Here is a 144,179-nt window from a genome sequence, read left to right as displayed (position 1 = left end):
TTTTACTTCAAAGGACATACCACTTGCATTCTCTACATATTGTTCATGGTATTTTGGCATCAAAATTGACATATTGTATTTGCAAATATTTGTATGTTGCAAATCCTATTGCCGTAGTTGTTGTGAATCAAAGGTTTAAAGTTTGGTATTTTATCACTTCTTGCTTGTTGCAAAATTAATTTTGCATCAAAGGAGATGTCACTCTACCCTTTTGTTGTGTTTTGGTCTATATTAAACCATTTTGTTCAGATTATTGTGACCAAACGAGAGTGTTTGTAAGAAGTTGTTTTGTGTTAGTATAGTTGGAAAAACCTATAGAATTGAATGTATATGTGTGTGTAGTGGATTGAAACTTTACAAAATTGTGAGAAATTTGGATGTGAGAATTGTGAAATGATCAAGTGTAATGTTATCTAATGTATGTATGTTATGTGATGTTTGTGAGTAACTAAACTTAAGAATTTCTATATATGATCTCGAGTGCTAGTCTTAGTTTCCTCCTGCATGTTGGTTAGTGTTTTTGAATATAAGTAGTGGCTGATTTTTGTGGATAGAATATGTGGACTTGATTTGAGTATACCTAAATGTTGAAACTAAATATGTTGTGTGGTAATGTAGACCTTAACCTGCCCCACAATAACGTAAGTAAGGGCATGACCTAGGAAAATACTTAAAAAGGCTAATCCCTTAGGACTTTTAGAGAACCAAGAGGTACATGCTACCATGAAGATACTTTAGATGAGTGGAAACTTAGAAGATCTCAATTAGAATTTGTTAAGTAGTTAAGAAGGAAGATTAAAATAATTTCATTAGACTTAGACAATTTGGGGTTGGACTTTACTAATACTATTTGGAAGGTAAGTATACCTATCAAAAAGTAATAAAGGGTTCTTAAATTAAGTTCTCGAAATATCATCCTACAAGGATTGTTTTCCAATTACTAAGAATTTTCTAATTCAATTGTTTAAGCTTCAAATATGTGAGATTAATTAAAAATAAGAATTTATAAAATTAATTATAAAACTAAGAACTAAGAGCAAGGAATACAAATGCACGTCTTGGTTGAACTTATCGGAGAGGAACCTAGGGTATATGGGTTTTCTCATTCAATCCTTTATGTTATTTTTCTATTTAACTCTAAATTCGATTTTCTTGTGATTACCAATCATTCATAAGAATACTATTAATACCCAATGGTCATGCAATATTAATATTCTTTTCTCTAAATTAACATCTCCAATGATTATGCAAGACATCAATTTAAGAAAGTTTAATGAACCTATGAACTTGTTAATTTAATAATGATTAGAAGAGAAAGATTGGTTTGGTCCACCTAATCCTTTGTCTTGTTTTACCCTATAGATCTATTAATTAACCGAGGTACGGTCACCTGACGATATAATTAATTAAGATTAAGAAAGAAGCGCAATAAGATAAAAATTAATCACAAAACATAAATCAAATATCAAAATTCTATAAATTTATGAACAATAGTTCTCATAGCTCTAGTTATGGACTTAGTTACTCATGCTAAAGAAAAGAACTAAAACAATCATAAACAAAGTCATAATCAAAAGAAATAGCAAACTAGAGTATGAGATGTGTTCTCGGTCTTCAAGTACGATCGCTTGAAGCTCAAAGTCTCGCCAAGCATGTACCAAGGATCCCGTGCAAGAGAAACGAGATCAGATGTATTCTAGAGCCTTACAAACTCTTCATAAATGGGCTTCACGCAGATGTGCATAGCTATGCAAGGCCTTAAGCACGACTGTGCATGGGCTCGAAGCACCCCCGTGCTTATTGAATGGGTCTAGGCGTGCTGACTGCTGCGAAGCTCTAATCTTCCATCAATTTGGGCCTAAAATTCACTTGCGGCCTCTTTATACCAAACTGCACAATTAATATATAAATTAGTGTAAAACTCAAATAAAATAAAGGTCAAATATGAATATATGGGCTGTAAAAGAGGACCTAATTACAGACTTATCAAATACTAAGAAAACCTAGAGTTATGTAGATATCGTTAGTAAGTAAAGAACCTAGATAAGACATGGAACATAGCTAGAACATAATAAGTGAGGGAGGAAATTAAGTCAATCTAACCTTAAGCAACTAGAAATAAAAAGCGAGAGAATAACTGAGGCTATATTAATAATGCAATACCAAATTGTTAAACCAAGATAAAGTTAAAGGAGAAGCAATCCAAATAAAAACTTAGATACCAAAGAGGGTTAAGAGGTTAATGAATTATGTTTCATAGGCAAGATTGAATATATGTGCTATAGGTGACCAACGTAGGTGTTGAGATTTAGAATCTTAATTAATTATTAATAATAATAATAATAATTTATTAGAGTTGAATGTATAACTAATAATAACGATAATATTGAAATTTCAATGATTAATTATCCATCGTAAATCATAAGCATGTGAGGAAGGAAATTGTCAAAGTTACAGTGCAACACACTATAGGATGCTTATATTTAGATATAGGGAGAACTTTAAGGGGGATGACCTAAAGCCATATCACGTCACCAGCAAACTCTTGCTAATTTTGACGTGTACACCTATTATCGAGGTCGTGAGACGACCATTCCTTAACGGCACTCTTTTAGAGTGGAAAATGTCAACAAGTTCTCTTAAATACAATTATGTGTGCTTCTATATAATATGGAATGAAGCCCTTCTACTACCTTTGACAAAGATGATTATAACTAAGCAAAAATATTGACATAAGGGACATGCATTGCATCACTTAATCTAATAGAAATTGGATTCATAACTTATTTACATTATGCATAATAAATTATCGTAAATTATATTTGGGTAGATTGGATATTGATGCAAATATTTGGTTGAATATTGATTCCCTTGATTACTTATATTTTAATGCAATGGTTGTTTGATGAATTGTATTTTGTGTTTTGGACTCATCCTCTTATGTACTTTTAGTGTTATGTTTTCCTTGTTGTTTGTGATAATGTACTATACAAATGAGCATATATTAGTCTAAGATTTAGGTTATGCTCAGTGGGGAAGACATGTGAATATATGACTTAAAGACACATAAACGCACCTAAAAGGGGTTGGTAACCCTGGGTGCAGAGCCTATTATGGAGAATGGCTAGAAACCATACCAGTCGACAATATTTTAGTAAAGATTTCCATCCTCTTACCCATGTTAGAGTAATATCTTCCTTTTTCTTTCCTAAACTGTTCACCATTACAACCCATTTCACCCGTTATGCTCTATAACTTGATTATGTGAGTTCTCACATGGATACCCAAAGTTCTTTCTCAAATACTCCTACAGACATTGGCCATAACACCATATCCCAGGGCCCCTTCTCTACTTCTAGAACCTGAGTAAAAGGATGTTGAAGTCATTGAATTCTCTATTAGCCCTTTTCTCACATATTAATCTCCTTTACTCATACTACCCTTTAATGAGACAGGACCTTCTATGCACCGCTCATCACCATCACCACTTTAACCTTTATTCCTATCACCCTTGTCTTTTATTGGATAAAGAGACAATGATGATAAACTTCCTCCTACTCCTCACACTAGGCATGAGACATGGATATTTTCTTGGATAATGTTAATTCGAATCCAACTAAAGACTCTATTTCTTTAGAAAAATTTCTTTAGTCTTTATTTTAATGTTTTAGTTAGAACTACTTTTAGGGTGTGGTCATGTATTTTAATACTTTTGAGGACTTGTAAATTGGAGCATGTTTTGCTATGATTTTGTTAGGTTTTGTAGATGCCTATTATACATTAGAATGTTTTTTTTTATCTTATTGACTTTATAACTTCTATATTGCTTGATTGAGATTCGTTACATGAATTTCTCTATACATATATGTTGTATGTTTTTACTATGAGACTAGGTTGTTGATGGGTAATATTACCTTATGAATCTTTTATTAATCATAATATTTATATACTTGTGAGGCAGTTGAAAAAATGATTATATCATTACTTTGACAGATAGATGAAAAGTTAATGTAAGTTATTTTATTATACGTTGTATGAAATTTATAGAATGATATATTTAATTGATTACGTGAAGGAAATATTATACACAGGTGAATGTATTTATCATGTTGAGATATGTTAGGGAGGTTAACTCTCTCATTTAAAGGAAGTATACCAAATTGTTTGTATGTGTATGTATGCTTGGATTGTGTATATTAAGTTTATTAGGCCGTCGTCATTGTGGAACGTCATAACATCCCCCACTATTGATTAAAATGTATTAAAAGTTACAAAAATCTTGTCGTTTCCATTCTTAACTTAATGTTTCTGTCTTGTACTTTTTAATTTTTAATAAATTTTAGTTAATGATAATGAGTGTGTTAAAGTGTGTATTGCTAACACTTTTCTTAAATTTAATGTATAAAGAAAGAAAGTTGTGGTGCAACTTTATTACATCACTTGTTATTATATTTGTTGCCAACATTTTTGTTTTATGATATATAAGCAACACTACTTTTTGGATTCCATGTATACATGCCTAACAATACCTAGATCAAGAGTGTGATTAAATGATTTTGGACAATATATACTTGGCATTAAAGTAATTTAATGCTACAATATTTTTAAACATGTTTTTTTATAATAATAAAATCTAAATAAAAAGTAAAAGACAATGTTCTTTATACAAATAATAGTGAAGAACTTGTCTTGGTGTTTTTTACACTGTTTTTTTAAAATAATAGACTTATAAATAAAAGTAAAATAAAAATTTCTAAAATTTTTATTCATAAATAATTTAAAAATAATTATATTGATAAAATGTTTGAATTCAAAACAATGGTAGATAAAATCTTATTTTCTTACTCAGTGTGCTTCTTAATTTTAAAAGAATTAAATTCTTATAATAAATAATATACTTAATATAAACTATTATTCAAATATTTTGTATTCATGCTTCCTTCATAAACACACAAATGTTTACTATATTTTTCAACATTTATGTATGTTGTGTGTAAGATTTGAAGTGTATTACATAATTCAAACGAGTTTTGTAACATTTCATCTTCCATGTATATCCAAAATATATGTTTCATATTAAACAAAACTTAACTATTACTATTTTTTAAAAAATTTAAAAAATATGAATTAAATTAAATCTAATGGAATTTCACAATTTATAAACAAATCTTTTATTCAACATGATCTTATGTAATAAGCAAATACACATATTCAAGTTTCAAAAATTTAAATTACATTACGTTTGTGATGATTTAAAGTATTTAGTCTTAACTAACAATGTATCTCTTAAATTTAATTAAAATATATTTCTTTAATGAAGACAATAAGATTTTGTTTTAAGATATCATACTTATTTCATTCATGCGTAAGTTAGGTGTCACCAGTAATTAGATCTCATAATTAAGGTGAAAAAAATGTCCACTCCAATTTAGTTAGAAATATCAAGAAACTTTTAAATACTGCAATGCCATTATGTGTAATGTATTTGTTTGTCAAATTTCACCTAGTCTTTAGTAAGGTAAACATCTTTGTATATCCCATAGCGTAACTTCATATCCATGTTTATTATGACATCTAAAGATGATAAAAATGAGGCTAAGTAAAAGGGCGAAGATACAATCATATTAATTAAAACATAATATAATTAGACTAGGTGGATATAAAAGAGAAATAATAATATGATTGAAACATATATTAAAGTAATCATATCACTATCATTAGCATCAATATTAACTCAATTCTAGTTATATCAAATAATGCAACAACTCATCACAAACTATTACATGTGAGATCACCTAATCACTACTTAAATTTACAAATCATAAATTTCTCAAATGAACATGCAAAGAGACTTGTGCTTACAACTAAAGGGGTCATGTGGTGCTAACATGTCTAATAAAATTACATGATATTAATTTGTGAAACATTTGGACAATACATAACTACATACTACCACAACCTTGATGATGTTAAGTGTTTGGTGGAGCTAGCATAATTGTCACCACAACCTTACAATACATGGTAGATACTTCATGGTCCTTATTAGACTATGAACCAAACTAAATTTCCCACTCAACATGTCAACCATGCATTATCCCATCTCTCGCCAATCACTAGGTGTAGTAATATCAATTTTCATACATATCACATTTAGATCAAAATACTAAAACAATTGGTTAAAGTTTCATGTTTGCAACCCAAGACACCACACAGTGCTAATAACATATAGTCAAATCACATAATTTTATTTTGTGAAACATACTAATTATACACTCTACCACGACCCAATAACAAGTACTCGAAGGAGGTATGATAACTAACACCACTATCTTATGATACAAAGTATCCATTAGTTGGCCTCTAGGCTAAATCTCCTAATTTAGTATGCCAATTGTAAACTCTTTAATCACTTATCAACATCAAACAAACTTACATTTGTCCTTAAACTTACAACATCTTAACATGTGTGTGTGATCTCAAACCAAAATATCATATTGAGTGCAACCACATCAAACATTTTAATTTAGATAAATTTAAAATTTTACAACAAAAAATTTGACATTTTAAAGTTTTTATAATATTAAGTTAATCTGTTTTAGAATTGTTTAGTCAAAATTATGATACATCAAAGTGAACAAACTTATAACAATGGATATAAAGTAATTCGTCTTACTTTTTTGTCATGACCATATTGTATGTTTAAAAATTATAAAACTTAACAAGAATTATCATATGCAACTTTTTAAACACTACTACTTTCATAACTCAACTTTTTCGCATTAAAATAAAAATAATTTAGATTAATTTTTGAAACATAATAAATTACTTTTAAGTTTCAACACTATTTATAAATATATTTTAAATTTTTAAAACTTTTTAGTGGATTTATTAGTTTAGAATTTCATAGGATTTTAAAACTTTTTTTTAAAGTAAAAATGTCTATTAGTATTTAATTAGGATTTTAGTCACTTAAAAATAATCCAGTGATATTCAATTTGGATTTTCAATATTTTTTAAAGAATTCATTAAAAACTATTGGTATTCATTTGAGACTTTTTGCAATTTAAAAATAATCCATTGATATTAAAAAATATAAGAATTTTAAAGGATTATTGTATTAGAGGGATTTGACTTTTAGTGGTATCTATAAATACCAAATTTATAAAACAATCACATCCAAACCCATCAAATTTTGGAGGATTGTTTGAAGTGATTTTTTAAGTGCTCAAGTAAATTTTTCATCTCTTTTTTTTGTATGCTTTTGTCTTCTCCATTTTTTTCTCTGCTAATAATATTGCACTACTGCTTATATATAATACTAAACTATTGTTACCATTTCATTCTCCTATTTAGTGAAAACATAAATGACAGTGTCATTGACTTGTTTTATTTAGTTAAGTTTGTTTCTCACATATATAACACATAAAACACTTGAAATTTTAATTTTTAAGTAGTAATTTTTTTATAACACGCGTTAAGAAAAGTAAAAGGTAAAAGCTAGAATTGATATCATGATCTCTACAATCAATTGTAGATCTTTAAATAGTTAACTAGCACATTTAACTATTGAGATATTTGTCTATACCATATAACATTTTTTTAATTGAATAAATTGATGTTTAAATATCTAAAATATAGAAATAATAATATATACCATATACATGTGTATATATATACAGTTAAGCCTTTATAGTGTTATAGTATTGTTTTTAATTATATATGGACATATTAGGTGATATATAAATTTAATAAGTATTCTTATCCATAATTATTTATATAACTAGTTTCTAACATATTTATATAACTACATAACTTTTTTCGCAAATAATATCGTTCTGATAATTTTCAATTGAACCGATAGACGAACCTTCATGTTTAATATTATCAGTTAATGAAAATAATAATTCTGAGTATATGATTCAAACTCAGGAGTAAAAGCGAAAAAACACTAATGCTTGAAGGACTAATATAGCTATAAATATGTGAGTGAATGATATTTAAGAGAACATGATATTATGAAAAATTATTATTATTTATTTAGATATTGTTATTTTTTATTATTTTTGTCTTTGACTCTTTTTAAATTTGAATGTATAAAAATTTTTTTGAACATTTTATGGCAAAAATTCACAAAATTCTGCATAATTAATTAAAATTCTGACTTAAAAGTCTTACAAAATCCATTAAAATCATAATTTTAAAGTCTTGCAGAATTCTGCAAAGTCTTTTAAAATTCGTATGACTTTTTTTAACTAAAAAAATTATTTAAAATCCTAATTCAATACACCTCCTTAATCTAAAATTATTCTAAGTAAGCTTTTAATCAATGTTGAGTTCACATAAAAATTACTTTTTTAACTTATGTTATTTTAAAGTAAATTAATCAAAATAATGGTTATAATATAATGTTTAACTTTTCCTAATAATTATAAAATTTATACTAAAATTTTACTTTAAATCTTTTCTAATTTAAAAAACTACTATAAATAAGCTTTTAAATAAAATTAGATTTACAAAATTAAGATACCTACCCAGGAAGTAACATTTACATTGTAGTTTATTCAAGTTGAACTCTAAAAGAGTATGAAAATCTAAATTATTGCTAATACAAGCATTGAATCAAAACTCTAATGATAATAAAAACAACAAAATTAGAAGTTGTGTAGTATTTTTATTCCTACACATCATTTATTATAAATTATTAAATTTTACAAAAGTTAAATGAGTTTTTTTTTAAATATAAAATATTTTTAACCTATAAGAAAATATTTATTTATTTTTATACTTATTTTTCTCTTATAAGAAATTATTTAAACTGGGCCATTTAACTTATTTAAAGTAAATAATAATTTATTATTAGTGATTTAATGATTTTTTAAAATAATTATCCTAAATAGTACATTTTTTAGTATCTAAAGTTATAGAACTTTGTTAATTTATTAATTAAAATTATATAAAAACATTTTTTAATTTCTAAACTTATCAGAAATCAATATTTGATTCTTAAAATTAGAAAAAAAAAACATTTTGGCATAAACCCAATTAGAAAAAATATCTCAAGAACAAAGATTTCACAGACTCAACAGTCAGAAGTTATAATAGTTTGAAATAAAACAAAACAATTTTTTTTAATGAAATAACCTTAAATACGTAAAATAGATTATGTTATAACACTGGCAATGATGCAGGTAACGCCTCGACACTTAACCTAAACATATTAATAATTATAAGAAATAGTTTTTTAAAGAATTATTTAATAATTTTTTATTATGTCAAAGATTAAAATGATTAATTTTAATAGTTTTATGAACTACTTTTTTATAATTTCAGCGACTAAATTAACATATAACTATAATTTTAGTAAATAAAATAATTATTATTATTTTGTTATAATTAGAGGCACTTTAGTAATTTTAAAGACAAAATTGATAATTGCGTATAAATTCAAAAATTAATATTACATATTAGTTGGTGAGTATATGTAACAAAAGATTTAGATAATTATTTGATGATATAATTTAAAACATTTTATATATAATAATTCTTGGCTGTTTAATATATGCAATTTGTTTTTTCGTTACGTGTTTTTTCTTTTGGGTGATAACGTCTGTTTTTATTAAGTGTTTTTTTTTTATATAGGTAGCAATACATGTATCGTGTTTTTGTATTCGATTCAATATATTTTTTTAAAATTCTCTCAAAATTTTAAACTATTTTTCAAAACTTCTTCCACCAATAGTTATAATTTTAAATGTTTATGTTATTTCTTATTTTGAATATTGGCAAAATATTTTTATACAAATTTAAAATAGTTTTCAATTTTTTTTTGCTATATTCAAATATATGTTTTTAATATTTTACTTGTGTTCATAAATATTTACGCAGTGTATTAACTTGTTTAATTCTTTTTTATAAATATCACGACCCTTGTTAAAGAATATATTAATATGTTTTTATCATATTTTTTTATATAATTTACAAAAGTTATTTATTAATTTTTCCAATTGAATGAATTGGAACATGAATTTCCGGTTTTCTATCTTATTTTATTTTTCTTAATATTTTATAGTTTATAGATTAGGGAGACCGGAGGAGCCAACCAAATCCGTCCTGTTTTCGTTTCCTATCTGGAGAGAAGAAAACCCCAAAAACAAAAACCCTAGAATTTGAGAATCTTCAATTCGAGACAAGAAGCAGCAATGGACTTCGACGAGTACGATTACTTGGAGAAGACAGTGGAAGAGCAAGAGGACAAAGACTCGAGCAAGAAGAAGAAGGAGAGCAGCGACAAGACCGAAAGGAGCTACAGAAAGCGCGAGGAGATCGACGATGCCACCGAAGAAAGGAAGAGCAAGAGGTCCAGAGGCGACGACGAGAATGGCTCCAAGAAGGATAAGGATCGCGATGACCGCGACAAGGACCGCCATAAGAGTAGCAGAGACAGAGACAGAGATAAAGACGGTGAGAGAAGTAGCAGAGTCAGGGATAGAGAGAAGGAGAGAGACAAAGAGAGGGATCGGAGAGAGAAGGACAAGGAGAGGGATAGGAGAGAAAGGGACAGAGACAGAGAGAGAACGGAGAGAGAACGAGAACGAGAGGAGAAAGAGAGGTCTAGGAGGAGCAGGAGTCGTTCTGAGCGAGATAGAGAGAGAGAGCGTGATTTCGACATGAGAGATAACCGGTAATGTTCTTTTCCTCAACCTGATTTTGCTTATTGTTCGCCAATTTCGTTTTTGACTTTTTCGCTCCAATTTTGGGTCCTTCATCAACTGCACCAGTGATTTGCTTTATTTTCATGGGCTATTTGTGTTCTTTAACCAGTGTTTTCAGCTCAGGCTTGGTGCACATGTGGTGAAGTTGTTATATGATTGATAAAAGAACGAGTGTGTTACTTATCATATATGTATTAACTACAATTGACTATTCACCCTTAGAAATGACTTGCAAGCATGTTTAAATTATATATACACATATGGGGAAGTATCTTCTTAGGCCGTTGTATGTCTAAAAACTTTTACAGTCTATCTAAGCCTTTTATTTATCTTATGTCTAATTATAACCCATTAGATGTAAGTTAAATGAAAGACTAGTGTAAGAGCTTTTACACTAAGACTTAGTGTAAGGAGATCTGACATATATATATATATATAATATGTATATATAGTAATATTAGTACATCTTAGGGAAATACTCATAAAGGGTATGCTAAGTTACATCTTCATGGGTTCTGGCTTGAGTATTATGGGTATGACTGGTAACGCAATATTTTAAAAAACTAGGTTATGGATACAGCAGAAAAAAATTGTATAGAATATGGAAACATAGACAATAAAGTGAAGTTACACGATTAATATCATTTTTATGATATTCTATTATCCATGGTGGTGTGGTTAACCTTAGCTTAATATCTCTTGACGTTTTGTCCAATCCATTTTTCCTTTCAAAAGGAGGGGGTGGAATAGGGAACTGAGAGCGCTGTTTGGTTTAAGGAAGCGCACAAAACATTTTTGTGGAGCCATTTTTTTTTTTGAAAATTTTCAGTTTTGATTGAATTCATTTTTGCTTGTTGTTTGTATTATCTGAGTGAGGTGTTCACCTTGTTAATTGCTCACCATTCTAGAGGTAGATGTAAATTTCATCCATATAATCACTTAACATAAGTATGGGTTTGTCCTTTAGGGACAAGTTTTGAGTTACACAAGTAGCTAGGTTGATGCTTGCTCTTTTTGAATGTTAGGACCCATATAGTTTTGAGTTTGACTAATTTATCTCAAGGAACAAAAAATTTCTGACTAGGGGCGCTGGTGTGTATGGATATTATAGGATTAAATGCTACTTTGGACTGTTGTATTAACAATATATTTTGGAATAATGGTTACAGTTATGATTTTGAGACATTACTCCCTCTCAAGATTAGGTGCTGTTTTGGACTCTATTATTATCAATGTACGTTTGGATTTATGCTGCAAATTGTCCAAATTGAATATCAGGTTTAAATTCGATGAATTTCTCTATACATATTTTCTTATAGCTAAATCTTAATTTGAATTGCAGGAAATTTAGGGAAAAGAAAGAGGCAGTGGAGCCTGAGGCAGATCCAGAAAGGGATCAGAGAACTGTTTTTGCTTATCAGGTTGATTGGTTGGCCCTTTTATTTGTTATAAATATTATAACATCTGATATCTTAGGAGGGAATTTGGCATCCTTTTCTGATGATTATTTGATTTGCCATATCGTGATTACAGATGCCCTTAAAGGCAACAGAGAGGGATGTTTATGAGTTCTTCTCAAAAGCTGGCAAGGTCAGTTGATTTAAATTTTTGCATACAGTTTATTTTATATCATGTTTTACTATTTACAAGTGGGAGATGATTCGTGCTGCCATTGTATGGAGTGATAGGCTGATAACAATCAATATTCTTTGCTGGGGCTTTGGTTTTGAGTAGTACAGTGACTTTATTGTGTTTAACACTCTATATGCTGTGAGTGGATAAGAGGTTATGTGAATATTTTTAACCCCTCGATGTAGTTGTTTGCATTTTTAGAGTGAAATGAATGTCTTGTATCTTCCTTACTTCCTCTATCATATGGTAATTCCTCATTTCTATTTACATCAAATATCCCTTATTTTCAGGTCAGGGATGTTCGTCTGATCATGGATAGGAACTCAAGACGTTCCAAAGGAGTTGGGTATGTGCTTTCTTGTAAAATAATTTATTCTTCATATGCATGCGCTATTGTGGTATTAGGATATCAACTTTCAAGAATCATGTTTAACTGTATTCTTAAATGGACTAGCAATGCGATAATGATGAGGGATGATGGGAATACCTTGCACTCATGTTTAATCAATTCATGCTGCGTACTCAAGGTAGATGACATAATCCTGGTTTTCTTTTTGGTCCTTTCCCAATTTTCTTCCTCTACGTTTGCCATACACATACAGTGAGGTTTTCTTTCTTTTGTTGTTGAACCTTTTCAGTTTATATCACTTGAACTGGTTATTACATATTTCTCAGTAGGGTTGTTTTGGAGGGAATTTTCTTCTACATTGTTTTTATTTATTTATTTTTTGGGGGGGGGGGTGGGATGTGGAGCGGATGGTCAGTAGGTATCTAGATGCAATGCATATAAATTTGGTGCTGTTTGGCTTTCAGAATTTCTGACTAGTGGGCTGCAGTATTAGGCCGGCCTTAAGTTGGGTTCCACTTCTTAGCATTTGATTTGCTCACTTGCACATCTATAAGTGAAGATGAGTTACTGGTTACCTAATCTTCCCTGTCGTAGTGGTTCCTATGTTCTCTTCTTTCTAATATGGTCATATTCCCGCTTGATTGAAATATATGCTTTAGTTTTATATCTTTATTATGTCAGGCTAACATTTTCTTTGCATGAGTCAGATGCATCAAAAGATACTTGCAGCTTGAGCTGTCTGCACTAGAGTTTTTGTTTCCCTACATCTTTGCTGTCTGCTTTGTAAGTTTTGATTGAACAGTTTGTATTTTGTAGTTCTGAAAACTTGATATAGGTTCTTGATGAGGCTGCAGGTATATTGAATTTTATGATGCAATGTCAGTGCCAATGGCAATTGCGCTCTCTGGCCAACTTCTTCTCGGACAACCTGTAATGGTCAAACCTTCTGAGGCTGAAAAGAACCTTGTTCAATCTAATACGACTAGTGGAGGTGCTGGGATAGCAGGACCATATGGAGCTGTGGACAGAAAACTGTACGTGGGGAACCTTCACTTCAACATGACTGAGAGTCAGTTGAGAGAGGTATGTGGTTTTTGCTGTCTGGTGGATACGTTTGACATGGTTATCATTATTTCCATTCATCATTTGGAATATGAATGTAGAGAACCAACCAATTATTTAATTAAAATATACATGCAAAAAACAACCAAGTAGTTTTCCTCTAAACTGGTTCAGTGCACCTAGTCTGCTGTCAAACTTTAACAAAAATAATTTTGTAACAAGTAGTTTTGACACATTTTTTCTTTAGATTTTTGAGCCATTTGGTCCAGTGGAGCTTGTACAACTGCCTCTTGACTTGGAGACAGGACATTGCAAGGGTTTTGGGTTTGTTCAAGTTCGTTTCTAGCACTTAACTTAAAAAAGTGTTTTTTCCAATAATAATTGTTACTTATCTATTTTATATATTAATTCTTGGACAGTTTGCCCATCTTGAGCATGCCAAGGCTGCTCAGAGTTTAAATGGAAAATTGGAAATCGCTGGGAGGACTATCAAGGTAGAAATGCTTCTGTGAGTCTATTTGTTTTTCTCACTTTTCTTGTCATTTAGTTTGTAATTAATGCTGTTTATCAAACACAGGTTTCATCTGTAACAGATCATGTTGGAAACCAAGATACAACTGCAAAATCTGCAGACTTTGATGATGATGAAGGTGGATTGGTAAGTGTTCCCTTATTTAAAACTTGAAAAGATAATTGGTTCCTGCAGGACAATGTGCAGTGAGCTTTATTTCTCATCTTACAATAATTTTATATTGGTGGATTTTTTTAATCCAGCTTGTTAGGCTTGATTGATCGAAGTTTTGTTTGTTTCAATATTACTCTTAGTGTCTAATAATTCTAGCTTAAAATATTTGGAGATTGATGAGTGGCTTGTTGCTATTTGATAGATACATATATTGGAGCTTTAGTTCTGTTGTGTTGAGTGTTGACCATTTTTGTTTTTCTTTACTAAGTAAATAAATGCTAAGGCATTATTAATTGAAGATGTCATTCAAAGCATATACTAAGGATGTCTTGTTAATTGTGTATGCTTTTCCATATTCACTAGGCTTAGAAGTAGGTCCTTCCAACATTCCCTCTTCCCTGATCTGGTTCAAAATCTTAAGTATTTATTTTTTTCTGCTTCCACTTATGCTGCAGTCAGAAACTGCAAATTTTTTCTATCTGAGATTCTGGGGCAGGGTGGTAGTGGTTAAGGAACTGTTATGACCTCTTTTCTACCCATTCCCCTCTTTCAATGTTTTTTCCCCTTAATAACTATATCATTTTGGCAGTGTATTAATTGGCTTCTTTAGGCTTTTCTTCTTAAAAGCAGAAGATCTTCCACAGAAACTCTATTCTTTGTTCATTAAAAAGGCTACTTTTACTGTTAAGAGCTTTTCTAAAATTGTGTTGGACCTAGTTTCTCCTAACGATTGGTTGGAGATTTCCGTTTCGGAATCCTCTCCATCTGGAAGAAGTGGTTCTATAGGGGCCCTAAGGAAGAAAAAAGGTCCAGAAAAATGGGCCAAATGTTACTTTTATCTATTCTTTTCTTGGCAGTGAATTCTTGCTCATGTATTATGCTTTATGCTATATGCAGGCTTTAAATGCCCAATCAAGAGCATTGCTTATGCAGAAGCTGGACCGCTCTGGCATTGCTGCTAGGTTTGTCTAAATATCTTTCTCTCATATTTTGTAAACTCATCCGTTATCTTAACAGAATCCAAACACTGCAGCATTGGTCTACCCATTGTGAACGGATCAGCACCTGTTCAACAGGCTATTAGCATGCCCATTGGTAATCCAGGTATCTCACCCCCACCAACTCTCCCAACTCAAGTTATACCTACCCAAGTGGCAGAACCTGTTGGAAATCCCAGTGAGTGTTTACTGTTGAAGAATATGTTCGATCCAACCACTGAGGTGAGGATTAACTGATGATTACAATCACCCTTTGCTCTTTCATTTAACGAAGTACTAATATCTAATATTACAATATGAAGACGGAACCAGATTTTGATCTAGACATTAAAGAGGATGTAGAAGAAGAGTGTTCTAAATTTGGGAGGGTGAAGCATATCTATGTTGACAAGTAAGTTCATGAATTTGTAGCACTCGTCCATGAATGTCTATCCCTTCTTTTATATTACTTTTCCCATTTTCATTTTGTGCATACTTGCCATTTATGAATTGATTATTCTTGTATACAGAAGAAGTGCAGGTTTTGTTTATTTGCAGTTCGAAACGGTGGAAGCAGCAAGTGCTGCTCAACGTGCAATGCACATGAGGTGGTTTGCACGCAGATTGATTTCAGCTATCTTCATGGTATGTGTTTGTCTTAAGTTCCCTGATGGCTTTTTGTACAGATTTGCAAATTTAAAACAAGTAAATTACAGTGAGACTTGTGCTGATCTCCATTGTTTCATATGAAGGGTTTGTGTGTGGAAACTGGGGAGATCAATGTCAATGGAATTTACAAAACAAGGGATGTCAGTGTGATTTAACCAAATTTAATGGGATATATTGCAATCTGCTTTGCAATATAATAAAAGCTTGATTGGTTTATTGGGTACCTTCTCTTGAAGGGTTGGGGAATCATTTGACCTGATAAGCTGGGGGAATCAAACTCTGTTCTTTCAAATTAAGTGGTGTGATCCTTTTCAGTTGAACCAACTCTGTTGTCAACATATATGCTGATTGATGGTGAATGTTTGTGCATTCATTGTTACAAGACTTGTTTCAATTGCATATTATTTATACCTTCACTACTTTTTATATGGTGTTAAGATTATGAACTAGGAAAGTTAGTTATGCTAAGATAGAGATGTTTATTTCATTGGCCATTATTGAGTTACTAGCAGATGAGCGCTTTAGTCCCTGTGCCTTGCTGTGTAGTAGTACTCTGTGCACATCACCTTGTTACCACACAACTTGAGTTACACGGGCAATTTTCAGAGTCAAGTTAAATTCGAATGCTATTATATGTGAAGGTGTACTAGTGGGGGTACATAAATTGATCATAAAATAGCATGCTTGTGGTTTTGCTGCACATTTTTTTTATAAACGAGTATTTCAAGAGTAGTTGTTTGTTTTGCAGCAACCTCAGATATACGAAGCCAAGTTTAAAGGGGAAGCTTGAAGAAGTGCTTACAGACCTAGTGGCCCTCAAAGAAGATCATCTGCATATTTTTCTCGTTTTAGTTTTCAGAAATTGAGTTTAGTTTATAAATTTTGATTCATGACTTCTACTATTAGATGTATGATCACACAAATTCTACTGTCCAGGTGGTGATATTCATGATCAGTAATTTACTAGATGTCAACTCAAATGTATTTTAACCATAGTGCCTTGGCTTTATCTTTTTTATATTCTTGTTTTGCTGCTCCTGGACCACTGGTTTCCATCTAAATGGGGTTTTATTTTTCCAAGTTAGATATGAATTTGAAATCAAAATTTGATCTGAATCAAATTTCTATTGTTCCGAGGGTTCTAGTGTAACTACCGTAAGAATAATAAAAGAACCTACAGACAGTAAGAAAATTAGCGCATTCACAAGGTAGTAATTGGCCTTTTTTTTTTTTCATTATTCTTTTTAGGGAAACTGAGTTTTAGTAAAAATGGGAATATACTAGTTGGATGACATTAGACAATATTAATAATCAGCTTTAGGATGTTGATTTAATAGTAAAAATAAAAGATAAAATAAAAATATTGTAATTGAAACTGAGATGAATAAACTAGTGTAATGTTATATATATATATATATATATATATATATATATAATGATTATTTAAAAAAGTAAATACATTTAATATGTTAAAAATTCTTATCCTAGTAATTCAGAAATTTGTTAAGATTTTTTTCAGTTTCTTAGGGATTGTTTGACTGTACTTTCGGTTTTTAGTTTTAGATTTTAAAAACTATATTGTAAAATAATTTTTATAAACTGTTTTTTAAAGGAAATAAAGGGGAGTAAAAGAAGAAAAAAGACAGATTCATAAAAAAGGTGTTTTGATCAAAACTTCAGTTTTCGAAAACAGGTTTTAAAAATTACACTTGTCAAACAAGTTTTTTTCTATTTTATAAAAGAGGAAACAAAAATTAATCTCCGAAAGTACAGTTAAGTATTGAGGCGAAATCTCTCACCTGTTAAATTTCATGATTAAAAAACAATGTGCATATTTAAGAGATTGTATCCCTTTCACTCAGATCATGAGGAGGTGTTGATGGTGAAATTAAAATTATTCTAACCATAATTAAATAATTTAATAACTTTACTAATCATTAAAATAATGAAAGTTACGTAGTTGAAAATACTATTGTAATAAATTTAACATCTAATCACGCTAGTTGTAATTTTCCTGCGACATAGTATGAATAACCTTTTCCATAAATATAAATTATTTGAGTGGAAAATAATAAGAATAGGTAGGCTGGCCCAACAAAGCCCATTGAGGATTGCAACTCGGAAGGGGAGTTTGGCGATCTCTTCGGCGATAAGACCGCGACTCATAGCCCTACTCATCAGCCTTTTTCCTCTGCTTTGTTATACCATTCTTAGTCATAGTCATAGAGACTGCAACCACAGCAGCTTAGCCTTTCTTTCTCTCTTTCGAAGCCTAAATTTCAAACCACAAACACAAACCCCCCCCATATCCCCAAAACCTGCCTTTGCCTACTCAGAAGAAGCGAGTGAGTGAGTGAGTGGTTGGTAACATTAGCATATCCTCCAGACTCTCACGCACAACACAACGGTATTTCACATCATTCTTTAAACCCTAGCTATTAGCATCCTCCGATTTCATCTTTCTCGGCCACTACGCACCATAATCGATGCTTTGTTTTTTAAAATTGATTTTCCGTTTCCTTTTTCCCTTTAGATGGATAGGTATCAGAGGGTAGAGAAGCCCAAGGCTGAGAGTCCTATAAACGAGAACGAGATACGCATTACTACTCAAGGAAGGATGAGGAATTATATCACCTACGCCACCACTCTCCTTCAGGTTTCTATCACTTATTCCCATCTTCCTCTGCATTTTTAAGACATAATTACTGTTGAAATTACTGTCTTAAGGTGCAAATTTTCACTGTGTGTATGCCTCGTGTAAATACTTACACTGCTTGTTCTGTATCACCTTAACGTTAGGGTGCCTTTTTTATAATATATATTTAAGGGACAAACTTTTCATCTTGTTGATGTAATTTTTTTTCACGTGTTTGGTGTGTTGTAAAATGAGTAATTTTTTTGAGATTTATGTTTTAATAAACCCTTAAAGTTAGGTGCGCTTAGTTCACAAATAGAATCTTACCCACTAGTCACAGAGTGGAGTGTCTAGATGACTTAATCACTCTAATATATCTGAAACCAAACATAATCATAACAAAACATGAGAACATCGTGAACCCAGAAAAGAGAGCTTGAAAATCAGTTGTCAGTTAAAGAATCTGATAACAGAAAAGAGAATTGAACTTTTGGGGAATGACTCACACATCAGTAAAGAAAACCAGTGATAAAAAAAAATCTGTAAATTCAATGAAGAGAAGTTTCTGGTAAATCATCACGTCTGATGTCAGAGAGAAAAAACAATGAGCACTATTTGAGTCAGAGTGTTGACTGACAGGAGAACAATCAGAGCCGGAGAGAGATGATAGAGTGTAGAGCATACACGAGTAAAGAGAGTGATGGTTGGAACGATAGTGTGCGGGTTGAGAGAGCAGTACTTTGTGCCTGACTTGTTAACTCCTTAATGGGGGCAAAATTTCCTTTCTTAGGGTTTGCTCCTTTCCAAAACTGGTATACCAAACGTTTGATCCCTCCCCTCTATAAATTTTATTCTCTTTAAGACTTCTCCCCATGCTATCCCTGCTGCAAACACGCCCTGGGGCTGAAAAATTGAAGGATAAATATTTATGCAATTTTCTGTCGAAATGTACTCTGAAATTTTCGTTTTTAAGCATACATCAAACCATTCAAGACAATAGTCCTTTACTTCTCTGATTTTGATGCTTGATAACTCATCCTTTCAGACAGGTTATATTTTGTAATTATCTTACTGTTAGAATAATCAGCTTCCCTCTTAGGACGACCTTGTTTGTTGCTTAGGGCTACTTCTCTCTGTTTACTTCTATTATTTGTTTATTTCATTTATATCAATTTTCTGCTGGTGCTAGGATTTCTCCATTATATTATTTTTGGTGCAATAAATACGTGCAAGTATCAATTTATGTAGAAAAAGCTGTTATATTACTATTTTTATGTAACATTTTATCCTGTTTTGTATGTATTTTTTATAGGAGAAAGGATCTGATGAAATTGTTCTCAAAGCAATGGGACGTGCAATAAATAAGACTGTAATGATTGCTGAGCTGATCAAGGTGGGAGGATCTGTATCTTATGCAGTATGTTGGTCTGCATTTGTTTATCTTTCTTTTATGACTGCTCTGTTTCTTGTTTCAGAGAAGAATTGTTGGTCTGCATCAAAACACACTAATTGGATCAACTGATATAACTGACACATGGGAACCACTAGAAGAGGGCCTTCTTCCGTATGGATTGTTGTTTCTTCTATGCTACCTTATCAAATACCTTATTTCTGTGTGTTGGGAAGTGATAGTTTTGGTTGTATTTTACTTTCCCAGTTTGGAGACTACTCGCCATGTTTCAATGATCACCATCACCTTGTCAAAGAAAGAACTGGATACTTCCTCCACAGGGTGAGAACTTGTGTGATATCTCATGTGACATCTTTATCTTTTAATGTATTTTTTTTGTGCCATGTATTTGTATTTTAACTGGCTGGCTTATTTGTGAGTCAAGCTACTAGATCACTGGTTAAGTTTGGCTTCATTACTCTCTTTTATGAATCATGATCATTATGCTCATAAATTAAATGTTTTTTTTTTCCACTTTTTCTGGTAAATTACTTGTGCAAAGTTCACGTGAGAGGGCCAATTGTTTTTTAATTTAAACACATTTGAGTGAATTTGAATTATGTAAATGTTTCTTGCAGTTTAACCTCCCTTATTTCATACATAATATCCTTGATTCAAAAAAATTAAAGGCCTGGCTGGCATTTGACTTCTACTAAGTTTTTAAAATACTGTGTTGAGGACAAGGGAACATATTGGATCCTTGATTTCAAGTTTGAAGTAAAGGTCTATGATGGTGTTTTGCTTATTCTGTCTGATTTTCGTGTAGTCTGATGGGAGGTTCAACTTCATCAACTTTGTAGTGTATCAATTGAAGGCGCTAGCAAGTTTGCACTTTTTGTTTTTTGCTTTTCTATTTTTTTGGCTCCTACTAATGGATTCTATTAAATTTTCAATCCTGTAAGTCTAGTCGTGATTTACAAGCCTGGTTGTCTTCTATGTTAGAAGTCTTATGAGCATATTAAATATTCAATCTTGTAAATATTGAACTTACTGGAAGATCTATGTTCTCTGAGAATATTTGTAATGTGCTTGGTTGTGTTGATGAAAAGAAGATATTTCTTTTGTTTCAGTTAGTTTGTTACATATCTAACCAGACCACAAACCTGTGTTCTATACTTTGTACCTGGGGCTGAAACTAGGATATTAGCCCTTTGTGGGAGGAGGTGGGGAGCCTTGGTGGAGGATAGGGTCCCTCCCATTGGTTTAGAGTGATTGGGTTGTATTTTATTATATCCACCTGTTGGCAAGAATTTAATTTTTTTTCCTCATGCAGATACCAACCTCCGCTACCAGCTGATCAAGTAAAGCCTTTGAATGAATATGAAGAGGAAGGAGGTGAATCAATAGCCTTTTTCTTTCAATCTTTGAACGAATGTTCTGTGGTAATTGTGGCAATTGGCATGTTGACTTTAATATGATCTGATACAGAAGGCTCACCAAGGATGCGAGGAAGAGGACGTGGTCGTGGAAGGGGCAGGGGTAGAGGTATTGACAAGTACTTTGTTTCACTTATTCACTCTAAATGGCTGGAGTATGGATTTTGGAATGAGCAGAAATACTTTCATGAGCTCCTTTTTGTGGTTGTGGTTTCTTTTAGAATGTTGCTTACTTGAACACAATCTGTTCTACCTAGGAATTTACAATGGGGGTATGGATTATGGTGATGGCTGGGATGGTGGACGTGGCTATGGTGGCAGAGGGCGTGGCCGTGCAAGGGGGCGTGGTTTACGGGGACGAGGACGAGGCTATGGTCCCCAGCCGGTTGGGTACTATGACTATGGTGAATATGATGTACCACCTGCCCCACGTGGTAAGCATGCAAATCCTCAAAATTTAGATTTCGTGCTAGTAAAGTTGTGGCTTAAATTACAGTTGTATTATCGGATGAGATTTTAATAAAAGCCAGGCGTGTGCCAGCATATTGAATGGATTTGTTTCTTTTAGTCTCGTATTATGCTGTGATATTTAAGTAACATTATGCTTCCTATTAAATCAGGCTACAGAATTACTTCATTTTAATTCACTGCTGTTTTCCTTGTCTTTTTAATTTCCTGTGCGCCTTTCTTCCTTTTGTTTCAGCTTTTAGAGCTTTCATCCTATTAAAAACTACTTGAGTGGACGTTGTAGTATAATTTTTATGTGATGGTTTTACAGGCCGTGGACGTGGAAGGGGAAGAGGCCGTGGACGTGGTCGTGGCCGGGGAGCGGTGGCTTGAATCGAGTAGGTGTTGGTTATCATGTATATTTTAAGTTAGAAGATGGTTGCCTCTCTGTTTAGTTCTTTGTGAGATTTGCTTATATGTTGGTATTATTTGAAGCGTTCAGTGTTGCAACCGTCTTCCTGCAGTTTTGTTTTTGTAGCTCTTTTCCTTTGTAACCTCTATAATTTTGCTAAGTTCAGTAGGTTGAGTTAGATATATTTCCTTTGTTTAAAGACTTCCATAAAATTGAAATTGTAAAATTTTTTACTAGGAATTATTGCAGTAAGTGTTTTTTTTTTTGTTTTTTTTTTTATTATTATTATCATAGTTTGAACTTTGAAGTGGATGTTTCATTTCTATATTGTATACTAAAAATTTTGGGTAGATTCATGGCCTCATAGACTAGTCTTCCCGTACCAACCACCTCAAAAGAAGAAAGAAGTCTTCAGAAAAATTTGAATTCTAGCAGCTACTTTAGCACATCATCTTCGTGTAAAAGCATCAATGATTGAAGTACGACTTTAGTAGTATAAAACACTTAACACGACATGAATGTCTGACGCAGTAGAGGTCAAGGAATTAATCTTGAGTGCGGTCTTTTATAAATTCAGTTATAGATTTTACGGTCTACGCTTTGGGTTTTATTTCAAAGCATTTTTCCAAGGTTCATAAGTTCTGATCTACAACGTGGTTGATTCGTTCTTTTTGTTCTATAAGTGGCTGATGGTTGACTCAATATTTAGCAACCAAACACATGACAACAGAAGGAATATTTTAAAGGAAAACATATCTTAAAAAGTTTATAATAGCTATGTAACTTTTTTACAATTTAAATTTTAAAAATGCTTGAATTCTTTTATAAATTTAGAATAATAAATCTAAAGTTTATTTTGTGAAATACCTCTTTTAATAACTTTCTTCAAGAATTGTCGGAGTCTTTTTCTACTCCTTTTTATCATACTAAAAATTTTCAAAATTTTTTTGCAGGTGACAAAACTATGTTTATATATATATATATATATAATTTCACACTTAAACAAATATGTTTTAACGATTAACCTTAAGAATTATTGCGTGAATAAATTGTACTCAATACCAAAAAAGAGAGAAGTCATATACTTGTTCATCGCTTAGTCTATACCGACCCAACATTATACCATTCAATGGAAGTTTGCTCGAGACAGAAGGATAAATGGGCAAAGTATGGTCATCAGCATTATTACTGACAATGATGGTCATGCAATATTCTCTTCCATTTGTATTCCTTTTCTTTAATTGAAAATATGCAAACAATCATGGCTTAACATAAAAAGTTAAAACAATTACTTTCATAATCTTTAAAAAGGAAAAAATTGCTACAGTTCTTAACACGGTAATAGGCGTAGAAGCAAATGGCTGGGAAATTGTTGAATTATACGAAGTTTTGGCACTTACGAAGCAGTTTGGTTCAAGTGTAGTGGTCGCCTATTACCACCCAAGTTCAATGATAAAATAAAAATCTGAGCGCAGAAGATTCAGGAATGAAACCGTTCTAATTAAATTTTCTGTAATTTAAAATCCAAACCATGAACAATAGGAACTAAACACTTATTCTTCGTCAGATAACCTCTTTAGTATCAATCATGTATATATTCGTCATCATAGAACCTCTAGTATTAATAACCTGCTGAACTACCTGCACATAAAAATTCACTGTTCTCACCAAAACTCGTATTCAGTCTAGTCCAATCTAAGCCTAAGAAGGAGACAGATCAGTTCTTGGGGAATAAGTGACGAAAAATGAAAAATTCAGATACTTTATGTACATAAGGGATAGAAATAACCCATAAACACCTCTTCTTAATTTGTTATGTATAGCATTTTCAATATGAAGTTCCCCCTTCAGTAGAGAACAGCATACAATTAAACGCATGCAGAATGCAGAAATATATATATATATATATATATATATATATATATATATATCAAAACAGAAAATTATATACTTGAATATCCACGGTCGCTTTTTGGAACATTAGGTGTATAACATACGAAATGGATGTGCCCGTGTTTGTACTTCGTAGTAGAAAACTTCATCGATCAGCGTGTAAAACTATATCAAGTAAAACGAAACAAACAACGAACCTGCATAGAATTAATGGCTACCGCAATTCTTCCTCAGATAATTTTGAATTGAGAATATAAGATGTCTCTCATTTTTATCACAAAATAACAAAATTCTAGCATTCTATCTATCACCAGTTTTCAGTTGGGACTTGGGAGCAACAAAATCAACTATATGTACAATTGGAATGGAAATTATAAAATAATAAGATTAACAAAAGGTTCAGTTCACAAGGAATCCAAACCAACCAACCACGCAACACGAAGATACTTTGGATCTTTACTTTATATTAGCCTAGCCTCCTACCATCATGCAGGTTAATTGCTTCTTGGTAGAATAATAAAATTAACCCTAACTGTTAAGTTGCTTGTAGAATAATTAAATTTTATAACACTAACTTGTAAGTTGGTTCACCTTTTCCCTTTTCCAGAATGAAAAATGGGTGTTGTCACCTTATATATAACCGCAAGAGAGCGATATTTCTTCATCTTCTTTGGTCGAGCAATCACCTCAGTGTCATTGCCAAATATCTCTTTGATCTTCGCTGAAGTTTCATCGTTTGGTGGTCTTTGATCAACCTCTTCTTCACATGAAATTCTCTTCCTATTGCCATTAACATCAACCTGATCATCATTGTTATTGTTGTTATCTTCGTCGCTGAGCTGCATAAGCTTATGAGCCGCCACAAGAATGTCACGGGTAGAGTTGGCCAAAGGGTCACGATTTCGGGATTTACTACGAGAAGAAGCTGATTCATCTTCCATTGATATTTTTATTTTGAGATATGGGTTGGTTTGGTTCTTAATCTTAGGGTACGTGATGAATGAGTTTTTTTGGTTTAGAGAGAGATGATGAAGATTGTGAAAACTGGGGTCCTGAGAAGTTGCAAGGTTGGTTCTGTGAACTTGTTAAGAAGTTGAATATTCCTATTCTCATTCTTATATATCAATTTTACTTGTGCTTCAAAGTTGTTGCATCGCTGTCGTTTGCTGCATCGTCTTTGCTTTTTTAACCCATTAATTACATAGTTAATGCTGACCGTTGATTCATCTTACGACCATGCTTTTATCATTGACTATTTTCTCAGATATCTAACGGCTGTTTTTTTATCATTGGCAACTTCTCTCTCTCTTTTTCTTTTGTGCACTAGCAGCTTATTTAAGTCATTCCCTGTGTCGCAGACAAAATATTTATTACTTTTAAAAATATATAATTTTTAATAATATTTTAATTTAGTTATATATTTTTAAATACTTAAATTACTTGTTGATATATTTTAATTATTTCAATACGAATATTTTAATTCATCTTTTCATAACAATTAGTGTAATTAATAGTTTTTAAAAATGCATGCATTAAAAATACTCCATTCCTTCCTTTTTTACAGAATTTAAAAGAACTAAATATTGTCTTAGTTTATATCAAAATTATTATCTATTTTTAATTTTTTAATTAATTAACTTATTTTCTCTAATATTTGAAAAGGATAAAAATTCATCTCACATTCTCTTTTTTACTTTCTTATATATATATATATATATATATATATATATATATATATGAGTAAGATCTTCTTAAACTAATGTAAGTCTAAAAATTCTTACCCTCAATTAGAGCTATTCATTTAACTTAAATCTAACGAGTTATAATTTATTACCTTAATAATCATTAGATGTAAGATAAATGAAAGACTCAGATCGAGTGTAAGAGTTTTTAGACTTACACTAGTGTGAGAATATCATTTCCTCTCTCTCTCTCTCTCTCTCTCTCTCTCTATATATATATATATATATATATATATAAACCTTCTACTAAATAGTTTTTTAAAATTTGAAATTAGTTATTTGTGTTGGAAGGTCTTTCTGCCTTCCATTACAAATCTTGCATTTGAATAGAAGAAAATTAAGTTAACTAACAAAAGTTAGATATCATTTGCATTTTCTCATGTTTTCATATTTGATTCTCTTTTCTTTACATTATTTGAAATTAGTTTGGTGTGTTCTGCGGCTCCATTAATCTTTCTTTCTACATTTACAAATATTGTAAATAAATAGAGAAAAGAATAACCAATAATAGTCAAGTGTAATTTGCATTTTATTTTTTTATTTTTTTATTTTTTTATGTTTGATTTATCCTTCTTCACATTTTAATTGTATAAACACCTTAAAAAATAAATTTATCCAGCAACAAGCCTTTTCAACTTTTTTTAAATCAGTTTTGTGTATTTTGTGACTCCATTATTCTACATCCTTTAATTTAGAAATCTTGTATTTGAATAGAAAGGAAACTTAACAAAGTAAACTCATGTATAATCTTGATTTTTTTTTCAAGACTTTAGTTTACAATTCATATAAATATTGGAATGATTGTAATTTTTTTTTATATCATTGTTAATACATTTAGTACGATCAATATTAAATATAATAAAAAAAAATTATATACTATTTAATAAATATTAATATTGTTACTTTCTAATTCAAATATAATTTGTTATGCTTACGTGAATATGTAGTAAATATTATTATTATAAACACAAACTACATATTGTATATAGGTTGATATTTGTACAATTAACTGATGAAGGCAAGGTGCAATGTTATTTTATTATTTAAAGTTTCAATGTTATACAGTCATGTAAGTATAACATGTATTAAATCATATAATGTACACATTTCATATTTTTATATAATGAGATAATAATTTTGGAGATATAGATCATTGTTAAAATTTGTATCAATATTAAGTATAATTTTTTTTTTGATATACTATTTAATAAAATATTAATATTATTACTTTATGATTCAAATATAGGTTGTTATGCTCATGTGAATATGTACTATTATTATGTACACGAACAATATATTATATTTATTGATATTAACAGTTTGACTATGGCAAACAGGTTAGAGGTGAAAATAATTTTGGAACATGGCGTGATATTACACGTGGTCCAACCGAGTTGACCCAAAGTCATCTTCCAAGAAATCAACAATTTCACTCTGTGGAATACGTTTCCCTTCGACTTTTAGACTGCATTCCACCCCTCTCATTCTTCGCCCTCGTGGAAAATGTCATTTTTGTTCCAAGACAAAATTGTTCTCATGTGTATTTTTTGTTGCTATGCAATTTCAAATGCTAATTAGAAGGGAAAAAAATCAAATGATGAAAACTGAAGAAAATATTCCAGTTATTCAAAATATTGAGAGCAGGAATGATATACTGCAAACTAGCCTTCATCTTTTATTAGTCCAAGTAGAGCGAAAACCAAAATTCACTAGAGTAGAACAGTGAACTGACAAATAATTACTATATATAAAGGTTCTATATATGGGAGTTAAAAATTATTCTATATGTTTGACAACATGGACGTACGTATAAGAGTGTAGTAGAGATGCTCTATAGTTTTTAAAAGATAACTGCAGGAGGAGGTCAAGTGTTTAGTTCGAGGGATTTGAGCAATCTAAAGCAAGGAATGAGCATGAGTAGTGTTTATTAAATCATAATTAGCATGGTGCTTTACCATGTCATAAAATACTTTTTAAGAATTGAGATTCAATTCAGTTAAAAAAACATGTATGTAGATTTTATGGAATCAATAAAAAATATAAAACAGGTTTTACGATGAAATTCATAAATATACAGGAAAAAAAGAAGAAGAGAGAGGCAGGAGTGCTATGCAGAGAATACTATCTGTTATCCGTGCTCTACTTTGCAAAAAAAATCATATTAACAAATAGTTATTACTAATTAAAGATCGTTTCAGAGATTTGATTTTTCTAACATGTCTGTGACCACATGGTAAACAATCAAAAGTGTTAACTTTTTTGTTTTCCATGAACTTTTTTTTTTAATCTATCATTTTAGGGTTTCAAGACGATATATAACTATTATTTAGAGAGAACTTTTAACACCTGAAATGTCAAAATAATAAATACGAAAGATAAAGGACATACTACAAAAATTACAAATAACTTGAGTAAAAACAAGAGGATTAACAATTTTTTATCTTATTTTGTATGGTTAAAGTTACTTTTAAATTGAAATTAAAACTAAGAATTGTAAATTTAAATATATCTATTAATTCTATAATATTTTAAGGTTAAAATCTACTGTCATGTTAAAAAATTTTGGTAGGGTGCGTTTGGATTTTATGATTTGAAATAGAAAAGAGTATAAAATAAATATACAAAATATAATTATTTTAAATTCCCCATACTTCAAATTGTTAATTAAAAAAATATTTTCTTAAAATTATATTTAGCCTTACTTCTCTTTTTAAAGAGAAACAAAGTGCAAAATATGTTGAGTCAAACACTACCTAAATATAAGATATTCCTAAACAAGTTAAATTACAATATCACCTACAATATCACCCTAGTGTCGTTGGAACTCTTAAGAGTCTTTAGCATATATAAAATGATTCATATTACAAGAAAATATATTTGGACAAATACTTTTTGAATTGTATAGACACTTAAACATGTAAAAAGAAAAGAAAAGAAACATATACTAGGTTAAATAATATGATTAAAAAAAAATGAGTAATGTAAAATAGATAATGAGACTGTTGGAGTGCCTGTAGTTCAGAACTATATTACGTACATATGGTGCTAAGAAGATGAACTTGCACGATGATCCTTCTTTTTGGGGATTAACTAATTAATTGATCCCTTGCTGCTTGGTTATTCTATTGCATACGATATATATCATAAACACTTCACTACAAAATACTTTTAATTGGCTTTCTTTTATTATATGCAGAATTCAAATGAAATTAAATGACGAATCAAAGAATTGGACTCGAGCTTCACTATGTCATGGAAAAAGGTCCACTAAATTGAGTGAGTTTGTTTATAAAATAAAAAGCAAAATATTACTTATTTTAAAATTTCTATAATTACTATTATTATATATTTTAAATTAAATGAATAGTAGATACTAATATATTTTTCCACTTTACAAATATACATTTTTGTTCAAATAATTTGGGGATTATATTGAGTTAAATAATAAGCCGAAAGATGATAACTAGGAAGTCTAGAGGATTGGAGAATAGTTATAACTATTTTTCATGTTACAATCTCTCTCGCGCAAGAGTTGACACCAAATTAAATTCCTTCTGCAAAACTCCACAGGAAAAGTTTGCCATCACGTTTTATTAGCCAGAGTGAAAAATATATAAACAAATAATGTATCATGCATATTCTTTTAACATCAAATTAAAATTGTAGTATAAATAAGAGTTACCCCAAACCTTACGAATGGTAGATCAATTACATGAAAACAGTTGCTAAGATCTCATACAAACCAAAGCCTCCTCAAGTTACAATCCCTGTACATAAAACTTTAATATTTATGTCATTTAATATTTTTTTATAAAAACAAAATTAACTAATTCAATGATTTGAAAGTTCTTAGAAGTATATTAACTTTATAAAATTTTATATAAAAATAAAATTAATAATAATTTATCATATTACTTTAACTTAATGATAATATATTTAAATTTTAAATAACATACGTATATTTAAATTATATATATATATATATATAATTATAAAGATAATATAAATTATTTAATAATTAAATTTATCAATTTTAATGAAAAGTAAAAGTTATTAAATGATGAAATTTGATACTAAGTGTATGCAAATCTATTTAATACATGCTTCAAATTCGTGCGTCACTCTTAATAACAAATGCCATTCACGTAGGAGCTAAATTCAATCTCTATCTGCTCAACACATCATTACTTAAACCTTTATATAAATAGGAAGAGTTAGAACTTGCTAGGGTGAATGCAACTAATCGCTTATTTAATCAACAGCCAGTCAATATAGCAGGCACCGACATATATAGAGGAGCCAGACGGGGACTGGAAGGGCCTCTAGTGCCCTTGCTGACCCTCTTTCCCCCTTTGAATTCTATCCTTTATTCCACTTCTTCGCATGTCCCTTTCTTCTCCATTTTTCTTCTTAATTATTAATCATTCACTTTTTATTTTTATATTTTCCTCCATCACTGAGCATATCCAGGCATGCACACTTGAAATTAAGATTTATGTGCATCCTATGTATGTCAATCTAACAATGATTTAATTGGATATTATAGAAACAAGTTAGTCTTCCACCGTAGTAGAGTAAATTCTCAATATTTTTTTCCTTAGTTCTTTCTCCCTCCTCCTTTCCATTTTATGGCACATTGATATATCGCATTAAGGCTTTTTGCACAAATCTTATATACATTCATTTTTTGTTTTGCAAATGCTGAACTTTTCAAGCTACTTTCCAACATGTCCTCCCAAGGATAACTAGTTAGACATTCTATGCTTATCTTCTTCCGAAATAAACCCGTATCCCCTCCTTCTCCCGGAGACTTGAGAAAGAAAACCCATATTCCTCCACTCCTTCAGCATAAGATAGCATGTAATACGCGCCACGGAATGTGCAGGAATTAGATAGTATAACTACTAAAAAGTATATTAAAAATTATGAAAACCAAAGCCATTCGTCACCCCACTCATCAAAATAATTAATCAGACAAGTAATGGGGTGACCCCCCCACCCCCAACACTCAAAAAAGAAAAAAAGAAAAAAACTTACGATGATAACAAGCATACTGTGCAAATTAAGATGAACCTAACTCTATTTGTACTTGTTTAATACCTTTATACAATTGCTTTCATAACCAAGAGAGAAATAAAAAAAAAAAATGTAAAATTAGACAAGTGATATGATGAAAAGAAATAAAAAAGAAAAAAAGTTATACAAAATGTAAATAGAGATCAATTAAGATGTGCATGCAGACGGGCTTGTACCATGAAGACATGAATACAAAAAAATAATAATTACAAAGTAAAATCTGGAACTGAGATGGATCCAGTTAAGAATTATTACGATCAACTACTTACTACCTCCTACTATGATTTTCTTCCTTTGCGAGGCATTCACCTTTGTCCCGTTTCAAGCATTGTTATCGGACTAGTGACACTGTATATATTCACAAGAGACCGATATCTCCTGTGCTTCTTTGGCCGAATAACGTCCTCTTCCCCGAAAATCTCTCGAATCTTCCTCGCTATATTCGTTTCACTTGGTCTTCGATTAACCTCTTCGTCATCACAGCTTCTGTTCCTCTTCTCACTCCGCCAAGGAGCCGCTTCTGCCATCAGATTGATTTTTATTCAACGAATCTGAGAAGAAATGGGTGACGATATATATATATATACAATTGAACACTTCTTCGTTAATCTTTCTTTCTCTCTTTGCGTTTGCTTCCGGATCGGTTTTATTATTACGTGTTCTGCGTGGAGCGCGTGAGTTTGATTGAGAGAGAGAATGAGAGGAGCAAGAAACTGCGACGTTAGTTCTATGAAGATGTGGTAATGTCTCTATTTAAGGCAACAAAATCAATCATTCAGTGGTTTTGTTTTTGGATTTTCTAGAATAATTGTTACCCGTTGATTAATTGTAAAGTTCTGTTGTTGACTTAGGGGATGGTTTTAGTGTTCAAACTAATGGGTCATATCTATTGAAGCATATGATTTTGATTTTATTTTTTATTTAAAGAATTATCTGTGATTCTGTCTCTATTTATTTTTTGGCAAAAACGATTGAGATGTTGAATCCGTCGCGGTTGGGAGTCATAGTATGTCCCGTTGACCTTAGTCATGGAATCAATGATTTGTGTCTTTGGTAGAACTTGGAAATGTGGAACGCTACTCCTATGTTGGGCTGAGATGGGTGGCCCTATATTAGTAATTTCACCTCAGCTTTATAATTTTTTTTGCTGTTGAAAGTTTTGGGGTTTGATTTTGTCAGGAGAGTGCCCTCTACTTTTTGGCACTAGCAAAACCTTCAAATTTGTTAGCACCAATTGTAAGCTCGCATTCTTTCAAAGGAAAAAAAAAACAAGTTTGATTATTTGGAATATACATGCTAGTGAGGAAAAACTGTTTGATTCTTTAACATTAATATTAATATTTATATTAATTTATGGATTAACATTATTAAATTATTATAATTATATTATTATTAATTATAAAATAAAATAAATATATATAGTTATTATTAATTGTGTAAATTTTGTAATAGTCCTAATGAATGGTACATTTGTTGATTTATTAGACAGCTACTTATATAAAATAACAGCAATTAAAAAAAAGAATAATACACATTCATTTAATATGTTAGAATTATATTAAGGTATTATAACGTGTGTTATATATGATAATAATATCTTTATAATTTTATGTAATATTCTTAAAATATATATATATATATATATATTATTAAAAACAATTTTATTTGAGTTTTAAAATCAGAGTGTATAAAATATATAAATATAATTTTTTTTATGAGACTGTGTTGGTTAATTTTTTTTTATAAGATTTGAAAAAAAATTAAGCTTCCTTTTTAGGATTGGTATATTAAGTCTGATTTATTTTTAATTTGATATCAAAATATTTAAAAAAATATCTGAAGCGCCTAAATTAAAAAAAAAAAAAGTTGAACGGTCCAACAAAATAAAAAATAAAGCAACGCAAAAAGAAGAGAAAAATGATTCCGTAATTAAAAATATACCTGAGGCCTCTAAAATTTAAGAAAGATTAAAACAATTTAAGTTAATAAATGAAAACAGGTCTTTAGATCCAAAATTGCAAATTTGAGTTAAAGATGGAAGACAAGTTATAATTGGATAAAATAACTTTTTAATTACAAAAGTGTTGGAGAACAAGTCTCACGGATGAAGTAGAAATAAATAAAATATAAATAAAAGAGTCACAAATTTAAAGTATTAAAATATTTTTTAGGACATCACATTATTTTTATATCGATATTATTTATTGTTAAATATATATATTATAACATATATGGTAATTTTAATTATTTTAATTTTATGATTTAATTATATATAATATTAGGACTGATATTTTATGTCCAAAAAGTAAGAATACAAAAAATTATTTATGCAGGTTTTTTAACACCTTTTACTATGTGCCAGCTTGGTGCCAAAAGTATTTTCAATAAGAAATTAAGTTTAAAAGGTATTTTATTTTTAAATTTGTTTTTGCACTTCATATATCTATTAATGCTTTTAATTTTATCGTTTAGAGTTTAGGGTTTAGTTTCAGAAAATTAATAAGACATGCAAGAATCAGTTTTCATAAGAAATCAAAATGTCTGTGCGTGGAGCCATGGAGCAGTGTAGAATGTGTAGGGATTATTTATTTTAATAGTTTTTTATTTTTAAAATAATTATAAATATGACTTCTTCTTCTTTTTTCAAAGATTCGTATTAGTCACGATGAATATATATATTACACATATCAAAGCAGACAAGAGTAAAGTAAAGAGAATGATATTTTATTTTGGAAATTAATTAATGACAGTACATTAATATTATTTTTTATAATTATTGGAAAATATAAAATAAAAAAATTCCTATTGCATATATATGGAGTACGCACCTTAAATAATTTTCTTTAATTTTTTTCTTCTCTTTTTTTTTTTAGTTGATAAAATTTTCAGTTTTTTTTATAATATATATTTCTTTGAGAATTGGTATTCTTAATTTGGTAATTTTATTTATTTATTTTAGAAATTAAATGCAAAAATATTTATCCATACTAAATATATTATGATATTGGTAGAAGAAGTACATAATTTTACTTATTTTAATCTCCATATTTTTGTGAATTTTAATTTTTTTTATAATATTTTTGTATTGACCTTTGTCCCTTGCGTGACTCTAAAAATTGACACCGTTTATCAATTAACTACGTCATGGAGAGCGACGGAAATAACAAACTCTAAATATAGAATCAAAATAAAAAGAATAGAAACGAAAAATAAAAACTAACCAAAATATAAATAGTAAAATCATATTTAAGTTTTTTAGATATATTTCTAATACAAGAAATCTATTAATTAATTCGTAGTGAGAGACTAAAACAAAAAAATCACAAAAATATAAAGACTAAAATTTAAAAATAATAATAGAGGCTGTAAGTGAAAACTAACAAAAATGAAAATATTAAAATATATATAAGTTTTTTGGTTATCTTTTCTGTACATGTATTTTTATGCAAGAAATTAGTTCATTAATTTTAAATTTGTAATTTCCTCAAGAAATGATTCGAAATAAATAGCATTTTTATTAATCTTAAATCGTAAGTAGTTTATCTTGAAACTAAAGCTATATGACGAAATATTGACCCTGAAATTTTCAAATCATCGTTAAAACGATATCTTAGCTTGTATGTACCGAATCTTGATGTTAAAATCAAGAAATGAAATTTGTGGATATTGTGTTTAATGTTGCATGAAATGGCATAATTAGAGTACAAGCCAGTGTGCAAAAAATGAAAAGAAATTAAGTACAATCAAATAATATAATATATACAAATTAGGCTATGCATGTATAAGAATTGAACCACATCATTTCACACCATACAACGTGAAACTTCAAAGCAAAGTATCTGTGTTCACTTCTTTCTTGGTTTTTCTTTTCTTTTCCAAAGTTATTTCTTTTACTTCATTGTGATGAGAATAAAGCGTTAGTCAATTTGACCAGTCAAAACAAAATTCATATTTCTCCTCATTCGGTATTGCAAAAGCGCTTAGAAATACGAATTGACTTCAAACAAAGCAACATACTAAATAGGTCAAGCTGCCAGCATGAATTCATTCATAGTTTCAGTTTTTTCCTGTCAATGTTTTGAAGGTGGAAGCAATGGTCGTAATAATTTTAAATCCAAAGTCTCATTGTGACCGTACAATTTTTAAATAGGCAATTATCACCTGACAGGTGATTGATTCAAATAATACATGTCAGAATTTTTCTGAAGCTAAGATTTGTTTCGTGTATTGAGAATGAAAAAAAACCTGTAAAGAGATAATTTTACCATATTATAAATACTTTTTTTATTTAAATAAGATTACTTCATGTAAAAAATATCTGTAGTTCTATGCTAAAAAAGTTAAGCAATAACCAACGTTGAATACTGCAAGAGTTTTGGACACATTAATTAGCTAACAAGAAATTGAATGGCAAATAACATTAATATAACACCCAACTTCTAATAACATACACATAATCACTTAAAAATGGAAAGCGTAATGGTTAGAATTTTTCCGTTATTTAACTGTTGTTTCAATAGGTCTCTTAACCCAAAACTGAAATAAGTCTCATGTTTCACCGAGAGAATGAGAAATTAGCAAAAAATATTAATTTTAAATAACAGAGGAAAAGCAACAACACAATCTGACCACAACAAACTTCTTCATGGACCCCTAAGCTTGCCGACAAATTCAAAGGACAAAAAGATAATTGAGAAAGAACCAATTTTTAGTATCAACGACCAAACATCCCACGTTATCGCCCTACATTATCCTTCATCAAGTCTCAAGTGCTAAGTATAGAATCTAACCCAAAAATATCCAATAATTGCTGGTATGACAAATGAAAAGTTACACGCTCATGTCTCCAAGGTTCATAGTTTTAAGCGAGTGATACCTTAATACTTGACATCTAATTCTAGACACTGCGGATCCCTCATTCTATGGAGGGATAATTTATCATTTAATGCTATTCCTTATAATCATACATATAACTGGAAAAAGAATCAACACTTGGACTCTCGGAAATGTAATGAAAGAATAAATGAAAAACCCCTATTACACAAGTAACAGTGTTTTCAGCCCCTACTCCACCTTATCTACACAACCCAAAAATTAAACTTCCATCCAAAATTTGGTGCAACATTGCTAAGACCGTCATATCCAATGAATTGCTGCTATACGCTTCTTCCACGATGCAACCAAGTGTAGCTGGAAGCCTCCTTCACCTTGTAATTCACGAATCATCACAATTCAATCCACAAATTTCCAACACAGGACCATCTCTTGACACAAATGGGTTAATTCGAACCCACATGAGAGTCAATATGGAAGCTAGCAAGATTGACCAAACCAGTACAATGGTGGGCATTCTATCTTGTTTACCAAGTAACCCTTTGAGGAATGGGTAGAGATGTATGATGACCCACAAGGCAAAGAACAATCTACCAAAGAGAGGGCCCCATGAATCATATCCATTATTGATGGCATCTGAGACCCCAACAACAACCCCAACAATATTTATGATTAATAAAGTAGTTGGAGGAATTAAGAGTGATGTCCATTTGAAGATGTAGAGCTCTGAGAACTCTCCATCATCAGCTGCTTTCGAGGTAACAGTGAAATTTGTGTCAACACCAGCCAAGACCTTCAGTAAACCCTGAAAAAGGGCAAAAAGATGTGCAGACACACCTCCAATCACCCAAAACTGTTCATTCCTCCACCAATCGTCTATACCGACACCACCCCACTGCATCTCAAGGATACCCGTTGCTGCAATGGATATGAAGAGGGCCATGAACACAAGACTTGCATAGTTGCTAATCTGCATATTAAAGAAAAATCGATGTTAGACACCATGCCTACACTTGGCTTATTATTTAACTGAAATCCAATTGCTAAAGGAACTCAGAAATGCCACAGTAACATGCAATATCATATCATTGAACTATAAAACATGTTTTTGTTAACATTAAGAAATTTAAAATAGAAACTATTTAAATGAAAAATACAAGCATTTAACATATTGAAAATCCAAAAGCAATAAATAATTTCTTGTTTAAGTAATTAGGAATAATAGTAAATGCTACTTATAGCATACAAATATCCTTAAGACACATGTCTACAAAATCCTTTAAAAAAAGAGAATAATTAAAAATAAGTTAAAGAACAATGGGGATTGACTTTGTAATATCCAATGGAACCAAAACCATTTTTGTCAGTTTCTAACTACTACCATTCAAGAAGTAAATAAAACTCAAATTCACAAATATGTTTGATATGTCAAAAATGAATGTTAACAAGTTCGACATTTTTCTTGTTTCTAAATTCCCAAGTTCAGGGGGAATTCAAGAGACTTTTTTTCCCAGACAGAGATTAGATATTGTGCACAAGCATACCTCAGGTACAATAAACTTCCCAGTCAGAAGACATATAGCTGGTAGTGTACAATAGACAAGCAATGGGATGGAAGTCCAAGGATATACAACTGAATTTATGTACGAAAATCGTTCCAGCCACTTCAACCCGCTACCATAGCCATACCAGATTGGACAATGTTTACTCAAAAATATCTCAACAGATCCAAGGGCCCACCGAAGAACCTGGTGCAAACGATCTGAAAGATTGATCGGTGCTGACCCCTTAAATGCAGGCCGCTTAGGGATGCAATACACAGACCGCCAACCATGGCAATGCATTTTAAATCCTGTCAAGATATCCTCTGTCACCGAACCATATATCCACCCAACCTGATGATATGCCATAATTATATCACAAGAAAGAAAAAAAGTGAGACCTAGAAGATGCCAGTCATCCAAAAACTGAAAACAAAGTCTTTCTTTGGTACTTACTTCTTTTCCCCATTCAGTTTTGTCTTCATAGCCACAGCTGATGACTTGGATGGCTTCTTTTAAAAGTGACGCAGGACTCGCGTCATGTGGAATTCCACCATCTTCCAGAAGAGCAGAGGCTACAAACACGGGAGATTGCCCAAACCTCTTCTCCAACTTCATTTGAGTCAAAGTGGATGACTTTTCCGTATTGGAACCTACAACAGAATCCACCAGGGGCTACTATTCAAGAAAGTTTTTAATCTAAAAGTGTTTTAATTTGCAAGGACAGCTACATGATTCAAAATTCTCACCCTCAATCCCCTCAATGTTTTCAAGTGCATGTATCTGCTTTGATGCTTCCCTGTGCTTCACCTTCTTTTTCTCCTTCTTGGTGTTAGCATTTTTTTTCTTTCGAGAACCACAACATAAGCAACAGCACCATTTTGGCCAACAATTACAGGTTTTGCTCGGAGGCTTCTTCTTGGCAGGTGCATCATACCCATAAAGTGCTTGCCTCCTGAAAACACATCCAGTTCCAACATAAATTGGTCCTTGTATACCATCCAGTCCTTTCATGTTGATCTGTTTCAATTCAGGAGTTAGTACTGATAATAATTGTAATAAAAAGAAAAAAGAAAAATATACAAACAAACAGAGCAATGTGAAACATAGAACTTACATCAAAAAATACAACATTCCTGTTTGAGTATCTATCATGGCGATCAATCCCATCAAATCTTTGAGGAAATTGTACATAGCACACTTTTTTTCCAACTTGCGGGTCCATCATGAAACACATAGCTTCCCTAAGTGCCTTGCTATTGTTAATGTAGTGATCACAATCAACATTGAGAAGATAAGGCGCATTTGAGATAATTGCAGACACCCGCACCTTCAAATATTATTTTATTATCATTATTATAGAATCATTAATTGACTTCAATCTGAATCAAAATAAATGTAGCTCAAGGCTTACCAGAGCATTCATAGCCCCAGCCTTTTTGTGGTGATCAAAGCCTGGCCGCTTTTCACGAGAAACATAGACTAAGTGAGGCAACTCATTTCCTTCAATATCACGAACACCATCCTGACCAAGCAAGACCTGTAGAGAAAAAATGTTATGATTTCCTACTTCAAAAGTCAGTGCAATGTGAATACTTGAATCCAAATCCTCTGTCATCGCATGAAAAGGGCTTAAGCAAGGCAACTTGCAAAACATGAACACTTTTTCATGCTTTGCACAATAGCAATATAAAGTTATAAACTGCATATCAGTTTTCACATAAACCAAGTGGGCATTATTTATAACCACCAGATATCTCTTCAAACCTTCATAAAAACAAGTTCCTAATGATTAAAACAAAAAACATAAGGAAAATGCAAAACATTTGGACCAAGATCCTTTGAAACACAAGCTTTCCATATAATTGTGCTTTGTTATCCAATTTTGTGTATTTAATGAAATCATACCCCATTAATTTTTCCATTAAGGTTAACAACCCTGCACTTAAGAGGATTGAAATCCTCAACTCGGTATTGTTAGACAGATGTAATTTTACCTGAATCATCCCAGGATGATCCCTCACATTATTTCCAGGCCATGGAGTCCCATCCTGCATTGTCCATCCATCCTCAGGAACCTTTTGCGCAGTTGCCACCAAACTGTTTATCCTCACCTTAAATTCTTCATAATCTCTCTGCAATAGTCAAAGGAATTAAGGCCTTTAGTATTTTCACATGTTTTTCCACTGTTTGCAACGTTGTGTGCAAGTTGTAAGTATACACACACGATTTAATTGAAGCTATACTCTCTTTATTTTAATCCATACATTTTCGATTGGTAAGACTCCATGAATTTATCAATTTCATTCAATGTTGTCCTTGCGATTTTCTATCCAAATTATTGCTAAATAGTAAAGTGTCAAATGATTGTTGGTGTAATAGTTTTAGACCCAGGAAATTTCCAAGGCAACTCAAACCATTTTGAAAAATAATTTGGATGAAGTTACCCTTTATGAACAACATTGAATGTAATAGGTAAATAGAGGGACTAAGATAAATAAAATGAAAAGGTAGGGATGAAAATTAATAAAAGCAAATATTTTGGGACTAAAAACACTATTAGGCCTATATATAAAGAAAAAGGTGCAGGCAGACAAAAATTTGAAACCTTCATTGCTCTCCTTTCCCGGACAAATGCTGGGTGTACTTTATTTTTCAGATAATCCATCTTCTGACTGAAATACCATTCTGGAGCTCGGGGCTCAATATTGTATTTTTTACAAAATGGCACCCATCTCCTAGCAAATTCAGATGTCTCAGATAGTGCCTCAAAAGTTAGCATAGCAGCACCATCATCTGAGACATAGCATGCAACTTTATCAACTGGATAATCAACAGCAAGGATAGATAGAACAGTATTTGTAGTTATCAGCGGAGGTTCTTTCATGGGATCGACTGTACTGACAAAGACGTCTACACTAGACAACTCAGATGGCTTCCCTTCTTTTTCATATCTGTAAGCAAATTATGAAGTAAAAATTATGGCAGCATACTAGGAATTTGTGTATGTAAAATGTAATAAAATGTATTAATATTAGACATACATATCACTGAGTAAGAATTCAAAGCAAATCTGAAACCAAAAGCACCAGATGTGGTTTCTTCAATTACCTCAGCGAAAGCCGATCAAGGTATGTTTCTCGCTCTATTGGGTACCATTTTGGAAACTGATCCATTATCCATGATACAGCGAACCATATTTCACAAATGACAGATGTCAACCACAAGCCATATGCATCATTAACTGGGTGGAGAATTCTATAATGAAAGAAAAGCCCAAGGATCACAAGGCGGAGTATTATAATCATCCTGTATGGATTAATCTTGCTTGAAGGGATAGGTAGCTTCCGTGAAAGTGGCTGCCTGCCTTCATCCATCCTGATAAAATATAAATGGAAAAAAATGTTTAAAAACCAGAAAAAACAAAAATATATGGCAAAATGTTGGGGAAAATACTTTTCATTTAAACTTCTACACAACATCAATGCAATATCTTACAACTCACAAAACAATAATAGATTGCTTGGAGAAAGCATAGTTATTTATGGACCAACAACTATTTAAACAAGGTTTGCCTCAATATTAGACCCACTCCAATCATGGAGCGCAAGTATAAATTTACAAAGATCAAAGGGAGTAAGAGTAAGAGATTTACATGGGTAAATCAGGGTCCTCCAACTCATTGCCAAAATTTCCACCATCTTTGTTCCCTTCATGCTTCACCACCTGAAGTTTGTCATTCTGCCTTCTCTTCCAGTCTTCCATTCGGTCTTTCCAAGCCACACTTCCATACCCATACACTGCAATATCTTTCTTTGGAACCATTGGCCTAGGTTGTACTGTGACAACAGATACACCAGCATGACAATATATACAGATAATATAGAAGATACAAATGAATAATGAAACAGTGGTCCAAGACTTACATGGAATAGACGAATCAGTGTAAGGCATGGGATGTACTCTGTTTCCGTTATTCATATACGGGGGAACAATTAGAGCATGTTGATCAGATGATATCTCAGGATCCTATAAGGAAAAACATATCATTATATAAGAATTATTGTCGCTTCTGTGCAGTAACACACAGAATTACAGAAACAACAAAAACATCAAAAGGATAATTTGCAATATACCTCCTCTCCATAAGTCAACAGTGGGATTTCCGAATTGAGAGGAGACATGCCATGTTCCAAATTTGTGGGGATGCCAGATATGTTAGAATTATAACCACGGCCAGAAAGCATTGAATCTGAAGTTGACTGCAGGCCCAAAGCATCAGGATATCCATAATCAAACTCATTGTCTAAGTCATCAATACCATCCTCATCTTCATCACCTTCAACCCTGGGACTACCTGCAATTTCATTTATTGGTTAGAGTATGCCTATAGTAGACTGAAGTTACAAAAGTCCAAGAGAATAATAATATGGAAACAATTTTACCTTTGATGCGTTTGTATCTGGTCTTACACTGTGGACAAACCTGATTCCCCTCCCGTCTCTCATACTCATAGCATGGCCGACAAACAGGGAAAGCACACTCATTGCATGCAACAAAGGGCTCCCCATCCTCGGTAATCTCTATCTCATCCCCACAAATCTGACATATCTGTCCACTCAATTCTTGGACAGACTTTATCTGATTAGAACCAAAACCAAAAAGGTGTTATTGCCATGTGGAGTTCAGAGCACAATTTTTTCAGAATACTACATGAGGCATTTGCGGTACAACCATTATAGCAATATCCAGCCGTTATCAGGACAATGCTATGTTTGGTTATCAGGACAATGCCATGTTTGGTATGTCTACGTTAAGTTACCATACACATCTCAATGTCTTACTTTTCAACTAATATGCTCAATGTGTGGGCATGAGATGACCTTCAAACCCAAGGCAATGTAAAATGTCTGATCCTGTGGCTTAACCATTTTCTATGAATTTACAAAACACTATTTCCTCATCCATAACCTTTCTTTTTCTATAAATGAATACACCTACATTTCATTAAAATTCAATTTTCATCAAAAAAAGCTTATCAGCAATACTTTTTTGTTAAATAATACTAAGTAATTTTGTTTTTAAATCAAGAATTACTCTAAATTTGATAAGTGAAATCAAACAAATATTTATGCATCCAAGAAGCTAACCAAACCAAGCGTGAAATCCAACATGTGCATGCACCTTTGGATGCCAGAGCTGCCAAATGCCTTTTAAACGATATACCTTGCCAATAAGATTTTGGCATTAATAAAATTGTCCAATTAAAAGGTAAGAAATTCAAGCATTTTGTTGCACAAAGGAGTCCTACAGGAAGACAGAGAAGAAGACAATTGTATGTTTACACTCCCTTGTAATCTTTTGAGTCTACCTAGACTTTGCCCTAAGGGATAAGGAATCAATAAATAATAAATTTTTAATAGAAATAATGCTGGAACGCATTGGAATCAAACAGGTAGGAGAGAACTTTTACGTTTTTACTTTTGATTCTTTAACCGTGTCCCTTGCATTTTCCTTAATCTTTTGCAGGCCATAAGCAAAACATACATCACCATGAAAATCTCCCCATATGTGACAAAATCATCACCCTTTCAGCTAAGCAGTCTAGAAATTCCGCAGATAAAATACACAAATTTTGCATGATTGTTTATGCATAGCAGAGCACTTGACCCTACAGAAGGTCAAGCTGGACGACAGTCAATTTAATCCAGCTCTTGACTCCAAGAGAAACCAAAATTTGAACTCTAATTTTGAAGAGAAGAAGATGGCAAGCAATTCTGCTTTATGGTCAGTTTTTCTGGGGAAATATCACATTTTGAATGCAAATAATTGAGAGAAGCAAGGTAGCTGCTAGCTATCAAAAAGGAACAACCTTATCACCAACTATTAAATAAATTAATAAAGACAAAATGAGCAAGGTAAGCACCGAAACTCCATCAAACCACAATTTTTGTTTTGGGGCATTTGTTGCCACCGAAAAATTAAAATAAAATAAGAACAAAGTCACAAGCATGTGCGTCACACAGACCACCGACAGTGAAGAAAATCAAAAGTTTTTTTCTTTTAAGAAAAAAAGAAAGAGGAATAGAGATGGCAAATCTACATGTCTAACTAGAGATCAGAAGAAACTATACAAAGATTAAGTGTTCCAAAACCCACTTTTAGCATTGGCAATAAACCCAACAGAGGAAACAGTGATGAGATGCAAATGGAAATGTTCCAATGGAGACTTACCCTTCCATTTTCTTCGGCATTGATGAGCACGAACTCATTCCTGTTGTGGGAACCAGCAACGAGTCTACCTCCCGTGTTCATCACTCACAACCCCTTCCAACACTCTCTTCCGAATCAACTCAGAACCAATGTTGTTGCTTCTCTCACAAACCACTCGTGGAGAAGATCCACTTTATGCACTGGACAACACTCGCATACACAGAGACCAAAACGGATCGAAAATGACACTGATTTTAACATTCAAGGAAAAAATTGTCAAACAAAAAAAGGGGAGCTTTGGACTTGGGTATGCTTGCGTTTTGATTTTGATTCCTTCACAAGCCAAGTCTCCTTCTCTAGCGACCTGGCTGGTCCTAGTCGATGGCAAAGTTTAGAGAGAGAGAAATAATGAGAGTGAGTAGAACAGAGAAAGAAAGAAGATAGTGTGTGTGTGGAAATGAGGCCGCGTAAAAGAGAAGTAGACAGAGAGAGATCGAGAATCAAAGAAAGAGAGAGACTCCTCAAAAAGAAAAGAGGGAAAATAAGAGGAAGGGAAGGAAAAAAAAAGGGGGAGGGGGGGGTTGGAATGAGGTGGGTGGGGCCCAGAGGGAGGTGGTGGCACTGGGCTGTGTCCCCACCGGAGTTTGGTGAAAACTTTTATTCTTTTGTTTGTTACCAAGTATATACTGTCTTTCTAGTGCAAAAGAAAATTAAAATTAAAATGTTTTAATGTTTTTCTGTCTTTTTGTTTTTTTGTTTTTTCTTGTGCAACGGGTTAGGGACAGTATTCTTTTGTTTTGTGTGACAGTATTGTTTTGTTTTGTGTTGCGTAGTTATGTGAAAGTGAAATTGAAAACCTTCACCTTACTTTGTAGGACAATGTCCAAAGTAAGGGTTGGAGGTGTAAGTGGGTTAACCCACAACACTAACATAAGATAGAAAGAGTGTCCAATGAAAATGAATGGGAAACTAGGTCTGGTTGGCAAATAGGATCTGCTCACGCGGCGTAGATTGTGTTCTCTCTCTCTAGACAGATGTGTAATGTGTACAAGTAGTTACTAAGTTAGTGGTGAGTGTAATAAAGTGCATATGTATGTATCTACGGTGTAAATTTATAACGCGGTTTACTTTATATTCTGAACGAGAAATTAGAAACTAAAAAAAGCAAATGTTTTAGCTGTAGGGAGCTAGCTGGTGTTGACTGTGTCTGTGTGCTGTAACCAGTAATCCCCTCTCCTTCTTTCAAAATCTGGGTCTTCCATTACGGTCCATATCGACAAACTATGGATCCTCCTCTTGGCCGTGGATCTACTGATTTTCTTAACTGTACTTTTTGCACTTTTTTTTTAATTTATGTATAATTTTAGCTTTTTAATATATATATATATATATATAAATAATAAAAATAGAATAATTTGATTATTAATTTATAGTAATTTACAATATATAATATTAAATAAAAAATAAACATAGTTTTGTTGAATTTTTTTTTTTATTTAAATATTATATACCTCTGTTAATTTATACATTTTGTTTAATAATATATTACAATTATGTTATACTTTTTATTTATAAAATGAATTTTTGAGGTAATTTCTTCACAAAAAAAATACACAAACTAAAATATGATAACTAAAGATAAAACTAAACATTTTATTTATTTATTTACATTTTTAATATACATATGAATTTTAAAAACTCCACTTGACCATTACATAATACATATTGTAAAAGGTAAACGCAACTTTTGGTTTAACCCTTAACACAAGTTTGAGATAAAAACAAGTTCAAGTTTGAATTTATGTCCTTGACCTTTTCTATTGTGACTTTCCTTATATCAAGATTTTTGGATTGTGTCATTGAAGCTTGACGCCTAAAGAAATTATTTGAGTAGTAAATTAAATTGTTAAGTGCAATTTAAATTTACATTTTATATTTTAATATATTGGATTAAATTGATTTTAATGAAAAAAATACATTTAAATCAGTCAAATAAAAAAATTTAAATCAATATAAATGTGTAGTGTGGAGTTTAATTCTTGCATTTTAACAGATATATTAAAATAAACCAGTTGAACCAGCTCAACGTTAGGTGAAACCAACTAGCAACTAGTGTTGATGGATTTTTTTCTGTTTACATTCACTTTATTTAATGTTGTTTTTTTATTTCATGTTTCTTAATTATTTTTACCGTTTCTGTAATGTGTTTAACAAAACACAATAAAAATATATACACTGTCAATTTATTATATTTATGTGATTTTTAATAAATATTTAATATATATATATATATTATTTTATTATATGCTTTATAATACACATAAAAAAATTATTTTTCTATTTTTATTTTATTTTTTACTGATTCTAATGTAAAAATTAATGTAACTATTTTATAAAAGAAAACATATAATTATTAATGTGGATGAGAAAATGACACAGAAAATTTATTGATCAAATTTAAGCATTTATCTTTGCTTCCGACCTTACATGCGCCAACCTCGAACATCACGATGGCGAATCCAAGAAACACTTACCTTAAAGAGTATTATTACACATTGCAAAACTCTCCAAAGTAAGCAGTTATAGCTATTGCTGGCATGTAGGTTGAAATGTGACGGAGGAATCAAATTACAAATAAGAATTCTTGAGGACAAATGCTTATACTGAAAAAAATTGCTTATAACTTATTATTATTTAAAGGGTACTTTTATCTGTGCATAATTGTACATTATAGAAGTTATATGTGATAAAATTTTATTGAAAATTATTGCATTTAAAAATATAAATACATTAAATTTTGTAATTAATTTTAAAAAATTATTATATACATCATAATCATCTATATAATAATCTATTCCAGTTTTGTTTAACAACTAATTATTTATATCTTTTTAAATTATTATCTTAAATTTATACTTAAAGAATTACTTTTTCTTTTACTCGTTCATAATTAAGTCGATGAAAATTTTTGTATTTTTAATTGTCCATTCTATAAACTCATTCTTCTCACTTTTTTTTCTCATCTTGTGCTCATAACTTTATTTCAAGCAAGCATCTAAAAACAAATTAATTGTTTTGAAACAAATATGATTAATAAATAAATAATCTGTAAATAAAGTGATAATTTATTATTAAGATAACATGTTCCAGATTTCTTTCAAACAAAGTATTGTCAATATTAAAAGTAATTTTTCTTTTGTTTCTTTTAATATTTATTAAGTAACATATTTTATATACAGATGAATCAACATAATTATTATTTTTGTAATACTTATATGTAGAAGATGACATTTATATTATACAAAAATTGAACACTAATTCAAATAAGAGAATGATATCAAAACTATACAAAAATTAAAAAATCATGTAGAGATATAAAAAACAATGACTGTTGTCAACATTTCAACAATATAAACTATACAAAAATTAGTGTGTGCAGGGAAGCAAAAAGTAGAGAAAAAGAAAAACAGACACCCAACCTTGCAATAACGATGAAAGTAAAAAACTTTATTATTGTGTTTCAACAAAAAAAAAATTATGGAGAAAAGGAAGAAAAAAGAAAATAAAGAGAAATAAATATGAAGAAGAAACAGGAGAAAAAAAAAAGGAATAATTAAACTTGAACAAGGAAAATAAAGAAAAACATGCAGTTGAATAAAAAAATAATGTATGAAGCAAACCGTGAGTTGATGAATATGACATCGTCTAATTAAAATTAGATAATATTTACAATGATACTACCCTGTTTTCATTCTTTTCATTTTCAATGTTATCATTTTCAAAGAGAAGTTTAAAAATAAGTTTTTCTTATTCTCAAATTTGGGCTACACTTTGAAAATATTTTTAAGAAAAATATTTTATAAAACTCAAACATATTTTATTTTTAGTGTATTGCAATAGAGCTTTATGATTTAAATTTCATATTTAGTTTTTTTTTACTCAGCGTAAGACTAAACATTGTCACCTATTTTAAGAGGTGAGTTCAACAATAACACTTCACTTAATCAACATTTATTATTTTTTTTTTCACGTATATTGACGAGCTTATATTGATGATTTCATTTATTTACCATGATACATTATATCTTAACTAAACATGGTTTTAACTGGCTCGTAGAAGAACTTTGTATAGTACATTAATTAGAGGTGGATTTGACATATTGTATAAAAATTAAATTCTTAGTTTTACTTATTTATTGTAATGACATTTTCACAAATTACTTAAGGTACTATAGAAACTTGACACATTTACCCATTTATTCGAGCATGACCACGTCATATGGACATTCTTTACTGTGTTAAAGACTATTTGACAATGAAGAAAATATGAATTTGTGCAAATATATAAAATGAAAGATTTGCAACTTCTTTTAATGCCAATAACTGAGTTATAACTCAACATAAAATTAATCCTCTTTTGTTTTTTAGTTACACTTTGGTGGATATCTTAATTTATAACATTATATTTGATGTTATGAACATTATTTATGTGAAAAAGTACAACAATTTCAAGTTTTTTTAGAGCACTAGGTTATTAGGAAGCTGATCAAAAATTTAAATTCATAATTGATATTAAGGGAAGTGCTTAAGAAAGTCGAGAAGAATTAGTTTTTATGCTATTATTAGAAAATAGAGATGAAAATTAGCTTAAAATACCTTCTAAGTTTATTGATATTTTTTACAATACTTATGCTAAACACATAGTTATGTTTTAAAAGTTAAAAATAACTTTGAATCTAAATATTATTAGACATCATTTGTTACTTTGTGATAGAAATTGTTCTACATTTCTAGAAATATACTAATCTCATTTAGGATATAAATGAGTGACTGAGAAAAGACTGATAAATTTAGTGATTGTACTACTTTGAAAGATACGCGCCCACAATTGCAATGTGGCTGATTACATCATTCACACATCTTATACAAGCGTGACATTAATTTCTTTCTTTTCATACCTACCTATATTATTCACACAAAATATTTAAATATATTATAACTAGTTAGTTTTATTAATATTTTTAATTGTCTATATTTTTTATTAATTGTTTAATTATGATTTCTTAAATTGTTTCCAATTAAATGATTAAAATAAATTATTTGTGTTTAATTAAAAATAAAATAATTATTCAAACAGATAATTAGTTGGCTTGTATTTAACTTCTATGAAATAACATAACCCATAATCGCAACATTTTTGGTAAACATTAAGATGGAAACCTACAATTAAAACTAACGATTTTCAAATCAAACATCTTATCTACATTTTTATGATTTTGGTATAATTTATATAGAAATGCAAGAAATTAATTAAAGAAGAGAATATGCGATTTATTTCACTATTAAATATATTATACGTGAAAGTAATATATATGCACATTTTTTACTTAAATTGAGCGCTTTTTCATATTTAATTTAAAAAAAAATTGATTTCACTTCTTAGAGTTTTGAAATTAATTCTTCATATTATTGAGAGTAAAATGTGTTTTTGGTAAAATATCATATTTAGAAATTATTATTTTTGAAGAGATATTTTGTTATTCAAAATTATAGTTAACTTTCTTTAAAATGTATTAAATTAAGCACATATTAAGATTGTTATAATTATTTTTAAAAATCTTAAAAATATCAATTAGGCTGAATGGAACTGTTAAATTTTATTTTTGAATTTTCTTTAATTTTATGGATAAAAATTGTATAAAGTGCAATTCAATTTTGATATTTTTTTCTGGAAAAAATCTATTTAAATTGCTATTATATTTAAAATGTGTATAAAATAATTTAGATAATATTTTTATTGAAATATGTGTTTTATATTAAAAATATAAATATTAAATTCTCTACCTACAAAACAATCAATCCCTTCACATGATATTTTTTTTCATACTTTTCATTTTTAAGTTAATACTAGGATAGTGTTAATTAGCAGGGGCAAGTGTGTGAAAAACAAGTCAACCGGGTTGGCACGATCCATGAAGAACAAGTGTAATGAGGCATGAGGAGGATACTGTGTTTTAAGTTTTAACAGTGCCGTGGAGCTGTTAACAATGAAAGCATGTGAGTGGACCCACCTTGACCCAAAGTATTCATAATTTTGGAGTGGGGACCACAAGAACAGAAGGCGCCAGCTGGTGAATGTGTTTGCGTAGGGATAGTATCAGCGTTGCTCCAAATCATAAACACCCCACCCTAACAGTAACAATAACCTCATAAAATCTTCAAAAAAGGGCATGCCAAAGACAAAAATGTGGCAGCGATATTTGACACGTTGAGTCAATGCCATTATGCATCAGAAAGACTACACCCTATTGCCAGTTCATTGCCACTCCCAAGGTTCAAACCATCCCTCCAGGTGTTTTTTTTTTTTCCTTTAATTGAAAATAATAAAAATAATTTATCCTTTTTATTCAAATTATGTTACTTTTTTTTTCAAAAAATGAAAATAAATGCTTGTTGAATTTTCTCTTGGTTCGAATGAGAAGCTGCTCAATTGTCTCAGATAATCCAAGTTCATTTTACCCCCCAAGAGTGTCGGTGCTATATTTTGATCCCTCTCTGTCTTTTCTTGTCCTTTTCTCTCTATCTTTATAACGTATCTTTGCTTTTTCATTATTTATGCGAATAAAAGTATATGGATATAATGATTCTACTCCTACGCCAATAAGTATTTCTTGACATATAATGTATAATATGATAATATGAACACCCAAGTCCCAACAACTCTTTAGTACACACACGCACACACGCATGTACTACCAAGATATAAGCGATATTATAATTGATAAATTCGTATCACGAGTTTTTATACTTACCACATGAACAGTATATGTGATTTATTCTAGATTTAATTTTAAATTTATGCAAATAAAATAAAATGTTATTATTTACGTAGCCATAGAAGTATTGATATCGAGTCAACTTTTTACAATATTTCATTAGATAAAAGTTATAAATAAATTTAGATTTAACTTTGATTACTGTGAAATTTCTTTTGTTTTAATCATGTATTAATATGACACATTAGTTTTATATAAAATAAATTTGTTATTAATTATTATATTAGATTTATGACTGTAAAAATTATTTTGTTTACCTAATTAAAAATTTTCTTGTAATGTAGATTAATAAATAAACTTTTAAATCAGACCAATTTAACTTTTATATTTAAAAGATAATGCCGTGCTTTCCATGAAAATCCACAAAAAGTAACACGTCTAATTCAGGTTGATGTTTTGCAAAACATGTATAAGGTTAATTAAATAAAATTCAACCAGCATTTAAAATAACTTATTTCACAAAATATTTTGCTATAATTTTAAAAATATTTTTTATAATTATTTTGCACGATGCATGTAGTAAGTCGTGGCCTTACGGCAATAAACTTTGACCAAACAAAATTGATAAGTTAACCTAATTCATTTGACGAGTTACACAATGAAATATTTCAAAATTGATTAATAAAAAAAGTAAACTTCTGTAAGATATGATCATGATGATGGTAATATTATGATCATAATGACAATAACTACCGCTATTATTGTTATTAAAACATTAGACATATATTATTCAGTACAGGATCCATCTTGCAGAGAAAAAGTAATTATTTCTCTTACAGCTACCACCTTCACAGGGATATAGGGTAATTTTACATTTTTAATTTACTCTTCACGCTTTCGCTTACATTGTTTATTATTTTTAAAGTCAACCTTTTACTATAAAAGTGAGCCAGAAAATATTTTTTAAATCATTAGAAGGAAACATATTTAGATATTTTTTATAATTGAAATGTATTTTAAAACATGTATCTATATAAACATAAAATAATAGTACCGTATGTTACATATGATATAAATTTATAACGATCAAAATAAGAAACTGAGGTAAATATGAAACACATTAGGCGAAGTCGTTCTCTCTGTCTCAAAGGACAGGCCCATGTTGGATCCGCTTGTTATTTTGCAATTCCCTCTCTTGACATGGCTCATGAATGCTGGCCCAATTTGGCCATCACCCTGGGCCTCACTTCCCAAGAGCTTCATATCTTCCAACGTCTACAACTCGCTGTCACCGTCACTGCCCTAACCCCACCTCCGACAACATTCTAACCTCAAACATCGATGAAGTACAGAAAACATACCAGCCACGTTTTCTCCATTCACATATCCACTTATATGTACTTTACCGTTATTTCCTTTCACTCTCTTAATTTTGTTTAGACTCTTTTTTTGTTGGTAAAAGTGATAACAGTGATACGAGGACTCAGTAAATCAAGCAAAGCAAATAGTGCATTATGAACCAATGAGTATATATTATTTTTGCATTATTATCACTTGGCCTATTAGCTCAGTTGGTTAGAGCGTCGTGCTAATAACGCGAAGGTCGGTTCGAGACCTGCATGGGCCAAAATTCAGTTATTTTTTTCCTTTTGTCTATTCTCTATTCTCGCTGTCTTTGCGCATTGGCTTTTGAACTCCCTTGTCTTTGCGTTCCGCACGTAATATCTATAAATATAGATTAAACATTTTTTTTAATTGAAAAATATAACTAATTATTTCTACATTTCTTTAATAGCTTTATTTCTTTAAATTCATTATCTTTCTGGTTTTTCTTTCATTACTTTTACTTCAAACTCCCATAACATTTTGAAAAGGACTTTCCAGTGTCGTTCTCCTTCCAAATAAAAAAATGGCAGTACTTAAGAGAAAATTTGCCCTACCCAAAGTAGAAAAAAGATGCCCCGCTACAATTCGTTCATTCTTTTTGTTGAGCTTAATTGAGTGTATTTACACTAATAGAGTGTTTATTATTTCTTAATCTTTGTAAAAGTTTGACGTACATTTGACAAGGAAAAAAAAAGTTAATTTCCATACTTTAAAATTTGTGTTTACAAAAACCAAACACATCATATAAGTCAACGACTCAAGGTTGGGCTTCCACTGTTGGTAATGAGTAACAGATTGATATTAATTTGAGCATGGATTATCTTGTGAAACTTTAAACCATCGTATACTTGTCATCTAAGATTAGGAATCGATTTCTAAATAGTACTTTTAGGTTCTCCAAACAAATTATTAATTCTTCAAACGTGTGTTAAAAAAACATACAATAAAAAATATTTATTAAAATTTAATAAAATTCAATATATTAAAATTTGCCCAATAACATTAACTGTTACAATTAAAAAAAAAGTAGTATACTGTGGGTCCAAAAGAAAAACCTGATAGATTATTGGGCATATGATATTAAATTAGCCAAACCCTCTGCTTGTCTTATTAGAATTTGGCACCGAAACAAAAGCAGTCTATTTTTTAAAAATTTTGATGTCTTTCCAACGAGATTCCATGTAGTTAGAAGGATCATTCTGTGTGTAAACCCCAAACTTGAAGTAGTGAGTGTCGGGTCCATGGTCAGCTCCATCGTACTTGAGCTCTCCATCAATATAAACCTTGACATTGGAGGCACCGACATCATGGATCACGTTCACCCTGAACCACCTATCGTAGATGTTCCGAGCCAGAACAGGGGACCTATAAGAAGTGAGCGAACCATCATAGATCCTCAGCTGCAAGGATGTGGCAGAGGAGCTTCCACCGAACACTTGCATAATGCATACCCCCGTCGTCCCACTAGGCACGTAACCATACCCTTCAAATTGCCATACACCAGATGTATAATCGTATCCCTGCAAATTCACAACTTAGCCTCATGTTTCTTTCTTAATCAATTATCAAATAATTAAAAGTTTAAAGCCTTAAGTATGTTCCACTTCCTTAAAAATTAATTAAATTAAATCTTAGTCTTCTAATTTTTCTCTATTAGTTTTTGCCATGTGAAGTTATCACCGAATAATAATAGTAAATTTAGTTAAATATTACATAGATTAAAAATATATTTTATTCATGATCAAATAAGGTGTGAGTGGGGACTAACACTGATTCGAATCTCAGTTCGTGGCTCTGTGTTGCTGGTAGGTGTGTGAGGCTTGTCTGTGGAGTAAACCCAGAGTTTGTGCACGCCATTTATAAAGCTGTAGCGCTTGTTAACGGGAACATCGTAAGGCTTTTGGACAACAAAATTTGAATTATCTAACGGAAGAGGGGTGAACCCTTGTGTGGGATCCACCGCAGCCGAGGAAAGAGCGATCTTATAGATTATTAGTGGCAAAAGGGTAAGATGAAAAAGGGGTAACGGCGCCATTGTTGCAGCTATATTCCTTAATGTCAAGTGGTAGGAGGAAGGCTTTGTAGGGATTATCGTATTTGGTTGTAGTTGTGTCAATATATATAGAGAGAACAGAGTCAAATGGTTGACAAGAATATATATAGTTTGATGATTTCTAGTTCTACCTGTTTTATTTTTTTAAAACTAGAAAAAAAAAAAAACGAATTAAGTAAATGAATTTTTAATTTCATATACTTATTTTTTTCTTACAATTCTTTCTCCGCCTCATTTTCTTTTTAATATTATTTGCTATTTCATTTTTTATTGCATTATTCATAATGCCTTTTTAATCTCTCTCTTTCATCCACTTCATTTTCTGGTCTACATACATTTCATCATTTTTTTAAAAGTATATAGCTATGTTTCTTTTAAATTAAAATTCATGATACTTCTAACTTTTGTGTATACATGATTTCATACTTTTTTTAATATTTATCTTAAAAAAATGTTATAGATAAAGTTGATATGAAATCTTAGGTGACGCTTAGCGCATGCACAAAACAAAAATAAAATATTATTGTTTCATTTAATAGTTTTAGAATAAAGCAGGTATTATGTTCAATTTTACGTTTAATACGTATTAAAAACATAACAAATATTATTTTCAGTTAGATGTTAAATTTTAAATTTTTTTAATGTGTGTTCAAGTTTACATAAAATAAAATAAATAAATAATAAATTTTTATTAAAATTATAGTATAATTATCAAAATATTAGATCATGTAAATTTTATTAAAAAATTATTATATATAAATTCTTATTATCTGTCTTTATTGAATACGATTTAAAAATTATTTATTTTATGTGCTTAATTTTGGTTACATATTAAACATGAATAATAGTTTATTCATACATGCATCTCAAGGCACACAAGTGAGAACGAAGAGAAGATGAAAAAGAAAAATAAGATTTATAATTTTTAATAAAAATTAATCAAATTATTTTATACTATTTCACCTGGTTCCACTTCCGTTAGTCGAACAAAATTGTATAAAACATATATATTATGGTCTATTTCGTATTTCGTGTTGTATAAACCCTAAACCCTAAACGTCTAGCAAATGCTACATTCAATCTCTTTCATATGCTAACCAATTATGAACCAATACACCCAAAACTGTTTCCGTAATTTGGTCATATACCATAATTAAACCTTCTTATCTTGTATTTATGACATATTTACATACAGATGAGTGTTTTTTCTACAAATAGGAACCATGCGGCCTATGTATTAGTACAACATGTTTTTGTCTCTTCTCAAATGAGGGATATATGCATTTTAGAAGATAAAAGTCTTATTTTTTTAATTATTTTTTTTAATAAAAAATATATGGTCTTATGTAATTTTTCTTTTAGCCGTTTTAAGATTAATTTTATCCATGATTACAAAGTGTAGGTTATAACTATTGATTAAAATATCAACAGTTAAGATTATAAAATACCTCTATATATGTATAACAAATCATAAAACTGTTAAAAATTTCAATTGTTATGTTATTTAACATGTATATATAGTTCTACATTTTATTTTCTAGAGTGCAATTTCTCATTTAAGAAGAGATAAATGCAAACAAAAGCCCTTACAACAACTAATGAGTACTGTCTCTAATTTTAAAAAAAGATTAGTAACTTTTTAATTATTAGATAAATGAATTTTATGTAAATCTTGCTAAGAAAGGAATGAATCAAAAATTTTAAATGAGTCTAGATACACACACCTTTGTCAACATTTGTTCATATATCTAATGTATAGTGAATGTAAAAGGTTAATACTCACTGGAAGTAATTGAGAATTATCAATAGCTCTATAGTAGCACAATTAAAAAGAAAACTCGGGCTAGATTTCTTCTGATTGTACTAGCCTTAAGCACAGGGCATATTAATTTACAAGACTTGGTGCAGTCCTTCATTTTCATCAATCAAACACCAAAGTAAACGTCAATCTTGGCAACCGATTCCCTACTAGAATAACAGACTTATCTTCATTTTTATGAATCTTTTTTATTATTAAATATATTTAAAATTTTAAAAATATATATTCACTTTTTTATTTATTTTATAAAAACGTGTTAAAAGATTATTAAGAATAAGACTAGAAAGATACAGCAGAACTTTTATCTTTAATATTTGACAAAAACTAATAAATGCTAGAGATTCTCAGAATCAGACGCGGGTTTCGTATCGCTATTATAGAGTCACGGTGAAGGCATGCCCATACGGTGGTCAACGAAAGAATAGATAAGAGTTTTTGTCGTCTAGGTTGTCAATAATGCAGACCGCTACTCACGCAATGGATTCAGAAAGCCAACGATCATGACATTCCATATTCATTTAATCTGTGCTTTTTTAAAAGTGGAATTCTACGTTGTTATGCCCAGGCATGTTTTCAATCATGTATAATTTTAGAGCTATTATATTTTTTAAAGAAAATTATGACAAAAAATTATGATTTTTTATTTTACTAAAATAAGTTTTTTTAAGGAATTAGCCACATGCGAGATAGTAAACCAGATTTAGCAGGCCTTTACATGGCTATGTTGTTTGGTTCTTCGAAATTAGTTCAACATCTACAGTTATGTTGTGTTTTCTGCAGATCTTCTGTTTGCAATTATAGACTCCATTTGTTTTAGTGTTACCACTTTATGATTAAATATATTTTTATTTCTTATAACCTCTGTTGCACACTTTTCGTAAAACATGTAATTTTCATTTTGAAACTAATTAACCGACGCCAATCTAAACAAGCTCAGAAAAAGTTTTATGAACTTTCATTGAGCCTAATTGGTTATCCATTTGTAAGATTAAAACTCTATTTCTACTATGTAAAAAAGAAATTGTATTCGTCTAACGGAGCTTCTAATTATATCAAAATTTTTGCAATCACGTTAGTATTTGTAAACAAACATGGCCTAATTTGTTAACCTAAATAGAGTTTTTACCACTACAATTTGTGGTGACTGCTGCCCCCCATACGCTATCTCATTTCAAAGAATTTACTTGGCTTCAACTTGCGAAGCAGATACTTTGTAATGAGATCATGTTGCAATAATAAGTTACGAGATAACAATTGGTTATGATGTTGTTGGGATTTAATCTCAATAACTTATTGGGACATGATCTCGTTACTTTGTTCATTTTTTTTAAGACAGAATTATGTTATCTTCACATATTTATTTTTATTTGACGATACATAAACATGACTGATACAAAGATCCTTACAAATTATCATTCTAGAAAGCAATATACATGATGACAAAATCGCAAAGTGTGAATGAACATAGCTCAATTTTTCGCCCAGAAAAAAAGTGCATATCCCAACAAATTCTAACATTTGGAAGCGCTTAATTCAAGAAGTGGTAAATATGGTGTTTGAAGAAATTTTAGGTTTAATTGTATTTTTAGTCTACATATTTTAGTTTATATGTAATTTTAGTTTTTTTTTTATTTTAATCATCTATATTTATTTCTCATAATTTTTTTATTATTTAATTAAGTTTTTCGTCTCAAATTTTTAATTAATAATTAATAAAAATATAACAAAATATAATGTATCATTATTTATAGTTTATATAAATTATTTAAATAAAACTTTTATTATATTATATATTTTTTTCATTCAGTATTTTTTTTAATATTTACTTTTTTCTCTACTAATTTGTATAAATAAATGATATATTAAACTTTTATTATATTTTTATTAATTATTAGATAAAATTTTTAAATGACGAACATAATTTGAAGAGTTTAAAAATTAGAAGGAAAAAATCTAAGTAATTAAAAGTATATGGATTAAATTGCATATAAATTAAAGCTTATATAAGGTTAAATAATATAACTAAGCATAGAATTTGTTTAAGAGTCTAAAAATGATTTATAATTTTTGTAAATTCGTTTTAGTTTATATTAATTTTTTTAAATGAAGTTAATTAAAATATTATTTTTAAAATTTTATTGAATTAATATTTGTAAAAAAAATTCAAATGAATTTTATGATCAAATTTAATATAATAATTTTTATGTGATGAAAATTTATTCAATAAAATATTGTACTTAAAAGTCCAATCTCTATTTTCAAAAATCAAGGTGAAACTTTAAAGATGATTTTCATATAGAAGTTATTTGAAAAAGAAAATTATCCGCATTAATTTTATGCCAATATTCTCTTTTCCCAAATAATGAGCTTTGAGGAATACATGATGTGAGGTCAACACCGAAGGTTGCGTTCACTCTAATTTGATAAGTTCATCTGTCACAAAGCGATATTTGACGTCAGATTTGGCAAGCCTATCAGTGGCTGCGTTTATTTGGCTTACCTTCATCTTTTGTCTACTTTAATTTAATCCTATAAATTTGCTTCCAACTGCGTGTCAGACATTACAGTTTATACATATCATTTACCAATTAAACCCATGACTTCTATGAAATATTGCAGACCCACTGAAAGTATGAAATATCCAGAAGCTATACTAAGCTGTCATTTTCTGTCGGTCAGAAGTTTAGAACCAAGACCGGGCCCCTAACTCTGGATGCATTCAATAATGAACAGTGCTAAATTTAAAAGAATTTAGATTTATTAATGTTATTGACTATATGCTCATGTTTGATAGTAAAAGACATAATATTTATTAAATAGTGACCCATTATAATTAGTTGTAAGATCCGTTAATTAAATTTAATAAAAACTGTTTTTTTTCATGATATGGGAGAATCCAAATACAATTTGAAAACATCACATTTCTGCAAAACCAATCAACATTGTATTTAAATCTGACAATAGTTTGGCAAGTCTTGAATCGATTCAACAATTGAATTCGTGTCCCTAGGAACATATCACAGTACAGGTTCTTCTCAGTTGGGCTATTGTTAGGAATGATTTATTGTAAAATAAGGTTCTTTTCATCTCCTGCTGTTGATAGCATTTAGCAGCATAATTGATGGTTTACTACAACTAAAGGACATGCAAGGCAACACGGAGGGACTGGCTTCCCATTCAGGTCCTGTAGGCAAAAGCAGGGTAGTAAAAGCATTAGGAACAACTCATAAACACTAATCCAATTTTGTATACGGACTATCGTGGAGAACATTGCTGGGTACGTATAATCAGGTGTTGAGATTTATCAAAAACACGCACCTCTTTGTTTTAGTTGTCGCAATATTGGATAAGGACACTTCTTGAACAGTTGTTTTAACATATGTCAAACAGTTCTCATTAAATATTCAATTGAAAATTTAATTTTTATTAATTAGGACACTTGAGTAGACATCTCTCTGAGTCAGAAACGTTATTAACTCTCTCTCTCTCTCTCTCTCTCTCTCTTTAACTTTTAAAAAACTTAACTTAAAATATAATGTAAAATATTAAAAAATAATGCTTACCCCGTGTGGCATAAACTGAGATAGTGCAGCCAACTACATCTATGTTTAGGGCATTGTTGTTTTGTGTCCTTGAAAGCGTAATCAGCAAAAAGCTATATCTTACACATTTAACAAAAAACAAAAACAGAAGGTTAATTCAATATGAACAAATTGAGATTACAAAATCAATCTAAACATTCAGGGCAATCTATTTTTTTCCTAGCTTACTAATTGAACCCAAACCAATGTTGTTTTCCCTTGGCTGCTCCCCCAGTATCTCACTCAGTTGTATATTTCGTTTCAGTGGCGCGTCTGAAAATTTCTAGTATGAGGCAAATTTCCAAAAGTAATCCTTTTTTTAAAGGACAACTTTTGTGATACATGTGTATGTTTAAATAACGAAGCTACTGTAATAAACTTCACCAATCTCCTTTCTAGTTTCACTCTCGTATTTGTTATTTCCTTTAAATCGTCTATTTCATAGTTAGCAATGCCATTGTTTTCACTGTTTCTCGATCATTTCCAGTAGATAAATCTTTGCCCTTTGATTAGCACAACTGCCTTGTTCAAAAACTGTTGATGAATATTCATTTTAAAATAATAATGAGTTAGTGCTTGATCCATAACTAAACACAGGAGTGAATCTACAAAGAGAGAATAAAAAGACTTCATTTCGTCCAAGGTTTTTATTTGAGTTCATAAATCAAATTTTACGTCAATAATGTAAGTAATGAAGATCAGCATTATAAGTTGACACAATTTTAAAATAAAACTTAAATGTAAATTAAATAATGACATTAAAATACACACAATATTGTACCTTTTTAGTTAAAATATAATATTACACCTTTTTATCTTAAAATATATATTACACTTAAATTTTGTCTTTCACCAAATGCAACTTTTGTTTTGTGGTCAACGACCAAATGCACCTTAGCAAGCTCGCTCTTGATGCAAGCAAGCCCAACTCGAGAAGGGAGAAGAAGGGTTTAGGTCTGCTTCAGGACTAAAAAACCTTTCCCAAACCATTCCTCGCATTTTGGGTTTAGCACAAACTTTTAATGGGTTTAATTCTACATCCCTCAAGTGAAACTGAGATTTTGGGCTCATGGCACATAGTCGACACAAACTCTGTGATTGGTTAAAAAATTTCTCTGATTCTTTTACCAAACAATAAAAAATATATTTTGATTCTTTTAACTTATTTGCAATAAAAAGAATAACGTTGTCATAACCAAATGCATTTATTAATACTTAAATTCAAGACCATAAGTTAATATGAAATAACATCTTTATCCATTGATTCACGTGTTGAGTGATATTGATGTTGTTAATTATTGACTATGATTTTTTTTAAAAGTATATGAAATAAGAGAAAAATGTAATTTTAAGAGGGAGAGAAATCTTTCTCTTTTTATATGTCTTAAAAAAATATTACGTTTTCAATTTAAATTTGGTTTGATTATTGTACTATCTTTTAAGAGATAATATTTTAATTTTCTATTATGATTTAATTATATTTTTAATTCTTATAAAAATAACATCCTCTAGAAGTAGTTTTTTAAAAAGTTTATTGTAATTTAATTTTTAACATTTTTAATATGTTATTATTTAAATATTAATATTTGGAAAATATCTAAAAATATTTAATTATTTTAAAATATTCATAATTGTTTCAAAAATGTCCGACAACACTGGTTAGGATAAACGAACTAAAATTTTTAAAAAATGATCCGGTCGAAGCTAGCCACTGCCTTTTGCATCTCGTCAGAGCCCCACCGCACACTCTTGGATGTCAACCGCGCCTGACGCAACACCTTCTCCACGCTTTACGGGCAGCGGAAGTGTGCACCAGGTTTTCTCTTCCTCCTCCTTCAATAACAACAATGTCTACGACAATGACGATGCCACAAATTGGGACAGTTCTGCCTCCGATTTCAGGAAAGAGTGGAAGATTGATTGTGTCTAGGAGGTAGATTCAGTAATTTGCACGAAGGGCTGAGATTGATGATTTTTTTATAATGAAAATAAACAATTACAATCGAAAATCGAAAAACCCTAACTTCTTAACTCTAGAATTATCCATAGCTTTCTTGCTTTCCCCAGCGATGTAGTAAATGTCCTTCTGACCCTCCTTCATTCTCGCAGCATTTGATACCCAGCTTCAAGTTCTTCGACACAGCATAATAGAATTTATGATAATCCTCCTTATTCTCCGCGATCTCATAGAATATCTCAATTTCCTTCTTCACAAGCTTCCTCCCGTTGACCTTCAAGATTTGTTCTTTTGCAACATCTCTTGTGTGAGCACAATTAAGGTAAGGAATAAATCACAACAATTTTTTAAGGATTTATTTTAAATGATACTAAGGGGTAAAAATAAAATTAAACATTTTATTATTAATAAATAAATAAATTTTAGTAAAAAATAAATACTTTCATATCAATACATAAATCTCTTTAATAATTTTTTTTAAGAAGTAACACTTAATAAAATAAGAAGTCCATAATGTAATAAATATATAAAAAAATTGATAAAATTATTGATTTTATTATAAACTATAACAATTTAAGTTATAATTTTGAATTATTTAAATTAATAAAAATGAATTCATAGAAAAAATACTTTAACTCAATATTTAGATAAAAAAGAATATTAACAATATGGTTTTTAATATATTTTTAATTATTAATTAAATTTTATAAAAAAATTATAAAAGTACGAGAGATAAATAATTTATAAAAATACAAGAATTATATTCTAATAATAGATAATTTTTTGTATGCCAATTAAATAGACTACAAATAATAATTTATAAAAAAAATAAAATTTATATTATAATAAAAAATTAATAACGATTAAATTTAAATTGTGTAATTTTACATTATTTTTTATGCTAGTGAGAATAACTTTAAAAACTAAGCATGAAATGACTTTTGTATTCTATACATAAATAAATATTAAATACTTTATTTTTGTATAATAGTTCTTATTTTTAACTTCTTATCAATATCATATCTTATAAATGCATAATGAAAAATTCATTTAAATTTTTGGTGAAAATTTAATTTTAGTTCTTTATTTTAAAAATTTATAGTAATGGGGATTAGTATCAAATTTTTGTTCGAACTATGTTTTTAACAAGGAAAATAATTAATTTAAAAGAATCAGAAACTAAAGTAAAAACAAATTGAGAAATTAAAATTAAAATATCATAAAATACAAAAATAAAGCATTACATAAAATAAATATTTAAGACCTATAATCAATAGATCCCTTCTCATGTGTTTATGCGTATATTTTCAGGCTTTCTGTATTCAATGAACACAAAATATCCATGCTTTGTTAATTGTTATTGGGCACAACGGTGCAAGTGTAACAGTGTCGATTTGTTTTAATCTGATCCAAACCTTGAGTACAGTGCACTTGTATTATAGTTGGCTCGACTAACTTAAATTGATAATTTAGTGATAACGAGGGATAAAATTATCTTGTTACGTATTCCCTTAAAAATTATGATATTTCAATGGGAATACATTTTTTATTTTATATTATCTTTAATTTTTGTAAATATCTCTAATTATGTATGCTCTCATAAATTAAGACTTTGTTTATTTTCTTTTTAAAAGTAAAAAAAATATATTTCTTAACATCATTTTTATTTTTATTTTTTTAAAAAAAATTTTTTAAAGCTATTTTAAAGTATAATTTTAAAAATTAAAAATTAAAACAGAAACAAACAAATTCTAAGCTTTGTATTATATTTTATTTTTAAAAAGAGAAAACTGTTTTTGAGAAGGAAATCAAACAAGCCCTTAAATTCAGAACTTGTAAATTATAATATTTTTTTCCCCTAAAGTCCACTTTACTTTGAGAAACTAAAATTCAAAATGTAAAAAAATAGTTTTCAAAAACTTAATTTCGAAAGCTTATAAGTTATAATTATGAGATTGTGTAATTAGAGGTACATAATTGCTGAAAATTAAAATTCTGAAGTGTGAAATATTGATTTCTAGAATTGTGATTCTAGAAATCTAACTTACTTTCAAAATTTAATTTTTGAAAGCAAAGTATTCACAACTTTGAACTGAAATTTTGGAATAATAGAAAAATTAATAACAAACAAACTAAAAACATGATTATGATAATAAACAAATAGATAAACAATTAACACCCAAAAACAGTAGTTTGAAGGAGTGATTCAATGGATTAAAAGATACATTCTAGTGTTATTGCAAAATAATAAAATTTTATACATTAAATCATACATGAGAAATAAAAATTCATTGTTGCACTGACTTAATTTTTATTATTATAAGATTTTTTTTTTAAAATTAGGGAAATGCAAAGAGTAAAAGTATGGTGCAAAAAGCAAACCCTATTTTAACTCTTATTCAACAAGCATGTCGATTCCAGGTATAAGCCTGTCAAAGCCTTTGCTAAGGGCCTTACAAAAAATAAAAATAAAAAATAAAAATATTAATGATCAACAATTTACTATTTAGGATAAATGTTATTAATTAATATATAAACAATATTAAAATTAGATAAATTAAACAAATAAACTCATCATCTTATTGTAACTTATCTACTAATAATTATATTATCTATTTTATCATTTAATTTTTTATTGTTCTTGTAATGCTCTTTTTATTGTTGTAAATATTAGAATAAAATAAAGTCACGAACATATAAATTGTTATAAATTTAATTACTCAGTACACTTATAAAATAATGTCAACCATTAAACATAAAGTTAATAAAATATTACTTAAAAAATAATAAAATTTCAAAAAAAATTAAATACAATAAATTTAATACCAAATGAAAATAGAATAAAAAAATTATTACAATTACTTAATAAATGATTCTATATCTTTTAACCAAAATTTAAAAATAAATTTCAAATAAAATATATAATCATTTTAATATATTATTTTAATTAATTTTTTAAAAATCATTCTAAAATTGAATTTAAGTCTAGATATTAGTCGGGCTAGTATAAAAAATTTAAGTTTTGAATTTTCTTTCATAAAAAAAAGTTATCCTTTCACTATTCCTTAAAATTTTTCATGTTATCATTTAATGAAAGTTTGCCCATGCATCTATGGAATTATGACATTCTTTCTAATATTCTAAATGACGTGATAGAGTGGTTACTAATCATCTTTGGAAACTTAGATTTCTAGCCAACTACCTTATATACATTCTTTTATTTAAATCTTTTTCTGACTAAAAATTAGAAGTAAGGATAATCTTATAGATAAAAACAAGGGCTTAAAATTTTTTGTCCCTTGAATCTTTTATGAGGATTTCACAACCCTTAGATTCCTTTTAGTCTCTGGAATGAAAACATAGATAGATTGAAATTTAATATCTCTGATTGAAACATATTTCTTTTTAGGAATATATTTCATACGAAAAAGTGCATTTTTAATAGAATTTAGGGCATTTCAAGAAAATTTTCTTTTAGTAATAACCCTTTCCTCAATAAACTAATGTCTTCCCTCTGGATTGAATATCAGCACATTCTAGACCAGAAAGAAATATTCTGGTTTCATCACTATAGGTCTAATTGGTTATGACTAGGAGATAAAAATAATAATTTTTTTCAAAAGGCAGCTATCATCCGTAGACAAAAAAAATTAGTGGAAGCTCTTAGAAATGATGATAATGAGTGAGAATATGACTCTCTAAAATTAAAAGACTTAACTCTGAAATTCTTTAAATATTTATATACTGATAATTGTTCCTCTGCTTGTGTCCTTAACACCATAAACTCTTTTTCCCCTCTTAGGGACCATGATAAAACTAGGTTGTATTCTAAACTGTCTATGGAAGAAGTCAAAATTGCCCTATTTAGCATTAAGAATTTCAAATCTCCTTACTTAGATGGGTTGCATGCTATTTTCTTTAAAAGCCAGTAGAATGTACTGGCTCCTTCCATATTTAAGTTTGTGGCTGGTATTTTTAGTAATCCTAGTAATATAGCTACTGTAAACAACACTTATCATTACCTTTATTTCCAAGACTGATAACCCTGAACATATTAGAAACTTTAGACCTATTTCACTTTGCAATGTAAGTTACAAAATTGTAATTAAGCTGTTGGCCAATAAAATTAGAGAATCCTTACCTTACCTAGTCACTCCTAATCAGTCTTAGCTTCATACCTCGGAGATAGGACATTGATAATGCCCTTATATTATAAGAACTCCTACATTCTTTTGCTAAATTAAAAGGAATAAGTGGGTATATGATTTTGAAAATAAACCTAGAAAAAGCCTATGACAAACTTAAGTGGGGTTCATTGTTAATACCTTTTAGAAAATTGGTCTTGATTCCAATTTAGTGGACCTTAAATATCAGTGCATCTCTTCTATTTCTATGTCTATAAACTGGCATAATTCCCTTACCCAATCCTTTAGTCCAGGTAAAGGCATTAGGTAAAGAGATCCGCTATCTCCCTATATTTTTATGCTTTACTTAGAAAGGTTGACCCATTTAATCAAGGATAGAATTACAGGCAGGAATGGCTCCCTTTTTCATTTATTAATACTGATCCTACTATCTCTCACTTGTTTTTTGCTGATGATATTATTTTGGTAGCTAAAGTTGACTTGCAGCAAGCCAATTTAATTCAGTGTCCTAAAAACTTCCTGCTTAGCTTCTGGATTCTTAGTGAATAATAAGAAATCTTCTTTGTTTTTCTCTAAAAACACTGATCTAGTTATGTCTAAGGATATTAGTAACTGTTTTTGTTTTAAACTTTCGAAGGAGTTTGAAAATCATCTTGGTATCTCCATTAGGGATCACAAGTCAAACAAGAAAGATTTTGCTTTTATTATAGACAAAATTAGGAAAAAACTTACTTTATGGAAGATGAATTCTCTGTCCCAAGTTGGGAGAGTCACTTTGGCTCAGTCCTGTTTGCAGTCCACCACTTCCTATATTATGCAAGCTATTCCTATCCCTAACTTTATTTGTAAGGAAATCAACAATATTTGAAGGAATTTCATTTAGGGTTCTCTTAGTAAGAGGAAATGTCGTTTGATTAATTGGAAAATAATATGTCAACCTAAGGCTGAGTGGGGTTAGGATTTAGGGATCTTTCTTTTTAAAACAAAACATATATGATGAAGTTACTTTAGAAATTAGTTAAATCTCCTAATGAGCTATGGGCCCAAGTATTATACAAAAAATATAAATTTAACATTCATAAAAAATTAATTTCTGGAAATAATCTAAAGGTCTCCCATTTATGGAAAAATTTAGCTGTTGTCTGGGAACCCTTTATGCAGGGTTTGAGTTGGATCATTAGAGATGGCCTTTTAGTCAAATTTTGGAAGGATAACTGGATTCTTAATATATAAAAATTATCTACTTATGCTGAGAGCCCTATCCTTGAGGAAGAGATGGGCATCCTTGTGGCTTTCTTCTCTGATCAGGGAGAATGAGATTGGTGTAGGATCAAGAAAAACCTGCTCATCTCTATTTATGAGGACATTGCTCAAGTTAAACTCTTTGACAAGAATAAAGGACAGGACCTTGCATTTTGGAATTCCTCTAGCAATGACATTTTCTCTTTAAAAACTGTTTATGACTTGTTTAAACCTTCTACCTAACATCCTTATTTGAATCATAATATCTTTAAAGTTGTTTGGAAATGGGATGGACCTCCTAGGGTTGCTGTATTTTTATGGAAGGTAGCACATGACAAGTTGTTAACTAATGAGGAAAGGTGTATAAGAAATATGACTGGCTCTCCTCTTTGTCCTAGATGTGATTCTGACCAAGAATCTATAATTCATGTACTTAAAGACTGTTGGTTTACCAAACAAATTTGAGAATTTTTTATTATATCTAAAATTTGGGCATACTTCTTTAGTATGGGTCTATCTGACTGACTTCTGAATAATTTATCTAATTCTTAGTGGAATAATGTTTTATGTTGGAATAGGTTGTTTGGTTTGATTATCTGGTATTTATGGAAGGAAAGGAACTGCATTTTCCAAAGCTATGTAACTACTCCTAGTGCTTTATATCATAAAATTTGCTATGAATTTGATTACTTAAATTGTTATTATAGAGGTAAGGTGAAAGCTCTTAAGAAGTTGCAAGAAAATTCTATTTAGAATATATGGTATCCTACTCCCTAAGGTCATTTGAGGCTAAATGTTGATGGAGCTATATCATAAGCCATGGGAAATGCTGGATGTGGAGGATTAATTAGAGATAGTGATGAAAAATTCACTGCTGGTTTCTACAGAGGCGCCTTGTACCCTTTCAAAAGTTGAATTATGAGATTTGTTCTATGGGCTGCAGTTGGTAACTCAGAAGTAAATCCAAATAATTTGGATTGAATGAGATTCTAAAGATTTTGTAAAATTGGTGTTGAACATTCGTAGTTGTAACCAGCTATTTTTCAATTTGATTATTACTATTAGAAATATTTTGAAATATATTCTTTTTATTAGAATCAACCATATTTCTAGAGAAGGCAATAAATATGCTAATGGATTAGCTAAATTAAGTCTTGAGATTATTATAAATACTATTTATGTTGGTAAATGTCCTTTTCTCTAACTTTCTTTTTAAGTTTGAATTCTTTTGATATTTGTAATTTTATAATAGGAGGTTAGTTTTGTTTTATTGGCTGTGTAGTCCCTCTTAGTAACAAAAAATAAATAAATAAATAAATAAATTAAAGTTAAAATATAAAATAATAATTAAATTATTTCTATATTAACTAATTTTAAACTTTATACATAAATGAACTATAAAATATTATAAAAAAAATATACCAATCAATTTTTTCATTATACTTTAAATAAAATATTATTTTAAAGTAGGTTAATATAAAGAATTGATTTTTGTATTAACTGATATATTATATATGTTATGATCATAATTTATTTAAATAAAATTTATAATGAAATAATAATTTTTAATTTTACAATGTTTTTTATATATAAATTTTTGTTAGATACTGATCAAATCATTAAGATGAGCTATATGAAGTATAGAAAAGAAAAAGGTGAGAGCGATGACTAAAAGTTTGTGATTTAATTAGTAGGGGAACAAAAATTATTATTAAATATAAAGATAAGATAAATTGATATTAAGGGAGTATTAAATTTATTTAATTTTATTGTTAACATATAATATTATTTAAATAATTATATATATGTATACATATCCAATTTTATACTCTTTATAAATATGTAGATAATATAAATATCCTTACGTTTTAATGATTATCTCTATTTTTATTGATCACTTATCTGAGAATAGAAACAGAGACATTAAGAAACTATTATTGTATTATTTAAATATTTTAATAATAGAATAAATAATGGATTTCACTTTATATCTGAAATTTTTAAAAGAATAAAATACAATGATTATGTTTTAACTTAAATAATAAATTATAGTATCAATTTGTTTTATTTTATTTTATTTATTTATTTTTATGTGTTCAAGCATGGCGTAAAGTCCCACGGCTTCTGTGTTGTCAGTTCAATTCCCTTAGGCGACGTCAAACATGAAAGCACAAGTTTGCACCAAGCCAAATGCTCAAGTAAGGTACAGCCTTCAGCCTTACCATGTCCCCCTTCTACCCAACAAAAACTCAAATAAAATAAACGAATAAAAAGTTTATTTGTCTTTTGTTTTTAAAAATTATTTTTTTAAAAGTGATAAGATTAATCTTTCATAATTGTTTTAATTCTTTTTAAGTTTTTAAAATTAAACAAATTTTTATTTGACGATTTTGAACTTCTATTTTCAATTTTATTTATTTTTCTTTAATTTTTAGATACTCTTCTAAAAATTAAAAATTGTTTTATAAAATATTTTTTTTAAATAACACACCTAAAAATACACTCCTCGTTTTATTAGCACTATTCCGTTCTCCATTATCCAGCACTTGAAGTTTTGCATCAAACACACACGAAATTTTCATGTGTGAATGATTTCCACATAGGCGATGTTTTCCTTCTCTTGGAGGACGACCTCTGAAGCGGATTACGACTAAAGGCTTGTTTGTTTATTTTTATAAACAAAGATTACTCAATTACTTTGACCAAAAGGTTTTTATAATGATTTTTTTTCTCGATTTAAAATAACTGTCATACAAACAAACAAACACTCTTGGCACACCGTCATAAGATAGACTTCTCCGATCAAACTTTTGATGTCATCCTTAAGTAGATGTAATATCCGCTATCGTGATCGTCCTTCATCAAACATACAAAACTTTATTTCGTTGCATCAGGGTCTCTGGAAATATTATGTAGTTAAGTTTAAATTAATTTTCACTATAAATTTTATATTAAGCTGTATTGTTTGTTTGTCATCAATTAAATGTGTATTGTAAAACAGAGAAATTAATTATGAATATTTGGCAAAGGGACACTTGGAGTTGGCCCAGCTAGCTCATAGACTTAACAGGCAGGGCCAAGAACCACCTCAGTGCAACAGCTTTTAGGATAAGCGAGAATGCAACACACACACACAATGCAATGGAATATATTATAATAGAAAATCACAAAATAATATAATAAATCACCAAAATTTTGTGGGGTAACGAATTAAAGAGAAATTTATGGAACGAAATAAATTATTTAAAAAAAAATAATCTTTAATGATATGGTTGTAAAATTGAGATAACGATTCAAGATTTAAACTTTTAAACAAATTAAAACTGACATTGAGTAACAACATTTGAAAGGAATAACAAAATTATAAATAAAAAAGTAAAATTAAATGATCATTATACTATAAGTCATGTCACTTATTAAAGATAAAAGAATTCTTACAAATATTATCACTAAAGAATAAGGACACAAATTTATAATATGTTTTTTTAAATGTTATTTCTTAAACTTAATTTAGAATTTAAATTTTAAAATTTTTTATATTATTTTAAATTGAAAATAAACATTTTTGTATAATAAAGATAACATGTTTTAATTTTAATTAATCATTTTATTCCATAATATTTATACATTCTTTTGCTATGTAATTTTTTTCTATTTAATGCAATAGAAATAATTATCATTATTAATAAAAACATTTCTTACTTTTTAAAATTTATTTTCATCTGTAAATTTTGTTTAAATGTGAAAATGTCCATATATTCAGAGGAAGATTACTAGTTTTAAAATCTGAGATGAATTTGTTTGATTGCAAACTTTATTTATCATTTATCTTTTACCTATCCAAACGTGGCCTAATAATTAATTTGAATAATAAATTATTGTGGGTTCGCCCGTTCATCTCCCATAGCCCACAGCAAAGATAAAAAAACAGTTTTGCGATTGGCACCAAACCAAACGCACAAGTAAGGTGGTGGTATTGGTCACCACCGGGTACAGCCTGCGCCCTTCCCATTCCACCCACCTTCCCAATTAGCAAAACAAACTAAATTATAAATTAATAAATAAATAAATTAAGGATTTTCTTCTCGAATATACTCCCTCTCCCTCTGCTATCCTCTTCTCCATTATCCACAACATCCAACCCTCAACCAATCTCAATTTCCTCAGATCTATGCCGTTTTCATTGCTTTTACTCTCTCGTCGTTTCGATCTACCCTTTGCCGTTTCCGTTTAGATCCCATGATGTCACATTAGAACCTAACCCATTGCCTAAGAAACGGAACACACGGAATCTTCTCAGATTCTTTTTTCGCGTTTCTTAGCGTTTTCTTCACTTCCAAACAAACCAAAAATATAGAGTAGAGGAAATTCTTCCTTAGTGTGCACACTCTCCGATTGATCGGTTATTGAAACCCCCGCACGCGCGGCGCGTATGGATTTGGACGATTTCCGATCCATATTGGAGACTGCGGGCGTCGACGTGTGGTTGTTCATCGACACCGCAATCACCGTCGCGTCCTTGGATTACGCCGCCGAATTGAAACACCGCCGAGATGGAATCGTCGAGCGCCTATACGCCGCCACGACGGCTCCTCCGCGATGCCGGAATTGCGAAGGTAACAATCGCCTCATGTCCAACGGTCACCAAGTGAAGAAACAGAGCAGCCCTAGCCCTAGCCCTGAACGACAACGACACCAGCCCCGTGGCAATTCCTCTCCCGCAACGCCGCAGTCTCTGGAAAATGACAAAGACAACGGCGACGACGACGATGAAGAGGTAGATCCTTACGGTGGTTTGTTCGATGACGAGCAGAAGAAGATTCTAGAGATTAAAGAGCAACTCGAAGCTCCTGACCAGGTATTGTTCAACTAGTGTTTGTATTTAATTTTCGGTTTTAATTAAGATTAGAAACTGAATCTGATTATATTGTTTTCGCCTCGTTTTCAGTCCGAAGATTCGTTGGTAGAGTTGCTACAAAATCTTGCGGATATGGATATTACATTTCAAGCGTTAAAGGTAAATTTTGTTTTGAAACGTTTTATTTCGTTCGTGTGGGTTTTCTTTTAGATTTTATCGGTTTTACTTTACGGTGTTTGATTCCTGTAGGAGACTGACATCGGGAGGCACGTGAATCGGTTGCGGAAGCATCCTTCCAATGACGTTCGGCGATTGGTGAAGCTCCTTGTCAGGTTTCGGAAGAGATATAATTTTTATTGTTATTAATTATTTTACTTTTGCAGAAATTAATGTAATGTTGTCGTATTTTGGAGAAGATTGATTGAATTGGTACGTTTGTTACTTGCAGGAAGTGGAAGGAAATTGTGGATGAATGGGTGAAGTTGAATCCACAGGGAAGAACCAACACTCTCATGGGTAATCTTGATTTAATTCTTAGCTTAATTTTGTGAGAAATATTAAAAGGGTTGGAATCTGCATGTGAAATTATTAATGGTAATTAATGATAATGTTGGCAGCTGATGGAGACTCGCCTCTGCTGAAAACCAGCCAAAATGGGCATCATCAGGTTGAGGTCAAAGAAATCTTTTTGGTCTACTGCTTTTCCCTTGGAAAGGTTTGCTAATATTAATTATTCCATTCTTTTTGCAGATTCCTGATTTTGCATACTCGCCAAATCCACACAGTGAGTATAGCATCTGATTCAAATCTTTTGGATACCCCTTTGTTTGTTGCATTTGGTTGATATGCTCTTTGCTGATGCAGATGGGAGCTCTGGGTCAGACCGTAACAACTCATCAGAAGCAGAACACAAACCAAAAGTAATTCCCCGCAGTGAAGCTCCGCCAAAACCCACGCCATCACCATCAGTTTCCACCCCTGCTTTCGCCTCTCAAAATGTACGGATGTGATTTTAACAACCATTTTAGTTTTTCTGACCTATGAAAGTGGAAACCACAGTGGCTGAAAATATAATATCTCAAATTAGAAACCAAGATGCAATAAATGTGGTGTTTAATTGTGCTGTTAAGTGGTCCTGACATAGTGTTGAACGATTGCAGAGACAGAGGGAACACAGAGAGAGCAATTTTGACGCGGAGAGACTTGCTTCTGCCAGAAGACGGCTTCAAGAGAACTACAAAGAGGCTGAAAATGGTGGATTTTTTTTTTCCATAATTTTCGTTTTCATGCTAATTCCTTCTATATATAACTGACTAGTAATTTCGTATGTTTGTGCGGTGCATAGCCAAAAGGCAAAGAACGATTCAGGTGATGGACATCCATGAGTTACCGAAATCAAAACCCAAGAATGCCTTCTTTGGAAAGAATAAAGGTGGCGGTAGTTCTCAGGGAAGGCACTGGTGATACATGTTCCAATGTTCGTGCATGTAAAAAGGCTTGTGAGGGTGCCGGATAAAGTCCTAAACCCTTGTTCATCCATGTGGAATTTTCAAACCTATTTTTTCTGGTGCCTTTTTGTTTAAATTAATAATAATCGAAGAAAAAAAAACTCCTCAATATTTTGGGTTTTTCTTTTTGAAAGGGTACCATCAAACCCGCTTTTGTCGGTTTGTTGAGGAGCACGTGATTTCAGGAATCGGGATAGAGATGGGACGAGGGGTAGGGCTGAAAAGGTTTTTCCTTAAAGACATAAAACATCGTTTTTTTTAAGGTCGAAGTTTGAATTTTAGTACATTAGGTTTAATGGACGCCATTTTCTATTAACTGCATTTAGTCCTTCTCTTGAAGAAAAACAGCAAACGGAAGTCAAGAAGTGATCATACTTAACGATTTTACTCCGGGTGGGTGGCAATTTAGTTGCCATTGCAATCAATTATAGGGTTTTGGGTCATAATCATAGGAAGATGACGTGTACACAACTAGTTAAGAGTTCGGATCCTTTGCCGTAAAATGCACAGTATTTAATTCAGTACACTAAATAATTGACAACCTTTTGTTTCATAGACCAAGCACATCAAATGGGAAAAACCTCAGATTGAAACACTTCAAATTATACGATTAGCCATTTATTAGTCATGTCGAGACACACATAAGGTGTCTTATTACGCCAATTTGGCATTCTTACAGTCTTATTTCCCTTTTATGCAAGCAAGTTGAATTTAATGTGATGAGGTACATGTCACGTAGTTTATGGCCGAATACTTCGTTCACCGGATCAAATGTTAACACAGCACAAAAACCTATCTTTTTTCCTTTGTCAAAACAAATCTTTCTTAAAATGCTTTTTCTACGTGGGCTGCTCTTTTTGGGCTATGTACTTTATGGTCATTTGCGCTTTGGGCTGCTCTTTTTAGCCGTTGATGAGGAAAGTTAGCAAATGGTTGTTAGTTTGCGCCAGAAGGTTGTTGATTAAGCTACTCAATACTCTATACCTAGGGTAGTGGGTTAGGAAAATGGGTAGCAGAGTTTTAGGCCAAATAATTGCTTTATGCATATTATATAAGTTGCATTTGTCTATATTGTAACGAAAAAAGGGTCAACCAATTAAACCTTACAACAACTTATCATTAACTTTACTTCCATTTGCAAGTCATTTCTTTTACAATTTCAATCTTTACATTTGTTCACAACTTTTTTTACATTTATCTACAGCCATTTGCCTTTATATTCTTTAACTAATTACAATATTTTTATTTTCAATTGCACTTAGTTAAGAGCTTTCTTGAGTATCTTGAAAATCCACAATCTAAGGATATATTTCTTCCTTTGACATAATTGTTTGATATCTTTGAAATGGATAACTTGTCTTTAAGGTATCCGCTCATCTATATTAACTGATACAATCGAATACACAACTTTTCCTAACATGTTTGTGTAACTTAAATTTAGCTGAGCAACTAACAATTTTTTACCATAAACACATTTTAATATCAAATAATTTTTTTAAAACCAGGATTGTATGGTAATCCTAATTCCTAACCTATTACTAACTTTAGATTTCAAACAAATGTTTATACAATTTTTAAATGAGAGAAAATTTATATTTCTACTTTGTTGATGTATTCATGTCATGCTAATTTTTAAGAAAAGATTCTGGGTACTTAAGTTCAAAAAAACAAAAGGATAAACATGATTGATCGATAGAATTCTTCATCAATATATATATATATATATATATATATATATATATATATTATGCACTATTATGGGAAAAATATCAGAATGCTTACAGTTTATTATTCTTAGATTGTCAATATAATTTGTTTAAATAGTATGATGATTACACTACCAAATATTTAAATTAATTACTTTGTTAGCAGATAGCTCAAAACAACTTATCTAGATGATTGAAATTTTTTTTTTATAATAAACATGTTTTATTTTGAAGAAACAAGATATATTAAGAAAATTCTTATTCTTTTGAAATTGTTTTGAAATTTCATCAATGTCTTAAAAATGTCATTTTCAAATAAATATAAATTTTAACCCTTTGATCATATAATTCATTTTTTATTTTAAATTAAATATTTAATTATGACGTAATGTTAGTGTAAATATTTTTATATTATTAGTTTACTATAATACATCTTATATATGACTTTGAAATTATGTATTTTGACTTTTATTGATAGGTCTATAAATGATTGAATGGGGGTATAATTTTGTTTTTACACTTTCAATGTACTTTAATTAATTTCATACATAGTCATCGTGACGATATATTATATAAAATATACATAAGAAGCTACTATTTATAAAATATAAGTAGAATTAGAAAAATTTTTGTGCACTGCATGAATATTATGAAATTTGAATAATCTTTCAATTAAACACTAAATAAGTTTAATAAATTTAAAAATATTTAATTATTAATAATAAATATTATAATATTACATAAAAATAAATTTAAAAATCAGTATATTTAAAATTAAAAAATAAATTGTAAATTTATTTAATTAAATATAAATTAAAATAAAATTGAATACTTAATATAACAAAAGCCACTTGATACAAAAATAATTAATTCTTAAGAATGTTCTCATTTAAGAAATTCTTAAAAATACTATTATTTAATAATGATGACTCACATTTTATATTTAAAAGCATATTCTACTTTATTTTGTTAATTCATAATTTAAAAGTATACGAAGTTTGCAAAAATTTACATAATTTAAGTATTATTTAATATTTTATTGCTCCTCTATATTAATAATAATATTTTATTGAAAATAGAAGTCAAAATTTACTAAAAAAATATATATTTATGAATGCTTAATTTGTGTAAATTTTATATACCTAATCTTCATTATAATCTTACAAAAAATAAATAGCTTTTGAAAAAAATAAATAAATATGCCATTAAATTATTAACAAGTAATCTTCATTGTACATGCTCCTCTCTAACACACACGAACATACTATATTAATTCTAATTAATTAAATTAAGCATGTATTATAAAATTAACTATAATTGTGGATTACATTAATACTTTGTTCGTTTGAACTTATAAAAGTGATTTCATAGTCCTTTATTTTTAAGTATAATTTGATAGTCCTTTTTAAAAGTTATTCTTTTTAAATTTTAAATAATCACTAAATAATTTTATTTTTTGAAATAAATATAATCAATACAATTATTTAAATATAAATAAAAAATTGTCTTTTCTTTTTGAAAAGAGTAAATAGAGAAGAGAACTATGTTAAACATTTTTTAGAGAAATTACACTTTAAACTTATTTAGTTAAATAAGGACAAAATTAGTTCTTTAATTATTTTTTATTCATTTTTTAGTTCTTAAAATTTTTCTTTTTTTCATATTTGTTCTTTCTATTAGGTCTGTTACATTAGCAAAAAAAGATATAATTGTGTTTTCTCCTTTATTGCAATTTAGGATTTTATATTATGTTATCTTTCAAACAAGAAGACAAACTCTCATGGGCTCACAATTTTTAATTATGAGTTGAACATCCATTTTTGTTATTGTAGTATGAAGAATGTTTATTGTATAACAACAATAACAATAAATATGGAAATAAAGTTTTTGAAGATGTAGAAACTATAAGGTAATTTTGTGAGAACAAATAACTAAGTTTTTTTTTATTTTTATTTTTATGTATGTATAAATAAGTTCTTTATTTTTATGTTACTAATCTATTGTATCATTTTTTAAGTGAATGAAAAATGATAAAGTTGATGATAATGAAATTTCACTACTGAAGCAAAGGGAAATTTTTTTACATCTTTAGAATTCACTCCAAATTAACAAAAAATAAAATAAAATAAAATAAATATTTTAATTTATATTTTGAGTATTAATGTGGTGATTTATATATTAATTATGGTATTGTTCTAAATGTTATTTAGCATAAAATCATTGTCTTGTGAGTTATATTGGAGGTACTAGGTATGTAATTTTTGTAATTTCACTTTGAAAACAGTGCTTTGATTAATAGAGAATGTTCTATGTTGAATATGGATGTTACAATATGTTCTATCTTTAATGAAATTTTTTTTGCATGCTTTATCTTGGAATATGGATGTAAAAATAAGAAAGTACTATGATAATTAAAAATAAATGTTGATTAAAATATACAAATGAAAAACATAATGAGTTCATAATAAAAAACTAAAAAAACAAAATACAAGCCCACAAAATTCATTGTCTAACCAAAAGCATAAGATATATGTCCTACAAACTACTTGTCCCTATAAAATATAAGTGTTAAGTATGTTGACTCCTTTGTGTACTCATCTTTCCTTTTTTGACTATTAATTAGAACCTAAGAAGCATTTAAAATTTGAGCCTATCTTGTTGGTACCTCTATTCTAATAGGTTATCTAACTTTTTTATGGTCACCTACTTCACATTTGGTGGGGATACGATATTGAGATAGTTAATAGATTACCACAAATTTAGTCAATTTAATAGATATTAAAATATGATAAAAGTATTACCTACTTAACTACCATTTTGATTAAGCTCGAAGTTTTGTAATATTTTTAAAATATGTGTTACTATAACAATGTGATATTCTTTCTATCCTCCGCCCACATTTTCATTATATAAACCTTTTTCTCTTCCATCATAGTTACAATTGACTTTTGTCTAGGTCCCATTAGTTTTAAACATATTATTTATAATAACATCTCGATTTTAAAAAAAATCTTAGCTTACTCCAATGTCTTGAAGAAATCTTCAAGAAGTATTTGTACACCTCTTCGTTAATATTCTTAATTTTTTCATATAATTTTTCTACTCTTGTGAATAAGTTGCCTTTGCAGCCCTCTACCAAAGTTCTTTCAATTATTGTTTACCTAAAAAACACTTTTCTAAAATTACTATACATGTGTCTAAGATAAAACTTTTATTCTATTCCAAGTAACAACTTTTTAATAACTGACAATAATCTATAAAATTAGACATAAAATTAGTATCCTCTACATTGGTTTAAAAAAATATGTAATTAGTTTTCTTAAAAAAATAGAATAATAATACTTGCAATGATTACATTTTATGTTAATCAAACATAAAGGTCAATGTTGTTAACAATCTCATGCTCCCAAAATAAAAAAATCAGTAGTTGCATGAACTACTTTTAATATATTTTTTATTCTTAAATTGATATTTCTCTTTTCTCTTTTTGTAATTTTTAATAAATTTTACTTAATAATTAAGAGCGTGATAAAAATAATATATTAAAAAATATATGTTGTTAGTATTCCTCTTCGTTACATTATTAATTATAAATTAGTTTATTTGGATGTTATCCTTTGAATCATTCACTTATTTTAATTATATTCAAACACAAGAAATTAGGGTTCACCTGACGTTGCAAATTAACCAGCTAGATTGTTTAACATAATGGAGCTCTTAAAACACCATGAGAGACACTTTGAAATAGGAATTTAACTCCTCGAGTGAAATAAATGTACACTTTCTCGGTAAAATATGAAATTATAATTGTTAACTAAAACATCAATGGACTAAATTTAATGACTTTATAATCTACTATATTTATAAGTATATTTTATTATAATCTAATTTGATAGTTTTTTTATTTGATTAATAATTATAACCTCATGCTCTATCCTTGAAAAGCACTTTCCTTTGTCAGCGAGCTCTTATCTAATAGTAACTGGGAAACTTGCTTCTCTGGTGTTCATAGAGAAGAAAACACCTGCTGATGCTCATATGATTATGATTTGATTGCTTATGATAGTCCTCCCACTCCGTTGATAATTTCAGATATTTTAAGTGTTGCCACTCCATCCCTCTCGTGTAGTTTTTTCGGGCTTTTGGTCCCTCAAGTTAAATCCGAGAAACAGCCTCTACTTTGTCGTAAACCTGATGCATTATTATTGAAGATGCCCAACAATAAATAAGTAATATATCATTAAACTTAGATGAACCTTTAAAAACACTTACAAGGATGAAAATAAAAAGAAATAATAATGTAAAATAAATTAAACTTTTTTCATAACATAAAATTAAGTTACGCACTTTACTTTAGGAAGATATTATATGAGAAAAATTTTAAATAAGTTAAAATATATAAGTTAATTTTAAACTGTAAATTTTTTTTATTTTATTTTATATATTTTTAGAAGTGCTCGGTAATTAATTGAAACTGACTCATAAATTTAAAATTTTAAAAGTGAAATATTTTTTTGAGAGTATAATCATAGTTATCAATGACATGATACTTTGGCGATATAGTAATATAGCAGAGATATTTGTATTCTCTTCTATTTGCTAAGGAATTGGAACAAATATTCATCTTTGAAAAAAAAAAAAAAAGTTATATAAACGTTAAAGTTCTCGCGCAGACTGAAAAGTGTAATTAGGTCACAACAAAAATTGACTAGCTGAATATTTTATATAACAATTGCTAGCGTTCATAGCTGCACCACAGTAAATTTTATAAAAATTACCTTAAAAAAAAGCATAATATAAGGAGATTTTTTGGGAGATGATATTTTTATGAGTGTTTGTTAGCTTTAATTTTAAGGCTGAGTTTAAATATTCATGAATAGATTTTTTTATAAAAAATATATAATTATTGTATTAAAGTTATAAAAATATAATAAATATTTCTCTTTTTAATAAAATTTTATATTATTATTAATTATTTATTCTTAGCCAATAAAACCTTATTTTTATCTCACTTTTCAGAATTTTAAGTTGTCTTAATTGGATATAGTTCCTCTCGCTTTTATACCGTACAACATCCATACTGCAAACCACAGTATCATTTTGTACATTTTTTTTAACTTTTATTGATATTTACTTATTATGTTTTAATTAAGACTTATGACTTTATTTTTAACTCTGAATATGTCATAAATTTAAGCATTTTTAAAATTTGAGCATTTATATATATGTTGAATAAATTATTTAATTAACTTAATTAAATATTTAATCCTTTCAAAAATTGCACATTTTAAATTTAGTCTTGAATTTTTTTTATTAAGATATAATTCCTAATTATTTGAACCTATTAAAAATTGTTTGTCGCCGTAAACTGAATTTTATCAAGTGAAATATCACTATAATATGATATCATGTGATGGTAAATGAAAATAAAATTTTTAAAAAGTTTCGGCTCAACTCCTAAGGTTAGGTCTTACTCCTAAAGTGCAACAACCCCGCATAGTCCATTTTTGTGTCTACATCGAATTCGTACCCGGGGGGTGTAGTTGGGCCCCAGTGGTCGTCAGAGCCGCAAGAAATTCAGCCATGGTTGACGAGGGCGAGGTTGTGGCCGGTGGTGGAGGAGATGAGAGGAGCCATCCGCCATCGAATTTGATTGGAGTGGCTCTGTTATACCTTATCCTCATCACACTTCATATCCCCTTTGTCTTCAAAAATCAACCTCACCACTGTCGCCCCTACCCTCCAAGGTTTCTCGGCAAGGAGACTCACAACAAAGACAATCCCCAACTCGCTCTTTACTCGCTGAGTCAACTCGCTCGCCGCCACATCATTTCTGTGTGGGTCTTAAACAACGCCGCATTCGACCTGAGCTTCAACGACGGGTCATTGGAGCTCTACAAGCTAGTGAAAAATGCGTGCGAGGTACGGCTAAACCTCTCCAAAGACCTCGTATTCGGTAACTCGAGAAGCGTTAGTTCGAAGAGTCGAGTCGGAGCACTTACCGATACCGAAATGGAGCAAAATCTGGTCGCAGATCAGAGAGAGAGAGATAATGTGTGGGACTTTTTTGCCGACGGAAATGTGACAGTCGAAGTTGGGTGGCGTACAACGAGGCAAACCAGATCCACTGTTGCTGGTTGGAAAACTTGCCGGAAAGATGACTATAAACGGTTGCAGTGGCGACTGAAAAAAGGATAGATGCAAGCTCAAAAACCAAAAACATTTGAATTATTTATTGATTTTTTAAAATAACATAAATATTTTGTAGACTTTTTTGAAATATTGACATTAAAAAATAAAATATTAAAAATAATAATTACATAAATATGACATAACAGTGATTAAGTAAAACTTTTGTTGGCTAATTTATCACTAAACAGATTTCAATTGAACACATAAACCAATTTTTAATGAATTTAAAAAGTTAAGGATTATACCTTTAAAATAAAAAAAAAGAGAAACAAAATTTCAAATTTGCAACTTTTCAAGTGCTTAATTAAATCTTATTAAATTTGTATATAAAATTATTAAATATGCCATATCCTGTTATAACAGTTTAGCATCAGCTGCTAAGCCCTATAAAAAATTGATAACTACGACTACAACTAAAAGAGTTCTAACAACGGTCGCAAATAATAACTAAACTAAAATATAACAAGAATTATCTGAACAAAAAAAATGAGAATTCGGACCATCTCGTTGATATAAAGAACTCAGAGCAGCTGAAACTGCAACTTCTAATATAAAGAACCATCTCACCATATCGATCTGTCAATACTCATTAGTATGAGAATCCCAAGTTTCCTATTATGAAATTCTAAGACCAGGAACTCCTCCTCAGTGTTGTTGCATTTTGAACTCAATCTTTTTTGTAGCGCTCTAATATCCCATCAGTCAGCTTGTCCTCGTTGTTAGTTAAAATTGGGTCAGCAACAAATGAATAATTCTTTCGAGATCTTTCCTTCTTTATGAAATTCCCTGAAGGAATTTTGGAAGGTGTATGTTGGGTCGACTCATTTTGTGAATTTAAAACATCAAGCAGCGACAGCGATTTACTAAAGAGTTCAACATTGTCCACCATCTTGGCACTATGCACTCCTTTCTTCCTGCTGGGCAACGAATCCAGAGCTTGCCAAGAAGAACTGTCTTGTTCATTACATTTTCGCTGTCCTGGCTCTTCTGGTTGAGTTAAACAAGAGGAATTTCCTTCAGATTCCGAATAATCAGAATCTGAGACAACGGATTCATAATCTGGATGTTTTGATGAATCCAATTCTGTGGCTTTCTGACTTAATTTTGGTTCCAGATAACTCTGATTGGAATTGTTGACAGAAACAGGACCTAATTCCTCCCATGGAGATTCCGCGTTACCATCTTTGGGGGCTGAATCAGATAATTCACTATCTGAGTATGAGACTGCATGAGCATCGCTTGCATTGGTAGATTGAGTTCTGAGGATACAAGTTTCTCCATCAGAAGCACCACCAGCAGAAACAGAAGGAAAAATATGAGTGGACTCTACTTTAACTCCAGGCATTATCTGTAGAAATGATGCCAAGTTTTGGTAACCAAGCTTCTGTAAATCAAGATGATAGCCATACCTATCAACAAATAGTCCTTTGAAAGAACTGAAATTATACCCCTCCGGGTGTTCCCTCAGCATCTCACTCAAAAGTTTCTGAGAGTCTTGTAATATCTCATTTCTAGACCTCTTGGTATATTTTGTTTCAGTGACAGTTGTGGAAACTTTAGTCTGAGGAATACTATGATTGTGTTTCTTCACATTGTGTTCAACTGATTTTTGCAAGTTGGACTGTGATGGTCTGCTTACAAAGAGAGAGCTCAAGCCATTTGCACCTTGAGATTGGCCCACGAATGAGTTTTTCCAAGCTGATTGAGTTAGCCTAAACGGAAATGCTTGGGAGGGGCTTTCCTCCAACCACTTTTTCTCCACTATTAACAACTCCACCAACTGAAGGATATCATTTTCAGTGAGAGATCTAAGAACCAGGGTTCCATCCTTGTGTAATTTATGTGCCATATCCTCCCTGATACAATAACATGTAGCAGAATGTTATTTATTCTTTCAACAAGTAGCTACATAATGATCATCATAACATATCAAAATGGATACTTAAATTTTGTCACAAACTTTATGGCTTAATTAATTTGTTGCATTGTTTTCCTTTCTTTTGGTAGCTGAGGTTCAGATTAGAAAAAAGAAAGAATGAACACGTGGAGGCTAGCATTTGTTTATTACCCATAACAAAAGGGAAATTTTTTAGAAGATTCATACAAAACTATTGAGCACACTAACCTGGTTATTGACTGGGAAACAAGATGAGATCCTTTGGGAGTGAAAAGAAAAGATTCTATCTCATTCCAAAAGGAACCACTAGAAAATAACTCGAGCATTCCAGAATGAATAACATTCTGTTCCATTTCAGATAACCCCTCTTTAAAATGACTAACAGTCTGGACTCTCTGGTCTAGTTCAGATAAGTTGGAATCCTCAAAATCACTAACCACCTCATTTTGATGAGCAGTTGAATCACCAGACTTTGCTTTGTTTTTCCAAAATGACCACCAGCTTTTGGTCCAGCTAAAGAATGTTGGACCTTTCCTATCAGTTTCAGCACTTTCATCGGGTCTTTTCTCAACCAGAGAGTAATCAATTGATGAAGAATATGGGCTGTGACAAACTTCATCAACCTCCTTTCTAGTTGTATTCTCATATTTGTTCATTGCTCTAAAATTTTCAGAGTGATTCCTTGAAGAAGTGCATTTTTCCAGAATTTTATGACATGCATCCTCAGGCCCAACAATGCCACTGTCATGAGACTCTTTATAATTTGTTTTTAAGGAACCTGTCTCAGTTTTGGAAACATTGCTGTCCTTGAGTGACAGTTGTGCAGTAGCCATATCTACAACCTTCTCACTACACACAGAAGAATTAACATCTACATATTCCTCTATGGGTCTTCCTAGTGAAGTGACTGGCTGGAATGATTTTGAATCATCACCCATACTTCTTTCATGGATTGAGGCAGTTGAGGGTGTCTCATTTGCTTCACTAGCCTTATTTCTATCCTCACCATTTAGCTTTGGAGTTGCTACATTTCCCCTTTCATCAATCTTAACAGCAGATATTATTGACTGTACAGCTTTGCTATCAACAGGTTCAGGGGATTCTGAGGGGACCAAATGTATTCGAAATTTACCATCACCTAAAGGCTTGACCTGTACGCATGGCAATGATGATAGAAAGCGAGAGAACACTTTATATCCATAGAATTTTCTATCTAACTGCACATTCCGTCTTGTTAATTCTGCACGAAGAGCTGTAATTGAGATCCCTTTTGGATTAAATTTCAATATACGCCAAACCTGCCTTACAACTGAATTAGGAACTGGAGCCGGAGCTGGAGCTGGAGCTGCCTTTAAATCTAAGGAAGGTTTACATATCTCCACATTTTGTAAAGATGTAGACTGCTCACCGGCTTTGAACGGGCTATCAAGAGTCACCTTGTAATTTCCATACCAAGAACCAAGCAAACCATCAGGAGGATGGTTAAAATGTTTCCCAAAAATATCTTCTCCCTTAAGCAATGAAAACCAATGCCACATTATAGTTGCTGCGCTGCAGAGGACATCAGGAGCACATGCTGTGCTAGCAAGCAAGATATTGTAATTATTCATTCGTAACCGGTGTAGTACGCCAGCAAAATCTCCATCAGAAGATATTAAAAGGAGATGTGCAGGCGGAGGATTTTCAGAAACCCAACGCAAGAGATCAACAAGAAGAAATCTATCAGCACTATTCTTTCCACCTGGAATAAAGTACTTCAACATATTAAAATTTTTTGAAAAGCTAAAAATGTAGATGAATTAAACATTAAAGTCCTGAAACACCACGTACTGTAAAACCATTTAATAGAGATATTTTCACCAGAACAGTACTAATCAAGTCCTACGACAAAGACATTGCATTCAAAACTGAGACCAGTAGAAGTTATCTAACAGACGCACAGATGACAATAAAATTTAATCTTACTCTTTACTGACGAATTCAAAAAATCACTCTTCCTCATTATGCCTAGAATCACATTTATCCTTAATCCTACGAAAGAAAAAGTAATTTAGACTAAGTTCTGTGCTTGATCTACAATTTATACAAATGAATGAATTTGCATGGGACTGCTTATCACATTCATATTAGAGAAACTTAATTACCTCGAAAATAACTTAGGAAACTAAAATCGCACGTAACTCAAACTAGAAAGATCAAAAGTATAATCAAAACAAATAATAAATATAAAAAATAAAAAACTTAGACTAAGTTCCATAAATCCTTGCCATCAAGTTCTTCAATTAAATGATGATACGTAGATATTTACTTAAAATTCTGCACTACACATTTAACGGAAGATGCTTATTATTTTAAAAAGAAATACACATGAATGGGAAACTTGATACAGAGAAAAGTTTAATGGGAAAATGGGTAACAGAAAAAGGAGAGGAGAGAAAAAGAGACCAGGAATGTGGGTGAAGTGAATGCCGGTGTAAAAAAGCGCGTCCTGATTAGCTTTGGATAACTGTAGAACATCACCAAAAGCGTGAATAGAAAGAGGGCCATTAATTCCGTTGGCTCTCACAGCTTCCGTGATCGCCGGTGCCACCTTGGAAGCATTAATATCTGCTGGCAAGCTGCAATTCTCAAAATCCCACCACACCGAAACCTTCACATTTCGGGAAGAAGAAGATGACAACTCACGCGCCTCAATCCGAACAAAATATGAAAAAGATGACATAAACAAGTGGTTCTTTCGGAGAAGGAGCCTCATCGCTGGATGCATAAATGAAATCCTTGCAGTTGCAGTCACTCCTTCACAAGAGGGTTTAGGACATGGGAAGAGATTACCCAAACTAAAACCCTTGCATTGCATTTTCCCTTGCCCCTATTATCCGCTTGGGCTTGCCTGACCGAGTCAAATCCAAAGGTTTTGGGCTCATGCCAATGGTCCAAATGATGAAGCAAATATCCAACGTTTTTATTTTTTGAAAAATAAGGTTGAAGATGTTATGAAAATATTGTTAATTTTGAGATGAACTTACAAACTTGTTTATTTTCCCAGTTGATGTTTGACGAAAGTTTATCTCAGAATTAAAGAGATTAAAGTTACACGTAGAGCTTTTTTTTGGTCAATTTGTAGCATATGCAGAGAAATAAGATGTGTAAATATAAAGAAAGGAAGCTCAATGAGACTCAATAGTACTTGTCATGAGATCCAGCAGTATCGGGTTCATTCAATAAAAAAGGAGCCAATTATATTTATTTTAGATTAAATTTTCCTAAAAAAAAGTTAGATTGAATTTGTAAAAAACTTTTAGTTACATAATTCAAACCAACTTGAATAAATTTGGACTGAACAGGATCTAATCATTGGACACCTATTTTTTTAAAACTATATATATAATCATTTTGGAAAAATATTATTTTATACATATATCTATGCTTTATTTTTTAAGAGATTATTAATAAAATCAAAATAAAAGTTATTTTCATTTTATCAATCCAGCAGTCGAGTGAATAATGATTACAATATGTTATTTTTCACCCGATTTAATCCAATTATCCAAATTTATCCTATCTATTTTGTTTAGATTAGGGATCAAGTTATTGATTTAAGAAAAACATTAGTAAGTATATTCCTTTTAACACATTCTTCGACACATTTTGTGTCATTAATCAATTTTTACATCTCCCTACAAAGCACTATTTTTAAAAATAAAATAATATTAATGTTTGTGCAATTATCTCGATTTAAATTGAAATCATTAGTTAAAGCATGTAATTTCAAATTAATAAACTATAAGCTTAAATGTTACTTTTAACTATATCAGTGTTTTGGCCCTTATCATATTATTCAACGCATCTCCTTTTACTACAAAACTAGTTTAAGCATTTTTAAATATAAAATAAAGAGATAACTTTAATTAATATGTAAATATAAGGTTAATTTGAATATTTAACATATACCTAAAAAGAATAAAAATAATATTCTAGAATATTATAAAAAATAAATATTTTAATATTATTTATTATTATAAAATGAAAATTTATTATTAAATGTTTTGATATTAAATTATAATATTTTTATTATTTTTTTACAATTAAACTTTATTTTTCAGAAAAATTATAAAACTTTTTGAAATATATTTTATAAAATGATTAAAATATTTTTTTAATATGCTTTTCTTAAAAATTATATATTTTTTAAAAATATATAACTTTTTTTAAATTTTTTGTTTATTAAAAACTGTCCATATACTTTTTTATAAAATATTAAATTTATATATTTTAAAAGTAATTATTTTTTAAAAATATTAAAAAAAATAAAGTACAAATAAGAATGTAATAAAAAAATTTTATGTTATCATAATAATTTCTAATGTAGCACCCTTTTTAATAACAATTTGAACTATAAAAGTGAAAATAAGATAACTTAGCGAAAGAAATCTATTGTATAATGATAACTAACAAATATTAAAAATAAAATAGAATGTGAGAAGCTAAACGGGCTTTAAAATAACTGATATTTTAACAATTTCAAGTTTTTGTTTAATTTAGATTAAATTGATAACTATCTATATTTTCCAGGACTAAAATGACTAATTTTATAATTTTAAAGACTAATATAATCAATTTCTAATAATTTCAGGATTAAATTAATAAATATATAATTTCATGGACTAAATGACTAATTTTATAGTTTTAAAAACTAAAATAACTGATTTCGTAATTTCAAAGACTAAAACGATCCATATCTAATAATCTGAAGAACTAAATATCTTTTCCATAATTTAAGAACTAAATTTTTGGATACTTATAATTCGACGGACTAAAATGATATATTGTTAAAAAATCTTCAAATGAAAAGAATTTCCATAGTTGCAATTAGCAACCGTCTGAATCATCCTCAATTGAAATGTCAGTATCCTGGCCAGCTAAAAGCCTTAAACTGCAGTTCATTGACATAAAGAACTACATCCCATTTATTTCTATTGTTCTATGTGTAATCCTGAAGGATGAGCATCCAAAATTACCTACAATGGAAATGTAGTAGACTAGGACCCAGGTCCAGTTCACACCAGAAGGTCCTGAGTTTTACATCTTTGACTCATCTTGTTTTTTAAAGCTCTTCAATATCCCATCAACCAGCCTGTCTTTGTCAGGAAAGACTGGGTCATCAACAAATGAACAGTTCTTTTGAGATCTTTGCTTCTCTATGCAATTCCCTGTAGGAGTTTTGGAAAGTTTATCCGGGGTCGATTCATTGGATGAATTTAATATACTCTCCAGATTACTCAAGAGGCCAACATTGTCCGACACACTTTTCTCTCCTTTCTTACTTCTGTGCCATGAATCCAGAGCCTGCCAAAAAGAACTGTCTAGTTCATTACATTTTCGCTTTCCCTGCTCTTCTGGTTGAGTTAAATAAGAGTAATCTCCGTCGGATTCAGAAGCATCATAATCTGAGACGATGGGTTCATAGTCAGGATGCTTTGATGTATCTAGTTCGTTGGCTTTCTGACATAATTTTGATTCCAGATCGCTCTGATTGGAATTCTCAACAGAAACAGGACTTAATTCCTCCCTAGGAGAGTAAAACTTAGTATCTTTTGGGGCTGAATAAGATGATTCATTGTCTGTGTTTGTGACAGCCTGACTGGCATTGTTTATTTGAGTTTTGAGGATAGAAGTATCCCCGTCAGAAGCACAAACAGCAGGAACAGAAGGAAAAATATAAGTGCAGTCTAATTTGACTCCAGGAAATATCTTTAGTAAGGATGTCAACTTTTGGTGACCAAGCTTCTGTATGTCAAGATGATAACCATACCTATCCACAAATAGTCTTCGGAAAGAACAGATATTATATCCCTCTGGGTGTTCTCTCAATATATCACTCACAAGTTTCTGACAGTCTTCTAATATATCATTTCTAGACCTCTCAGTATATTTCGTTTCAGTGGCAGTAGCAGAAACTCTGGTATGAGGAATACTCTGATTGTGTTTCTCCATATCACGTTCAACCGATTTTTGCAAGTTGGGCAGTGACGTTCTGCTTAGAAAGAGAGATCTCAAACCATTTGAACCATGGGATAGGTCCATCAATTTGTTCTTCTGAACTGATTGAGTTAACTTAAAAGGAAATGGTTTGGAGGGGCTCTCCACCAACCATTTTTTCTCTGCTATTAACAATTCCACCAATTGAAAGATATCTTTTTCAGTGAGAGATCTAAGAATCAGGGGTCCATCATTTTGTAAATTATGTGCCATATCCTCCCTGATACAAGTAACATGTAGCAGAGTGTTATTAAATTACTCTATTGACAAGTAGCTACATAATGATCATCAATTCCTCATAAAATATCAGAAGGGTCACAATTTTCAACAGAAACTTTATGATGTAATTAATTTCGTGTTGTTTTACTTTCTTTGGTAGTTGAGGTTCAAAATAGAACAAGGAAAGAATAAAGACATTGAAGCCAAATATTGGTCATTATCCATAGCAAAAGGAAATTTTTGAAAGATCTGCACAAAACTCTCATGCACACTAACCTGTTTTTCGACTGGGAAACAAGAAGTGATCCTTTGGGTGTGAAAATAAAAGATTCCATGTCATTCCAAAATGAATCACTAGAAAACAACTCAGGCTTTCCAGAATGACTAGCATTCTGGTCTTGCTCTGATAACTTGGGCTCTTCAAACTGACTAACAGTCTGGTCCCGTTCAGATACAGATAATTTAGAATCCTCCAAATGACTAACCACCTTGTTCTGACAAGTAGACAAATCATCAGACTTTTCATTGCTTTTCCTAAATGGCCACCAACTTCTAATCCAGCTAAAGAGTGTTGGGCTTTTGCCTGAAGTTTCAGCAATTCCACAGAGTCTTCTGTAAAGCATAGAGTCTTCAACTGGTGAAGAATTTTGGCTAGGAAAAACTTCATCAACCTCCTTTCTAGTTGGATTCTCATTGTTGTTCTTTGCTTCTAAATTTCCAGATTCAGAATCTGCAATGTCACTGTTTTCCATTGTTGTGTTATCACTTCCAGGAGAGTTATTCATTGAAGTTGTATGTTCTTCAATAATTTTAAGACTTGCATCCTCAGTCTTAACAATGTCATAATCAGATGACTTTTTGGATCTCTTTCTCAACGAACCCATCTTAGTTTTGGAAACTTTGTCATTTGTGGTTGGCAGCTGTGTATTAGCCACATCCACAGCCTTCTCACTAGCAGAAGAAGACTTCTGCAAGTCATTTTGGGGCTTAAATTCATGTCTTTCAACTGATGAAGGAAATGGTGATTTACCATCCACATAACCCCCAATGGTTTTGCCTTGGGGAGTGACCAGTTGGGATGATTTTGAATCATCATCTATACTACTTTCATGGAAAGAGGCAATTGAGGGAGTCCCATCGGCATGTCTACCCTTATTTTTATCCTCACCATTGAGTTTTGGAGTTGCTGCATTTTCGCTCTCCTCATTCTTAACAGAAAATCTTGTTGATGGCACAACACTGCTCTCAAATGGTTCAGGGGATTCTGAGGGGACCAAACATACACAAAATCCACCGTCCTCTAAAGGCTGGAGCTGTACACGTGGGATTGATAATAGAAATTGTGCAAACCTTTTAACTCCATAGAAGTACTTACCCAAATGCCTATCACATTTTATCAACTCTGCACGAAGATCTGTAATGGAGATCCCTTTCGGATGTGAACTCAATATATGCTTAACCTGCTGTACAAACGACTTTGAAACCTCACCTAACTCTAAGTCCAAGGAAGGTTCACAGACATCCTCATTGTCTAAAGACGTAGACTGCACCGCAGCCGAGAATGGGTTTTCAAGTCGCACCTTAAAGTTTCCATACCAAGAACCCAACGGACCATCAGGAGGATGGTTGAAATGTTTTCCAATAAGATTTTCTCCCTTAAGCAACAAAGACCACTGCCACATTATAGTTGCTGCACTGCAAAGAACAGCAGGAGCGTTCCCAGGACTAGCAAGCAAGATATTGTAATTATTCATTCTTAACCTGTGTAATATGCCAGCAAAATCTCTATCACCAGATATCAGAAATAGATGCGCAGGTGGAGGATTTTGGTACACCCAAAACATAATATCAACAAGAATATTCACACTATTCCTTCCACCTGTAACAAAGTACTTCAATAAATACTACGATTTGAAAAGCTAAAATGAACACGGAGCATAATTATAAACACTAGTTCATTAACCGCAAATCAAACTTGTATATATATTTAGTTTATGTTTTAATTGAACAATAATAAAACGAGTAAAGGTTAAAAAGGAAAGGAAAAAGAGAACCGTAAGGAACGTGGATGAAATTAACGCCGGTGTAAGCAAGTGCTTCCTGGTCGAGCTTGGAGAGCTGCTGAACGTCGCCGAAAGCGTTGATATGAAGAGGACCTTTAATTCCTTTGGCTCTAACGGCCTCAGTGATTGCAGGAGTTACTTTCGAAGCGTCTACTCCTGCGGGCACGTTGCAATTCTTAAAATCCCACCACACCGAAACCCTCACGTTTCGGGACTCATGATGGGGAGAAGATGATGATTGACGTGCTTGAAGCTGAACGAGAAGCTCGGTAGCTGCAGACGGTGAAGAAGAGGACAAAAAGAAGAAGCGTTTTCTGAGAAGTGGCTGCATCGCGGGATTACAAAGGAAACAATGCTTGCAGCTGCAGTTCAATAGAGATGGAAAGGGAAGGGTTTAGGACTTCGGTGATGAGGGGGCTAAAACCCTTACATTTCTTGTTCTTCTACTTCTTTTTTTATTTTTTTGTTTCTTCCCATTTTGGATTTCAGCTTTGGGCTCATGCTACCTATTGAGTCCAAAATTTTTATTCTCTTACATAATACTATTAAGTGTGTGTATAGCAAGATAGTTGCTTTTAAATATTGTTGATAAGTAAGTAAATATAATTCACATATAATATAAAAAATATATATATTTTTAATTTAGATATTCATTTTTTATTATGTTTTAAAGAACAATGTTAATGTAAAAAAATTGTAAATTTTAATTTTATATGCTATTAGTGTGAATATTTTTACATTAGTAACCAATTAAAATTCATAATATATATAATTAAATGATAATATTTTTTTACACTACCAATATATTTAAATAATTTAAATTTCGTGGTGCAAATATTTATTCTTTTGATTTGTATACTAACACTCTTATATGTAAATTTTTTATATCCTTTTTATGTAAATATGAATTAGGTGATTTAATTATTAATACAACTTTTTCAATATATATCGGATGCAAATATTTATCCTTGTGACTTTTTTTATAAATATGACGAATCATACAAACCACAATATTTTCAATTTATGATATAATGTCTAACATCGTGATTTAATCAATATACCATTGTAATGTTTGATTTATACACGCAATTCATTTTCAAAACCAATATATTTAAAAAATAAACAACAAATTTTATTAATCTCAAATTTATATTCATCCACAGAATAATTATTTAAATAATCGTCAATTAAATTTATTAAAACTAAGTCATTTTTCATTTATCATTTTCAAGTCAATTCAACCAAACCAAAAGTATTAAAATATGTTTGTTTCTTTTTTAAAAAACAATTTTTTGTTTTTAAAAATAAAATATTTAAAAACAAACATGTTCTTAATATCTCTATTTTAGTTTTAAATATTTAAAATAAAAAAATTATTTAAGCCAAAAAAAATTAAAAAATTATTATATATATTTTAATAATTGCATATTTAAGGTTTCTGTTTGCACTTTTTTAATCAATTTATGGCCTCGTAAACTGAATTTTAAATTAAAAATATTTTTAAGAAAGCTAAATTAAAATATAAAGTTATAAATGAGAAACGATAGTTACACAAAAAATTTGTACATTTTCTTACAACTTAATATAGATAGAAAGAGAAGAAAAATAATAATAAAATGAATAATGTGATAGAGACAAATAAAGAAAAATTTATTATAAAAATAATATAACTCTTTATAAAATTTAATGTAAGCAAACTCAACAATACTTTCTCAATGATATATGGCCGAGATTGGTTAAATTTACAATCAATTATGGCATAATAAAGAAATTAATCCTAAATTTTAAACTTAATTGAATCAATTTATAATAAAAAAATATGATTTAATTATATTTTCAATCTTTATAAAAAATAACATTTTTGAAATTAGTTCTTAGAAAATTGACAATTAGGTATGAAAGTCCAATCATTAACTCTGCAAAAATATTGTCTTTCTTCCACCTCCTCCTTTTCTTCTTTATCTGTTTATGCACAGTGAAGTTTATACCAAAAGAAGCCTCTTCAGGCTGCATGTACTTCCCAAGCATCATCGACAGCTTTGCATTTGTTCGTCTTCTTGGTTCATACCAGTTTTGCTTACTAAGAAGTGCAAAAATCTGCAAAATGGAACTAGTTATATTTCAGACACAACCGAAGGCAAAAGCTAATCCTAAAACCCTTCCAGAAAAAATCTAGTTTACCAACCCGAATGCAAAGGCACTCGAGTCACAGAAAAAATTAAAAATTGGACACAGAAGTAAAATAAGAGAAAGGACGGGCCTCGAGAACGGGCTTCCTTCGACCTACTTTAATGGCGTCATCCAAAGCTTCGAGAATGGACTTGGGCCAGACCTGTTTGTGCTTCCAGGACTTGGCTTTGTTCTCGACGCCTCTGATTGTGCCTTCGGTTCAGAGGATGCGAGAGGTCCTTCTTGGGATCCTTTACGAGTTGCGTAGAGGCAGCTTTCGAGCTCCCTTCACGATTCCATGCAAAAACAAAGGCGTGGCTTTGGAGCATTGTGCTTCGTTGAAGGAGTAAAGGGTGTGGAGATAGAAGAGGACCATGTCAGGCTCGGAGGATGAAGCCCCATTGGAGAAGAATACAGACGATTGGTGGAAGAGGAGAAGAAGAATTATAGATTGGACATTTCAAGAATACTGCTGCTTAGTGCCCACCAGGTGATTCTACTTAAAATTATAAATTTTACTGTGCATAAATGGAGAAGAAGAAGAAAGAGAAGTGGTCGAAGGACACTTTTTACGAATATTTACTTTTTTCGATAATGTGATATTAATAAATTGAATTTATTTTACGAATATTTACTTTTTTCGATAATGTGATATTAATAAATTGAATTTATTTTACTGCTTAACAGAGGATACAGTTGACGGTAAAAATTAATTTTAAATATTTTTAAAATGATAGGAATTATTTATTTTCAAGAAAAAATAATTAAATCTAAAAATATTATATTTTTATAACTTTGATAATAAATATATTTTTTTCAATAAGAATTTCTTATCTTTACTGACCTTAACAAAATCCTAAAACGAATTCCTGTCACTCAAGAAGCTTCGTAAATTGTGCAATTTTGATTTCAAGCATTAATTAACTCACTCGAAATCGATTTTAAGGTTACTAACTTAAAATAAAAAAACATTCAATCACTCATTCGAACAAGAATACTTGAAAACTCGCATCAGGTGTTTGCAAAGAGTCTCTTTCTGAAAAGGTTGCTGGGGAAAGTAGCAAGTTGTTCCTATTAAATTGTTACTTTTGGGCAGAAAAACCGAAAGATGAGATGCTATACAAAAGATTAATTTAAAAATTAGAGTGCTTAGAGAATAGATACACCACTGAGATAATGAGATTTCTATTCCTACAGTAGTTAATTAAAGCATAACTATGTTTCCCACATCCTCATGCACCGTTTTTTGGAGAGAAAAGGGTTGATGCTGAGCAACCGGTTTGAAACTCTATATATGCACATTATTGATGAAAATGAAGAGGTGCAATAATCCATACATTTTCACTGCCAAATGGGTGAACTAAAGCCATATTTGGCAATGTTTCTGATACAATTAATATATTCCGGATTGACCTTGTTTTCCAAGGCCGCGTTTAACGAGGGAATAAACGTACACGTGTTTGTCTTTTATAGACAACTCACTGGAGCCGTTATTTTGGTCCCTCTGGCCTTGATACTTGAAAGGTATATGTAAAGGACCTGCTTTTCTTCCTAGTGTTTTTGCTTGATTTTCCATATAGTTCTTTAATATATAACTGACCTATATTTTTATTATATGGTCCAAAAAAGAGCAGTGCCATTTTCATTCATTATCTTCTGCAAGATTTTTATGTTTTCATTTTTTGGGTACAGTATTCTTTTTCTTGTTATTATTGTTATTCATTTGATTTCTCAACATATGTTAGGTCCATAATCTTACTTTGTTGCTTTTCAGACTCACTCTTACTCTAAATATGCAAGCTGTTGGCCTTGTTTACACATCTGCTACGTTGGCCGCTGCATTTAATAATACCCTTCCCGCATCTACGTTCTTCTTTGCTGTGCTGCTCAGGTAATTTTAACTTCGAATATCAATGTTTCCTTTCTTACCCTTAAGTTTGAATGGAAAGGGGGTGTGACATGTTTCGATGGAATTTAATTTAAGCCTTTTACGTGATGACCGTTGACCAATAATATTACATGATCCTTGGAGAAAACTTCAGATGTTGAGTGGGAATTTTAAATTGTTTTTGATCTTCAAGACTGCAAAGGGAGTGTGCCTGTAAAAGATATTTCAGTTCTTAAGTTAGTAACGATGTTTTCAAGTGTATAAGAATGACAAAATGAGAGAATAGTTTATTATACATGGGGTTGTCATCGTTATATAGCAACTGTTCCTGTATCATTTAGAGCTGTTAAGATCGCGTAATCTATGTTGTCTTTCTTTCTACGTGACCTGATCATGGTCAATTAACGGCACTCCTTAATTAGTAACGTAATCCGTTGAAGAGGATCTGAAAAGATCTTTGTTACAGTTTATAACAATATTTATACAGATCATGAAAGAAAGGGGAATATCTTAAGTGAAGAGAGGTATATGTTTCGATTATAATTGGAAAATTGTGATTTGGTTTAAGGGAATTTTTAATCTTTTTGCACTTCTACTGAAATCATGGTTTGGGAGATCAAATCATATTCAAAAGCAATGATCAACTATAATTTTGCCAAATATTTGTGGGCGAAACTCAGTTTGCACTCTCTAAACTGAGGTTTGGGTCGTCGTAAAAACTATAATATTCCAAACATGCACGTTAGTATTCGAACGTATCACAGTATCATTACTCCCATTTAGCTCACTTTCCATCCATTCCAATAACTCACTTATTCACGAGTTCTGTGCTTTACTAATTAAGAGTAAGTGGATGACTCTCAGTTGCTCACGGTATATTGCAGAATGGAGAGGGTAAATATAAGGACAATATCTGGAATTACAAAGATAGGAAGTGTATTACTGTGCATGGTTGGTGTAGCGACTCTAGCATTTTACAAGGGACCTCAGTTAGGGACTGTGCATCACAGGCTATCTGGATCCCACAATCACAACAGTCAACAACATGAAGATCATTTTTCATCTCGCACCAGATGGATATTGGGTTCTTTTCTCCTGTTCTTAGCTATGATTATGTGGAGTTTTTGGCTTATAATTCAGGTAGCACTTATGTTGCATATTTGCCATTCTAAGTTATGCAAGGGTATAAAATGATCGAAGCGTTTGAGGATTAAAGTTTATGAATTTTCTATAATTTGGCTATTAAACAGACAATTTTTTTTTGAAGTGTCACGAATTAAGACATGTTTTCTCTTGAACACTTGTTTCACACATGTTAGACATTTTTTTATTAAGCGACTAATTAAAAAATAATTTTTTTTATTTAAAAAATTCAACCGACCCTTTTACATAATTTAGACACTTGAGTTGATACTTCAATACAGATAAATACATATAAATATTATTATTATTTTTTTAACTTTTAAAAAGCAGCTTAAATTTTAATGTAAAATATTAAAAAATGATGTTTCTTTAAATTTTTTAGAAAGACTCGTCACCGATTAAAAAGAATATAAAAGAGATCAAATACTAATAACACCGTAAAATAATGTCTCTTATCGGAATGGAGCTTTTTGGTAATTATATTTGTGTTTAGATGGTATCTATATAAACACCTCACCCTATCCAAACAATTCGGGTTATGGCTTAATTAGTTGATGATTCATGACTGTACTCACGCTGATTGAAAAAAGAACAGGCTCAATTTCTTAAAAGCTACCCTTCAAAATTGATGTTCACGAGCGTTCAATGCCTATCAAGTTCAATTCAGTCATTTGGTGTTGCTATAGCTTTTGAAAGAGATATCCAGCAGTGGAAGTTGGGTTGGAACATAGAACTGCTTGCAGTTGTTTACTGTGTAAGTATCAAAGTGATGCATTTCTATTCAACCAACTTATTTTCTGTGGTGCATTTTATGATGGAAAAAGAATGCCGATGCCTTGTATTTTTACAATTCAAACTAGATCAAGAATAGTGATAGAGAGGATAATTAAGTCTTGTCATAATGATGTGCCATGTCACAAATTGATTACCAGAATTAGTTTGACTATTTTATTTGATTAAGTAAGTTCTTGCTTTACCCCCTGAGCAAAACCAAATGGTTTGTTGATGGTACAGATCATTTTCTTTCTAGCATCCCATAAAAGATGTTTCAACTTTAAATTAAATCTTCTTTCTAGCACCAAGCAAAATATGTACGTATTTTTGCTACAGTTTTCCCTCCATTTCATTTTGATGATCACGATGCCTATAAATACTATTCTACGATAGTACATCCTACATCTGACAGGGGACACTCGTGACCGCGGTGGCCTACTACATGCAAGCTTGGGTGATTGAAAAGAAAGGACCAGTTTTTATAGCAATTTGGAACCCATTGAGTTTTGTAATTGCTACGACAGGTTCTATATTGCTCTTGGGCGAGCCCCTGCATCTTGGGAGGTGAGTTGCAATAACTCTACGGTGCTTTGGATAGAAATACCTGAATTTATCATAATCAAATATAAATGTCCTGTGTATTGTATAGATATTTATAAAATTACACGTGTTTGAAATTTTAAATATTGGATTATATTTAATATTTATTAAAGAAATTGCTTTTAAATGGAAAGTTAATTAAAGAGAAAAATAAAGATGTGATTTAACAAAAAGAAATCATAAGACAAGTGTCACAAAATGACAAAGTCAACTGGTTGGATGAAAAGAAAAGTATATACAATTTTTTTTCCATTTTTCAGAATAAAAACTTAAATTTAAAATTCATAAATAAATAAACAATGAAAAAAATTGTATATATATAAAAAATGTTTTTATTTTATTCATGACATCTTTTTTTCATAAGCGTAAGAATACTATGGCCAAGTTCAAATTCTTCAACAAGACGGGATCCATTTAGAAACATATTAGTAGTAATCTAAAATTGTTTTAAGCAACTAAAATCGAAAAAGGTCACCAGGTAAAAATTATAACATAATCACTGAAAGCATAAAAGGTATGATAATTTGACTGATATTGAAATATGCCTTTAATCGTAGATATTTGGAATACTTGAAGATTGGAACCCTTGAAATTATATTTAAGCTTGGAATCATTGATTTGATGATTTGCTATCATTTCCATGTGCATGTTTAACCATTCTGACGGATTGTTGGATTTTTATTTTTATTTTTTATTCTTCATGTTCTTTAAACATCAAGTATAATTTTTGTATGAGAAAAAAGTTTATATAAATTTCCCTATAAAAATAAATATTTCATAATTAAGAAATCATACTAAAAATTTATCAATTTTTAATTTATCTTTTTATAAATAAAATATTATTAATCTAATTAAAATGGAATTACTTATCAATTTTTTCTACTTGAAATAAAAAACTACATAACTTTCCTTAAAAAATATACCCAGCACATGCATGTCAGGACGTTTTAAACTTACATTCTGTCTCAAAAATTTTAAATTAATTTGCTAAAATCTCAAAATATTACTTATAAAATTATATTAATATCATATAAAACCAATGGATAATTGTATTTACATCTCTTTATATGTTCTGCACCATTATTTGTATGGGTTGATTTGATATACTAAGTAAATAATATTTGACTTAATTTTTAAAAGTTTTCTTTTAGAAATAAAAGCTCTTCTAATTGGTTTATACTAATGTTCTACTTTCTAACCCTTTATTAAATTAAAATATTTTTATTTTTAAGAGTTTTTTTTTCTAAAATATCTTTTCTCCTTTTAGAAAAATATTTTGTTAACATTAATCTTTAAGATTAATTTTAAACATCTAAAAATGATAAATTTTGATTAAAAATTAAAATATTTATTACACTTTAATATTAATGATGGAATAATTTTTAAAATAAAATTTAATATTTTTAATTACTTAAAATAACTCTACAAATTTATGTTAACAAGCTTTCTTAGAAAAAAAAAAAAAAAAAAAAAGAGCTGAGTGAAACCTACCCTAATACTATTGTTTATATAGTAAACATTATATTTTCACATATACTTAGTTTTATCATATTATTCTTTACATTTTTTATTTATTCATTTTGTGCCTCTTGTTCACTCATTGCACACCTCAAAAGAGTGTTATGTTTCTACTAACAAAGTGTTAGGGGTCACAAGCATCATGAGTCGCAAGTCAGCACACGACACAACAGTAAAAACGTTTGTGTAAATGGTTTCAATAATGTAGAGTGGTTGATGTACTTCACACACCCACACACATAAAGATGAAGAATGAAGACATGTCCCCTTGTCTTGTAAAGCTATATACTGAATCTTACTCATAAAATTGGATGGTTTGTTTTTCAGCGTTTTGGGTGGGATTCTGCTGGTTTCAAGTCTCTACAGTGTATTGTGGGCAAAAAGCAAAGAAGGAATGACTCATCAGAATTCTTTACCTTTTCAAACACATACAGAAACAACGCAAGCCGTGTAATTTTCATTCCGTTTTTTTTCCTCTTTGGGGCACAAAAATGTGTCAATCACAATAAGCACAGCTTTTTTGTACTATTTACACCATACAAGAAATTAGAAACAAAAAAGTTTTTGATTGCACATGAAACTTATCTTAATGCTAGATTTTGGAAAGAACTTTGCTAAAGAAAGGATGTGATTGGACTTGATGGTTTCACCAAAAGATCCTTCAATCTTTTACATGCCAAAGTAATATTATTATAAAATCTGTGTCTGCTTTTGTAGTAGTATAACTCAACACTGTCAGGTGTTGATAAAAATGTATTCATAGATTAACAATTAATTTTAGCTTTTCCTTCTACTAAGAAAATTTCAACGTGTCTATCTTCTTCTATTGATGTGAAGATGGAAAACCTCCCCTCTACCTAGCACCTAAAATTTCTAAGCAATTGGATGTGACAATTTTGGAAAACGGATCTTCTCTAGTCAAATTATAACCTATTGATCAACGTTTTTGGAGATTGATCAATCTCTAATAACATTGATCAACTTTGATGTTGATTAACCAATGTCTGGAATTATTGAGTAATAATTACTAACATTGACTAATCTTATAACTAATTGACCAATCATGAAACAAATTAATCATGCAGCTATTCCCGATTTCGCTGGTGTTATCTAGCTAGAAGTCCAGTCGCACAATTTTGTGCTTGTGCAGATAATCAATTACCACTGAATACTTGCCTTTTTTCCTTTTTTTCTTGCATCTATGCCTTTAATCACTAACGTTATCAATTTGATCATTATTTTGTCTTGCTTTTTCCTTAATTTGGAAGATATCATTATCTTAGGAACGAGTTTAGTTTGAGATCAAATATCAATTGTGTGTAACTTCTGTTAGAAGGAAAAGGATTACATTGAAAGTAACAACATAAAGTTTTGCGCGCACTGATTTTGACGAGTTAGTCCTCCACTCGAATTTGAAAACTATGATAGGTGGTGCTAACTTATGATAGAATCAAATTTGATTTGTTGGCATTATAAAATTAAAAAGCTTAATTAAATTAATTCCTTTTTTAATCATGCGCGTTATGGCTGCCGGAGTGGTGATGTTTTCCATTCTGATGTTAACAGGTGACAAACCAACATAATTATTGGAGTTTCTACGTTCTTTCTGTTGCTTTCATCCTTTATACATGCATATTGAGATTGACGATAGGACCAAAGAGAGCAAACAATTTTAAATCAAGAGTAATAAAGGAGTCAATTCCGTAGGATAATAAAAGACAATGTGCACCTTCATGTGCAGTTACTTCAATGAATTATGCATGATTGCATGTCACTCGTCACATAATGTGCTCAATGTGCTTCTTATCTGTCGTTCATTTTCTTTCCATAAAAGATAAACAAGAGTGATCAGTATCAACAGTCTTGAATCTTGACTTTGTTTTCCCTACAGTTGACCATCTTGTTTCACATGTAAAACACTATTCAGAAGTTCATATTAAATAATTCATTGATCATTTGCTGAATTAAAACAGAAGCATGGGATTACAAAAGAAACACAAGATAACTTACTCTAGTGTTCTTGTTCAATTTTGATTCATCACTCAAGGTAAAGCTAGAGGTCAAATTCGGGTGGCAATGTTCACCTATCATCCATCCATGCACGTAGAAATTCAATACAATAACCAATTATATATGCTGTCAGGTTGCAAAAAAGAAAAATTATAGTTAAATGTGTATCGCTTTATATATCAAATAACGTAAGCAAATACGCTTAATGTTAAAAATAAAGATAAACACAGTTAATAAAATATTTTTATAATATTGAAAATATTAATTTACTTAACTTAAATAAGTTTGACATAAACACATTTGTAGTATATATATGTGTATTAGTTTTAGTATTTATAGAATTTTTTTTTAATTTATAAAATTTAGAAAAGTCATATGATTATTAGTCTTTGATGGAAAATTAAATATTATTATTAAATTAAATATAGAGAATAAAAATTTTAAAGGTCATACCAATCAAAACAAAATACTATTATATTTTCAATATAAAAAATATAATCCCTTTCTATTTAATTTCTCCTTTTCAAAAAGTTATAGTTTAATTTTATAACATTTTATTCACATAGAGTTCTAAAATTTAATTTAAATTCATTGGTAGTGTAAAATATTTTTAAACTATCACCCAATTATACATTGTTATATTAGTAAAAATTCTTAATTTTTATAATAATTAATATAAAAAGTATATTTATAATATATTCTAATTAATTGATTGTAAAACTACTCCATACTTATTTATTAAAAACATAAAAGCATTAAATGTTAATCTTTTAAGTAATTTAAAATATTTAATAAACTGTAGTTAATGTTTTAACATTTAATATGAATGTAGATAAATTTAATATTAATATGTTTTAACATTATTTGTGCTATTATCTAATATTTTAGGTCCTATTTATAAAAAATAAATATTTAATTTATTGAGACTCACAAAAAGTAATATATATCATAAATTTATATATTTTTAAAATATATAGTATTAATTAGTATTTTATATATGAAATAAATGAATTTATATTTTATACGAGTAAAAAGTAAATATATTGATAACACAGTCATAATCAATAATGATACATACAGAATTTAACAATTAATATATTTTAAAAAGAGTTTTGTTATAATTAAAAAAATTGGTTAAATAATCTGCATGTAATGTATAATAACGTTTCAAATTATTTATAATACTGATTTATTATTATTATTATTATTGTATTCAATGGTAAATCTAACTCTACATACCGATTAAATTCAAAACATATAGGCAATCTTTAAGTATTGCCATCTCTTTGCTTAGCTTTCACTCTCAAAGCTATATGAAAAAGATTAAAGCATTTAGACTCGTTATTAAATTAACGGAAAAAAGAAAGAAGCCACCACCTTAATTTTGATGGCAAGATGGCAACAATCAAAGCTTTTCTGGCAACCCTGTTATTTGGCGTGCGGAAAGGTTGCGTTTTGGTCTAAAGTGGATGCTTCTGCTTTATTTGATTACTGTTATCTTCTTTTTTTCTTTTTTTTGTGTGTGTGTTAACTAATCCAAAATATTTTGGTATACTTTTTAAAATCATTTCATTATTATTTGTTAATTAAAAAATTGATTTATTAATTTATAATAATATTAAAATTCACCTTTTATTAAAATAAAACTTTTTTTTATTAAAATTTTAAAAATATATATCTAAAATTTATCATTAACGTGAGATTTACTTTCTAACTATTTAATTTAATTGTGATTTATCTTAATCCCGACTCTTGAACTCAGAATATCATTATTATGACTCACTCAAGTTGCATATATAACTATTTTATAATTTTTGTTGGAACACATCACTTTATACAATTTTAAGCAACTCTTGTCTCTAACAATGCAACTCTATAAAATATACTAAATCAGCCCTACAAAGTATCCTACATTCTCGTTTATGCAAATGGCACTCAAAATTATTTTATTTATTTTGTTCTTTTTGGTGAGATTAGAATATTTTACATTCAATTTTTCAAGTATAAAAGATCTCGCTCAATAATTAAGAAAATATTTTTTTATAAGGAACTTAATCTTTAGTGTTATACAACTCTAATAATGCAACAAAATTACGAAATAGTTCTTACCACATGCAACAAGTTAAGCAATCTCGTTGATGCTTGCTTTTATACTTTAAACACTGGCTACAAAATCTATCTTTCCTTTGTTGGACCTTTCTGCTCCTTTGTAACATCAAGCAAAAGTTCAAGTTACGCCTTAACATATAAATATTTACTAACTTCTACCTTATCATCAACTAGGCAAAAGTCCAACAATACAACAAACAAACTACTTAATCATTCTAAGAAAACAAGTTCTCTTATTATCCTCACTAAGGATGAATCTAAGCTGAGGAAAAGGGGACATAATTTAAGACAAGCTCCTCATCATACATTTGAAAAGCTTAATTTGATATAAAATTTGAGAGATTGGATTTCCTAAAAATATGATGAATACTAACAATTCTAACAAATTGTACAAGCTCTTTAATTTCTCTAATTTTAGGGTACAAGTTATGGCTCAATGAAATACTAATTGACATTCTATTTTCACCAAACTCCCCCTTTCAATTTTAAGATTTTTAACTGACCTGAGACCATTAGTAGAGCCCACAACTAAGCATTAAGAACAAAACAGTAATTCAACTTCTTAGTGAATCCAACAACAAATTTTCCCTAGTCATCCTTGACCAATCCTCCACAAGTTGTCAAACTATTGCCTCCATAAATTGCTTCATCCAAATTCAGCTTGTACTTACAAAATGGGAGAAGATTCAACAAACTATAGTCTCATGCTTACTAAGTCTTGTGAACAGGAAAAGAAGACAACAAAAATTAGAAGTAATGTACTCATTTTAACAATTCAACCTATACATAAACTATTTTAGATGAAAAGATTTTTTATTAAACATTCATTCATGGACAACCATAATAACCAAAATAATAATGTCAAATTTAATATTCTAATTATTCACCTTTTTTGGATGACTATTACTAAGATTAAACATTAACTATCTAGTTAAACTAAAGCTGAAAAAAAAAAGGAACCCAATGATTCTAATTAATTAAGTTATTTCAAACTTCATAAGCAAAATCACAAATACCAAATAAAATTCTTATATATTTGTAAAAGTAAAGTCCCAAAAAAAATTGTTACATATTTTATTTATCTTCTCACAAATATCTAAAAGGTGGAGGTGAGTTTGCATAATATAATTGAGAATACTCATTATACAAGATTATGCTAAAGTAATTTTCCTTGGCAAAAGAAATTTAATTAACTTTTTAATTAGACAACTTTCTTCTAACTTTATCTATTAAGTTTAAGTACATATTCTTCTTAAAGTTTTTACTAATAAAGGAATGTCTTAAGAGTCTATGTTTTCAGGGCACCTAATCTCTAGGGACTAACACAACAACTTCTTCCTCTCAATACTAGTATTTGTTGAAAATAAATGGAAGATTTATCATGATTAACTTCTTGAATAGACGGAACACAAAATAGATTCGTCATTGTCTAAATCATATGAACTTAATATAAAAAAGATTTAACAACTAAAATTAAATCATCAACATAAAATAAATGAGAAATATTTAGCCCTACCTCTCAAATTTAAAATGATGTCAATCTTCAGTTTTAACCTTAGATTGAATATATAAAGCTAGTCTCCCTAAACATAATACAAAAATATAGTGAAACAGAGGATCTTCCTCACGAAAATCCTTACAGGAAAGAAGTAAAAAAACTATCTAAAAAATCCTCATTATAGTTAGTTTAGAAAGAAGAGAAAATACATCTACATACTAAATAAATCAAATGATTATTGAAAATCACTATACCTAAAGTTTTTCTAATAAAACTTCAATTAAGTTTATCATAAAATTTATTAAAGTCTAATTTTAAAATCATAAACTGATATTTATCTTTCATAATTTTAAAAGAATGAATAATTTCTTGAAGAATTATAACATTATTTATACCTTATTTATTGGGTACAATACTACATTTATTTTCATAAAGGAAATGAAAAAGCATAAATTTTATTATGTTTTTGTTGGTATTATTATTATTATTATTATTATACAAAGATATATAAGTTTATATTTAAAAAAAATTCTGAATGCATTCCTTTAGAAATTAAAGTTAAAATAGTATGATTTACTTCAATAATTTTAGCAGGATCAACAAAAACATAGTTAAAGAATTTAAGAATACAAGGATAAATAATTCTCATTTAAACTTAAAAAATAAAGCATATATGCGATCTGAACTTTGCGATTTATAATTTCTTATACTAAAAAGGATAAATTTAATTTCATCTTGAGAAAATACTTTATTAACATAATCTATGTCAACTTGATTAATTTTATCAAAATTCAATAGAGATTTGTAATTTCTCATATTAAAAAGGATAAATTTAATTTCATCTAAAGAAAATACTTTATTAACATAATCTATATCAACTTAAGTAATTTTATCAAAATTCAACGGAGATTCAAATTTACCTTGCCTTAGACTAATCTAAAAAAATTAACTTGAAATGATCATGAATTAAATTTCTAATTAGAATATGATCATAACATCACTAATCCTTATCATATTTTAGGACTTCCATCCTATTCTTTTGTCTATGAATTATCCAATTGGATGGAAAATTTTATTTTTCTTATCTCCTGAGTTAATCCTTTAGATCTAGCTTAGGAGAACCAATAAGCCTTTTTTGATCAAGTATTTCTTCATATCCATGTTGAAACTTACAAAGAAGATTAGTTAAGTAAAAGTTATTAGAAATATTGAGTTTTCTGTAAATTTCTTCAATCATATTAAATCATTTTCCTTTTTCTGTTTTTGGTAAAAATGTCACCAAGATTTAGAAAATTTCAAGTGGAAACGTTTTTTTTAAATCTATCCACATTACTAGATCAAGATTCACTAAAAATTCAAGTATGTTATTAAACCTGAATTTTAAAATTACGATGTGATAATAAGGGGTTAAGAATTTAAAAGATGCATCATTTTCTTTAACTAAAAAAAAAACATTAATTTTAAGTCACAAAATTACATTATCAGACTTCATAATTGCAACATGTATAAGAGATTGATTAGAAAACAAATATCCCTAAACCCTAAACATTATTAACCATAATCATATCAATTCTTTTCGTAAGACAACAACTCCTTTAAAATTTAAATTAGAAAGATTACAAACATTTAAACAAGAGATAAAGTTTAACCTTACCTTTTTATTAGTAGCTCCACCTATTTATTTATTTATTTCAAAGCCATACAATATTATGTTAAAGTCTCAGCAAGGCAGCAACACACAAGGAGTATTAACACTATAGCTAAAATTAATAAGCTAATGCCAATTCAAATCTCTATAGCATCATGGAGGAATACAATATCGTTCTTCACTTTATCATACTAAATAACAACGTTAACAATCTCATCACTTAGCAAAAGTTGAGAAAATTACTTTACGACTCAACGTATCTAACTCTTAATTCACAGTTTCAGTCTTGCAGTGGTCTAGGTGTCTTGTTGCACCTCTTTGAGAAATATATTAATCTCAGACAATAAAAAATTCCTAAGGCACCTGATTATACGTGGATGGAAACAATAACATTAAATATGATTTGTCTCTCAATTAGAAGGAAAAAAAAAAGCCATACATTTATGTTTTAAATTTACTTAATATTTTTTTTCTTTACTTCTACGTTTTATAGTTTTAAGTCTTAATCAAATGAGGTATAAATCCTGGCATTAACTAGTTTATGGTAGAAAAAAAACACACTAATATTATTATTGTTCCTCTTGTTGGCTCTTCCCTCTAATAACACTGTCGTCATCAATGGTTAGATTGAGAATGTTACCTAAATAGCGACAATGAGCTCAGTCCCACCAATTTAAAAAATATTAAGCTAAAAGCTTTTTCAATCACTAATAATCCGAAAAATGCTAAACCATTACTATCCTAAATTTGACTTTCCGTTAACTTGGAGTGTTATAAGAGAAACTCATTTGCAATGGACTACAATCCTAAAAGTTCTAAACCTTAAATGCACATTGGTCAAGGGAAACTTGTCAACAACAAACTATAATTCTTTAGAGAGAAAATTGCCAATGACAAACTGTGATATGCTACACTATCAGGACCCTGCCCTCAATCTCGACTAGACATCGACTTCACAGGATTCAAGAGGGTACTCGATCGCCTTCACTTGACCATAATTCAAAAAGCGTTTCAAACTTACAACACACACTTGTAACTTGTAAGCCTGATTTTTAATTGGCATGATATATAGTCGAAAGGGCACATTTTACTGAAAAATAAGGCACTAATATTGTACCCAAAAAAAATCCAAAGTCTAAAGCGAGCCACGCACGAAAGATTCAACATTCTAACAAAATAATTTCAAAAACTCTAATCCATTTTTCAAGCAACCTACAAATCAACCTTGTGACTAGTTTTATTAGGTCCAAATGATGCATCTTGTAGAAAAATGTTATCCCAAATGTGCAATACATATTTTAACGTATTGATTGCGATATCTTTCTAAAAATGTTTGAATGTATATGCTACCGTTGGAAATACTACTATGACTAGGCCCCATTACTTGCACAACCCACAAATATGCTTTCGCACCGCTTTGGCGAGGTTTAAATAACATATCCTCAAGTGGAACAATATCCTTTAATTACTCACGTTTAGTTTTTTTTTTTTTTTTAATTCTTGAAGTTAAAATTTTTATCTCAAAATTCAATTTAATAATTAATAAAAATGTAATAAATATGTAATATATAATTGATTTACACAAGTTTATAAAAAAATTTATAACAACAATAATAAAATTAAAAAGTTTCAATTATCTTTTATGCACAAGTTTAAATTAATAATATGTCACAGCATTATATTTGTTTTAATTATTAGATAAAATTTTGCACTGAGAAACTTAATTTGAATAATTAAAAAAATTAAAAGATCGTTAAATATGATATAAGTATAGAGAATAAAATAACAATTAAGCCTAACACTTTTAAAAATGACATTTTTAATAAATATAATAATGAATTGTTATTTTTATAAGCTAAAAAAATAATAAATTATATATATATATATATATATATATATATATTCAAAGTTTAAATAATAAAAGAAAAATGATAGTGAAAATCAAAGTTAAAAGCTATAGTTCAGTTAAAAAATAATTTTTCTCATTCTCATAATAATCTATACCTTTTACTGTAAAATGAAACCAAGTAAACATGATAAGTTTATTTTTGTAAGAATTAATAACACTTAATAATATAATCTTAAAATTTTTATTAAATATGAGAGTGTTATTAAAGGAGTGTGAAGAGATTACAGATGTTTATATGGTGTAAAAAAGCATGAAATGAAAAATTGATTATTTATTTTTTTTGCCCCTCTCTCTTGACCCTTCCCTAGCTATGACCTTAACACAAATATAGTGGAGTTCACGTATGCTGAACAGGGAGAACGAGATTATACAACGACACACCATATCTCTCTAGATGAGACATGTACCTTAAACAATACACCACAACTTTTCTTTTCAATACGAGTTGATTGGAAAACAATTAATATACATATCCTTTTAATATTTAAATTCTTTAAAGTGAAGAGAATCCACTTTAAAAGATAAAGTATATTAATAATTACTTTTTAATCAACAATAATATTGTAAATGTAATTAATTTTAAATTCTGTTTTATATGTACTTAATTTTTATTAAAATTTTAATCATTCAGTTCTTAATTGATCACATTTATCCTAATCCGAACTAAAAAAATGCGCATTCTCATTTGAAAAAAGGCACATGACAAAGGCAAAGAAGGTGACCATATATTTGTTGGGGGCAAAGGCAACGAACTACAGTATAAGCTTATGAACGAATGCATGAGAATTGCGAAGAAGGGTGGCGCCACCTTCAACACTTGTAAAGAAAGGTGGTCCCAAAGATAAAGCAGCATATAAATCATCTTCCCCACATACGTCCGCGTAAAGAGCCAATGTCCTTCTCATTCACTCAACCACTGCCTTTCGTTGCCCTTTAAAAGCAGAACCCGTTGCATAGTGTGCATATATTTGTGTCATTTTGAAACATCTAACCTCACACTCAAAGCCATAGACACACCAAAATGAAAGGAAACAATCCTTATCTTGTTGTAATTGCCATACAAGCCATATACGCTGCTATGTTTCTTCTCTCAAAAGCTGCATTCGACCATGGCATGAACAATTTCATCTTCGTCTTCTATAGACAGGCAATAGCGACCCTTTTCTTGATCCCTTTCACCTTCTTCTTCGAACGGTATGTACAAATTAAATCTCTTATGCTCAACTTCTTGATGAATATATATCCATTTAACAATGTCAGTTTTTAACTCAAACCCATTTTGGCTGTAGGAAAACTGCACCCCCTTTGTCTTTCTTGACCTTCTGCAAGATTTTCTTTCTCTCTCTCTGTGGGTATGTCTAAATACTGAGTTCACCCAATGTACTGCTTCAATTAGGTTTCATATTGTTTATACTTTACAAGTTCACATGAAATTAACTACATGATTAAACTATGGTGATCCTGTGTAGTGAATTGTTCTTCTTGTTCTTTTTTTTTTCTTAATAAAATTGTGTCGGTGATCCTAAATTTCAGGATTACTTTAAGTTTGGACATATATGGTATTGGTCTTATTTACACCTCTGCTCCTTTGGCTGCTGCAACCACAAACTGTCTTCCAGTGATCACGTTTCTCTTGGCGCTTCTACTAAGGTAAAGTTCCGCTGATCATTTTCTCAATCGCTTTGCATTTTATTCAATTAATGTTTGTTATCCCACCCTTTAATTCAAATATGACTTTAAGTCCATCTTGGTCTCAACCAGTTAAAGGGTGCTATCTATTGTCAAACAAAGCATAACCAAATATCAATTATTTGACCATCAATAAATTATTTTTAAAAGGTGGTTAAGATTCCGGTCCTCAGGTATTACATCTATATGAATTACATTCGGCGCACCCAAAATTAATCAATAATTAATCGTATTCTTCTCTAGTCTCTTTTTAATTAATTGAAAGCAAGAATTAATTAAGCACATGTTGTTTAGACAAAGGGAACTCGACAGGGTATATACTTTAAATACATAATTTATATAATGAAGGTATACCATGACAATTGATATCAAAAGAAGAAAAAGATAAAGATAAGGCACTTAAAAAGAAGACATCCGATTTGAGATTCCACATCAATATTTCCAACAGCTATTGTAAATCTTTCTGGTGATTCTCACCTGATTTTTTTTTCAATTATTTATGTTTCTATATTTTATGCAAAAGTGTCAAAGTGGATTGAGCTGGCCCAACCTCCCATAGGCTCCTAACTCACCTCCAAGAGAAAATACCTACAAGTTAAACGAGTTGCTAATATCCTGACCTTACTCCTATATCCTGACATAGTAAATTGTTCTTCCCCATGGAATCTATAATATTGAAGAAGAAATTACGTGAGAGGTTTTAAAATTGAGCTTCACATGAAACATAGGCGTTGAATTTAAAGGGTATGCGATTTTTAATTTTTATCATACGGAGATGGGATTAGAATTAAGTTAGTATAGTTTTTGTGACAGGACAATCTCAGATGTTCCAACTAGGGTCAAGGCGCTTCCTAGCTAGGTTCTAGGAAAGACAACATTTCTTTTCTCTTTCGGCTTTTGCAATGTTCTGGCACCTTTTGGCTTCCACCAGTAATTAGTATATCAACCTTAGTGCTTGCTTGGTTAGTATGCAAAACTACTTTACCATAGACAAACATATTAATATGAAATTATAATTAAGATTAATTTAAACATACATTCCACTTACATTTAAGAAACTAAATAATATTTTAAAAAAATTTGAATACATTGACAGGTTTATTTTACTAAATTAATGATTATAACACTTTCCTTTTTCTCCTAATTAAGTTAATAAATTCTTTGAAGAGCCAAATCACCCGTTTAGCATTGGGAGGGACTTCTAGAGCAGTTGCAGTGTGTTGATCAGATGACGCGACAGTTTTTAAATAAAAGGAGAAACGTCCATGTTATGATCACGTGAATTAAAGTCCCCATGCAAATATAAATTAGTCATATATACTCAAAAAAATAATCTCATATGTAGTGCTTGGCGTCAAGCCCAGCAAAAAGGATTACTTAGAACTCTGGCATTTCATTGTTAGGTTTTTAATCTTTCAATTAATATGCTATTAATATATAATCCACGTGTGAATTTTGTATTTCAGGATTGAGAGTTTGAAAATAAAGACGGCGGCTGGGATTGCTAAGTTGGTAGGCATTGTGGCATGTTTGGCTGGTGCAGCAACTCTTGCCTTTTATAAAGGCCCTCAATTGAAACTTTTAAGCCATTATCACCTTTTGGATTTTTACCTTAAAAGCCAACAACATCAAGGTCATGCTCAATCCAGCACATGGATAAAGGGTTGCTTCCTCTTGCTTCTCTCTAACATGTGTTTCGGGCTGTGGCTTGTATTCCAGGTAACCTTAATTTGTCCCCTTTTGTTATCAATTCATTAAGTTTTAATTATTTACGTTCAGTTTGAGTAGGTTTTTACAAAAATATTTATAGGATAATAAAATAAATAAATAAAATTATTAGTTAAAATTAACTTATATTTAAAATAATAATAATTAATTTTTGTAAATTATGAGATGCATAAGTTAGAAGGGTTTTATTTATTTTATCTTCTTATTTCCTTCTCTTTTATCTAGTCATCTAAGTTATTCCCGTTGATCATTAAACAGGCTTTCATTATAAAGGGCTATCCTTCAAAGCTGCTCCTCACAACTCTTCAGTGTTTCTTAAGCTCAATTCAGGCTTTGGTCATTGCCTTGGCCATAGAAAGGGACATTGAGCAATGGAAGTTGGGTTGGAATGTTAGACTCCTTGCCGTAATATACTGTGTAATCCTCTAAATCTTTCCATTTAATTAAATTCATCGTTGACTTCTATCTCTATATAAATATGATTAGCCAGAGATTTGAAATCTATAAACCCCATGACTGATTGCAATTGATTTGTCATGATAGGGAATTATGGTCACTGGTGTCACATATTACTTACAGACATGGGTTATAGAAAAGAAAGGACCTGTGTTTCTAGCCATGTCAACTCCACTGGCTCTGATTATTACAATCTTCTCCTCTGCAATTGTCTTCGGCGAGATAATCAGTTTGGGAAGGTAGGTAATTTAGTTTCACTAACTAATCTCAATTAAAGTCTTATCTTGATAATCTGTGATAGTACTAAAAGTAAATATTTTACTAAAATAAAATTATAATTTTATTCGGCAAACAATGGTTATAAAATAGCATCAAGTTTTCTCTTTCGAAAGCTTTTATTTTATTTTATTTTATTTTTCTCTTTAGGTTAATTGATAAGTTTATCGTAATTCAATTCTTATGGAGATAGGTCTAATTCCTGCACAAGAAAGTTACCACCATGGTTGTGTTTTGTGCTGGAATCATTCCAAAAAATGTGAGAATATAAGTGTACTTATAATTAAAATTACCGATTAATTGATTGAGTGATTGGAACTGGTGTTTTTTCAGCCTTTTAGGTGGGTTGGTGTTGATTATAGGACTATACAGCGTACTGTGGGGAAAGGGCAGGGAGCATATGCCAAAAGCCACACAAGATGTGGAGCAGGCGTCGGGTTAATTAGAGTCATATATGAGCTTGTAATTGCGATCATATGTGAATTCGAATGGGATGATTGTTTATTTTATTTTTTGGTGGCCGAAGCTAAATTGTTAGAAAATGTGTTGTGAAGAAAGGCGATACATAGTTCGGAATATTGCCAAAATTTTCCCATGGCAACAATTAATACATCATAGAGCTTTAAGCTTGTGGAGATATGCCAAAGAGCATAATTTAAATGTAAATGTTTGAAGGACCCCTTTTCGACCTAAAACATGAGGTCAATTATCTTTCCATTTATAATATTGGGTTGTAAGTGTTATTTTATTTTTCTGTGCTCAATAACTAGGTTGTAAAAATGGCCTCATATTGTTTATATTGTTGAAGGGCACAAACATAAATTCATTTATATATGCCTTTGTTCATATTGTTTTTCTTATTTTCGATTTAATAATGCTTTCCCCCACAAACTATATTAAGAAACCATATGCATTTGGCATTTGTAAAATGTTTGATGTACCATTAAAAGGGAGCAAAATTTACTATATTAATAATATTTAAATACTAATTTATGATAAAATTTATTATTACTTTAAATACATATTAAAACTAGAGATAAAAAATAAATGAGAAAGAAATAGAAAGGTGAAAAATAAAGTGAAAGAGATTTGTTATTTGGATGGATTAAAATTAAAGAGAAGAAAATGAAAAAAAAATCCTCCACTTATTTGGATGAATAAAAAAATTTATTATATTAAAAATAATTATAGAAAATTAAAATTAAGCTAAATTTTGTTATTGTTATATTTTTATTGATAAATTTTTTATTTAAATTTTTAATATTATATAAATATTTTTAAAAAATTAAAACAAATTTAAGAAAAAAAGAATTCCTGCACTTTCTTCTCTCCCTCTCACTTTCCTCTATTTCCTCTACTTTGTGGGAGGATTTTTTTTAGCGTGGGATTCACTCAAAAAGTTATTTTCTTCTTTCTATTCTCCTTCATTAAAAAAGCACAACCTTTTTCACCTTTTCTCTCTTTCCTTCCCTCCTCCCTAATCCAAACAAAGTGTAAGGACAGATATATGTTTTGCACTCCTGCACTTACATTGCAGAAAAAGGAAACAAAATAATTAGGAAACACTCTAAGGAATATCTACATCTTGAAAAATTAAAAAAATGTATTAAAATAATAATAATAATAATAAATGATGTGATATGATATACCAAGAGAAATAAAAAAGAGTTAAAAAAATAAATAGACGTTAATATTAAGTGGTTTGAGATCATGTGATATAACTACTAATATTATGTTATATGAATAAATTTTATAATTTATAAATATACGAATGTGTTGCAATGTGAGTAGTTAGCTATCATTTGGTTTAAGACTACCAAAAACATTACTCCTTGAGTGGATATCAAAATCTCTTATTTATAAAACTTTTCTCACATTATATCATTTTTTAGTGATTTTTTCTTTCTTCTAAAATTTATTTTATTTTAAAAGGGCATATGAATGGCAATTAAAGGAATAATTCCTTAAATTGATAATCTAATATTTAACATCACCACATGTATCTTCTTTTATCATATATAAGTTAATTCGTCAAAATGAATGATACAGGGTAATTATGTGCACATTTATTAAACCCATTTCATTCGGCCCCTCTTTCGTCCCATGTTTCTTCCCTTTTCTTTTCTTTTTTCCATAAATTTGAATCCTGTCTCATAAATCTGCTACGCTCATAGCCTCATAAATGTGCTTCGCTAGCTCTCCGTACTGCCATTTGGGCCCAATTTTGAGGTTTTCTAAATGAAATTGGGCTGACCAAAATTTAATTTTGGGCCTAAATGACTTGTAGAAAAAATCATTATGAAGGCCCGTGGTTTGTGGACATGAGGCCTGCTGATTCGATGATTCCTATGATGTAGGAGAGCCAGAAAGAGAGGAGGCCAGCGAGGCAACCTCGGCGTGGCTGTGGCCTTACCTCAAGCCCCACAGAAAGTTGGCTTCAAACGACGCCGTCGTTGCAGATTCCTTCAACTTCGGTCCCACGACATCGCAAACGCTTTCGATCTCTCTCGATATGCAAATAGCACGATGGCGGAACTTCTTGTCTTTGAAGACTCACGCGATTCCCTCCGCTACGCATCTCTCTGCATTTCATTCCACTCCCTGTTCGTGTCAGAAATGGAATAACAAATTCAACTCCGTGAGTTTTTTTTTTTTTTTTTTTCTGATTTCAAAAGTTCATTTGCTTCTTTCTTGGTAGTAAGTAGTAACAATATGGTAGAAATGGAATGGTGGAGATAGGAGAACTTTTACATTTGGTATACAAGCTCTGTTGGCAAGTATTGCACAAACTTGTTGCTAACTTGTCATGCGTTCTTAGCTTAGAAGTAAATTACTACATTTTCCTATGAACTATTGAAACCCGAATTTGTGTGCTCAGATCACCTGCCACTGGGAATTGGCTTACCTTTCCAAGCTTATTTGTTTATCTATCATCTTTTTCAGTTTGGGTTGTCTATGTTCTCATTTCTTCTTGGACGAGGGATTATCTCTTTACTGAATATCAGAAAGTTTGGAAATTAATACAATGTTTTGTTTCCAGGATATAAGAAGAGGTCAACAACCATCTAAGGTACGCATTGGATCTATAGGTTCATTTTCTTTAGGTGATCTAGCAGTAGCACACATATTTCTGCCTATTTTTGGTGTTGTAAACTTGTGAAGTATTTATACAAGGCAATGTATTGTTTGTATTTAAACTTTTTTTGTCCATTATTATATTGATTATCATGTAAACTAGTTTTATTCAGTGGTAGGTATTATCATGTTAATAACTTAACGCTATGAAGCCTCCTGCTTTCTGAATTGGAGAAAAAATCTTCAGTTTGGTAGAGTCTTCAAGCAATCTATGGTGAATTATTTTCACAATCAACTTGTGAACAATATTCAAATTATTTTCTTAGTGGTTATTATTTAGTACAATGACTGGTAGCATATGTGAATGTTCTGAATCTAAAGCTTTACAGAATTTTCTAATATCAAAATATCTGTCTGAACATATACATGGAGGGCAGCAATGTATAAATGATTATAGTAATGTGGGCACTTCGAGTTAGAGGTCTCTTGTACGCATTCACACATGACAAAACTGGAGTTCACCATAACACTTTAAGATATTTCTGTATGGTAAATATTTTGTACACCTTAAACTAGGCATGCAATAAAACTGCTATTTCCCTTTGTAGATAATGGATTCAAGCCCCATGCCCCCAATTAAAAAGAAAATGGGGGAAGGGGTGAAAGAAAGAAAGATATATCCATTTTGTAATACAATTCTTCATCTTTTCCCGTGGTCTTTGACTGTACAGAAACACATATGTCATCTTTTATGTGTTTCTGTTAAATGAATCCTTGGACTTCCAATCGTTTTTCAGTTCTTGTTATTATAAACAGTGGCTGATTACTTAAAATCTCAGATTAAGTGCAAGCTTGTTTTATTGCTGGACAAATCTTTAGTTTTGTGTGTAATGTGTATTATAGTGATTTTCTCTCCTATGGTCAGATTTTATGTTTTTCTCAAGGGCTTAACTATGAGATGCAATGGTATTTTAGGTGAAATGCAATATCTGTTGGGATTCATTAGGAATTTAGATAGAAATTTGTTTAGCATGCATTTTAGGACTGACATACTTATGTCCCCCATGCACTACTTCATACAACTCTTATGGGGACAAGCCTGCTTATTTGACATTTATATAATTATTAACATAGTTTCTTTACTGATGATGGAAATGTGAATTTCAGAATCAATTCAAATACATTACACGTCAAAAGCGTGCTGATGCAAAGAAAGCTCTGAATAGTCTTCTTTACAATAGTGGATCCTATAACTTTTCATCTGAGGTATGCTTTCTAAAACCTTGATTATGTTGAGAAACTTTGTCATTTTATGATATTATTATTAATATCTTTTATATTGTTTACTGCTGTCACTATGTTTGCTTAAATTTTTGGGTAAGGATTTGTGTGGGTAAAGTGTGTGTATTAAAGAGATACGAACTAGCATGAACTCGATGCTTTTGAAGTAAACTTTTTGCACTATTTAGATGGGAGAGTTCATGAATTGGTTGGGAAAAAATACTGCCTGTAGACAATGGGTATTGGGTGGGATATTATGAAAGGAAAAAAGTATGTGTGTCCCTTGTTAACAAACTCTGTTTAAAAACCAGGTGGGAATATATTAGCAAACCTCATATTTGATTTTTATGTATTAGACTTGCTAGCTTGCAACAATTTATAATGATAATGTTTTATGGCGTACATTCTCCCAGGAAAAATGGTATGGAGACCATGGTAGGTGTTCCCATAAAGGTCAACCAAAGTCTGGTCAGCGGTCTGGTGGAAAACCACAAAAGAAAACTAAACGTGAGTTCTTTTTAGTTCACATTTGTATTTTATTTTATTTTTTTGTTTCAACATTTCCTTCACTTTTTCCCTTACCTTCCTCAATCACATGTCTGTACTGGTTAGAATTTGTTGTTCAGGAGACAAGTTGAGGGTCTGGGTAGCTAATTATTTTGAGGGAAATATGTAGAACCCTGTGAGATTTCGAAAATTTTCAGAGACATGCGGAAATGGACAAATTACCTCTCATTAGAAATTTTAATATGAAAAGGCCATCCTTAATATCTTAGACAAATGTTGTATTCCTAATTTACCCCATTTTGAGTTAGATTTGTAATATTTTTAATCCTGGGAAATATATATATTTTACTCAATTACTTTTAGAGAAGTGCTAGCAACACAATCTTCGTTATTAGTTAAAATTTATTAAAAATAACAAAAACATGTGGATCTCTCACTTAATTTCATGATTATCACTCCTAATTTAATTACTCTAATAGTTTTCAACAAATTTGAAATCAATAACTGAGACTATGTTAAAAAGAATGTATTAGATACTATGTTCCTAATACTCCTCTTATTTTAATGGATGTTTATGAAATTTAGAAAAGTACACTTTTCCAGCAATACATGTTGCTTTAAAGTGCTGTCATTATAGGTAAAATTTTGTGTTTTGTCACACGGTCATTACAATTTATTATTTGTTCATTGTAGATGTTTTGTTATGCCATCTTGGACTTCCTTGTCCGCATGAATGTTTCTTTAAATTAACATTTGTTTACTTTCCTAACTGCTGATCTCCATTATATGTTCAGGAAAAATCAGAAGAGAAAGTTTCTCTGAGGACTTTGATGTTCCTACTGAGCAAGTATTCCAGGCAACATTTGGTAACAGAAGGTATACCTGGTCCTTCAATAATTGGAGGGGTTCTTCTGAACGTTCCACATCTGGGTTTGAATGGAGGGAACATTCAAGTTGGGCAAACAAATGGAAGAATGAAAGTGATGCTGAGTATGATGATGATTCATGTTGTATAGGATCAAGTTCTGATAGAACTATTCTTGGTCTGCCACCAACAGGTCCATTAAGGATTGAAGATGTTAAAAATGCGTAAGTACTTCAGGGTTTCTATTCAGTGAAAGGTTTTGTGCTAAACTTAAAAGACAATTTTATTTTCCTTGTAGATTCCGGTTATCGGCTTTAAAATGGCATCCTGATAAGCATCACGGCCCTTCCCAGGTGCGTTTGAAATCTTTGTTTGGCCAATTTACTTCTTAGATACATGTTAGAAACTTGGAATTGAAACGTGAAAGGGGCATTATGTATGACAACTTCACGTGTTAGGTTGGCCGCAAACCCACCCTACTCAAAACTCACTATTAGCTACAGACTGTCTTCCTCGTAATAGGTGTAAAGTGTTAACAATCCTGAACTACCGTTTATATAGGTCCTCTTTAATATATTTTAAGCACAAAAGTAGTTGCCAAGCACTGTTAAATTGGCATTATATACCGTCTACAACATTTATGAACAACGAATAAACAACAGTCCATTCTCTTGTGGCTTTTATGATGCAGCCACTGATAAAGGGTGCAGCAGTCGTTCCTACTTCCTACTAATATCTTCCATTTATTAAAATGACTTTTGCATCAACGTTTAATATTCACTACCGGTGATTTGTTTAAAATTGATATTTATAACCTAACATATGGAAATTATTTACAAGCCCTTCAAAAAAAAAAAAAAGAAAAAAAAAAAGGGAAGAAACAGGTGTCTGGGACAAGTTGCTGAGAAAATCGGCCTTGTGAATCTCTGTTATATTGTGATACAGGGGTCTTGCAACTACAGGGAACAAATTTCAGGCGATAGGATTTGGCGATCTGGCCCTGAACCACTAGGGATGAGTGGTTTTATATAGGTAGTGTAGATAGGTAGAAGTGCTGATGGCAGTGGTTGTGATGGAGGAAGTTTCGGGGTTGTGATAAAGTTCTGGGTTCAACTCACAAGATTAGGCAGCCTGCATTCGGAATAGAGATTGGTGGTGTTACTCTGACTACATTTCTGATGAGATAGTGGCTGGGAGGTGATGGCTGGCAACACTCATAGTATGTATGTCTTCATTCCTTATTTGGTCTCAAATATCCTGCGGTTTATGATTCTTGGAAGAGGGGTTGTGCCCATTTAGTTGCAGAAAGATTAGGATCGATCAAGTGATCTTGGTCAACCGACCAACTTATTTTACCCTCGTTGGTGATGAGTTGGAATAACAGTCTTGGCCCTTTCTGTACAAAGAGAGATGCTTACATATACTGATGAGTTTATTGCAAGTGTATATTGCAAGTATGTGTGCATTGTGTTATTGAAAAACTAAAAGAAGGTTGAAATAATATCGTTTTGAATCCAGCATAGAACATGAAAAAGGAGTAGCTCATTGTTACTGGTTTTTATCCACCATTTCTAGGCCGTACTGGATGGTCTGTGGTTTTAAATATTTACAGAAGGATAACCATTTCATTATATATAGGATGAATGACGAATAAAATATAGGTTATACTCTAAATTGTAAAAATTTATGTCAGGTATTTTTTTAAGTTTCACTAATATGGCCACCTTTCTTACTTCGTCTTTTAGGTTATATGTGCTATCTGGTCTTATGTTTGGCACTTTACCTTTCTGTGATGGCAGGCAATGGCTGAAGAAAAATTCAAACTCTGTGTAAATGCATACAAGACATTATGCAATGCTCTCTCCCCATCTTAGGTGGCCATATGGCTTGTTACAGCTTCCAAATCAATGGTGTACGATTAAGTTCAATTTTTTGTTTGTATTTAATTCACATGTAGGTCAAATTTGCAATTAAAAGTAGTCATGATTTACAATTTTAAATGTTACGCAAGTGCTCTCTCTAACAGCAAGGGAAGTGAAGGATCGTTGAGTCAGAAAATATTTATAAAAAAAAGGGAAAAATTATTGAATTACTGCTTCACTTCTTGTAATAATCATTAGTTTTGATTTATTTTTTTTTAAGCGTAATTACGACAGACCAAATTAGGCATCTCGTGCAGACTTGTGTAATAGAATGTAATGCAATGTAACAGTTGTGTATGATTTTTGTTTTTGTTTTTTTTGTTCTAATTGGTTTTATCAATTGTAGTGACATTACTCCCTCGTATTCTTTTTACATGATACATTTTATTAAATTATACAAATTAATAAAAATAATTAAATTAGTTGATTTTTTTATTTTTAAATTAGTTGATTCTCATGGGCCAAAAGTATTTTATAGAAATTATATAGTGCTTTATAAATGATCATTTAAGCTTTCTAGAAGGTTAAAGCAGTATTTTATAATTTCATGTCTCTTAATTTTTAACGCATTCAATATCAAACAGAATTTATACGTTATGACCTGTGATATTCCAACACATTTATCAAACGTTATTTTCAATCTTTCAGAAAATGAATGGTGAAGTCATCCGTAGCTTTTATAGAAAAGTAATCTTTTTCATCACTTCAAAGCCAAGAGCTCAAACAGAAGAACTGGCTAAAAGAAACAGAAAGATGCCCTCTGGAGGGTCATACTACAAAATCCATTGATTGTTTTCGTAGCACTCGTTTGTCGAAAAAATAAGTACAAAAAAGCTATTTTTTTGTGATGATTCGAGGCAAAGGAGAAAACGCAAGACGTTCTTGAGTAAGTGAAAGAAGCCATTCCTGATTCCAAGCTTTAGAATCTTGAGCAAAGTGTATTCCTATAGTTATTGTGCTGTGACATGGAAAGTCTAAAGAATTCATACTTTAGGTCAAAAAGCACAACAATATGGCTATGTTATTTGGGAGCCGTTTATATGTAAGCTATGTATACCTACACCAATTCAAACCACTAGTTTCACCCATAGAAGCTGATTATCCATGCCAACTAATTAGATTCGCTATTTTCGCCCCTCCTTTTGACAAAATATCATCTCAGGTCTCACTTTCCAGGATGCAATCCTGTCAAACACTAGCATGCTCATTTGTTTTAAATTAAAAATAATTTTTTTAATCAATAACTATAATTAAAATAAGTTACAAACTTGACATTGAAACATGTGCATAATAAAAAAAAAAAGACTCTGACGTAAATCAGCCCTAGGATACTTTATAGGCTACAGTAGGTTTTTTGACTGGCTTTGACAATGTGGCCCTTTCTTAGAAAATGACTGTCAAGGAAGAAAAAGGGTTTGCACAGAAGGAAATGAAGGAATGACGAGAGATTGGTGTGAGAATGGATTGAATTTGAGAATTGACAGTGAAGTGGAAATGAATTACATGATACAAATTATACATCTATACTAAAAACAAACGTTGGTCTATGAATCTTATTAATAAACTAGCTATATGCATAATTTAAAAACAGAGGAGAACAACCGATGAAGAGATCATGAAGGCATAGATCAAGATCAAGAAGCCAAAATGAAGAGCCCAATTTCTCTTGAACTTACCGAAATAGCTCTCAGGTGGTTCCTGGTAGTGAATCTCGAACTCCTCATCGCCAATCCCATCGAACTCACCCACTTCAGCGTTGAATCTCATCTTCATCTCCCTGAGCTTCTCGGTAGCCAAGCCGAGAGTGAGCTTGTGGCAACGGCGCTGGTACTTGAAGCCGTTGATGCATCTGAGGGTCTGAGCGACTGAGACGTAGAAGATGAGGTGGGCCATGGAGAGGAGTGTGATGGGGATCCAACAATGGCGGCATTGGAGACGTTGTGACTGGGCTTGGGCCAGGAAGACCAGACCCAAGAAGATGAAGAATATCTGGAAGAGCTTGTGAAGCTCCTTCTTTTGGAGGTCTATGGCGCGCTTCTTCTCCAGGGTCTTCTCGAAATGCAGCTGAATGATGGTGTTCAGGGCTTGGAATGCTGACTCCTTCGACACTGCTTGTTGTTGTTGTTGATGGTGGTGGTGCTGCTGGTGATGGTGATGGTGATGGTTATGGTGATGCTGGGTTTCGTAGTCTGCCATGGATGGAAGCACTCAGAAAGCCCCGTCTCTGTCGCAAGAAGAACGTTGGGGAAGTTTATTGCTATCAAATCCAAGAGGTTCAAAACTAGTCATAGAGGAGTAACTAGAGTTGGTTAGAGTAACAGTACTCTTAGTAACTTAGGTTGGTAAATTATGTTAGCCATCATCAAAGTATAATAGAATGATATTTAATCTATTTTATTTTATAGCATTTTATGTAATATCAGATAGTAATGATTTGAAAACGAAAGTAGGTTTAGCCAGTGAGAATTCTATTCATCTTCTGTAAAAATACGAGTTTAAATTTGACTCTCAGTATGTGATCTGTGAGTATTAATTTGACGACCCGAGTATGTAGTTTAGTTAAATAGTTTTTGAACCATCAAATTAAATATTTAAAATGTTTTTTATAAGTTAGATATTATTTTTTAAAAATATAAAAATAATACGGTATTAACTTTTAATAGTATAAATGATAAAATTATATAACTCATTAGCTTAAGTGAGGAAAGAGATAAAATAAAAAGTACGACAGACAGAGAAGAGGAAAGAGTGCAGACAATGTGAGGGAAATTTCTATAAATTAAAGAATGTTACTGAGTCATGAATAGTAAAATGGAAGTGGTGGCGATCTCGATACGTTATACATTCAAATTAAAATATCGAACGGTGAAAGCAGAACAGTGAGCAGTGAGGGCACTCTTTTTAAAGTTGAAACGCTTTGGCAGTGAATGAGTTGTTGTGGCACTTGGCATCAAGATGCCATTGCTGTCTTTTGTATAATACAAGCATTTAATTCAGCATGCTTTTGTTTCCATTCGCATTCAGTGCATAAACAACAGGCAAATCTAATTTTTATGAAGCAATTATGAAGTGATCGATGGCTATACACTTGGTATTAATCTTCCCAGATTCATCTAATTCACTTCACATCAGTCATGTCCATGCTTAGTTGGATGAATTGTTACTCGGACCAAGCAGGACATTGCCAGCTATTCCTCCTTTCTCATGTTACGTGTCATTTTAATATTTTTATTTTTTCAAAATACGTTATTTTAAAATTTTTAACTATTATTTTTTTAACAATACGTTATTCTTAAGTATTTTACTTAAATATTTAAATATTATTGATATATTTATCTATTTTAATGAGAATATATTTAAAAATTATTATAACAATTTATATAAATTTTAAATATATATAATTAATATTTTAAAAATGTGTATTACTTTAAAATATATATACATATATAAGAATGATCAAATTATATTAACATAATTAAAAAATATATTATTGAATAATTTTATATTAAAGATATTTTAAATTAATCACTAAATTAAAAAATTTATTACATAAATTACGTTTATAAAATTTATGATTTATTATTAAAAAACACAAGTATGTTTTCACTTGTATTTGAAGAAAATAATAAAAATATATGTCCTCTCTTTTTTTTTCTTAAGTTTCTTAAAAAATATTTTATTCAAATACATAGTAAAAGAATTTATGAGTTTTAAAATTTTTAATGTCAAATTATCAGTAAAAATTTCATAAATTACACAATAATTGGAATAACGGAATTAAATATAAACTAAAATAAAATAACTTTTATCATTCACCTTAAATACAAGAATGATTAGGCATAATTCATAAGTGACATTACTGTCACTGAAATGACAGCTGACCCGTCTTAATTGTAGGAGTGTTAGGTCAGTGACAACACATCATGGAGTCAGCATTCTTTGCAAGTTGGGATTCGTGGAAATTCGAAGATTGCTAGAATAAATTATGAAATTTTTTAAAATTTTAAAATTTATTAATATATTTTAAAATTTTAATCAACACCTACATATTATAAATTATTGACTCATTATATATAAAATAATTTCATTAAAAATGTAAAAATATAGTTGATCCAATAATTTTTAAGTACTGGTTAATAAGATTATAATTTAAATACTACATTAATAAATGTTGGCAGACAATAACTGGAGGATGAAAGAGAAGCAGAGGGAGAGCTGATAGAGTGTCATAGTCCCTTTTTTAACTTCTTGAAGTTAGTTGCAAAGTACTAAAGTTGATGCTCATCACTACCCAAGATTCAGATTTCAGAAGTCTCTGCCACGATGCTTCTTTCTTTAAATTTTGAAAAATGCTATTGTTATGTTTATTTTTTTATTTCCTCTTGAAAAGCTCTTTTAGTTTTATTTGTTTTTTTCAATTTAATTATGTCCTCAACGTTTGACTGGTGTTAATTAGTTAATTACATAAAAAGAAAAAGAAAAGGATGGTCCACAAAAGGGGGACCAAGGCAAAATGGGCAATGGCTTGGAAGATGAAAATGATGATGGAAGTGTCACCCAGTCCCCTCCATAAATATTATTATTATTATTTGTGTGTAACTTTTAAGAATTATCTTTTGTACTAAATAGCTTTGTTGCTTTATAGCATGCAACTATTCTGAATAATGTGGAGAATAAATCATGCACATGTTTAAATTAAAGATTAATAATTGATCAAAATAAATTTACTAATGAATATTTATAAAAAAATTAAATCTAATTAAATGAAATATTTTTTGTAAATTAAAATCAACTCATATACTTTACCTTTTTTTTTAAAAATAATTATTTATAAATAAAATAAAGATATAGTTTGATTTTAACATTTAGAAAAAAAAGTTTAGTCATTCTGTCTTTCTAAATCTTGTTTTATAGACATTTACTGAAGAATATATTTAAACTTAACATAATTTTTTCAATAAAATCCATTTTCAATGATAAAATTTTTATTTGACTTCATCGACTAAATATTAGGGAAACAATAAACCCGTCAATATTCAAAAATATATTAAAGAAAATCCTTTTTGTTTAAGTACGACTTTTTCCTTTTTCTTATTTTTTTCAATAGAGGGCAGAAATGCATGGATAGAATTTTTAAAAATTGGATATTTTAAACAAATTATAAGAATATCTTATAATTAATATTTTAAAATATATATATTAACTATACTTTTAAAAGCATACGATAAAGATTTTAGATGGTTTTTAAAATCACAAATTAATTAAATACGTGTTTAATAAATTCTTATTATATAAGAATTTACATTCCATGTTTCAGGATAAAATTACTTTTAAAAAATAATTTTTTCTAAATTTATCAAAATAAATTAAAAAAACTTAAAAATATAAATTATTTCCGTAAGTTATCCGTAATTTTTTTCAAACACAACTTTAATATTCTTACATGACATTTAATCAATTTAGCTTTTAAAGAATAAATGTTATTCAATCAAACACAACTTTCCATAAGCTAACAAATTTTTGCTTAAGTAAAAATGAGAAATTTTGCCTAAATGCATAGTGTAGTTTCCGTGTAAACTGCAGTGAATCCTGATCTGTATTTAGATTAACTAAAAAGATCATTTCAATTATGAAAGTAATTTTTATGTTCACATGTATTAAATGAAAAATAATTTTAAGCTAATATATTTCTTCTAAATTATTTAAAAAGATACTTTTTTTTAAGTAAAATTATAAAATTATTTGTATTAGTTGAATTTATATTTAAAATATTTAATTATTAAAGATAAAATAAAAATATTAAAGTTAGCTAAAATATGTTTTTATATATTTCAATCATAATTTTTAAAATTATATTTACAATAATCATATGAAACGATAATTTTCTTATGAGAAAATTATAAAATAGACAACAACTATTGTATTAATGGAAATGATGAAACAAGTACAAGTCTTGATAAACTAAAATAGAATTGAAATCTTAACAGCAAGAAACAATAACGAAATAATAATAAGACAGGAATAACAAAGAGTTTGCCAATAGCTGCAACATTTACAGAACCTGAATCATAAGAGAATAGAATAAGGAAATCAAAAAGGTCAAAGGAAGAATCAGAAAGGACGGAGAAAGAGAATTCAGAGAGTCACATACCAAACGTATAATGAGCTCACTACACAAAATTCTTCAATAAAACATTCTCTTTCCTTTGCCTTATGCTTTTCCTTCGGCCCACCAATTATGGTTCACACTCCACGTGACTTTTCTGTGTAACCAACTTTCCCTCATTATCTACCTCGGTATTAGTTTATGCACATGTTACAATAGTTTCCTCATCAAAAGCAATTGTGTCCTCAAGGTTGAATTCTGAAAATGATTATTGAATCTCTTGAACATCCTCCCATGTAGTTACAGAAAGTCCCAAGGAATCCCATTGGATTAGGATTTGAGAAACTGGTTTGGAATGACACATGACAGTGCAGGAATTCAAAACTTGAAATGGTTATACCGAAAGACCAAACTTAGTAGTAGTAAAGGGCAATGATATATACTGCTATGAAGGACTCCCAACGAATTTCTTGAGTAAGGATATGTGGAACACAGTGTGAATTTGAGTTGTATATGGTAACTTGAGTTTGTATGCCACGTCTCTAATTTTTGCTACCACCTCAAAAGATCCAAAGTAATGCATGCTCAGCTTTTGAATCTTTCGTAAAGCCACCAAATATTGCCTATAAGGTTGCAACTTCACAAGTACCAACTCTCAGTGCCTTTTATCTGCTTGATTTTTCATGTATTGTTGTACTTTAAGTAAGTTTCACTTCAATTGTTGTAACAGAGCATCACGGTCACGAAGCAATTCTTGGACTAAAACATGATCAGTTACATTTGTTTCATAACACGACACCAAAGGAGGATCTTTGCCATACAAAGCCTTGAATGGAAACATTCCAATGCTTTGGTAAAGTCCATTCCAATGCTTTGGTAAAGTGAAAAATTACTAATATTGTGCCTAAGGCAACATTAAGCACCAGCTTTTCGAATTTTCAAACACAAAATATTAAAGATACATCTCTAGAGTATTGTTCAAATTTTCAGTTTGGCCATCCGATTGTCAATGATACGAAGAACTCATGGCCAATATAGTCCCTTGAGTTCTGAACAATTGCTTCCAAAAAGAGCTAATAAAAATCCTATCACGATCTTACTAGCTTATTCTGCTTTCAACGGAATGAAATGTCCAAATTTAGAAAGTCTATCTACTACCACCATAATAGTAGAGAACCCATGAGATACTGGTAGATTTGTGATGAAATATAGTAAGATGTCATCTCAAACATGTCGTGGAATAGGTAACGGTTGCAGTAGCCCTGTAAGTAAAGCATGCTCAATTTTAGCTTGTTGACAAACTTGGCATTCTCGCACAAACTTTCTAACTTGCTATCGCATTCCTGGCCCAAAAAAATTGAGAAGTAATATGTGCCATAGTCTTGGACACTCTAGCATGACCACCTATTTTTGAGGCATGAAAGTCATATAACACTTGATTAATCTCATTAGCAGGTAACATGACTCTGCCTTTCCAAAATACAACACCATCTTTGATTGCATAAGCTTACAATAGTAATGTAGCTGCCAGATTATACAATTGCTTCAACTTATCATCTGCTTGAGTCAATTCTGCAACTTTTGTTAGCCATTGATTACATGGAGTAGACCAAGCCATCATAAAGCTGCGTGACAAGACATGAGCTGGAATATTTTACTTCAATTGTATTGTAAAATCAACACCCAAAAATTTGGGTAGCCATTGTTGTTACTCCAGAGTTTAAAGATATTGTTCTAAGAGTTCTTTGAGACTTTTTTGATTTGTCATAATGCAAATTTGTGGCAAAGTAAATAATATCAAAACTTAGCCAATGCCTCCGTACAAGCATAAAATTCGTGTGTATACGCAAATTGCTTTTGCGTACACATAGATAGCTTCTTTGAGAATATGCAATAGGATGATTCTCTTGACTTAACATTGCTCTGATTTTAGAACCAGAGGCATCCATTTCCAGAATAAACAGTTTTGAGAAGTTTGGAATGGCCAAAACAGGGATGTTATAAGCGCATCTTTCAAGTTAGAAAAAGGTGTTGTAGCTGCTTTTGTCAATCAAAATGCATCTTTTTTTAATAAATCAATCAATGGTGCTACCAATTGGGCATAACTTTCACAAAACAACAATAATACCCTGATAATCCATAGCCACTCCTTGACCTAACAAAGTATGGCCTAGATATAAAATTTCTTTTACTCTAAATGAGCACTTGGAAAAACGTGCATACAGCTGATGTTGCTGCAGTATTTTCAGGACCACTTCCAAATGGTAAAGGTGTTCATTCCATGAAGAACTATATATAAAAATATCATTAAAAAAATGAGAACAAACTTTCACAAGATGTCCTTAAAAATATCATTCATCAAACCTTGAAATGTAGCTGGTACGTTAGTCAATCCGAAAGGCATGACCAACCACTCAAAATGACCATGATGCGTGCAAAAAGTAGTTTTGCATCTATCCTCAGGTGTTAACAAAACCTGATGATAACTAGAATGCAAGTCCAGTTTCGAGAAAAGAAGAAACACCAAACAATTCATCTATTAATTCATCCACAGTGAGTATGGAAAAACTATCCTTGATAGTTATAGTGTTAAGAACTTTATAATCGGTAAACACATGCTAAGAACCATCCTTCTTCTTCACAAGGATTATAGGAGCAATGAAAAGACTGTTGCTTGGTTGAACAATTCTCTCTTTAAGCATATCAGCCACTAACTTTTCTATTTCTTCTTTTTGGCTGTGAGGATAATGATATTGTTTCACTTTGACAGGGCCTAAGCCCTCAATTAGTGGAATAGAATGATCCTTTGCTTAGTGAGGAGGTAAAGAAGTTGGAGTAGCAAACATAGAAGCATAATTACAAAAAAGTCAATTTGGGCTCCATGTCAACTAGCAACTCATGTAAAGAAATAGCTTGAGCATTGGGGTCCACCATCTTCATTGTATAAACATCAGCAATAGAATGGGTATTAACCATACAATGAATATGATGTAAATGAGCTTGTATTGGAACATGGTTCACTTCACCTTATAATGTAACAAATTTATCATTATGCAAAAATTTCAAATTCAATGATGCATAATCAGCCACATGTGGCCTAATGGTTTTCAACCAATTGGCACCAAGAATAAGATCAGTTCCTGAAATAGGAAGAAGATATATTGGTAATTGAAATACATTGCCTTGCACCTGAATGACCAAATTTTGCACTAATCCTTCAGTTGCCATGTAATTACCATTCTCCACCATCACCTTGAATGAGGGAGCTAGCTCAACAGGATGTTTCAAAAACTTCGCAATACGAGGTTGCAGAAAATTGTCAGAGCTACCATCATATATCAACACTGTTACTGGCAACTTGTCTACACAAGCCAAAAATCTTATGGTACCCACACCTGTACCCCCTTTTAATGCATTAAGGGACAAGTGATGATCATTCAAAACAGTTTTCTCAACAATTAACTGCTGACTATATTAGGAGGTGAAGTCTTGTCTTCGATGAAGGTCTCATCAAGTTGTTAGAGCTACCATCATATATCAACACTGTTACTGGCAACTTGTTTACATAAGCCAAAAATCTTATGGTACCCACACCTATACCCCCTTTTAATGCATTAAGGGACAAGTGATGATCATTCAAAACAGTTTTCTCAACAATTAACTGCTGACCAGTATTAGGAGGTGAAGTCTTGTCTTCAATGAAGGTCTCATCAAGTTGCAAAAATATAGATTGCCGATTAGACCGATGATTGAATGTAAATTTTTTGTCACAAAAATAGCATAATCCCTTCTCTCTACATAATTTGTATCTCAATTGGACTCATTTTTTGGATATTTGTATATGTTAATGGTGGAGTATTGGGAGTAGGAAGTAACAGTGGAAATGAATATTTGAGCAAGGACTTAGATTGATTCAGAGAAACAGTAATAGAGGACAAAGATATAGGAGAATAACGTCGAATAGGCACAGTACTAGACTTAATTACAGGTAAATATCTCTCCTCATACAATTTGGCCAACACAACCACCCTCAACAAGGAGGTTGATGACTGAGCAATAACATCATGACGGATTTTAGCATGAAGACCACTTAAAAAACAATTCAACAGAGCATCATCTTGTAAACTAGAAAATCTATGCGTAAGAGATATAAATTTTAAATAATAATAAAAAAATGGTACTGATTTGTTGCAATTTGAAAATCTCTACTATCAGACAATCAAAGGGGGAAGGTCCAAACTGTAATTTAAGTGCTGTCGTCAGTTCTGCCAAGGTCTTAACTGCAGAGAGCCATTGTAACATTTGGAACCATGGTACGACATCCTTCTCAAAATGTATTGCCGCAATGTCAACTCTATCAGTATCTGGTGTATGGTGATAATCGTAAAACTTCTCAGCCTTAAAAATCCACTCCAACACCGAAGATTGGCCATTAAAGTAAGGGAAATCTAAGGAAATATCCTTAACATGAAACGCACTGCATATTGGAGTTGCTCCGCTCATGGAATTGTTCGTCATTGAGCCACCATTGAATTGAGGATGCGAATGAGATTGTAGCAACAAATCTAAGGATTGTTGGATCTGATCCATGCGAGATTGGGCCTCTATTTGAACTTGCTTAATATGAGCTCGTTGTTCACGATCACGAAGGTCTAAGAGCTCTATCAAATTCTTAATGATAAGTCTGTAATTAAGCCCTCTTTTACAGCCCATATATTCATATTTGACCTTTATTTTATTTGAGTTTTACACTAATTTATATATTAATTGTGCAGTTTGGTATAAAGAGGCCGCAAGTGAATTTTGGGTGCATTCTGGGCCCAAATTGATAGAAGATTAGAGCTTCACAGCAGTCAACACACCCAAACCCATTCAATAAGTACGGGGGTGCTTCGGGCCCATGCACAGTCATGCTTAAGGCGTTGCACGGCCGTGCTCATCTGCGGGAAGCCAAATTATGAAGAGTTTTTAGGGTTTTTAAATCCTATAAAAGGGAAGATAGCAGGCATCGTAAAAGGACCATTTTTACATCTAGTCTTTGGCTTTCGGATACACTTCTGATCTCGTCTCTCTTGCACAGGATCCTTGGCACATGTTTGGCGAGACTTGAAGTTTCAAGCAATCGTACTTGAAGACCAGAAACACATCTCATACTCTAGTTTGCTATTCTTTTGATTATGGCTTTGTTTATGATTGTGTTAGTTCTTTTCTTTAGCATGAGTAACTAAGTCCATAGTTAGGGTTATGAGAACTATTGTTCATGAATTTATGGAATTATTATATATGAATCTAAATTTGATTTCCGTTTTGTAATTAGATTTGATCCTATTGCTCTTCTTTCTTAATCCTAATTAATTATATCGTCAGGCGACCGTACCTCAGTTAATTAATAAATCTATAGGGTAAAATAAGACAAAAGATTAGGTGGACCAAACATATCTTTCTCTTCTAATCGTTATTAAATTAACAAGTTCATAAGTTCTTTAAACTTTCTTAAATTGATGTCTTGCATGACCATTGGGGATGTTAATTTAGATAAAAGAATATTAATATTGCATGATCATTGGGTATTAATAGTATTCATACGAATGATTGGTAATCATAAGGAAATCAAATTTAGAGTTAAATAGAAAAATAACATAAAGGATTGAATAAGAAAACTCATATGCCCTAGGTTTCTCTCCAATAAGTTTAACCAAAACGTGCATTGTATTTCTTGCTCTTAGTTTTATAATTGATTTTATAAATTTGTTTTTAATTAATCTCGTATCTTTGAAACTTAAACAATTAAATTAAGAAATTCTTAGTAATTAAAAATCAATTCTTGTAAGACGATATTTCAGGAACTTAATTTAAGAACCCTTTATTACTTCTCGATGGGTACACTTGCTCTCTGAACACTTAATATCGTCAACTTGACCACGTACTTCATCTTGCAATTCCTTCATACGTGTGTTCTTAGCCATGGCATCAATGAAAGCACCAATGAAACGATAATTTTCTTAAGGAAAAATTAAGAAAGAGATAGCAACTATTGTATTAATGGAAATGATGAAACAAGTACAAGTCTCGATAAACCAAAACGAAATTGAAATCTCAACAGCAAGAAATAATAACGAAACAACAATGAGACAGGAATAACAAAGAGTTCGCCAACAACCACAACATTTATAGAACCTGAATCATAACGAAACAGAATGAGGAAATCAAGAAGGTCAGAAGAAGGAATGAGAAAGAATGGAGAAAGAAAATTCAGAGAGTAACACATCACATGCATAATGAGCTCACTGCACAAAATTTTTCAATAAAACATGCTCTCTCCTTTGCCTCATGCTTTTCCTTTGGCTCACCAATTGCAGTTCACACTCCACGTGACTTTTCTGTGTAACCAATTTTTCCTCCTTGTCCACCATAACATTATTTCCTGCGCATCTTACATCACATCAATAATAAAATAAAATAAAACCTTAAAGGGGTCTTTGTCTCTATCTATAATTAATCATATCCAAACATAAAACCTAGCAGCTATAAACTTTAATTTATAATTAACATGTCATAAATTAGAAACATTCTTAGTCCATACAATTAAATATGAGACCTATTGATAGAAGATGCCAAATCGCTATCAAAACAACTAAATTTTCTAAAGATTTTGTAGTATAAAGTCAAATCTGAATCGATTCACGGAGACACATTCTCAGTCAAATTTAATTTTAGGTTTTCTTTTAAAAAATGCAAATAAGATTTTTGGGGTTTTGAAATTTGTAAATTAATCAAGTTGAATTATGAATAGAATAAAATTGAGTAAAAATAAATTAAGAAACATCAATCCACAGAATATTAAATGCGTGTAACTTCGGCTATCACAGTATCTAAAAATTTAAATCCACGTTTGAACAATCACCCAATTCAATTATTAATTCAATCGAATAACCTAATTAAACACAGTTACGAATTAAATCAAATAATTATTTAACCTAATCCACATTAATTATCAAATCAGAGCATCAATCGAGTTCTAATTTGAATTCTAACAACAGAAAAGTTAATCACAATCGCAATACACAATTTTGATATTAGAGAGAAAAAGAGAACAAACTTAGAGTAATTTAGCGCATAACTCAAGTTGAAATTAATGCGTTTAGATTTTGCGGGTTGAATGAAAGGTTTAGCCTTCTATCGAAGTACTTAACCCACTCAAGAATAAGAAAAGAACGAGAAAGTTCGAGAGAAAGCTAAATTTCAAAAACTCAAAGTGTCTAACCTCTTCATCATACCCTATTTCAGAACCTTATTAGTCTATTTATATATTCTAATTAGAGTAAATTAAGTGGCCAAAATTTGGGGCTCAATAATATCTAAAAGCCCAAATACAATTATTAAATAATAAGGGTCTAAATGCAATCCCGCAAAAATATTCAGTAAATTTGTCTCAACTTCAAAAAAACATAAAAAATTGAAAATAACTCTAAATCCAAATATCCATATATGCATTTTGAAACTCTGAATGTGTAGAATTCAATGCAATTGGAATCAGCCAAAAACGATATCTGTAAAAAATGTTATGGCCAAAATAGTAGTCAGATATGAGAATAACCGAAAATACGAAATTAAATCATTTATTTGTAATAGGCCCAATTTATTCAAATAAGTAGAAAATGGTAAAAATTATAAAAATAAAGTATATAAAATGTTTATTAATCAAAATTAAACTATAAATGTAAACCTAAAATATGTTACATAATTTGTTTATTTCATAAAAAAAATTTCATGCAATGAAGTAATTTTCCTTTTTATTATTTTATAAATTCTTATACCTAAAACAATTATTTGATTTGTTATGTTTGGATCTTTATTATTTACATTTTATCAATGTTATTATAATAACATTATAAATAAAAAAAGACTAAAATATACATTTATACAAAGATTAATATTTATTTTTAAATATAAAAACACAAATGTAAATTTTTTTCTCAAATATAGAAACTACAATATAATTTTTAAATATAGGTACTAATTCATAAATATGTCAAATATATAAATTAAATATGTATTTTAATCAAATATAACTTTAAACCAAACACCAAATTTAGCTAAAAATAATGAATTATTGTCCAATTTTATCTTCACAACATTTGATTTTTCTTAACTAATAAATAATTTTACTTAATTTTATATTTTACTTTTTATTTTATTTTAATAAGAATGAATAAAATATCAACATTTACATATTTATTATAATTTTGTATATGAAACTATGTTAATTATATATAATATATTTTTATAAGATACTAATTTTTATATATTTAAAAAATAATTTTTATAAATATAAAATAAAATATTTACTATATTTAATATGTAATATTATATTATTATTCAAAATTTTATAAAATCAAAATTGTCAGATGATGAATTTTGTAAATAATTTTATTATATCGTTTAACATGTCATTATTTAGTCTTTATACTATTTTTTAGTAATTACATATTTTATTTATGAAAAATATCTAAGCATGTTTAGTATTTTTTTTTAATCGTAATATTTTTTATTATATGTAAATTATTTTTAATGTTTTATTAATTAAAATTATTATTTCATTATTTTATGTATTCACCAAATAATAAAATCTATTAATAAATACATATATATCATAAATAATTTTTTATTTAAATAAATGAGTTTTTTGAAATTCATAATTCTTTTACTTGGCACCTCATTTTTAATTTTTCTTCTAGATAATTATGTCAAGACTTTTTTTTCTAATTAAAATATAATTTTTATAATCATTACTTGTTAATAAATTAATTCCTATACTTAAGAAAAAATATTTTTATTATTTTATTAATTTATGTATTTACACAAACAATGAAATCTATCAATATATATATATATATATATATATATATATATATATATATAATCTAACTTAAATATATAAATTTTTTTAAACATTTATGATTTTTTATTTGATATTTTATTTTTAAATTTTTTTAAACAATTCTATTAAAAATATTTTTTTTGCTTTTATTAAAATATATATTTAATCTCTATAATTAATACTTGTTAATAAATTACTCTATATACTCAAAAAAATATTTTAAATTTTTGTATAAATATTTTGTTATATTTTAGTTGTTATTATTATAATATTGTTAACGAGTAATTACCAAAATGTAAATAAAATGACTAAAATATAGCAAAGTTCTTTTATAAAAATATTTTTTAAATATGAAAATTAATTTGAAAACAAGTTTAAATTATAAAGATTAAATATATAATTTAATAAAAAAAAGTAGCCCGAGGTTAAAATCAAACTTGTAATGTTAACTCGGCTCAGTGACTCTCACATGGGTGGGAAGTGGTCTACCACCGTAAAATCATGCAAACCATTTTATTCATCTATCTACCCAACTTGCTTTTTACTACAGACAACTTGGGGAAACAATATATGGTGGACCCTGCCAATGTTTTTGAATTTTATTCATTAGTCGCAAATCAAAATGATAATTGTCTTCTTTAAATGATAATGACACTAGTGATATATATACATCATCAAATTGAGAGCTTACTGCTTTTACTTTTCTTTTGTAATATACAAATACAACAGATTAAGACAAAGTGTGCATGACGTGTTAACATTAAGCCCAAAAATTAAGAAAAACAGCCGAAAGAAGTGCACCAAAAACCTGAGAAATCTTTTGTATTTATTTACTACAGTCACTTTACTAAAGTTTGAAGTACAGTAACTGAATGGGAGAAAAGACAGTCTTTATATCAGAAATGACAATAAATTTGTGCACAAACGATATATATATATATATATATATATATGATAAAATTAAAAATATTATGTAATTAAATTGAAATTATATATTACACTTAACAATATTTTGTAAAGGGTGACTTAATGTTATTATTCAATTTACAAAAAGCGAAGCCATACAGTTTGAAGTAATAGTAATGCTATTTTCAATTTATTTTTTTTATTAGACCCTAATGAAATTTAGGGGAGGTTCCACAACTATGATGCTATATAAACCATGCTTGTATATAATTTTGTTTTAGAAAATGATTAATATTCTTAAAATATTTCTCTGAACAAACCAAAATAAACTTAATGTTCGAAAATAAATTTATTTTTGGTTGAAACAATTTAAACAAGTCATTGAAGAATCCTTAATAGACCCAGGAAAAGAGGAGCATGGTAAAATAAAATCTATCAAGAAACATTGGGGTTCCTATTAGAAACTCCGAAGCTGTGGCAAGTCTACTACTACACCTATATTTTATACATCCTACTAGTGTAGAAATAATGTCAAAAGAGTTATTAAAACTTTTACAATTACATTTGTACATTATTTTATATTAATATATATTTCATCATTTTTTTTATAAATATTACTATTACATTCAAATAAAACACTCTAAATATACCTTTCTTTTATTTTTCCTCAAACAAGTAACTATAAATAATAAATAAAAATGAGTATCAATAATCATTTCTCAAACTTTATTCCAACGGGTGGGGTAGTTGAAGTCAACATGATCATTACATAGATCACAACCTCTCCCGATGACAAGGAAATTCAGTCAATACTTGAGCATTGTAATCTGATATAAATTCCCAAATATTCCCACAAAAATAAGAGGCCATTAAGAATTTCCTATTACTCTGCCAAAGCCCAAAGGCAATAATGCCTCAGTGATTGCATTTACCCTAAAACACATAACTTAAGCACAGATCTTGGTAAGATGCATATCCATCCACAATGATAGCCAAATGCTTTACCCACGCGTGATGTAATCATCCATTCCGCTCTACTTTAAACAAAAATGCACTTTCATTACAGTTCACCGCTATGTCCTTTTTTATTGTCACAAACAAACAAATCCAACCATTTCCCACCTGATCACACATGGGTTTACAAACTTCTAGGGAAAATTTGATATAACATTAGATTACACGCCGAGTGACTTTATTTTTTACACACAGACAAATCTCTCCCCCTTTCAATGTGCGTGTTCCGTGTATCATGTTCACTCAACAAAAAAACTAAAAACAAAAAACCAATGAAAATTGGAAGATATAGGGTAATAATAATACATACAAAGACACCACCCATGAGACTGGTTTGTATTCTACCTAAGATTGTTCATGACCCCAACTCATCTCCCACTGATCTTAGTTTGATAAATCATTGGAAAGTCAAAAGAACGGGAACCCCACGTTGGTAGTCACAGAAGTTTCAATTAAAGAATCTCTTGAAATTAAGCTTTTAACTCATGATTGCTAAGGAAGGACTATTTGCAATTGCCATGTGATACCCACCTTGATCTTCATTCTCTCTTTGGTTCTGATCCGTGTTCTCTCCTTCACCATCTTCAGATGATGATGATTCTACCTGTTGTTGTCTATCTTCTTGACTTTCCATGATATGCATCAATAGCTCCTCAGGCTTCAACTCGTTCCCAGAATTACCAACCGACTCATCCACTTTCTTGGGCTTTTTACTGTATAAAGCTTCAAGGTGGTGATAATAAGGACACGTTTTGGAATCCGAAGGCTTTCTCTTGTTCTTTTCCTTCATTCTCTTGAAGTATTTGTTAATGTTCTCCCATTTTTCCTTGCACCTCTTGGCACTACGATCATAGCCAAGGTTCTTCATTGCCAAAGATATCTCCTCCCAAAGAGGCCCTTTAGATCCATTCCCTTGAGACTGCACATCAAGCTGTGTCCTCAACCTTATTAAAGCCTCAACTTCATCCTTAGGCCATCGCGATGAACTCATATGTATGAAATTCCCGACACTAACATTTCCACACTCTTGCTTATCTCTATCACCACTCTCTACCATGTCCTTATCTTTCTCCTTTTGAACCTGAATCTTCTCGGGTAACTGCACCGTGTTTTCTGTGAACTTTTTGAGAAAAGCAAGCACTGCTTCATCTTTAGCCGCAGCAATTGACCTTTCCTGAGCCAGAACCTCGCGTTCCTTTTTAATCCGAGCAAGCTCTTCATTCTTCCACGCTTCCTCTCTCGCTATTCGATCCTGTTCACACTTCTCCAACACCTCCATGAACTTCCTCTGAAGCGTTTCTTGCTTCTCTATCACTTCCCTCATAAGCCCTTCAAAAAACTGCGTCAGTTTCTTCTTCTTTGACCCTTTGCCCGAAGACGAAGTGGTGGAACTAGAATAATATTCCACAGCGTTTGCACTAGGGTATCTAACGGAACAAGGAACCGCATCTTCGATAACGTTAACGTTGTTGTCGGGCACATGGGTTGTAGATTTAGCAGTGACCTCTAGTTGTTCTTCCGAGGTAGGTAAAGTAGTTGGGGGAGGAGGAAGAGAGTGGTGACCGTCTAAAGCTTCCAATTGCTCGAAAAATCGATAAGTTTTGCTACCGTTGGGTTTGCCACAACGACCTTCTTTGGTTCTTCTATGGTACTTGTAAATGTTCTCAAACTTCTCCTTGCACTTCTTCGCACTCCTATGATATCCTAGTTCCGCTAATTTCCTGAGTAGTCGTAAGTTCTAAATTCAATCACAACATTGCACAATAAATGTTTCATATAATCATGACCGCGAAGGAGTATATATCATTTATATGTGACACTAGTACTAAAATGGAATGACCCAAATGAAAATTTAGCTGCATTTATGAAGGGAATGGAAGAGGGTGAAAAAGGAACTGACCTTGAGACTTGTTCCCAAAGAGGGGCTTTGGGGCTGGTATCTTTGAAAGCAACGTCCATTTCAGACCGTATCTTGAGCAAAGCCATTGTCTCATCTCGAGGCCACCGGTTCGCGGCGGAATTCCGGTCACCCTCTTCGCCGTGCTCCGCTTTCAACCCATCGGGAACGGCCACGCCACCACCCTCCGGGTTCTCTATGGGGGGTACCGCTTCCAGCATCAGTTTCCCCGAATTACAGCAAAGAAACTCTAGTGGCTGGGGCAAAAGAAAAACGAAGTTGGTGAAATTTGGAAAAAAAAAATAAGAAGAAGGGTAATTTTGATAACTGGGGATGTGTTGTGGGGGTTTTGATTTGAGAGGAGATATAGCTCGTACTCTTAGTGCTATATTCTAGGACTACTTCTACCTTCTACCATACCATTATTGTCATTGGCAAAGTTAAAACAAGGGAGAGCATATTGAAAGGTGAATAATAATAATAATGGAGAGAGGTTATAACGTATTATTGAAAAAGTTTTAAATTTAAAAAGAAGTGAAATGGAATGGGTGAGAATGGGATGATCAGATAGATTCCATCCAGCTACACCTATCAACACGGCGCCGTGCCATTGGTTGCTGCGTCATTACAATATTTCCCACTTGTCTAGGTTTGACCTTTAGCAACCAGCGAGCCAAATTAAAATTTGACAGCTACGGTCAATATTAGTGGGCTTTTTATCCCTTTCTGGTTATTATTATTAATAAAATTTTTTATGGTTTCGTGCTCGGTGCATGAGGCCCTTAATCTGGAGGGTAAAATGGGGAATTTGCAGTGGGAAATGTGGTGGTGGGAAGAAAAGGACACTTAGGGCCGAAGCAAAAGTCGGTTTCTTTTCTATCGTGTGGTAACGGAGTCCGGTTCGGAAGGCAAGGCCCACAGAGCCCACATTCTTGTTCTGTACGTTTCTGCATCCCCGCTGGCTTTGCCCCACACCACACACTAAATACAATTACGTGTGCCTTAAATTTAAGACTACCGCATTTTTGCGTGTCGGTGAAAAACAAAAATATCCCTTCCCCTTTTCCTTTTCCATTTTATTGCGCTAATTAACACGCATGATTTTCTAGACAAGATATTCCAATTTTCTTTTTTCTTTAACTCGGAAAATGTCAAAAAAATTTAAAATAAAAGGTTGAGTTCGTTAAATAACGAATTACAAACCGGTACAGGAATGGGAATGGCCAATTAGGCAAAGCGGCGACATCCCGTTTAGTCAAAGTTGTTGCTTGGCGAAATGCGAAATCTTGTATCATAAGAGTCATAGCAAACTAGAATAAGTGATTGAGGAATTGAAATTAAATTACATAGATCATTACCCGAATGAAAATATAGTGAAAGTGAAGGTTTTGGTTTTGTTATTGCCTCATGTAGGTGGTGAATTTAGCAGGCTTAGATATTTTGGATGAGATTGGAAACTGAGACTGTCCTTATCTATCAACGACGAGTCCAATTTATCGGCGTGGCTTGCTTTTTATTTTAACCCGTTCTTATTTTGTTGGCTGAATAACTTTGGGGTTTCATTTTGAAAATGCTAGTTATCCGTGGTTACTGGTTACAGTCGAAAACGACAGCATATATCGTAGTTGGGTTACGTAAACCATTCCAACACTCCTCACGCCAGGCCCAGTCTCGTCGTTTTCTTAAACTCTTTCTTTTCCTTTTTATCTTTATCACTTTTTTCCCCATACATTTCACTGTACCACCGGAATTGGGGACTCCAATCTACCCATTAAGCTATTCCATATCAGTAGAAATACTCATTACAATTTTAATTATGCCACTTACTCTTCCATTATTGCATTTTTTTATCATTCGATTGTAATTTAACTTATTTAAATACCTGCATACATTATTTTTTATTTTATTTTATTTTCGTGTGAGATGTATACCATACAAATTAATATAACTGAAGTTGTTTACAAATAATATCATTGTGAAGATAAAAGAGTTTAAAGACCAATAAACATCAGAATTTCGAAGTTTATATATATACATACTCGATAATGATTTAATTGTAGTTTTGATATTGATCACGTTTCATTTTTAAAATATTTAAATTAAATTTTAGGTTCTAAAATTTTATTTAATAATTAATAAAAATATAAAATAAAATAAAATATTAAGTTTTGAATTGAAAGACTTAATTTCAATATTTTAAAATTTAAAGAACTAAAAAAATAAAATTGTACATGGATTAAAATATCGAGATAAAAATGCAATTAAGTCAATGATAATAATATATACTTATTAAATATTATTATAAATAATCTATTTAAAATATAAAAATTATATACATTTTTTAAAATTAATTTAAATATATTGACATAGGTTAGTGTAACAATCATTCAATCATGTATTACCAATTAGAAAAAAAGAAATTCTTAATTTTTATATATTGATATCAAAATTACACTGATTCGTTTAATAAATCATATAACTTTAAATATAATTAGAGTTAATATTCATATAATTTATTCTTTATAAAAATGACCTTTTTGTTGGATACATTTTCCTCTCTCTTTGGATTATAAAAATTACACTGTCTTTCACTCTCGTGAACCCCTTTTACAAATCTCGGTCATGTGAGAATTTTAATCATTAACTTAACTTCATTAACTTAACTTAGAGCGACAACGTTTGAATGATAAAGAAAAAATAAATTTACTTGAACAAAAAATTATTACTTTCTTTCCTTTTGTTTAATTAAGAAAAAAAGTAAAAATGCATAATGTTAAATATAATTATATTATCTTTTTAATAAAATAGTAAGTAGATCGATAAAAAAAATTATTATTAAGATCATGTATATTTCTCTTCCTCTCACTTTCTCTCCACTTGAGAGAAAAATTGTTTTTGTCTTCTTTTTTTCTTTTGTATTAAACGATTCTTTGTTCAATTCTATCTGCTCACTTTCCTTGTCACCTAAATTTATCATCCCAGGTTGATCAGAATGTTTTATGTACAAAATTATTGAAGTGACAAGGATGTTGATTAATCCAAGAAAGTTATGAAAAAAATGGAAAAAAATATTTTTATTAATTTGATGTTACTTTAATAAAAAAATATATTCATTTAAAATTACTGAAGATTCGTGCATAATTTACAATGAGAGAAATAAGAGAAGAAATTTCTTTTCTTTTACTTTGAAAGCAATTACTTCAATTTCAACCACTCAAATTTACGGTATTCTTTTTATGTCTTGACAAACAAATGACTTTTTTTCTTTTTTCAAAAAATTCAAACTATTCTTAGAGTGATATTAGAAATTTTATTGCTTTTAGACAAACAAATTTGAAAAGTATGCTTGCACATTCAAGTGTAGGTCAAATTAGATCTGTAATCATTGAAATAATTGTTGAAGAATCAAAGGGCAGATGTGCATCTTCTTTATCTCCATCAATCTAGGAATATTGTATTATTTTATTTACATCAAAACCGAAAACATTTGAGATTATGCAATATATTAATTTATTTAATAAAGTTTATTTTGAATGGGCATCTGCTTATACTCAACGCTGATTGAAAAAATAGCATCGATTAAAGAAAAAAGTATTTCAAATAAATAATTAAATTTAAAAAATATCTATTTGAACAAAGTTTGAAAAAGTTTTTATAAAATATATTTAAACGCGTCTTATCATACAAATACTTAAGGAAGTGTTTTTGTTTAAGATTAAGAAAGAGACTTTTAATCTTTTTATTTTTTTTTATAATTTATTTCAATAAACTTTAATATAATGCTTATCAAAATAAGTTTATGTGGAAGATTTTATATGGATTTTAATACTCTTCTATACCTTATTTTTGAATTCGATTATATTTTTATTAAATAAGAGCATAGTTAATTATTTAGTACAACTGTGTATACTAAATGAAATAATGCACAGTTGTACTAATCCTAAACTAGGCAATAAAATTGTTTTGTCTAGCTTAATTGAGCTTTCAAACTGTTGGTTTACTATTTGGTCAACTGAAAGATGGGCCTTAATAACAAGATGGGACAACAGCCATTAGACTGAGGAGAATAACTAATTGACAATGTCCTAATAGTTGAATCATCTCTATCTAAATAAGCTGATAGTGTTAAGATACCAATACAAGTGGTAAAGTAGATTCCTCAATTAGATGGTGGTCACTAATACAAATTATGTCACAATTAAATAAAATTCTTATTTTTAAGTTTATACCCGCAAATTTGTGACACTTGGTGGGTCTATCCAACTTTAATCCTTTGAATTTTCTTCAATAATAAGGAGCACAGTTCATATTTATCACCCATCAAAAGAAAAAGACATGATAAGAAACGATAGATGGCAAGACGGTACCAAAAAAGTGTAGAAACTTGCAAAAACTAATAAAGAGAGTGAATATATAACTTTTAGTTCGACAAAGAGAGAGAGATAGAAATTCAGAATAATTTTAATAAAATTATAGTAAATAATGTTTTGAAAAATCTAACTTTTTATAAACTTAATAATATTATATGATTCAAATAAAATAAAATTTGATTGCTATTAGTATTTGTAACAAGAAATAACAATGTTATAAAAATAATAACTATTAGTTGGGTATGAATTCTCGGGGTTACTTTTTGCAAACTTTTTTTTTCTCTAAAATACCATTTATAATGATAAAAATATCTTATCAAATAAGTTTTTAAAATTAGATTTTTACATTTCTAAAAATTAATTTATAAAATTATTAATTATCTTCAGAAATAAACTTTAAAAAAGGATCTTTAAGTGATTAGATGATTCGCGGACACCCGTCCGTTTGGGAAACTTTTTCAACACATATTCCTTCTTTGTTGACAAAAAATAAAACATATATTCCTTATTTTAAAATAATAATTTTTATAGTAATATTTTTCTCAATTTAATTTTTTAAAATTAAAATAATAAAAATTCTTAAATAATGAAAAGTAACCGTAAGGAAATAAATACACAGGAATACTAAAAATTTACTCGTCCTGCTAGCAAAGAAAACTTACAAAAACTAGATATGTCACATTACTTAGGTTACAAAAGTGAGCTTGAAAAGATAAGTTAATCAAGTGTTTATTTAATATTAAATATTATAAATTTATCATAATTTAAAAAATTAAAAGGGTTTATTCTGGTGAA

At 30.3% G+C, this 144,179-nt stretch overlaps 11 protein-coding genes and 1 non-coding gene across 21 annotated transcripts; 7 read left to right on the top strand and 5 right to left on the bottom strand.

Annotated features, from left to right (window-relative positions):
- Window positions 1-10,062: 10,062 nt before the first annotated feature.
- LOC113863388 (RNA-binding protein 39) lies at window positions 10,063-17,162 on the top strand. Of its 4 annotated transcripts, XR_003504537.1 has the most exons (14): window positions 10,063-10,681; window positions 12,055-12,133; window positions 12,246-12,302; window positions 12,635-12,690; window positions 13,548-13,776; window positions 14,003-14,089; window positions 14,175-14,249; window positions 14,333-14,413; window positions 15,338-15,402; window positions 15,474-15,660; window positions 15,741-15,829; window positions 15,948-16,062; window positions 16,323-16,440; window positions 16,835-17,162. XR_003504537.1 is itself a non-coding variant. In XM_027496965.1 (13 exons), exons 1-13 carry the CDS (start codon window positions 10,200-10,202, stop codon window positions 16,874-16,876), a joined length of 1,644 nt encoding a protein of 547 aa, XP_027352766.1. In that variant the 5' UTR covers window positions 10,063-10,199; the 3' UTR covers window positions 16,877-17,162. The 4 variants fall into 4 exon arrangements, 2 of the variants coding, with proteins under 2 accessions (XP_027352766.1, XP_027352758.1); XM_027496965.1 differs by lacking the exon at window positions 16,323-16,440; XM_027496957.1 differs by lacking the exon at window positions 16,323-16,440 and having other exon boundaries at window positions 16,820-17,162.
- A 1,076-nt stretch (window positions 17,163-18,238) lies between these two features.
- On the top strand, window positions 18,239-22,749 carry LOC113847455 (ribonuclease P protein subunit p25-like protein). 2 transcript variants are annotated; one of them, XM_027476593.1, is made up of 9 exons: window positions 18,239-18,493; window positions 18,620-18,742; window positions 20,034-20,114; window positions 20,197-20,285; window positions 20,379-20,453; window positions 21,445-21,506; window positions 21,603-21,656; window positions 21,805-21,981; window positions 22,326-22,666. In XM_027476593.1, the coding sequence occupies exons 2-9, from the start codon at window positions 18,620-18,622 to the stop codon at window positions 22,385-22,387; spliced, it is 723 nt and encodes a 240-aa protein (XP_027332394.1). In that variant the 5' UTR covers window positions 18,239-18,493; the 3' UTR covers window positions 22,388-22,666. The 2 variants fall into 2 exon arrangements, with proteins under 2 accessions (XP_027332394.1, XP_027332386.1); XM_027476585.1 differs by having other exon boundaries at window positions 18,241-18,493; window positions 21,600-21,656; window positions 22,326-22,749.
- A 12,946-nt stretch (window positions 22,750-35,695) lies between these two features.
- On the bottom strand, window positions 35,696-44,227 carry LOC113864646 (cellulose synthase A catalytic subunit 6 [UDP-forming]-like). 4 transcript variants are annotated; one of them, XM_027498636.1, is made up of 16 exons: window positions 43,726-44,177; window positions 43,068-43,079; window positions 42,869-42,874; window positions 41,937-42,132; window positions 41,628-41,848; window positions 41,418-41,520; window positions 41,147-41,330; window positions 40,603-40,869; window positions 40,100-40,445; window positions 39,489-39,626; window positions 38,906-39,031; window positions 38,609-38,821; window positions 38,241-38,511; window positions 37,948-38,144; window positions 37,495-37,845; window positions 35,696-36,920 (listed from the first exon to the last, which is right to left on the bottom strand). In XM_027498636.1, exons 1-16 carry the CDS (start codon window positions 43,804-43,806, stop codon window positions 36,333-36,335), a joined length of 3,300 nt encoding a protein of 1,099 aa, XP_027354437.1. In that variant the 5' UTR covers window positions 43,807-44,177; the 3' UTR covers window positions 35,696-36,332. The 4 variants fall into 4 exon arrangements, with proteins under 4 accessions (XP_027354437.1, XP_027354411.1, XP_027354429.1 ...); XM_027498610.1 differs by lacking the exons at window positions 42,869-42,874; window positions 43,068-43,079 and adding an exon at window positions 42,676-42,717; XM_027498628.1 differs by lacking the exons at window positions 42,869-42,874; window positions 43,068-43,079 and having other exon boundaries at window positions 43,726-44,227.
- A 7,809-nt stretch (window positions 44,228-52,036) lies between these two features.
- TRNAI-AAU lies at window positions 52,037-52,107 on the top strand. Its single transcript has one exon. It is a non-coding gene; the product is annotated as a tRNA-Ile (tRNA).
- An 837-nt stretch (window positions 52,108-52,944) lies between these two features.
- LOC113853006 (citrate-binding protein-like) lies at window positions 52,945-53,940 on the bottom strand. The gene is made up of 2 exons (XM_027483435.1): window positions 53,635-53,940; window positions 52,945-53,386 (listed from the first exon to the last, which is right to left on the bottom strand). Exons 1-2 carry the CDS (start codon window positions 53,899-53,901, stop codon window positions 53,006-53,008), a joined length of 648 nt encoding a protein of 215 aa, XP_027339236.1. The 5' UTR covers window positions 53,902-53,940; the 3' UTR covers window positions 52,945-53,005.
- Window positions 53,941-70,566: 16,626 nt separating this feature from the next.
- LOC113852240 (probable mediator of RNA polymerase II transcription subunit 26c) lies at window positions 70,567-74,171 on the top strand. Its single transcript, XM_027482478.1, has 9 exons — window positions 70,567-71,521; window positions 71,612-71,680; window positions 71,771-71,853; window positions 71,970-72,037; window positions 72,139-72,188; window positions 72,272-72,305; window positions 72,386-72,519; window positions 72,682-72,775; window positions 72,867-74,171. Exons 1-9 carry the CDS (start codon window positions 71,096-71,098, stop codon window positions 72,983-72,985), a joined length of 1,077 nt encoding a protein of 358 aa, XP_027338279.1. The 5' UTR covers window positions 70,567-71,095; the 3' UTR covers window positions 72,986-74,171.
- Window positions 74,172-80,235: 6,064 nt separating this feature from the next.
- Window positions 80,236-91,508, bottom strand: LOC113850520. Its single transcript, XM_027481087.1, has 6 exons — window positions 91,137-91,508; window positions 89,359-90,961; window positions 87,908-89,083; window positions 85,270-85,661; window positions 83,053-84,565; window positions 80,236-82,783 (listed from the first exon to the last, which is right to left on the bottom strand). Exons 1-6 carry the CDS (start codon window positions 91,474-91,476, stop codon window positions 81,595-81,597), a joined length of 6,213 nt encoding a protein of 2,070 aa, XP_027336888.1. The 5' UTR covers window positions 91,477-91,508; the 3' UTR covers window positions 80,236-81,594.
- A 3,157-nt stretch (window positions 91,509-94,665) lies between these two features.
- On the top strand, window positions 94,666-99,691 carry LOC113850510 (WAT1-related protein At5g64700-like). Its single transcript, XM_027481076.1, has 7 exons — window positions 94,666-94,844; window positions 94,944-95,000; window positions 95,089-95,205; window positions 96,087-96,342; window positions 96,941-97,099; window positions 97,532-97,683; window positions 99,565-99,691. The coding sequence occupies exons 1-7, from the start codon at window positions 94,666-94,668 to the stop codon at window positions 99,689-99,691; spliced, it is 1,047 nt and encodes a 348-aa protein (XP_027336877.1).
- A 9,741-nt stretch (window positions 99,692-109,432) lies between these two features.
- Window positions 109,433-113,028, top strand: LOC113853017 (WAT1-related protein At5g64700-like). The gene is made up of 7 exons (XM_027483444.1): window positions 109,433-109,605; window positions 109,701-109,763; window positions 109,945-110,061; window positions 111,567-111,819; window positions 112,087-112,245; window positions 112,372-112,523; window positions 112,894-113,028. Exons 1-7 carry the CDS (start codon window positions 109,433-109,435, stop codon window positions 113,000-113,002), a joined length of 1,026 nt encoding a protein of 341 aa, XP_027339245.1. The 3' UTR covers window positions 113,003-113,028.
- A 1,925-nt stretch (window positions 113,029-114,953) lies between these two features.
- On the top strand, window positions 114,954-137,098 carry LOC113871529. 3 transcript variants are annotated; one of them, XM_027508634.1, is made up of 8 exons: window positions 114,954-115,198; window positions 115,601-115,630; window positions 116,803-116,901; window positions 117,330-117,423; window positions 118,218-118,512; window positions 118,587-118,641; window positions 120,088-120,198; window positions 137,072-137,098. In XM_027508634.1, exons 1-7 carry the CDS (start codon window positions 115,073-115,075, stop codon window positions 120,160-120,162), a joined length of 774 nt encoding a protein of 257 aa, XP_027364435.1. In that variant the 5' UTR covers window positions 114,954-115,072; the 3' UTR covers window positions 120,163-120,198; window positions 137,072-137,098. The 3 variants fall into 3 exon arrangements, with proteins under 3 accessions (XP_027364435.1, XP_027364430.1, XP_027364424.1); XM_027508629.1 differs by lacking the exon at window positions 137,072-137,098 and having other exon boundaries at window positions 120,088-120,518; XM_027508623.1 differs by lacking the exons at window positions 120,088-120,198; window positions 137,072-137,098 and adding an exon at window positions 119,234-119,802.
- LOC113871547 lies at window positions 121,792-122,438 on the bottom strand. Its single transcript, XM_027508640.1, has one exon. The coding sequence runs from the start codon at window positions 122,404-122,406 to the stop codon at window positions 121,792-121,794; it is 615 nt and encodes a 204-aa protein (XP_027364441.1). The 5' UTR covers window positions 122,407-122,438.
- LOC113871524 (trihelix transcription factor GT-2-like) lies at window positions 136,547-139,498 on the bottom strand. The gene is made up of 3 exons (XM_027508617.1): window positions 139,435-139,498; window positions 139,018-139,271; window positions 136,547-138,838 (listed from the first exon to the last, which is right to left on the bottom strand). The coding sequence occupies exons 1-3, from the start codon at window positions 139,471-139,473 to the stop codon at window positions 137,596-137,598; spliced, it is 1,536 nt and encodes a 511-aa protein (XP_027364418.1). The 5' UTR covers window positions 139,474-139,498; the 3' UTR covers window positions 136,547-137,595.
- Window positions 139,499-144,179: the final 4,681 nt, after the last annotated feature.

Source organism: Abrus precatorius, unplaced genomic scaffold (assembly GCF_003935025.1).
Source record: "Abrus precatorius isolate BTA unplaced genomic scaffold, Abrus_2018 Scaffold10, whole genome shotgun sequence".
Taxonomy (NCBI): domain Eukaryota; kingdom Viridiplantae; phylum Streptophyta; class Magnoliopsida; order Fabales; family Fabaceae; genus Abrus; species Abrus precatorius.
This window is presented reverse-complemented; position numbering and strand designations above follow the sequence as displayed.

Excerpts from the sequence above, each read along its gene's own strand:
- LOC113863388 (XM_027496957.1), top strand. The coding sequence starts at position 10,200 with ATGGACTTCGACGAGTACGATTACTTGGAGAAGACAGTGGAAGAGCAA. Across the intron at positions 14,250-14,332 it reads TCGCTGGGAGGACTATCAAG|GTTTCATCTGTAACAGATCA; the intron begins GTAGAAATGCTT and ends TATCAAACACAG. Across the intron at positions 15,661-15,740 it reads TGTTCGATCCAACCACTGAG|ACGGAACCAGATTTTGATCT; the intron begins GTGAGGATTAAC and ends TACAATATGAAG.
- LOC113847455 (XM_027476585.1), top strand. The coding sequence starts at position 18,620 with ATGGATAGGTATCAGAGGGTAGAGAAGCCCAAGGCTGAGAGTCCTATA. Across the intron at positions 20,115-20,196 it reads TGATTGCTGAGCTGATCAAG|AGAAGAATTGTTGGTCTGCA; the intron begins GTGGGAGGATCT and ends TTCTTGTTTCAG. Across the intron at positions 20,454-21,444 it reads CTGGATACTTCCTCCACAGG|ATACCAACCTCCGCTACCAG; the intron begins GTGAGAACTTGT and ends TTCCTCATGCAG.
- LOC113864646 (XM_027498610.1), bottom strand. The coding sequence starts at position 43,806 with ATGAACACGGGAGGTAGACTCGTTGCTGGTTCCCACAACAGGAATGAG. Across the intron at positions 42,718-43,725 it reads ATGCCGAAGAAAATGGAAGG|GTATATCGTTTAAAAGGCAT; the intron begins GTAAGTCTCCAT and ends CTTATTGGCAAG. Across the intron at positions 41,521-41,627 it reads TGTTGACTTATGGAGAGGAG|GATCCTGAGATATCATCTGA; the intron begins GTATATTGCAAA and ends TTTTCCTTATAG.
- LOC113853006 (XM_027483435.1), bottom strand. The coding sequence starts at position 53,901 with ATGGCGCCGTTACCCCTTTTTCATCTTACCCTTTTGCCACTAATAATC. Across the intron at positions 53,387-53,634 it reads GAACTGAGATTCGAATCAGT|GGATACGATTATACATCTGG; the intron begins GTTAGTCCCCAC and ends GTGAATTTGCAG.
- LOC113852240 (XM_027482478.1), top strand. The coding sequence starts at position 71,096 with ATGGATTTGGACGATTTCCGATCCATATTGGAGACTGCGGGCGTCGAC. Across the intron at positions 72,038-72,138 it reads AAGAACCAACACTCTCATGG|CTGATGGAGACTCGCCTCTG; the intron begins GTAATCTTGATT and ends TAATGTTGGCAG. Across the intron at positions 72,189-72,271 it reads GCCAAAATGGGCATCATCAG|ATTCCTGATTTTGCATACTC; the intron begins GTTGAGGTCAAA and ends TTCTTTTTGCAG.
- LOC113850520 (XM_027481087.1), bottom strand. The coding sequence starts at position 91,476 with ATGCAGCCACTTCTCAGAAAACGCTTCTTCTTTTTGTCCTCTTCTTCA. Across the intron at positions 89,084-89,358 it reads GTTTCCCAGTCGAAAAACAG|GGAGGATATGGCACATAATT; the intron begins GTTAGTGTGCAT and ends TACTTGTATCAG. Across the intron at positions 85,662-87,907 it reads AAACAAGATGAGTCAAAGAT|TTTGGGTAATCTCTTCCCAT; the intron begins GTAAAACTCAGG and ends CAAGGGTTTTAG.
- LOC113850510 (XM_027481076.1), top strand. The coding sequence starts at position 94,666 with ATGGGTGAACTAAAGCCATATTTGGCAATGTTTCTGATACAATTAATA. Across the intron at positions 94,845-94,943 it reads TTGATACTTGAAAGGTATAT|AGCAGTGCCATTTTCATTCA; the intron begins GTAAAGGACCTG and ends GGTCCAAAAAAG. Across the intron at positions 95,206-96,086 it reads TTCTTTGCTGTGCTGCTCAG|AATGGAGAGGGTAAATATAA; the intron begins GTAATTTTAACT and ends GGTATATTGCAG.
- LOC113853017 (XM_027483444.1), top strand. The coding sequence starts at position 109,433 with ATGAAAGGAAACAATCCTTATCTTGTTGTAATTGCCATACAAGCCATA. Across the intron at positions 109,606-109,700 it reads TTCACCTTCTTCTTCGAACG|GAAAACTGCACCCCCTTTGT; the intron begins GTATGTACAAAT and ends TTTTGGCTGTAG. Across the intron at positions 110,062-111,566 it reads CTCTTGGCGCTTCTACTAAG|GATTGAGAGTTTGAAAATAA; the intron begins GTAAAGTTCCGC and ends TTTGTATTTCAG.
- LOC113871529 (XM_027508623.1), top strand. The coding sequence starts at position 115,073 with ATGCAAATAGCACGATGGCGGAACTTCTTGTCTTTGAAGACTCACGCG. Across the intron at positions 115,199-115,600 it reads GGAATAACAAATTCAACTCC|GATATAAGAAGAGGTCAACA; the intron begins GTGAGTTTTTTT and ends TTTTGTTTCCAG. Across the intron at positions 117,424-118,217 it reads ACCACAAAAGAAAACTAAAC|GAAAAATCAGAAGAGAAAGT; the intron begins GTGAGTTCTTTT and ends TTATATGTTCAG.
- LOC113871547 (XM_027508640.1), bottom strand. The coding sequence starts at position 122,406 with ATGGCAGACTACGAAACCCAGCATCACCATAACCATCACCATCACCAT.
- LOC113871524 (XM_027508617.1), bottom strand. The coding sequence starts at position 139,473 with ATGCTCTCCCTTGTTTTAACTTTGCCAATGACAATAATG. Across the intron at positions 139,272-139,434 it reads CTTTGCCAATGACAATAATG|CCACTAGAGTTTCTTTGCTG; the intron begins GTATGGTAGAAG and ends CTTTTGCCCCAG. Across the intron at positions 138,839-139,017 it reads CTTTGGGAACAAGTCTCAAG|GAAATTAGCGGAACTAGGAT; the intron begins GTCAGTTCCTTT and ends ACGACTACTCAG.